A 138431-nucleotide genomic window follows, 5' to 3' on the forward strand; every position below is an offset into this window, starting at 1 on the left:
GGATGTATTCCATTGCCTAAATTTCATATATTGAACCAACTTTGCATTCTTCGTTCTCTTGGTCAGTCTGGCTAAAGGGTTTTCAATTTTATCTTTTTTGTGGTTGTTGTTTCGTTTTTGAACATAAACTCAAGATTTTGTTGTCTTCATAATAAAACAAAAGATGACACTTAGAACTCTATCACTTCGCCCTTTCCCTTCTTGTCTCTTCCCAGTTTAAAAATGTTTGCATCTTTTAGTAGCCAGCATTCTCTTAGATCTGCAGTTGGACTCAAGGCACTCAAGCCTTAGCACAATCTTCTTGGTAGTTTCAGCCCTTTTCCGGAAAATCGGCTTAGTCTGCCCACCATAGCCACTCTGCTTCCTGTCATGACCTGCTTACCCTGGGCGTACCAGGAATCCTTGCCCTTCTTGTACCGTGTCACTTTGTGGGGTTGGTGCTTGCCACACTTCTTACAGAGAGCCTGGCGGGTTTTAGGAACGTTTATCACATTTGTATGAGCGCTATCGGCACTGAAAGCCAATTTTATCTATTCATAGAATCAACTTTTAGTGTCATTGTTTTTTGCTACTGTTTTTCTGTTCTCTATTTCATTTATGTCTGCTCTAACCTATTATTTATTTCTGCTTGCTTTGGATTTAATTTGGTTTTCTTTTCTAGTTGCTTAAGAAGAGAAGTTAGCTATTTACTTAAAATGTTTCTTCTTCTTCTTTCTTCCTTCTTCCTTCTTCCTTCTTTCTTCTTTCTTCCTTCTTGAGACAGGGTCTCACTCTGTCGCCCAGGCTGGAGTTCGGTGGCACAATCATAGCTCACTGTAGCCTCAAACTCCTGGGCTCAAGAGATCCTCCCACTTGGCCTCCTGAGTAGCAGAGATTACAGGCATGTGCCACCATGCCTGGCTAATTTTTAAACTTTTTTTTTAGAGATGGGGTCTTGCTATGTTGCCCAGGCTAGTCTTGAACTCCTGGCCTCAGTCAATCCTCCCACCTCAGCCTCTCAAGATGTTTTTTTCTTTTCAATGCAGGCACTTACAGCTACACATTTCCTTCTGAGCACTTCTTCCACTGTATCCCATAAATTTTGATACGGTTTTTAAAAAAATTCATTTCAAAGTGCTTCTAATTTCCCTTAGAATTTCCTCTTTGATCCATGGGTTATTTAGGAATATGTTGCTTAATTTTCACAAATTTGTGAATTTTTCAAATTTTCTTCTGTTTATTGATTTCTAATTTCATTCCACTGTGGTCAGAGAACATACTTTGTATGATTTCAATCCATTGAAATTTTATTTTTTATTTTTATTTTTATTTTATTTATTTATTTTTTGAGATGGAGTTGTATGTAAATATAATATCCTTTTTATAGATTGACCCTTTTATTATTATAAAATGTCCTTCCTTTCCTCTATTAACAACTTTGTCTTAAAGTCTATTTCGTCTGTTCTTACTGTCCACTCTAACTCTCTCCTTTTTTCTTTTCTTTAGTTTTTTATTTTTTTACCAGTTATTTTCTTAGTGGTTGTTGTAGGGATTACTATTGACCAATTACCTGATAACAATCTAATTTGAATTATTGAAAACCATGCTTAAATAGTATCCAAAAATGTTGCTCCCAGGCCACTCCCTTTTCACCTCCTTTATGCTATTCTTGTCACAGATTACCTCTTTGTACATTGTGTTCTCATCAACATAGATTTGTAATTATTACTTTACGCAGTTACCTTTAAATCAGCTAGGAAAAAGGAAGTTACAAGCAAAAAATAAGTTTATGCTGGTGCTCTGTGCTTCTTTATACGGATTTGAGGGTTTTTGTTTGTTTATTTTTTTGAGACAGAGTCTCACTCTGCCACCCAGGCTGGAGTGCAGTGGCTCGATCTCAACTCACTAAATCTCCTGCCTCCTGAGTTCAAGAGATTCTCCTGCCTCAGCCTCCCAAATAGCTGAGACTACAGGCGTTTACCACCATGTCCAGCTAATTTTTGGTAAAGATGGGGTTTCACCATGTTGGTCAGGCTGGTCTCGAACTCCTGACCTCAGGTGATCTGCCCGTCTCAGCCTCCCAAAGTGCTGGGATTACAGGCATGAGTCACTATAATCTGCCACCTTTTTATAATTTTGATCTCTTTATGCATATCCTCTATCTGGTGAGAGATTTCTTTTATACTTTAGTTTTTGGTATTTGTTTTTTTTTTGTTTTTTTTCCGGCTGAGTTTTGCTCTCGTTGCCCAGGCTGGAGTGAGTGCAATGGCACGATCCTGGCTCACCTCAACCTCTGCCTCCCAGGTTCAAACAATTCTCCTGCCTCAGCCTCCCGAGTAGGATTACAGGCATGAGCCACCACACCCAACTAATTTTGTATTTTTATTAGAGATGGGGTTTCTCCATATTGGTCAGGCTGGTCACGAACTCCTGACCTCAGGTCATCCCGCCTCAGCCTCCCAAAGTGCTGGGATTACAGGCATGAGCTACCGCGCCCGGCTACCCTAGCTCTTCAAATATTGTTTCCCTTAGCTCTTTGAATATAGATTCAATCATAGCTAATTTTAAGTCTTCATTTTGTAAGTCCAATGCCTGGGCTTCCTCAGGGGCTGTTTCTGTTGATTAAATTGTCTTCAGTGTATGAGCATACTTTCTTGTTTCTTTGCATGTCTTACAACTTTTTGCTGAAAAGTAGACATTTAAAACAACACAGAGGCCGGGCACGGTGGCTCACGCCTATAATCCCAGCACTTTCATAGGCCAAGGTGGGCAGATCACTTGAGGTCAGGATGGCCAATATGGTGAAACCCCATCTCTATCAAACATATAAAAATTATCCAAGTGTGGCGGTGGGCACCTGAAGTTCCAGCTGTTCTGGAGGCTGAGGCAGGAGAATCACTTGAACCTGGGAGGGAGAGGTTGAAGTGAGCTGAGATCACGCCATTGCACTCCAGCCTGGGCGACAGAGCAAGACTTCGTCTAAAAAAAAAATATATATATATATATATATATATAAAATGTAAAAATATATATATATGCATATACTTTATATATATAATAGGATATAGGCCTGTGTGCAGTGGCTCACACCTATAATCCCAGCACTTTGGGAGGTCAAGGCAGGAAGATCGCTTGAGCCCAGAAGTTCAAGACCAGCTTGGGCAACATAGCAAGACCCCATCTCTACAAAAAATAGAAAAAATTAACCAGGCATGGTGGTGCACACCTGTAGTCCCAGCTACTCAGGAGGCTGAGATGGGTGGATAACCTGAGCCTGGGGAGGTCGAGGCAACAGTGAGCCGAGATCTTGCCATTGCACTGCAGCCTGAGCAACAGAGCGAGGCTCTGTCTCAAAAAAACCAATCGTAAAAATAATAAAACAACATAATGCGACAACTTTAGAAATTAGATTCTCTCCTCCCCTCCGGGATTTGTTATTCTGCTTGTGGCAGTCGAACACAGCTTCCCTTGTCAACGCCCTGCAGGTGTGGCCACAGTGACCCACGTATTTCATGAGCTCTATTTTCACCCCTTCTCTTGGACACAAGTTCACTGATACGAAACCTGCTTCCCAGTTATCTTGGAGACAGTTTTGTCACGTGTTTTGCATAATGCTGGTCTCTGTCCTTCTGATAAGTGCTTTGCTGTCAGACCACTAGTCAGTGTCCTGTGGGGTTTGCTGTAGCAGGACCCTCCTCCTGGTCTCAAAGTCCATCCACTGCAATGGGCTGGCTTATGCCATGTTCACAGGCGACCCCAGTGTCTCCGGCTTAAAGCCACAGCTTGTCTCACTCACTTTGCATGGCAGGGGTTGGCTGAGGTTCTCTCTTCCGTCTTTGCTTCAGGACCCAGGCTGATGGAATGACTGCTGCCTAGAGCATTGCGGGTCCTCCCAGATGAGACGCAGAGGCTCTGGAGGGTCGTGCAATAGTAAATGCTCTGGTGTAAGGTGCCGTGTAAATACCTCCTCGCATTCCTCATTGGCCAATATTGTTCACATGGCACCACCTCATGACTCCCTGCCATGGTCCCCCTCATGGCCATGATGGACCAGGCAGTCCAGCCCCTCCCACACACCCGAGGATGAAGCGGAGTTGGGGAGCACTGCTAGGGAGCACCACTCCCCTCATTCCAAATCATCACCTTTATTCCCTGTGCCATAATCTTATTTATTGGGTTGGATAATTTATCCTCTAAATAACAAATCGTAATATTTAGTATAAATGATTGTTTTCCACGTACATGATTTGGCAGCATGTGATTAAATTTTGCTATGATTTCTGGCAAATGAATGCTATTCGCCTTATCCCATGCATGCGGTTGTTTGAATGGTCTTTGGAATCCTAGATACTGCCTCACCGGAAGCTGAGCCTGGTACAGGCAGAGCCCACAGGACACCCACAAGAGTCACGTACCTGTCAGTGACCACCTCTGGGCTTTTAATACCGAAACCTCAAAGAACTTATGTATCTCTCATTACACTTTTTAGCAATATTTATACAGGAACATGTTGTATTTATACCCCCAAAAATCAGTCAGAGAATTTTAACAATGTACGGGAAAAGTCTTGAGTCACATTTCAGAAACAATGCGCAGACGGTTGTAACAGCATGAGGGCGTTTTGCAAAGTTTGAGAATCAACAAAGAGGTGTGCGCACAGCCAGGGTGGGACGGGGGCAAGGGAGGCTGTGCTCCTGCAGAGAGATTTGCTGACGCCTTGCTCAACCCTGTGTTCAGGAAGCCATCTGCATCAAATGTTACGTTCGCTCATGTGTAGTGTGTGTTACTGGCTTACACGTTTGCCTGGTTTTTAGTAACATTGTAATTTTTCTCATTTTTAAAAATTTTTTTCTATTTTTTGAGACAGGATCTCCCTCTGTTGCCCAGGCTGGAATACAGTGGTGTGATCACAGCTCACTGCCATGAGTCTGGGAGCTTTGATCTCTGGAACTCAAGCAATCCTCCCATCTCAGCCTCCCAAATAGCTGGGACCATAGGAGTGTGCCACCACACCTGGCTAATTTTTGTAGTTTCTGTAGAGATGGGGGTCTCACTATGTTGCCCAGGCTCATCTCAAACTCCTGGGCTCAAGTGATCCTCCCACCTTGACCTCCCAAAGTGCTTGGATTAAGGCATGAGCCACCACACCTGACCATTTTTCTCATTTAAAACATTCTTGGCCAGGCACTGTGGCTCACGCCTGTAATCTGAGCACTTTGGGAGGCCGAGGTGGGAGGATCACTTGAGGTCAGGAGTTTGAGACCAGCCTGGCCAACATGGTGAAACCCCATCTGTACTAAAATACAAAAATTAGCCAGATGTGGTGGCGGACACCTGTAATCGTAGCTACTGGGGAGGCTGAGGCAGGAGAATGGCTTGAACCCAGAAGGCAGAGGTTGCAGTGAGCTGAGATCACACCACTGCACTCTAGCCTGGGGGATGAAGTAAGGCTCTATCTCAATAATAATAATAATAATAATAATAATAATAATAATAATAGATTCTCAACTGAAGGTTCTTGGTATTAAGTGGAGACTAAGTGGAGGGTATGTGTGTGAGCGCCAGCGGCACCCTTGGATGCTTTTTTCAAATGATGTGCATTCATGGCACGGACTGCCCTCTTTTTCACATTTTCTGTTGACTTTCATTGCTCTGTGCTGCAGATGTGCAGGTCACACTAAGGCTGTGGGTAATCACTGCCATCCTCACTCCTCAACGGATCCTTCCACGTTCAGAGAGGCTGAAATAAAAATGAAATTTATAAGCCTGGCCAGGCACGGTGGCTTACACCTGTAATCCCAACACTTTGGGAGGCCAAGGCAGGCGGATCATGAGGTCAGGAGATCGAGACCATCCTGGCCAACATGGTGAAACCCCGTCTCTACTAAAAATACAAAAAAAAAATTACCCGGGCGAGGTGGCGGCGCCTGTAGTCCCAGCTACTCGGGAGGCTGAGGCAGGAAAATGGCGTGAACCCAGGAGGCAGAGGTTGCAGTGAGCCGAGAGCATGCCACTGAACTCCAGCCTGGGTGACAGAGCGATACTGTCTCAACAACAACAACAACAACAAAAAGAAGAAGAAGAAGAAGAAGAAGAAATTTACAATTCTTTGAGTATTATATATTATAAAGTAACCAGGATCTAGTTGTTTTGTTTTGCTTTTTGTCATCAATTGGAATAATTCACGTTTAATGTTTCCAAAGCCTTCTGCCTGCAACTTCTGCCCTGGGGATGAGAAATCTCTGGGGAGGAGGAGTTTGGGGGAGGAGGAGTGTTGGGGCACAGGTTGTTGAGATGACACTAGCACCCCCCACCCCCCGTCCTGCCTACTGGGCTAGTTTCCCCTCCAGGGGGTGACGTGGCAACTCCCAGAAGGGACACAGCCTGCTGTCCCCACTCTAGTCGGAAAGCAGGAGTGAGACAGGTGGCCAGGACGAGACGCTGGGGCTGGGAGGCACTTTGCTGCCATCTGCTGGGGAGCCCGCGGCAGCCGTGCTCATGCTGGCCTAGCCTCTGAGCCCATTGCCATGTAAGACAGCAGAGCACCGAATGGGGTGTGGCCCAACATGCACTGCTCAGCCCGGTCTTGGTGAATGGACTCCATCCAGCCTCCATCCTCAGAGATGGCAGGTGGTGCCTCATCTTCCTGGCAGACCTGGAGGGAGTGTGGGTAGAGTGGGATCTAGTCAGGAGTCCAGGCCCCGAAGCCGAGGGCAGGCCCATGTCTCCATCCCCCCACAGTCCAGCATCCTCAGACCAGGCCCAAGAGAAGCCCCACTCCTGAGCAGGGGGAGGAAAGGGGAGACGGGAACTCAGGCAGCCGCCCTCTAGAGTGGGAGGGAAGGGCCCTGGCATTTCCCAGTTCTAGCCCCACTTGGCTTTCCGTCCCTTAGCTGTGGTCCCCAGGGGTGTGGCTTCCCGGGGGCTGAAGCTAGCAGTCCCTCGGCAAACACGCGCGGGGCTCCAGGGTGGGGGATCAGACTCTGCCCCCAGAAGGCTCTGAAATGTGCCGGGATGGGACATGGTGGAGCTGCCCAGGTTTCCAGCAGGTCTGCGGGGCTGAGGCCTGCATCCCCTCGGAGGCTGACATGCGCTGTCTGGCACGGAAGGTGGATCCCCTCAGCTATGCCTTCTTTGTTCATTGGTTGGAAAACTTCGGCGACAACGATGAACTGCCCTCTCATGCTGTTTGGTTACCCAGAGGCCCATTTGCATAGGAAAGACAGAATAAGCGCTTGATTCTTTTCTTTTATTTATCAATTTAAAAAATGTAAGCTTGTTGCCGGGATCCCCTAAGGATGATCAGTTAATTTTTTTTTTAACTCAGGGATTTAAGCGGGTGAGTTGAGGAAGCTCAAGCCGTCCCATCTTCCGAATGCGCTTCTAGGATGGCAAAGCCTCCTGTTCCGAGAGGGGCAGAGCAGGAAGCCACTTCCCATGGATCACAGCCACCCATCCCTTCTGGGTGTCCCGCCTCGCCTCGAACTCCTGGCTCACGTGGCCCATTCCCTTTCCTTAGAGTGTGGGATGAATGCCTCCGGGAGAGAGGCTCCTTCTCCAGGTCAGCAGCTGCAGCAACCTGAGCATTCTCTCCTCACCCACAGGGCCCACAGCCCGGGGTTACGGTGAGACTCCAGTTCAGGGCGGGGGCTGCCAGGGAGCTGTGGGTTGGTCGGCTGGAATCAGCTGAGGCCCAGATCCAAGAAACGCCTTTCATGCCAAGTCCAGGGAGAAGGAGCCTGTGGACAGTGTTGTCCCTGGGGAGGAGCCTGTGGACAGTGTTGTCCCTGGGACCTGGTGGGCAAACAGGCCGGGGACGAGAGCTTGGGGCCCAGAGACCCGGGTCCTGCCTGCATATGATCCAGTAGGGAGGGCAAGCTGGTCTGTCCCCCAGACCCGGCCACCAAGCTGGGCTGTCCCTAGAGGCCCTGGAGGACAGGTGCGATGCTTGGTGGGCTGTCCCTGCAATATACAAACATCAGTTGTATTTCATGCTAGCAGTAGGCAATCCACACATGAAACTAAGCAAACAACTCCATACACAATAGCACTGCAAATAATAAAATACTCAGGAATAAACATAGCCAAAGAAAGGCAAGACTTGTATACTTAAGACTAGAAAACATTGCAGAAAGAAATGAAGAGGACATGAATGAATGGAAAGTCATCTCCGCATCACATCCCAAGCTGACCTGCAAATTCAGTGCGATCCCATCACAATTCCACCATCTCCTGCCTGGGGGCTGCCCCTCCCCACGTCCGCCCTCTGCCCAGGACACAAGACTGCTGGATGGCCTTGTGTGTGTGTTGGCGTGGGAGGGCTCCACTCCTGTCTGTGGTGTGCAACCCTGCTCGGTGCATTCCCAGCACTGAAGAATGGCCTCTCCCCGGGAGAACGGCGTGAACCCGAGTGGCGGAGCTTGCAGTGAGCCGAAAAAGAAAAAGAAAAGAATGGCCTCCCCCAGGGCCCAGCAGTCGGGGCAGCCTTCCTCCTGAGGTAGGAGGCAGGACTCAACTCTGGAGGCGGGGTTTGGACACTGGACCAAAGTGAGGACTAGCTAAAACAGGTGTAATATTAAGTTGTTTCGTTGGGACTTCTCAAAACCAGGTGAATACACAGCAGATAAAATACCTTGGAGGCCGGGTGTGCTGGCTCACACCTGTAATCCCAGCACTTTGGGAGGCTGAGGCAGGAGAACTGCTTGAACCTGGGAAGCAGAAATGAAATTCTGTCTCAAAACACACACACACACACACACACACACACACACACACGCCTTGGAAACGGAGAAACCTGTTCTAGCCTAACGGGAAGCAGCAGCCCTCCACCAGGATCTGCCTGAGATAGCAAGTGCCGGCAGGTCCAGCGACCTGCAGGGCCACCCCCTTTCCCGCTCTCACCCCCCTGCCCACACCGTGGTGAATGCTTTCTTTGTTAGCATTCCTTAGTCACCCTGTTTCCTGTTGGGACTCCACTGACAGAACCACTGAGTCTCCATTCTTTGAATAGTTGCTCTTACATTTTCAACATGGATATTTGACAAAGTCCAGAGTCAATCTAAATCTCTACCCTCTTCCTGAAAAATACAAAGGCAGTAAAAGTTTTTTTTTGTTTGTTTGTTTTTTTGAGACTGAGTTTCAGTTTTGTCACCCAGGCTGGAGCGCAATAGCACAATCTCAGCTTACTGCAACCTCTGCCTCCTCAGTTCAAGCGATTCTTCTGCTTCAACCTCCCGAGTAGCTGAGACTACAGGCATGCACCACCACGCCCGGCTAATTTTGTATTTTTAGTAGAGATGGGGTTTCCCCATGTTGGCCTGGTTGGTCTTGAACTCCTGACCTCAGGTGATCCGCCCACCTCAGAGCCCCAAAGTGCTGGGATTACAGGCGTGAGCCACTGCACCCGGCCTGGAGGTGCTAAACTCTTTTTCAAAGTGGTTGAACCACTGGTATTTCCATCAGCTCAGGGCGAGGGCTCTAGCTGCTCTACCTCCTCATCAACTTTTGATATGTTTAGTCTTTTAACATTTTTAGGCATTCTAGTGGGTGCACGATGGTGTCTCACTGTAGTTTTAATTTATATCTTCCTAATGACGAATGTTTTTGTGCGTCTTTTTATGTGCTGTTCACCACCATAGATCTTCACTGGTGAAATGTCCGTTGAAACCTTTTGTCTATTTCTAAATTGGATTATTTCTGTTTATTGAGTGCTGGGGGTTCTTTGTATATTCTGGATACAAGTCCTTTATCGGTTACGTGATTTACAAGTATTATTCCCAGTCTGTGGCTTGTCTTTTTATTGTCCTAACAGTGTATTTTAAAGGGCATACGTTCTTAATTTTGATGAAGTCCAATTTATTGATCTTTTTCTTCTATAGATCATGATTTTAGTGTTATATTTCAGAAATATAACTCAAAAATGACAAAGATTTTTCTCTTACGTTTTCCTTTAGATGGTTTATCATTTTAGATTCCAGTTGTGATCCATTTTGGGAGAATTTTTGTACATGGCGTGAGATTCATTTTTTGCATCTAGATATTGAAAAGATCATTATTGCTTCACTGAAGTGCTTCTGTACCTTTACTGAAAATCAAATGACAATAGACGCACGGGTCTATTTCTGGACTCCGTTGATGTATGTTTCTGTGTTAATATCAATACCTCACTGTCTTGATTACAATAGACTTGCAATAGGCCTTCAAGTCAGATGGTGGATGTCCCCTCAATTCACTTTTCTTTTTCAAGGTTGTTTTAGCTGCTCTTGGTCCTTTGCATTTCCATATTAATTTTAGAATCAGCTTGTCAATTTCCACACAAAAAACCCTACTGGAATTCAGATTGGGTTGCACTGACCCAGTTCCAGTTCGAGGCTGTATCTCAGCAAAGTCGAGTCTCCCAGGGTATGGACAAGGTCTCTCTCCACATTGATTTAGGGGTTTAATTTCTCTCATCAATGTTCGGTCATGTTCAGTGTTCAGGTCTTGCACATCTGATCAGAATTATTCATATTTCATATTTTTGATGCGATTTTAAGTGATGTTTTAAATTTCACTTTATAATTGTCCATTATTAGAATATAAAAGTACAGCTGATTTTTGTATCTTGATCTTGTTTCCCAGTCTTGCTAAACTCAATAGCTCTAGTTGCTTTTCTGTGGATTCTATCAGATTTTCTACATGGGTAATCATGTCAATGGCAAATAAGGACAGTTTTACTTCTTCCTTTTCAATATGGATGCCATTTGTTTGTTCATTTATTATTTATCTTTTTTTTTTTTTTTTTTTTGCCACTGGCTAGAAGCTTCAATACAATGTTGCCCTTTTTCCTGATCTTAAGGAAAAGCATTTGGTTTTTCATCATTAAATATGATGTTAGTTGTAGAGTTTTCATAGATGCCCGTTACTCGGTTGAGGATGTTCTCTCTTCAATTTTTTGGAAGCGTTTTTACAGAATTGTTATTGCTTTTCCTTAAATGGGACATTGAGTTTGCAGTAAGCCATGATGGCCCACTGCACTCTAGCCTGGATGACAGAGGAAAATCCCATCTCTTAAAAAAAAAAATGCAGGTTCTGGACGGATATGGTGGCTCAGGCCTGTAATCCTAGCACTTTGGGAGGCCGAGGCAGTTCACCTGAGGTCAGGAGTTCGAGACCAGCATGGCCAACATGGTGAAACCCCACCTCTACTAAAAATACAAAAATTAGTCGGACCTGGTGGCATGCACCTGTAATCCCAGCTACTCGGCAGGCTGAAGCACAAGAATTGCTTGAACCCGGGACAGGGAGGTTACAGTGAGCTGAGATCGTGCCACAGCACTCCAGCCTGGATAACAGAGGGAGATTCATCTAAAAATATAAAAATTAAAAATGCAGGTTCTATCAGCACGTTTTCCATGAAAGGGTCACTTATGCAAAGCGATCCCCACGTGAGGACGGAGCTGAACCAAAGAATGAGACAGATTCAGTTTGTCAGGAGAGGGCGCTGTGCCGGGGAACCTGCCGCCAGGAGTATGTGGCCGTGGGTGGAACAGGTGCAGCTCTGCACCATCGCTCCCCAGACCCAGGGCTCAGTTTCGTAGAGAATGGGTCTGCGTGCTACACACAGGCAAGAATGCATCATTGCCCGTAATCTGTGTTATAACACCAAGGCTGCTTTGATGGACAGGCAGGATTCATAGCGAGTGCATGTTCTTACACTAAGGACAGTAGATACGGCAGGAATCAGGGGGCATTCCCGGGACTGCAGCTCATCAGAAGTCTGCACCGTAGATTAGAACCTAACATGGAGTCACTTCTGTCTCCACGGTGGGTCTGCGCTGGGTCTCGAGAGCCTTCATTTCAGAAGTTCAAGGGTGAGGCCCTCGCTCCTAGTTCACGGAACACACATTAAGAGGCTTCGCCTTTTGCTAACGAGTTGTGTCCATTAACCTTTGGTAGGGAATCTGTCTTTTCTCTCTAGCTGCTTTCAAACTTTTTTTCTTTTTTGGTTTTTGGTTTTCTGCAATTTCACTACAATGTGTTTTGATGTGGACACTTTATTTGCCATACCTGGGTTTTACCGTGCCTGTTGGATAAATGGTTCATGTTTTTAATCTATTTGGAAAACAATTATCAGCTGCTATTTCTTCAAAATGTGCTCACCTTATTCCAGGATCTTCTTACAGAACTCCAGTTAGACTGAGGCTAGATATTTTCTGTTCTGCCTCCTAACCTCTTTCATATTTCCCATCTCTGGGATAAATTCGGAGTAATTTCTTTAGCTCTACCCTTTAATTCAGCAGTTCTTCAACCATGACTAGTCTGCTGTTTCACTAGCCCATTGAATTTTAAATATTTTTAGTATTATTAGAAATTCTATCAAATGTCTTTAAAATCTTCTCGCTCTTTTTAGCTAGAATTTTACTTTTCACATGATAAATATGTTGTGTCATAAACATTTTAAACATACATACTATGTATTCTTTATTGAATAATTCCAGTATCCTGTGTCCTTCAGGTTCCGGTTCTGCCCTTGTTCATGATGCTTGTTTCCATGCATCTTGTAACTTTTGACTGTATCATATTGGAAAGTCCAAGGGCTTTTATCTGAAGCCTGGGAAGCCTTGGTTGGGGGCAAGACCTCCAGATAAGATTATGTTGGCTCATGCCAGGTACCAGGCAACAACTAACCTGGGGCCATGGTGATGTAATCCCTCCACACGGGATTCTTCAGACCCTACAGGGGGATGGCCTGAATTTGTAAAGCTCGGTGGAAACGCTTTACTGCCAGAGCCCAGGCAGGATCCAGCATTTCCCTTCTGTGGCTGGATCATTGGAGAACCCACGTTCTTACTGGTTGCAGCCCTTTGAGGATCCGGATGCCACAGAGGCCTCTGCCTGTGCGGCCCGCATCCCTGCCTCCTGTTCCTGAGGACCTTTAAAACCCTAGGCTTCGGGTTTCCAGGATCAGCAAATTCCTCGGGAAGTGTCAGCTCAGCCGCTGCACTGAGGCCCCCCTTTATCTTTCAGCCCTGGGGGCTTCCTTGTTTTTTTGGTAACGTCAGGAATGCACCTGAGAAGCTATTTAAGTTTTACCTGGATTTACGCGGAGGAGTTTTCAGGATCTCTTGGTCCGTCCGCACTGCTGCTGAGGAGCGGCCACCGTGAAGGCAGCTGCCATGGCCAATCCTCCAAGATCCCCCTGGGCGTCCGTGTGCCCCCCCAGCTGCTGCAGACGCTCACCTGTGCCCTCCTCCAGAACGCTGCCCTTGGCTGACAAGAGATGCCTGAGGACCACGTGCCACCCCACAGGCAGTGCAGACCCGTGTCTGGGCAGGAGCGAGAGCCTCTGAGCTGTGCCCCTGCCTCTCAGATGTCCGTGGGGCAGGGCTATGGCTCCAGCCCCCTTTGCCAGCTCCTTGCCCTCCCCACTTGTTGTACCCCTTTCCTGAGAGTTCTCCAGAAACCATGTGTAGCTGAGGCACCGCCTTGGGGAGCCTGCCTGGGACAGGGGGCACAGACGTGGTCCTGGGGCACAGACACCACAGTTGCTCAGAACACCACCGACTGCCTGGTGATGCTGTCAGCCTGGCATCCATGGCAGTGCAACTGCTGGAGCTCCCACCTGTTGAGACATTCTGGCAGCAGGAGGGAAGGTGGGGGCAGCGGCCAGAAGACCCTGACCACGGGGGCCCGTGAAGCTGGCTCATGAAGCGCCGCGTCCTGACAGGAGATGCAAATGGGCAGCCTGTGAGGGGCTGCTCAGTACACAGGTTCTCACACTCAGGCACATGGCAGCCCCTGGAGGGCTCCTTAAAGCACAGCTGGCTGAGCCCCAGGCCCCGGATTTCTGACTCAGTTGGTCTGGGCCAGGGCCAAGACTCTGCCCCTCACAAGCTCCCAGGTGGTCACGAGGCACACTCAGAGGACCACTGGCTTAGCACACAGCACCCACGAATTTTAAAACGAGTGAGTGAGTCCAGGTCCACGGCTCCACAGCACCCATGAATTTTAAAACGAGTGAGTGAGTCCAGGCCCACTGCTCTGATGGAAAACACAACTGCTTGCTTTGTTTCCTTATGTCAGCCAGTTCTCAGAGCCAGAACCCATAAATGGAAAGAGGGGCCAGGGCCCCTTGTGAAAGGCCTCACGCCTCCAAGTGTGGACAGCAGTGACCCCCCCCAGCCCCTCACCCAGGGACCCAAAGATGCTTATCTGGACAACTGTGCCCTGGGGAGAGGAAGACGCCCAGATCAGGGTCTGAGTGGACGCTGACACCTGGGGCGCAAAGCACCCTCAGAGGCTCTCATCCGGGTAGGGAATATGGGGTCAGGAAGGACATGGAGTCCTGGCCCAGGCCTCAGCCCATCATTTCCCAGCCCAGGAATGTGCAGTTGGAACTGGCGTGCTCAACAGTGGGCAAATCCTCACGGGGGCTTTTTGGCCCATGGAGTAAAAATCACCGTAGTTGGGAAGACCAAATGGAAGCCTTAGAAACTACCCCTAGCTCCAGCCAAGGAAATAAAACGATACGACATCCTGGTCAAAACAGCAGTGACAGCAACACCTCCGATAACTAAACGGTACAGGGGTGATGGTCACCATCTTCCCACTTAGTTTGCTGGTCAGGTCCCTACAAGAGCTGGGTGGACTGTGGTGGATGGCGGCTGAGCCACAGCGTCCCCGGCAGCGCCGACTCCAGCCGCTGTGCTGTCTGTGGTCTTCCCTGGAGCAGACTTACAGCCTCCCATGGTGTTCTGTGGCTCCTGGCTGGGCGAAGGGCTCCAGGAAGAGGTCAGGGCAGTTCCCACTCACACGGGGTGGACAGCGGCGCACAGTCATGCAGACACACAGACAACCGACCAAAGCACAAACACAAGTCTGCTTACTGACAGCATCGCACCCACCAGGCCTGGCAAGCGGGAAGCGGCGGGCGTTCTGAACGTCCTGTTAGGACACGGGCACTCCAGGGCAGGAGAGAGGCTGAACCAAGATTCAGGGACTGGTCACGTCATGAAGGTTTTAGGAGTCCAGAGATCTGGGCATGTTAGGACGTCCTGTTCAAGGTCAAGAACGAGCTTTGAGCCTTGCATTTCCTACCACCAGGAAAAAGCTGGCAGATGGCAGGCCTCTGGGTTCTGGACACAGCACGATGATGCCAGACACGGCACGATACCACACATGGCACGATACCACACACGGCACGATGATGCCAGACACGGCATGATACCACACACGGCACGATACCAGACATGGCACGATGATGCCAGACACGGCACGATACCACACACGGCACGATACCACGATGCCACACACGGCACGATACCAGATATGGATCTCCATTGGTTGGCACAGAGGCTTCTCGTTTTGAGTGGGGCCCAGGAAAAGGAAGGGTAGCGCAGTTGGTGAGGCTGTGGAACGAAGTCCTGCCACTCAGGTCCTGGGAGCTAACAGAGCTCGGGCATGGGGAGTACCTGCCGCAGGTGGGGAAGGATGTGTCAAGGGGTCTCCAGCAAGGCTCAAAAGAGCTGCAGCACAGGCCCTAAGTTTTGAAGCAAGGAGGTCCCGACTGCAACAGAGAACTGCAGACTGTTCAGAGAAGTTTCTGGGGATGGTATAGCCACAGCTCCCACCAGAAGCCAGTGCCACAGGACCCACCCACGCTAAGGTCAGCGGCACAGTGAGGATCCAGGGTAAGGAGCAGTGCACAGCCAGGCACCGGCCATGAGAGCCAGAGGGCTGCACGGGCAGGTGGCCCAGCTTCCAGCTTGCCTGCTGGTCAGGCCACAGCCTTGGGGGTCCCTGTGACTGGGTAGGGGTCAAGCCCGGCCTGCTTCATGGCGGTTGGGTTCGTGGTAGTCAGACCACTCCACTCGGGCTGGCCCTGGAGTCAGGGGTGGGGGCGATCCCTGGCCTCTCATGAGGAGGGAAGAGCAACACACGGTAAGGACACACGTGGACAGGGCTGGCGAAGGGCTCGGCTGGCCGGTCAGGGCCCTGAGAAGGGCAAGGCTGGAAGACAGACTGGGGAATGGAACTGCTGGTGGACACTGGTGTGGGGACTTGTGGGTGTTCACAGGGGCCCCGGCTGCAGAGCAGGCACCAAGCCACCCACAAGCCAATGACGCGGCTGGCGAAGCAGCGTCGGTGCACCCACATGGCTCCTGCCTGGAGCAATGGAGGAGCAGACGGAGCCGAGCGCCCCACGACAAGCCCAGCTCCTCTCGGCAGCAGCACACCCTATCCTCTGGCAATAAAGACCACCAGGGACCCTGGACACAAAACCAGCCAGAGACCAACCGGTCACTTGGAGGTAAACTCAGCCCTGGAGGCCCCTTCCCCTTGGAAAGACAGCAGCTGGTATTCCAGGCACGGACCCGCCTTTCCAGCCCACGGTGCCTCTGTCTGCCCTGGGAGACCGGCTCCTGTGTAACGGCCCCCAGGGCCCAACTGCTTTCGGCAAAGGGGTGCAGAGGGAGTGGGAGCACAGGCGCCACAGAGCCTGCAGCATCGGTGAGCTTCTTGGAAAGAGCTGCTGCCACTGTCCTGACACCAACCCTCGGGGACTGTGGTGGCCCTGTCCTCAATGGCCCCACAGCGGACCGCATGGGTCTGGGGACCAAGTTAGAGGCAGGAGTGGCCGCCCACTCACCAGCTCCCAGTGACCCACTGACAACGTGGGCTTCCTTTCCCTGTAACTCTAAGCTGTGAGAGCTCAGAGGTCCTAAAACCCAGCTACCTGGGACTGAGTGAGGCGCTGCCCCACTCGATGGCTGTGGGTCACCTGGCTGGGGCCGCTCCTGTTCCAGCGGACCAGCAGGCAGAGCACCCACCACTGGGCCAGGGCGGGGAGGATAGAGCCCTGCAAGAGCGAGAAGACCAGGACTCGGACCCCAGGGTGAGGGCCTGGGTCCCACCAGCAGAAGAGAGGTGAAGGCTGGGCATGGTGGCTCACGCCTGTAATCCCAGCACTTTGGGAGGCCCAGGCAGGGAGGATCACTTGAGGCCAGGAGTTTGAGACCAGCCTGGCCCACATGGTGAAACCCCGTCTCTACTATAAATACAAAAATTAGCTGGGCGCACACCTGTAGTCCCAGCTACTTGGGAGGCTGAGGCAGTAGAATCATTTGAACACAGGAGGCGGCACCTGCGGTGAGCCGAGATCACAACACTGCACTCTAGCCCGGGTGACGGAGCAAGACTGCCTGGAAAAAACAAACAAACAAACAAACAAAAACCAGGAGTATCGGCTGAGCCTGGGCCAGTGGCTGCTGCAGGCTGGGGTTGGCCCCACTTCCCTTCTCCCCTAAGTCTTCCCAGAAACTGCCAACAATTGGAAGCCTGGAGAAGCCCATCCAGGTGGAATTCCCGGAGCGTGATGGGCATCGGGCCGAGAGACACGGCAGACTGTCGTGGAGGCCCTCACACTAGGCCCCCTGCCTGTGGCCTCTCCTCTGGAGGGCTGCCCGGCCAGCAGGAACCAACTGACCCGGGGCCATGTAGCACCCTCCCCAGAGGCCAGGGGGCCACAGCCAGTGACTGATATGGGAGCACGCTAGACCCCGCCTCAGATGAGAAACAGCCCCTTACAGTGCAGGGGTGGGGCTGGGGGGCTGGTCAGCACCTGACCAGCAGCAGGCCCCAGCAGGCCCGGCCTCAGTGTGGCCACCACCCTCCCCTACACTGCCTCCTCTGCCCAGGGTCTCTCGGCTGCCCTCCTGCTGGCACCTGATATCTGTTGCACACAGACGTCCGTCTCTGGCCAGTCATAGTGGCTGAGCTCAGAGCCTGGAGCCCGGGGCTGCAATGTCCACCCTGTCCCTGACACACACCTGACCCCAAGACAAAAACACAAAGCAGGAGGCACAGGAAGGTTGGAATTGCTTTTATTGGGGGCGGACGCCGCAAGGCCCCGCCCACGGTCAGGTTAGTGTTCTGCCCTTGCAGAGGCGCCAGCAGCCTGACACCTCCACCTGCCACCCGCCCAGGGTTAGTGGAACATGCAAAGCTCGGAAGGTGGAGGCAGGGGCGGTCGCTGCTGAGGCCAGGGCTGGGTGGAACAGGAGGATCAGCACACAGCCTGGCCAGCGTCCCTGGGCCCAAAGAGGGCTGGGGCTCCCTGGGAGAGAGACGGGCAGGCAGCACCCCAGGGTGGGGTCCACAAGCTGAAGGGGCCGCTGGACCCACCAGGGCAGGTCTGCAGCTCCCAGCCATGCCAGCTGGAACGTCCGTCTCCCCACCGGGTCTGGGTCCTCAGGGCCTGGGATTAGAGGCCGACATGGAAGGCACTTACTAGGGGAACAGAGGCTGGAGGCTGACGCCGGAGGCCAGAGGTCTCAGGAGTGAGTGTGGGGGGTGAGCTGGAAAGCACAGATCAGACAGCACTGTGGGGGCTGGGCCCGAGGGCCTCGTCTTCCCATGGGGAAGGGGCTTCTCTGGGGAGACTGGGAGAGAGGCTGACTGGGACTCCCTGTCTCCAGCAAGGCCTACCGTGCAGGCCAGTGCTAGAAACACCAGGGCAGAGACGCCGGCCCAGGGCTCCAGCCCTGAGAGGCTGAGGGCCCTCTACTGACGGGGCTGAGCCCAGCTGCCCTGTGCAGCTAGGACAGGCAGGCGGGCAACCCTGGGGACAGGAGGGTGGGCTGGGGCCCAGCATGGGACCCTCCAAGGCACCTGGCTGTGTGAGTGGCAGGTAGAAGGGAGTGGGGAGACCCGAGGGGGTGAGGCAGCCAGCAGGGCTGGGCCAGCCCTGTCCCCCAAGATACAGGCTGTCTGGACAGCAGATATATATTAATATATTAGTCTGGTCTTTTTGGTTAAACTTTAGGCACCACTTGGGAGGAAGACACCTTTAAGCGTTGAAAACGGCCCCAGCGCCTCGGTGGGAGCCGGGCTGGCCCGCATGCAGAGCAGGGTGGGCGCAGGCAGGCTCAGGCCACGGCAGACTCAGGGCCTCCCACGGAGGCCGAGGACCCTGAGGCGTAGCGGCGGCCGTAGCCCGAGGAGGAGTAGGAGGACGAAGAGAAGGTCATGGAGAAGCCAGAGCCAGTGGCATCAAAGCTGCCGCGGCGGGAGCCGGCCCGGGAGCCGGTGCGGGAGCCGGTGCGGGAGCCTGCGGTGGAGCCGGAGCCGCTGACGCTGTAGGGGCTGTAGTAGCCCTTGCTGGACTGCGCGGCAGCCTCCAGCAGCCGCAGCCCTGTGCCCTCCTCCACCATGCTGCGGTCCAGCGCGTCCTTGTAGGAGATCTTGAGCTTGGTCTTAGGGCAGGTGAGGTACTTGGAGTAGGCGCCCACATCACGCAGCTTCTGTGCAGTGCGGGCATCCACCGTGCCGCGCTGCAGGGCCTCGTCCAAGGGCACGCGGCCCGGCGTGTCAGGCTCAATCAGGCCACCGGTCAGGTACTGCACCTCCAGGAAGCGCTGGCCGGCCTCGTAGTAGAGCCAGCCCTTCTTCAGGGCCTGGGCGGCCGACATCTTGGTCTTGGTGCGTGGGTCCTCAAAGCCGCAGAAGGCCTTCTGGGCCAGGTTGATGCGGTCCACCATGATCTTGTCCACCAGGCCCTTGTTGACAGCTTCGGTGACAGGGAAGCGCTCACCGGTGCTGGGGTCGATGATGCCCCCAGTGCAGGCCTGTGCCTCCAGCAGTCGCTGCCCTGTGATGTTATCCACCAGGTTGCGGTGCATGGCCTCGGTGATGGACACCTTCTCCAGCGTCTCCGTGTCCAGGATGCCAGCCACGGGGCCTGTCTCCTCAGTGGGGTCTGACCAGGAGGCCAGCTGGGTCCTGGAGACAGCGGGGCTGATGGGGTAGGAGGAGGAGGATCCCACGGAGGAGGAACGGGACCGGAAGCCGCTGGCATTGCCCGAGAGCATGTCGGCGAACTCGGTGATGGAGAGCGTGCCGGCGCGGTACTGGTCCAGTGCTGAGCGGTCGATGAGGTTCTTGGCGATGGCGTCGTCAATGTCATACTGGCGGCCAGAGCGGCGGTCGATGATCATGGACTTAACCACGCCGTCTGAGGAGGAGATGGTGATCTCCTCCCACTCGCACTCCTGCTCAGACAGCTCCAGGTACGTCTGGTGGTCAATGAGGCCCTTGCGGTAGGCCTCGTACACTGACATCTCCTTGCCCGTCTCGGGGTCCACGATGACCACTCGGCGCTTGCGCACGGAGGACTTGGAGGACGTCTTCCGCTCCCGCTTCTTCTCCTTCAGCGGCAGGAGGCACAGGCCCGTCTGGGGGTCGGTGATACAACGCTCCATCAGCTGCAGGTAGGTGAGGTTCTCCTCCGTGTTGGGGTCAAAGAAGCCCTTGGTGTCGTCCGAGGGGTCGGTCAGGATCTCGTTCATCTCCTCGTCAAAGAGGCCACGCTTGTAGGCCACCTCCACGGGCAGCCGGTGGCTCTCCTCAGGGTCGATGATGCCGCCCGTCGCGATCTGGGCCTCCAGCAGGCGGATACCGTGGTCCTTCAGGATCAGGCCCTTCTTCATGGCCTGGAAGAGGGAGATGAGCTTCCCAGAGTAGGGGTCCTTGTACCCGGTGACGGCTCGCTCGGCTGACAGCAACTTGTCCTTGAACTCGGGGCCCACAATGCCCATACGCACAGCCTCCTCCACCGTCAGCTTCAGTCCCTTGATGGGGTCGATGACGTACCCGGTGGCCGCCTGCGCCTCTAGGAGCTCAAAGGCCGTGCCCGGGCGGATGATGCCCTTCTTCATGGCCTGGTACACCGAGAGCCGTTCCTTGGTGGCGTCCACGAAGACGCCAGCGATGCAGCTGGTGCCTTCCAGGAACTTCTGTAAGTTCTTGGTGACCTCCTCGATGGAGGTCAGACCCTCCCGAAGCTGCAGCGCCGTGGCCTCGTCCATGACCTGCGAGCGCACCAGCTCCTCCACGGTGATCTGCTTCCGCAGGCCACGGAAGGTCAGCTTGCGAGCGTCCGACAGCGGCAGGAGCAGCTGGCCAGTGCCATCGTCACGGCGACACCGTCTGAGCAGCTGCGTGTAGCTGAGGCGCTCGTCGGTGGACGGGTCCACGTAGCTGCGCACCTCGCTGGGCTCGGACAGCTGGTCGTGTGTGTCCTTGTTGAGGTAGCCGCGCTGGTAAGCCACCTCCAGCGGAAGGTGGAAGCCCAGGCGGGGGTCCACGATGCCGCCGGTGGCCAGCTGGGCATCCAGCAGCCGCAGGGCCTCCTCAGTGGGGATCAGCTCCTTCTTCATGGCCTGGAAGAGCGAGATGGTCTGCTCAGTGTAGGGGTCGCGGTAGCCGGTGACCGCCCGCTCAGCCGAGAGCAGGCGGTCGTGCAGCTCGGGCCCCACCAGGCCCTTCCGCACAGCCTCATCCACAGTCAGCCGCTGCCCCTTCGCCGGGTCCAGCAGGAAGCCTGTGGCTGCCTGTGCCTCCAGCAGCAGGCGGGCCACCTCGGCACTCAGCAGCCCTTTCTTGAGGGCCTGGTAGATGCTTAGTGTCTGCCTGGAGCCGGGCAAGTAGACGCCGGCCACGCAGCCCGTGCCATAGAGGTAGTGCCAGGCGGACTCCGCCTCGAGGGCCTCACGGAGGCTCCTGGTGCCCTCCCGGAGCAGGTTGTAGGTCTCGAGGGAGATGATCCGAGCCTCGTAGAGGTCCTCTGCCGTGAGGCGGCGGCGCACGTAGTCGTAGGAGGCCAGACCCTGCTGGCGGATGATCTCCGTCTTCTCAATGATCTCAATGATGATGATGATCATGCGTTCCTTGGTCACCCGGCCGGCCTGAAAGTCAGCCATCAGCTGGGCCCGCTGCTCCTCGGGGATCAGGTCCGACTGCATCACCTCCCACAGGGACATGGTGGAGCCACCGTGGCTGCCGCCGCCAGGAATGTCAATCTGCGTCTCTTCAAATGCCCTTCGTGTCTCCTCCTCAGTGTACACCTGTGTGGTCTCCACCACCTCAGCCTTCTCCACCCCTTTCAATGGCAGGAGGCGCAGGCCCGTCTCAGGGTCCTCCACGCAGCGCTCCAGCAGCTGCCTATATGTGAGGTTCTCGTGCGTGTTGGGGTCGAAGAAGCCCTTGGTGTCGTCGCTGGGGTCCGCCAAGATGCGGTTCATCTCCTCGTTGAAGTAGCCACGCTGGTAGGCCATGTCCACGGGCACGCGGTGGCTGTGCACGGGGTCGATGATGCCGCCCGTGGCGATCTGGGCCTCCAGCAGGCGGATGCCGTGCTGCCGGAGGACCAGGCCCTTCTGCATGGCCTGGAAGAGGGAGATGGTACTGCCTGAGTAGGGGTCTCTGTAGCCGGTGACAGCCTTCTCGGCCGACAGCAGCTGCTCATGAAGCTCGGGGCCCACCACGCCTGCCTTCACGGCCTCGTGGACATACAGGCGCTGGTTCCGCACAGGGTCCACCAGGAAGCCAGTGGCCGCCTGCGCCTCCAGCAGGAGCGCAGCGGTGCTGGGTCTCAACAGGCCCCGGCGCATGGCCTCATAGATGGACACCTTCTCCTTGGTGTCCTCCAGGTAGATGCCGGCGAGGCAGCCGCTGCCCTGCAGCAGCGTCCGCACGGAGTCCAGCTCCGAAAGGTCCTTGACTGTCGTCTTGCCGTCCTTGAGCTGCTCAAACTGGGCTCTGCTGAGGACCCTGGAAGCCAGGAGCTCGCTGGCTGGCACAGGGGCACGGAGGCCGCTGAAGGACAGCCTCTCCTGCCGCAGGGTCTCCACCTCCTCCACGATGGTGATGAGGATCTTGATGACCTTCTCCACGGTGACCTTGCCGGTGCGGAACTGACGCAGCAGCTCCTGCCGCTGCTCTGCGGTGAAGTACTCAGAGCTGATGAGCTCCCACACCGTCACCGTCCTGCCCTTGAAGCCGCCCACGGGGACGTCAACCGGGGTCTTCTCGAAGGTCTCACGGGCCTGCAGCTCTGAGTAGAGCTCCTCCTGCCGAGCCCGAGCAGCCTTCTCTGAGAGCGGCAGCAGGCTCAGCCCAGTCAGCTGGTCGGGCCGGCACCGCTGCTGGAGCTCGCTGTAGGTGACCGGCTCCCCTGTGCTGGGGTCACAGTAGGCCTTGGCGTCGGCCCTTGGTGCTGACAGGGCCCTGCTGATCTCCTCGTCCAGGAAGCCTCGGGCGCAGGCAACATCCAGGGGCACGCGGTGGCTCTTGCTGGGGTCCACGACACCGCCCGTGGACAGCTGGGCGTCCAATAGGCGCAGGCCCTGCTCCCGGGGAATGAGGCCCTTCTTCAGGGCCTGGAACAGCGAGACACTCTGCCCCGTGTAGGGGTCCCTGTATCCCGTCACAGCCTTCTCGGCTGACAGCAGCTTCTCATGAAACTCAGGGCCCACCAGGCCGGCGCGCACTGCCTCGTCCACGGTCAGCCGGGCGCTGGTGGAGGGGTCGATGATGTGCCCGGTGCCAGCCTGGGCTTCCAACAGGGCCACAGCCACGTCAGACAGCAGCAGGTCTTTCTTCAGGGCTTCGTAGATGCTCAGCTTCTGCCCTGCCTCCTCCAGCCACACGCCTGCGATGACGTTGGCACCCCGGAGGGCCCGCCGCACAGTGTCCACCTCGGCCACCTCTCGCACAGAGCGCTCACCTTGCTGTAGCTGGTGGTAGAGCTCACGGTCGATGATCCTGCTCTCCAGAAGCTCGGCAGCTGGCACCAGGCTGCGCAGGCCCTCGAAGCAGAGCTGGCCCTTCTGCTCCTGCTCCTCCACCACCGTGATGATGATCTTGATGATCTTCTCCACTGTGATCCGGCCCGTGCGGAACTGCCGTAGCAGGTCCCGCCGCTGCTCTGCTGTGAAGTATTCCGAGTTGATGATTTCCCAGATGGTCACCGTCTTGCCCTGGAACTTGCCGAATGGCGCGGACACAGTGGCCTTCTCAAAGACGTCCCGGGCCTCAGAGTCGGTGTAGACCAGCTCCCTGCCCTTCGCAGCCTTATCCGTGAGTGGTAGAAGGCGCAGGCCCGTCTCGGGGTCCTCCACGCAGCGCTCCAGTAGCTGCAGGTAGGTGAGGTTTTCGTGCGTGTTGGGGTCGAAGAAGCCCTTGGTGTCGTCGCTGGGGTCTGCCAGAACGCGGTTCATCTCCTCGTCAAAGTAGCCGCGCCGGTAGGCCACGTCCACGGGCACGCGGTGGCTGTGCACGGGGTCGATGATGCCGCCCGTGGCGATCTGGGCCTCCAGCAGGCGGATGCCGTGCTCCCGGACGATGAGGCCCTTCTGCATGGCCTGGAAGAGGGAGATCTGCTGCCCGGTGTAGGGGTCCTTGTAGCCAGTGACAGCGCGCTCGGCCGACAGCAGCTTGTGGTGCAGCTCAGGGCCCACCACGCCCTCCTTCACAGCCTCATTGACAGTCAGCCGTCGGTTCCGCACCGGGTCCAGCAGGAAGCCTGAGGCTGCCTGAGCCTCCAGCAGGATGAGGGCCGTGCCAGGGCTCAGCAGCTGCCTCTGCAGGGCGGTGTAAACACTCAGCTTCTCATTGGTGGGCTTCAGCAATAGCCCTGCGATACTGCTGTGGCCCTGCAGGTAGTGGCGTACATCTTCCCGCCGCGCAAGCTCGTCCACTGTGGTGTGGCCCTGCGCCAGCCGCTGCAGCTCCTCCACACTCAGGATGCCGGCCTCCTGCAGCCTCTGGGCTGGCACCTTCTGCCGCAGGCCATCGAAGCTGTGCTCCGGCTCTGCCTCTGTTGCAGGGCCATCAAGTGCATCCCGGCCGTTGGGCAGGGTCTTTGTGGCGGCCACCTGAGAGGCAGTGACCTCCTCTGAGTGCGCAAGTGCGGCCCGGTGCGCCTCCTCCAGGCGCTGCAGCTGCTCACGCAGCCTCTGGTTCTCCTCAGCCAGCAGCTCCTCCTGCTGCCGCCGCTGCTGCTCCAGCTGCTGCAGCTCCTCCTGCTTGCGCCGCACGCCCTCCTCGGCCTCATGCTGCCGCCGCCGGGCCTCCTCCATGCTGGCCACCAGCCGCTGCCGTTCCTGCTCCATCTGTTGCTGCTGCCGCTGCTGCTCCTCACGCAGCTGCTGTGCCTTGGCCACCTCGTCCTGGAAGAGCTGCTCCAGCTTGGCCTTCTCCTGCTCGATGAAGCGCTCCCGCTGTAGCAGGCTGTCCTTCTCAGAGAGGAAGCTCTGCTGCAGGGCCTGCGTCTCCTGCAGCAGTTGCTCCTGCTGCACCGTCTGCATCTGCAGAAGAAGAGGGTGTGATCAGGGACCGCCAGCCCAGGAGCACCCACCACCCACCGAAGCAGATCCCCAGGCCCACCCGCCTGTCGCATGGAGAGGGGGCGGTACCTCCTCAGACTTGAGCTGCAGCAGTTTGGCCTCCTGTTGGAGCTTCTCCTTCTCACGCTCCAGCTCAGCAATGGCCTCCCGCAGGCGCTCGGCATCGTGGTCACTCTGCTGTCGCTGGATCTCCAGTGTCTGCACCAGCGTCACCTTCTCCTGCGTGGCAAGCTCTGTGCGGTGCAGCTTCTCACCGATCTCCTCCGCCTGCTTCCGGAAGCGCTGGGCGTCCTCCTCAGCGCGGGCCTGGGCCCGGCTCATCTCAGCCACACGCAGCTTGAGGCGCTCAGCCTCAGCACTCATCTCCAGCTGCCGCTGCCGCTCGGCCTCCAGTGTCCGCTGGAAGCCCTGCGTCTCCTCCGCCAGCTGCTGCGCCATCTGCTCCTTGTCCTCCTGCAGCCGCCGAGCCTGCTCCTGTGCAAGCTCCTTTTGCTGCTGCAGCAGCTCTGCCTCAGCCTTAAGTCGCGTAGCCTCCTGCACCGCCTGCATCTTCTCCTTGAGCATCTTCTCTGCCAAGGCTCGCTGCTGTGCCAGGTCCTCCTCTGCCAGCTGCCGCAGTCGCGCAGCCTCCTGAGCTGCCACGCTCAGCCGCGCAGCCTCCTCCGCCACCTGCTTCATCTTCTCAGCCTCCTCCTGCAGGAAGCGCTGCGTATTGTCCTTGTCGCGCAAGATGAGTGCACGGTTCTCGGCCTCGATGCGTGCCTTGAGCTTGCTCAGCTCCTCCATTTGCACGCGCACTGAGAAGAGCTCCTCCTCCACCTGGCTACGCTGGCGTGCGGCCTCCGTCGCCTCCGCCTTCAGCCGCTGCAGCTCCTCGTCCAGCAGGTTCTTCTGGTGGTCGGTCTCCTCCAGCTGCAGCCGCAGTGTGGTCAACTCCTGCTCCACCTGCGCCTTCTGCCGCAGCGTCTGTTCGGCGAACTTCTTATGCTTCTCCATCTCTGCGTCAGCTGCCTGCTTCTGCCGCAGGGCCGCCTGCTCCGCCTGTGCCCGTCGCGCTGCCTCTTGTTCAGCTTCCTTGCGCAGCTTCTCTGCAGCCGCCTGCGCCTGAGCTCGCGCCTGTGCCTGCTCCTCTGCCGACTGCTTCAGCCGCTCAGCCTCTTCCACCTGCCGCCGGGACTGTGCCGCCTCACGCTCCGCCTGCACCCGGGCCTCCTCCGCCTCCTCAGCCGCCCGCCGGGCAGCCTCTGCCTCGCTGCGTAGCCGGTCCAGCACACTCTGCTCCTGCTGCAGCGTCTGCTGCAGCTCCTGCTCCTTCTGCTGCACCGCGAAGGCGTGCGCCTTCTCTTCTGCCTGCAGCCGCTTCTGGGCAGCCTCCTGGGCCAGTTGCAGCTGCCGTGCCGACTCCTGCTCTGCTCGCTCCCGCAGCCGCCGCGCCTCCTCCACCTTGGCTTTCAGTCGCTCAACTTCCTCCAACGCCGCCTTCCGCTGCCGTGCGGCCTCTTCCTCGGCCGCCAGGCTCTTCTGCACGCGCTCCTCAGCCTCACGGCGCCGCTGCTCCTCCTCTGCTGCCAGCTGCCGCTGCCTTGCAGCCTCCAGCTCGGCCTGCTCCTTGCTGCGCAGTGTGTCCTCCGCATTGCTGCGGATACGCCCCAGCTCCAGCTCCAGCTCCGCCTTGCCAGCGGCTGCCTTCTCGAAGCTCACCTTCAGCGCCAGGATCTCCTCCTCCACCTGCCGCCGCTGCCGCAGCGTGTCCTCCACCAGCCCCTTCTGCCGCTCCAGCTCGCTGTCCGACGCCTTGCGCAGCTGGGCTAGGCGCTCCTCGATGTCAGCCTTGTGTTGCGCCGCCTGCTCCTCCAGCCGCCGCCGCTGGAAGGCCTCGTCTTCCGCCAGCCGCCGCAGGCGCTCATTCTCTGCCTCCTTCTCCTTGAGCGCGATCTCTGCCTCTGTCTTGAGCCGCGTGGCCTCGCTGATGGCGGCCAGCTTCTCTGCGAGCACCCGCTCCGCCTCGGCCCGCTGCCGTGCTGCGTCTTCCTCGGCCAGCTGCCGCTGCCGCTTGGCTTCTTCCGCCAGGGCACGCAGGCGGGCGGCCTCCTCGGCCAGCTCGCGGAACCGGCCAGCCTCGGCCTCCAGCCTCTGCTTGGACTTCTCGCTGGTGGAACGTGACTCCTCCTCGGCCCTCGCCTTGCTGGCCAGCAGCACCTCCATTTCGGCCCGCACCTTGGCCAGCTCGGCTTCCAGCTCCTGGCGTTTCTGCGTGGCCGCAGCCGCCTCACGCTGTAGCCGGGCCAGCTCCTCCTCCAGCAGCTGCCGCTGCTGCTCCCCCTGCTCCGTCTCCGCCCGCAGCCGGATCAACTCCTGCTCCGCGGCCAGGCGCTGCTGCGCGGTGCCTTCCGCCAGCTGCCGCTGCTTCTCCAGCTCTTGTTCAGCCAGCTCCCGCTGCCGCACGGCCTGCTCCTCCGCCTTGCCGCGCCGCCGTGCCTCACGCTCCGCCTCCTCCTTCTGCTTCTCGGCCTCAGCCTGTGCCAGGCTCTTCTGCTGCGCCACCTCCTCCGCCTGCAGCCGCAGCCGTAGCGCCTCGTTGGCCTTGAGCTGCCAGCGCTCCAGCTCCCGCTCCGCCTCCTCACGCGCGCGCTCGGCCTCGGCCTGCTGCTGTGCCCGCCGCTCAGCCTCTTCCCGCAGCTGCGCCACCGTCACATGTTCCTCCTGCAGGGAGCGCTCCAGCTGTGCCGTCTTCTCCGCGAAGGAGGCGCGTTTGCTCTGCAGCTCCACCTCTGCACTGCGCTGCGCCGTCTCCAGGGCCACCTGTACCTGCCGTGCCCGCTCCACCTCGGCCTGCCGCAGCCGCCGCTCCGCCTCCTCCGCCTGCAGCCGCAGTTCCTCCAGGGCCTGCAGGGCCCGCTGCTTCTCGCGCGCTGCCTCGGCCTCGGCCTTCACGCGCAGGGCCAGCTCCGCCTCCGCTTGCCGCTTACGCTGACTCTCGTCCTGCACCTGCCTCCGCAAGCGCTCGGCCTCCTCCTGTGCCTGCCGCTTTTGTGCCTCTGCCTCCTCCGCCCGTGCACGCAGGGCCTGCAGCTCCCCCTCGGCCCCACCACGCTGGCGCTCAGTGGCCTCCAGCTGCAGGCGCACCACGCGTATCTCCTCCTCAATGCGCAGCCGGCTGCGCTCCGCTGCCTCTGCCTGCCGGGCCTTGGCCTGGATCTCTGCCTCCGAGCTCTGCCGCAGCTGCTGCAGCTCCTCCTGGATGCTGCGCTTCTGCTGCTGCGCATCCACTGCTGCCTCCTCCCGCCGCACCACCTCCTCCTGCATGCGCTGCTGCAGCTCCTTCGCCTCCCGCTCCGCCTGTGCCTTTGCCTGGGCGTGCGCCTCGGCCAGCTGCCGCTGCTTCTCCAGCGCAGCCTCCACCTCGGCCAGCCGCTCGCGCTCCTCTGCCCGCTGCTGCTCAGCCAGCCTCTGCGGCCACAGCAGAGAGAAGAAGAGAAGCAGAGAGAGTGTGAACACGGGCAGGCACCAGCGCTCACAGGGCACGCACCAGCACAGTTCACTAAGACAGCGCGGAGCAGGGGTCGGGGAAGACAGAGGCCCCAGCCCGGCGGAGGAGACAGCGTGCACCCGCCCAGGGCACTCGGGCAGCGATCGCAGCCGGCCCCACTGTGCTCACCAGCCTGGGGAAGGAGGCCCAGGCGTCCTCCCCTCTTCCCGCAGACAGGCGACGGAGACAGATGGACGGGGAGAGAGAGAGCAAAGCAGGAGCTGGGAACCTGCGAGCCACGCCCAGCACGCAGCCCTGCCTGAGCTCTGCTGGACACCAGGGGCCTGGCTCCCATCACTGGACCCCTCTCCCCAACCAGGGTGGGAAGCCTGGGTGGGGCGGGGTGAGGCGAGGCGGCCAGCGTGGAGACAGCAGGGCAGACCCGAGCCAGTTCGGAAGAGGATTCAGGGCCACACAGAAAGTAAGGAGAAGCCAACAGGTGGGTGCCTTGGAAGACCCCTCCCTAGCCCCACAACCCAACACCCCCGACTTCTGGCAGCAAAGGGTTGAGCGGAGAGGCCAACGCAGAACGCCAAGGTAGAGCACACGGGAGACCGCAGAGGGACGCTCACGAGGGAGGAGAGGCGGCGCCAGCCACTGTGGGGGAGCAGTGTAGCCGCGCCAGGCCAGGGGGCAGGCCACAGGTGGGGCAGGCTGAGCTGGGTGCAGAGGGTGCTGGCAGCGCCAGCGGGGAGAGTGGGGAGGGCCATGAGAAGTGGCCTCAGGCAGCAACTCTGGCTGTGTGTGGGCCGCAACAGGGGGTGAGATAGACCCCTCCACCCAGCCTCTGCCCAATGGGCTGTACCTCCTCCTCCTCCATGCGACGCAGAGTCTCGCTGATGAACTTGATGTACTGGCTCGTGAGTGTGGTCAGCTCACTGTAGCGCGTACGCAGGTCCACATACTGTGGGGTACAGCCAGGGTTAGCCCTGCAAGAGCCACAACTTGAGGCCTGCCAGCTCCTCTTCCGGCTAGGCTCAGCCCCGCCCTACCTCCTGGATGACACTCTCTGATCCGGACTGGACCTTGGGCTTCTTGGCCGGGGAGGCCACCGGCTCAAGCTGCGCCTTGTATGTGACCAGCTGGAGTTCATAGTCCTGTGGGAATGCACCGCGGTCAGCCACCAGCTCTGCCCTCTGGTGACCCCTGCCCAGCCCCCAAACCCTCACATAGGCTTTCCCTGGCATGGCCCAGGCTCAGGGAAAGCCCGCTGCCCCGGCAGCAGTCCCGGACTTGGGACCTGGCGCAGGCGGCAGGGCCTTACCTTGATGGCGTTGATGTACTGTTTCGCAAACCTCTGGCACTCCTCGACCTTCTCGCCATGGCGCTCGATCTCCTCCAGAAGGGCCTGGGGGACGGTGCGGTTAGAGCAGCGGCCGCAGGGCACGCCCAGCCGCCCTGTCCCCACCGACCCAGGCCCACCTTCTCCTGCCGCAGCTGCTCCCGCACAGCCTGGCTGTTGGCCAGCGGCACTGCCTGAATCTGCTCCTGCCGCTGCCTGGCGTCCTGCAGCCAGGCGCCCAGGGGGTCTGCGCTCTCGCGGTAGTAACGCAGCTGGCGGCCCAGTTGCTCGAGCTCACGCTGCCGCACGTCGGTCTGGGCCAACACAGCCTGCCAGCGCTCAAGCAGCTGGGCGACCCGCTCCCGCCAGCGCTCCACCTCCACGTCCCGCTCCCCGTGCCGCTGCTGCAGTCGCTCCCCCACCTCCTGCGCCCCCCGGAGCTCATCCCGCAGGGCGTCGAACACGGGCTGCTGTGCCTCAGCCTGGGACCGCAGCTTCTGTTGGGGACAGGAGGGGCGTGTGCAGTTTCAGCTGGGCCTGCTGTACCCCCACCCCACTGTGAGGTCCAAGCCCAGAAACAGCACCTTCAGAGAGGCCTTGGTGGCCTCGAGCTCCGGGAGGGTGGCCGGCACGGCCTGGGCCTCTTTGAGCTGCTCCTCGTGGGCCCTGAGCACCTCCTCGGCTCCCTGTGTGCTGTGGATCACCAGGCTGATGGTCTTGAGCCTGGCGGGAAAGCACGGCTCAGGGCTAGGACGTGGGGCTCGAGCAACAGCCCAAGGGGATGGAACCCGAGCCACAGAGACCCAAGGTGCTGCCTGCCAAGCCCAGACCCAACCCTGGGGGTCGGCTGACCCTGTGGTCACAGGCTTGCTTCAGGGAGAACAGACTTGGGGAGAAGGAGGCTGGGAGCCTCTGCAACACAAGGACACTCAGGCCCCAGCCTGAAGAGGGAAGAGGGGGTGTGCCAGCCAGGAACGGCAGACCCCAAGGCCCTGAGACAGGAAGAGCCCACTGGCTGGATGACAGCGGTGTCCTGGTGCCCACAGGGCCTGAAAGCATAGTTCTCAGCCCTTGCAGCCCAAGACCGAGTAAAGGGGACACTAGGGTGGAAATGGCACCCTGTGGCAGACAGTGGCAGCCCTATCACCGTGTTGGTTTTGTGAAGAGTAGATAGGGGCTGGACGTGTGGTGTGCAACACAGGAAGAGACTATGACATAACCCATTGGAAATAAATGCCAGAGGCCGTTAAGTCCAGGCCAGGAACAGGACAGACAAGAGGCAGGGTGCAGAATTCCTTACTATGCCACTGAAAGTAGATCCACAGCCTCCCCACCTCACTCAGCAGCCACCACCCAGCTTCACTCTCTCTTCCCCACACCCAAATCTCATCACCAGGAAGTCCCCCGACCACCACTGTAGAAGAGCACGCAGCCCTGAACTCTTCTCACCACCTCTGCGGCCGCCACCCCAGCCTGGGCCTCCCTCCTCCTGGCCAGCACCTCCCAGCCCACCCGAGCGCCTCGCCTGTGGCCAGGTGCACTCACTTCTCCAGGTAGATGGCAGACAGGCTGCGGACCTGCTCCAGCTTGCCCAGCGTCAGCTCCAGCTCCGAGCGCAGCATGGGGGCCGCAGGTGATGGCTCTGGCAGGGCCAGGACCTTCTCGGCCTCGGCGGAGAGCCGGGCGACCCCTTTACCCAGTCCCTCCACCTCCGCCTGCGCCTTCTGCAAAGACAGGAGTGGGGATGCACTTACCACCGGGCGCAGCACACAGCACCCCTTGAGGGCCGAAGAAGGGAGGGTGGGGAGAGGGACGGGGAGCAGGATGGGACTGGACAGGGTGGGGACAACCCTTGCCTGCTGCTCAGCGATGCGCTGCGCACACTCCCGGGCCGGTTCTTTGTCCAGCGGCAGCCGCAGGCGGTGCACGGTGCGCGTCTCACAGGCCTCCAGCTGCAGCCGGATGTCTTTGAGCTCGGAGATGCAGCGCTGACAGCGAGACTCTTCCTGTGCGCCTGGGGAACACATCCGGGTCGCTCCACTGCCCACCTCGCACCAGCCCAACCGCCCCAGCCCTGCCATGCCCTACCCTGCTCCAGGCTCTGCAGTAGCTGCTGGTAGTGGTGGCTACAGGAGCCGTACTCGCGCTCAGCCATCAGCCGGTCCTCGGGCCCAAAGCCGCCCGCGTCCTGGCTGTCCCGCAGGAAGGCCTGGTAGTGCAGCTCCAGGCTGTGCAGGGCTTGGCGCTGCTCCTCTGGCTTCAGGGTGCGGAACTGGGGGAAGCACGTGGGGCTAAGTGTCGGGCGAGGCGGCTGTGCCCTGCAGAATGCCCCTCCCCTCCTCCCACCCAGAGAGCCCCTGGCTGGGGGGCAGGCGTACCGTGGCCAGGGACCAGGAGCGGATGAGCTGCACGTCGCGGCGAAGGCTCTGCCAGGCCAGAAGGCTCTTCATGTCCACGTGCAACTGGTGCCACAGCGTGACCAGGGCCTGGTGCTGGGCCTCCAGCCTGGCAGGTCAGGGCTACAGTCAGCATCACCAGCGTCCCACCCGCCGTCCACCCCCCACCGGCTGAGCCCCTGCCATCCACCTGGTGACAGCCTCCTGGGCCTCCTGGTTGGGCGGGGGCACCAAGAAGCACACGGAGGGCACGGCGGCCTCGCTGCCGGAGCTGCTGAGCACCTTCCAGTGGGGCGGCTGCGCAGGGCCCACCAGCTGGCACTCGTCACCCTTGTGCACGGTTACCTGGAACGGGCAGAGTTGGTGAGGACATGGCCACACCGTGCCCTGCCTGGCCACGCCCCCCGGTGGAGCCTGGGCCTGCCCTCACCTCCACCTGCTTATAGTCGCACACGGCCAGCAGGGGCAGGCGGCTCCGCATGGGGTGGGCTGGGTGGCGGGGCTTCAGCTGCACGATGGCCTTGGCCCGCTTGGCCAGGCCTGAGAGGTGCCCCTTGTACTCGTTCAGCTGTTCCTTTTCGTCCTGTGGGGGAGGGGCAGCATCTAGACAACGGCCATGGAGACCCACAGGCCTGCCCCAGGCACCCCCAGACCCTGGACCAGGCCTGTGGGGCCCCCCGATGCTCCCGGGGTGACGGCACTTGAAAGCAGGAGGTGTAGCTGGGACGGGCCCTGGGGGTTGGCCCCAAGCAGACCCATGCGCCCTCGCTCCTTCCCAACCCAGATAGGGCACCCTCCTCTCACCCCAGCTCACCCACCATGTCCTCAGCTACACTCTGGCCCCTACAATGCCCTCACCCCTTGCCCCTCCCCTGTGGGCTGCAGAAGGTCACTGCCTCCTCCCATCCCACCCCTCTGCGGAGGCCAGGCTGCAAGATGTACCTGGGAGCTGCCGGCTCTCCCCAGGCCCAGCCCTGCCGACCTCAGAGGCCATTCCAGCCTCCAGTCCCTTTTCCCTGTCACTCCCCACTGTGCCCCCACCCTCCTGGGTGATCCCACTCCTGCCTCCGGAGCACGAAGCCCAGCTCCACTCTGCCCACTCCAGATCTCAGGCCAAACAGCTGGTGCCCCTTCTACAGTACAAGGGCTGGCAACAGCTGCTGACTTCAGGCTTCTACTAGCTCTGTGGCTGTGGAGATGGGGGTGGCCCGGCTCAGACCAGCTGCCTCTTGGCTCCCCACACCCTGCCTCATTCCCCTGTCAGCTGACCTCTACACCCCCCATGGTGCCTCCCAACCCCTGCTGGCCCCTCCAGTCCCCCCCGCCCCCAGTCTCCAGGGTATCCATGCACCCCAGACTCCAGGCCAGCCTCTCCCGACACGCCCCTGCACACCCCTTCCCTCACCTGGGCATCCTGCAGCAGGTCCTCCAGCCGGGTGACGGTGGCGGAGCGATCACAGCTGTACTTCCTACGCAGCGCCTCCTGCAGCTTCTGCAACTGCCCCTCGGCCTCCCGCACGTCTGAGAAGAACTGGGGCAGCGGGAGGGGGTCACGCCGGGCTACCTGGGACCAGAGCCCTAGCCCACAGTTCTCTCAGGGCAGGCCCAAGACGGGGGCACTGAGGAAGGAGTGGCAAAGCCCCCAGGAGGCCTGGGGAGCATCCCTGTCTAAGGCCCCAGTCAGGCTGCGGGTAGCAGCTGGCAACAGATAGGAGGGTTCCTGATTGGAGCTGCTGAGGGGGTCCAGGGGCTCCTCCAAGGCGCCACTGAGCCACAGTGGGGAGGGGAGCTCCAGTTCTCACCTGAAAGTAGGCAGCGTTCTCCTTCAGGTGTGCCTCGATGCAGCAGCACAGCTGCAGCATCCAGCTCCACTGTGTCTGCAGGGCCGCCTGGAAGGACTACAGGGCAGCAGGTCCTTGTCAGTCCCTGCCCTGCCCTGCCCCACCTGGGGGCCCAGCATGGCCCCCTCTGCAGCCCCGCCCCTGCCCAGGGAGCCCTGGGTGGCTCCCTCAGCCCCACCTCCACCGTGGGCCGGGCCGGGTGGTCCTCCCGCAGCAGCCGGTCCCCAGCACTCTGGAGCTCCTTGATCTTCTTCTCCTTCAGCTCCAGCTCCCGCATCAGGGCCTGGCACCAGGGCAAAGGGTCTCAGGGCTGGCCGGCCACACCCAGCTTTGCCAAGCTCCCAGCAAACTCAACCCAGGGCCCGCACTGGTCTCTGACTACAGGGGACAGCCAGGGCACAGTGGGGAGGGGGCTGTGGGGTTCAGGGGCGCTGGGCCACCCCTCACCGAGTAGCTCTCCTTCTTGGCGGTCATGTTGGTGTTGCGGTCGCTCCAGTCGAAGCCCACCTCCTCCTCCTCCTTCTCATTTAGCCACATTAGCTCCTTAGTGGCAGCTGCCACAAAGCTGTGCAAGCTCTCCAGGGACCTAAGGCGGGCTTTGGAGGAATTCTGTGGGCAGGAGGATGCGTGTCAGCAGGCCGAGTACTACCCACCTCCCGCAGCTGGCCCTGCCCCACTCACCAGCAGCTTGGCGTACTGCAGGTCCAGCCGACCCAGGCAGTCACGGTAGGCACCCCGGGTGGCAGGGGAGAGCTGGCCCTGCAACAGATGAGATGGTGAGGCCTGCAATGGCTGGGCCCGGCCCACCCCCTCCGCTGCCCATCGCTCAGTGCCACCCACCTCATCACTCCGTGCCCGCTCAATCTTGGCCCGGAATTCTTCGATGGACTGGTGCAGGCCTCGGTGGCTGCCCAGCTGCGCCTCCACGCTGGGCAGGTCTACACCCCACTCAGCGCCATCCACACGGTGCTGGTTCTCCTCTACCCACGCCAGCAGGTCCTGCAGGTAGCGCAGAGTGGAGTCCTCCAGCTCAGGGCGCCTCTGCAGAGTCACCTGGGTCACCTGGGTTGCAGGGGCTGCCACGCCTGCCTTCAGCCGGAGGTTGTACTCGGTGCGGATGGCTACCAGGCGCTCGTGCAGACGGTATACCCTGGGGCAGCAGAGGACTCAGGTAGGTGTTGGCAGGCCTGGGGCTGTGTGGACCTGGGCATCAGGGAGGGCAGGGCGGGGCCCACCTGCGGTACATCTGCTCGCCCTGCGGGTGCCGTCCATCCTTGAGGGTCTGCACGTCATTGAACAGCAGCCGGATCATGCTATCCGCTTTGTCCAGGTCCCGTTCCACCTCCCCTGCCCGCTGTGGCACTTTGCCTGCGGCCAGCAGCCGGACATCCTGCAAGGTCGTTGTCATGACTCGGAGCACAGCTGATCCCCCTCTGACCTCACAGGGGCCCCGGCCAAGACGGCCACCGTCACCCGCTTCCTCAGCCTCAGTGGGCCCCTGCCCCCATCCCCATCCTTCCCCTTCCCTCCCTGCCCACCTCACACATCTTCCTGCTGGCCTTCTGGGGGATTGGGACCAAGTCCAGAGTAATTCTGCCCAGTTCAAGAACCGATACCCCCATGACCATGTCCGTGGGGTCCTGGGCCTCATCCTCCATTACCCACCCCAGGTAACTCCTCCTGTAACGCTGTGTGGCCCTGTCCTCCTGGGCAAGCAGCGTGGGTTGGGCCCTCCCCTCACCCCTCCCCCCTCCCCTAACAGTAAACCGCTGTAGAGGAGGGGGCCTGACGGGGGCAAGGCAGCCACCCTGGGTTCTGCCGGGTGACCAGAAACCAACTCTGCCCAAAGCAGGCTGTGAGAGTTGGCTGTGAGAGTTGGCAGCACTGTGAGAGTTGGCTGCAGAGGGAGGAGCTCAGGGCTGGACTCCCCACCGCATGCCCCGCCCCTGCCCCGCCCCAGGAGCCCAGGCAGACAGCCCCCCTCTGGCTTTCCAGCTGCAGGGCGGGGCAGGCTCCTCTGGCCTCCCTCCCGTGCTGCCTGCCCCACACCCCTCACCGACTGCAGCAGGGTGTCGGCCTGGTTCAGCTGCTCCTCACACAGCCCCGCCTCCATCTGCAGCTTGGTCACGATGCGCTGAAGACACTCCAGCCTGCGGCAGAAGCACGGGGAAGGGGCCTCGCTGGCCGGGTCCGGCACGGCCCTGGCCACAGACTGTAGCTCGCCTCCTGCTCTGGCCTCCCTGCCTGTGGGCCACTGTCCTAAGGCCAGTGGGAGCTCGGGCTCCCCCGCCAGGGGCGGGCGGGTGGGGGTTTCCTCCCCAGGCAGTGACTCACCCTCGGGTGGTTCCCCTGCCACCACAGGGCCCCACCCACCTCTCAAACTCGCTGCGGAGCTGCTTCTCCCGCTCCAGGATGGCCACGTGCAGCTTGCCCCACTCTTTCTCCACGTCCAGCGGGTGGTAGCCAGGGGGCACCTTGAGCTGGCCTGCTTGCACCGCTCCCTGTGGACAGGGGCCAAGCTCAGGCCCTATATGCAGGGGACAGGGGATGGGGCGCTGGGCCCTCAGACCCCAGCCCACCAGAACCGGGACAGCCCTGGTCCCAAAGGCAGGGCCAGGTCGTCCTCTGGAAGAGCCTCTAGGACACCACTGGTGGTCCAGGACACCACCCACCCCTCCGGTGGTCCTACTCACCTCCAGGGATTGGTAGATGCCCTTGGACCGGTTCTTGTCGGCCTCCTTGGCTGGAAGCTCCATCTCCTTAAACTTCAAGAACTGAGACCACAGGATCTGCCAGGGGATGAGGGTGTCGGCAGCCATGCCCAGCCCTCGGGGCATGCCCAGGACCCCACCCCACACGGCAGGCCCACCTCAATCTCCTCGAAGCTGGAGGGGAACCTGCGTTCCTCGAAGGCAGCGGTGTGGTGTCGTATCCACTGCAGCAGCAGCAGCACCAGCTCCCGGTACTCCTGCCAGCGCAGCTGCAGCTCCTGCGGGCAGGCACAGGCAGGCTCGGATGGCTGTCGGGGCCATTGGGGCGTCCAGGCCCAAGCCCCCTGCCCTCCAGGCCCCCCACTCACGTTGGCCCTCACCCCATCCTGCACGTCTGGCACACGGGGCATGGCGTCATACAGCGACGAGACGTAGGTGATGATGGACTTCTCGTCTGGCTGAGGGACGTCCACATCTGCAGGGAAGGGCAGCTCAGCAGGGGCTCTGGGGCAGGCAGCAGGGGAAGGGGCAGGGAGGAGGGCCACGCAGATGTACCCTCAGGGTCCAGGAGCCGTGTCACTCCCAGGTCCCGCTCCGCCACAGAGAAAGCCTGGTCCAGGTTCTCCAGGTTGGTCTGCCGGTACACCTTGTTCATGTCGATGAGCATGGGCCTGGGACAAGCAGGTGGCTGGTCAGGTGAGTGGGACAAGACCAGCGGCCACACCACACAGGCAGGTGCGCAGGCTTGCTCCTCACACATCCCAGCAACCATGGACCCGCCCCACACTCACCCTGAAAAGTGTGTTGCCACACGGGCAGAGCTGAAAGCGCCCTGCCACCCCCATGCCCAGGAGCCCAGGGCACAGCACAGAGGACTGTGCAGAGCGGAGAGTGCCAGGCAGCTGAGGCTCCCTGCAGCCACCCTGCCCACCAGGCCCCTCCGGAGGCATCCACAGCAGGAACATGCTCCTGGCTGTGAGGACCAGCAGCCTGCAGGCCCTCCAGCCTCGGGGAAGCGGTGGTGCTTCTGAAGGGCACCAGGGTAGGGCTGGGCCCTGAACTCCACCACCCTGAGGCGGCCAGCTGGCACTCATCCCTGTTCCTCCTGCCCTCCTCCCTGCCCCGACGTGTCTGAAGTTGCCTAGCGGAGGCACTGTGGGGGTGCCCCCAGCCCCCAGCCCCCAGCCCCCTGCCCCCGGGGCCATGTACTTGTGCCGGTGGATGATGGCGTTGAAGAGGCGGCCGTCTCTCCAGCTGGAGGTGAAGTTGTCACATCGCAGGCCCTGGTACCCTTCCACCATGCGCTGTGACCACAGCAGCAGCTTCTCCTTGGCCGTCATATCCTCCGACTGCCCACTCACCTGGATGTCTGAGATCTGTCCACAGCAGACAGGAGGCCACAGCTCAGCCACAGCTGTCAGGCCTGCCCTGTGCCCACAGCCACATGCACAGGGGCAGGGGCAGCTCGGCACCCAGGGGAGTGTGTGGGGCCACCAAGCTAGCCAGGGCAGCACTGGGCCCCAGGGCCTTTCCCTGTTGGGAAGCTGCTGGGACTGGCCATGCCTCGGGGCCACAAGTCCAGCCACTCCAGCCGGTGGCATCTACCACCACGCAGCTCAGAACCCCCAACCCTCACTACCACCACACAGCAGGTGTCTACTCCCCTAACTGGGGAGGGCTAGGCTGTACCCTGCACCTCCAAGGGCTGGGATGGAGCAGAGTGGAAGGACAGTGGGCATAAGAGGAGCCCATAAGTACACCCCTAAACCTGGCCCAGAACCCCCAGGCCTGGAAAAGGCTGGGGGTCAAGCTCCATCCCTGGTTTTGGGCTGGCAGGTGGGTCCTCTGGCAGCCTGGCTTTGCACTCAGTGGCATGCTCAGGCCAGGTTCTGCCCACCCACCCCTAGCTGCCTGTCGTCCTGCCAGCCTGTGTGACTCAGCTGCCGTGCCAGCACCAGGCTCTGCCTGCTCAGCTCTCAGATTTGTGGTTTCCTGTGCAGCCAGGACAAGCAGCGGGTGACTCAGCCTGCGCTGCTGCAGAAGCCTCCCCAGGGCAGGCACCAGGGCCCGCATTCCTCCATAGGGAGGCTCCAGGCCCTGCCCAGCCAGGGCCAGAGGGCATGGATAGGTGGCCTCAGAGAGAGGCCTGTACCCTCAGGCCACAGATCCAGTCCAGGGCTGTGGCTGGCAGGAAGGCACCCAGGCGCCACCATACCTATGGTGCCAGTCACCTCCCGGGCCACACCCCAGCCAGAAAGCGGATCAGCCCGCCAGCCAAGGAGCCCAGGCTACTCCGCAAACTCCTGCAGGGGGTGGGGGTCCTGGGGGCAGCCGTTCTACCTGGAAGTGCAGAATGATTGTCCAGATGAGGCCAAGGGTCAGCTTGGGGTTGCCGTCGGCAATGTCATCATTCCTGATGTTCACCAGCTTCACCTGTGAGCGAGGGGCTCTCGGTCACGGCCCACAGGGCAGGGCTGGCTTGGTGAGGGTTGGCTGGGGCCCAGGGCCGGGCAGGCAGCCTTACCTGGCGGTGCCGGAGGTAGTCCAGGGCAATCTGGACGTTCTGCAGCTTGTGGAAACGCATTCTCCCCTTCTCCCGGGGCTGTGGGGGGGATCGGTCAGCACCCACAGTGCAGCTGCAGCTCCCAGGCCTCACCCTCAACAACCCCAAGCACTGCAGCGACCGAGCCAGGGGTCTTCCCTGGGGAGAGCAGCCCCTCTCATCCCAGGTTCACCCCCCCGCACAGGGAAAGGGAGGCCACTGGCCCAGGGGCCAGGCCAGGCCCAGCAGGGCTCGGGAAGTCCAGCAATCCAGGCTGAGGGAAGGAAGGAAGGGGTGGGAGGAGACAACAGCCAGGAAGCCTCATGTGGAGGGCAGTGGCACTAAGGGGGGTCCTCCTGCCCGGCGGTGGCAGCCACAGCAGCTGCTGGTGGGTCCCAGGCCAGCTCTGGGCAGCATGGTGGACAGGCAGCTTGACACCCAACCACCTGCCCGCCCAAGAGCCAGGCAGGGGTCGGCTGATGGGCCACCAGCCCCCAGAAAGCTGGACTCCATGGTCTTGGGGAGCTCCCGTGCCGCTGCGGCCAGCAGGCACAGCCACTCACCAGGCGTGAGCTCCTGCTTACGTCCCGCTCCCTCGGCTGCCCAGCCAGAGCAGGGCAAAGGGTAAAGGGCAGAGGTCAAGGTTCAGAGTCCAAGCAGCAGAGAAACCAAAGCAGAGCAGAGCGTGAGGTTACTGTGTCAGGGCCCCGATGTGGAGGGCAGCAAGGCCCAGAGCAGCCGAGGTCCGAGGGTTGCGGCCACTCCCAGGCCAGGCCCTCGGCTGTGATGCCCAGCAGCCTGGGCGGGAGGCACTGCCAGGGACGAGGCCAGGCTGCCCCCAGGGAGACGGCAGGAAGGGCTAAGCTGGATTCTGAGTAGAGTGGGCAGCCGGAGAGGCCCCAAGGAGGGAAGGCGGGCAGAGGTCTCCAGGTGGGGGCAGGCAGGGCCCGGAGGGGGCAGGGGCATACGTACCAGGCTATCCCCCGAGAGGACCTCCAGCAGGGAGATGAGGTTGTGGCCATCGCGGAGGTCTTCATACAAGTCACTGATGTGCCTCTGGGCCTGTAGGGACAGCAGCAGCTGAGGTGGCCAGTCCCCCAGAGCCACCAACAGTCCCTGGGAGGCTGATCCACCGAGGGGGTGCCAGTACCAGAGGGAAGGAGGCGGGGGCTGAGTCCCCCAGGAGCCCACGGAACACACCCCTGCCCCGCGGAGGCACCTACCTCTGCCCTCCAGTGCTGCAAGGAGAGACCAGGAAAAACCAGAAGGAAGAGGAGGAAGAGAGAGACAGGAGCAGGCGTAGGGAAGAAAAAGGACAGAAAATAACAGGTTTCAGAGATGAAAGGTGAGTGCACAAGCAGCATGGGGACAGCCGTAGGCGGTGGGGGCCACCCTCCCTCAGTGGCTCCTGCAGCCTCGGCCCCTGTGACACGCACGAGCATGCACCACCAACCTTGATGAGGTGCTTGTTGACCCACTTGGTGAAGGTTTTCTTCTGCACACGATCCCGCTCATCTGGGGGAGACAAGACCAGTTTACCTGGGGCCTGGGAGAAGCCCCGGGGGCCCTCCGGTGACCACCATGCAGACACGGCAGCCTGGTCCCGCCTGGGGAGCCCCAAAGCCTCCCTCAGATCACACACTGAGACCCAGGCGCCCTCACCCGCAGCCCAGCCAGGACAGCAGAGGCCCAGGTGCCAGGGGCCCAGGCGCCGCCAGGTGCACCACCCCACCCGACTCTTCCCCCGAGGAAATGGGAGGGTCCTGGACCGCACCCTGAGCCCAGGGCGCACATGTCCCGTCCTGCACTCCCGCCGCCCCCTACAGACTGAGACCCAAGCAGGGGTGTGGCAGAGCCAGGGCCAAGGCCCGCTGGGGTGTTCGAAGGGAACCTGTGTGTGCTGCTGACAGAGCCGCGAACCTTCCCCAGAGTGCAGAGTTCCTCGCCTGTCCAGGCCTGACACCTGATGCTCAGAGACCCCCATCAGCCTTGCGGGCTCCTGTTGGCCCACTCGGTGTTGGGTGGGGATGGCTGTCCCCCGACCCCCATCTCTAAGACCAGCCCCCCCACCCCGTGCCAAGGCTTCCTGCCACAGGATGTGGGCCTTCCTCCCACAGGGGCCTGCCCTGCCTGGCAGAGGTGCCCAAGGGGAGCCCTGCTACCTTTCTTGCCCTCAGAGGCCCTGAGCACAGCCAGGTACAGGTTGTCCTCCGAGCTGGTTCTCTTTCGGCCCAGGCCCTCGGGCTCCGGCACACGGAGCTGGTGCTGAGACATGCTGCCCCCACACCTTCGTCGCCCAGACGCTCAGCCTCAGCACAGTGCTCCAGGCAGCCCCGCGTGGCACACAGGCAGCTGAAGGCTGGCGGCCCCACGAGACGCTCACTCGGCACAGGGGCACAGGCTCAGCTCAGAGCCCCAGTCGATGTGGCCACTCCCTGCCTGCTGTACTCCCTGGCGAGGCAGGCCCGCCCCCGAGGCCCCACCCCGCCCAGGCCGCCAGGGAGGGGAGTGTCCCGGCGGGAAGGAGCAAGGAGCCCCCTCCCCCACAGACACGCCCTCGGCCCGCCAGAAACAGGAAACTGGGGTTTCCTCACCCATCCTGCCCAATGCAGTCCCCTAGGGGGACCTGGGGACACAGGGGGAGCTGGCACTTCACTGCACACCAGATGCTGCCAGGACCACGAAGGAACACAGGCCGTCCCCACGGCCACCCAGAAGGACCCCCCAACAGACTGAAGGGCTCCCCCAGTGGGAGGGGCTCTAAGGCCACGCCTCTCTTTGAAGCTCCCTCCAGGCCCGGGCCAGGCCCTACTTCAGCCTCTGCCCACCCACCCTGCCGGGGAGGACTCGGGAAGCCGCTGACACCTGGCTAGGGGAGGGGGCCTGCTGCCCGTCAGCTCTTGCAGCCCCCCAGTCACACCTCCTCACAGACCTGCATGAAGCGGGGAGCACACCCTACCCCATGGTGCCTGCCCTGCCCCAGGCCAGGCTACTGCTCCGGGGCCAGTGGGGTTCCACGCCAGGCCTAGCCCCTCCCAAGCTGCCCATCTGGCACATCCTGGAGCAGCGCCCACCTGCAGAGCCCACCCTGGCCCAGGCAGACGCCTTAGGCCGGAGGCTCGTAGCTGAGGGCTGACTCACGGAGGCTGGGCCTCGTGGGGGGATGGAGCATCAGGAAGCCCCAGGAGGGGCCCTGCCAGTGAGTCAGGGATGGGGAGGGGGCCCAGGCCCGTGACTCATGGAGGGGAAGCCACACCTGAGGCAGGACCTGGGCGACCCCAGGGTGGGGGGTGCTGTTTGCAGCTGGGTGGGGCCCAAGGGAAGCAGCCTCCTGCTGTAAAGGGCAAAGGGCAAAGGGCCTGCGCTGGTTGAGGCCTCTGGCTCCCTGGGGTCTGGGGCGGAGCTGCCTCTGGCCAGCCCACCCGACCACCACAGGAAAGAATGTGCTGCCCCAACCACAAGAATGTTCCAGCCGTACATCAGGCAGATTCGGTCCAGCTGGGAGCTGCACTCAGCCCTCGGTTCTGGGAAGAGCTCACCCCACCCCATTCCTACTGCCCGTGAGGCCGTGAGGGGGTGCCAGAACCCTCACAATGGGGGGTGCCCAAACCCCTCAGAGGTGAGGAAGCCCCCACCCCACGCCAAGGGGCACGGTCAGCCCCCAGGGCTCTGCCACGTCTTACACCCCGCCCCACAAAGACACCCCTTGGTCTCCACGCGTCGACTCTGAGCCTGGCGTGAGATTCGAGCTGACCCTCTTGCTCTGCCTGTCTGGCCCAGCAGCCTCCAGGACCTCAGGAGTCACAGAAGCCCCCAAACCAAAACCTGACCCTGTACTGGTCAGCGCCTCCGGTCGTGTGCCCAAGGGCACCCCGCACCCCACACCTCTGCCACCCGTCCCCGGGTGCAAAGCCTCTGGAAACACTGTTTGCCTCTTCAGAAGCCCGGGGCCCAGCAGCTCTCCTGAGGCCAAGCACCGCGCCTGCTGGGCGTGGGGCTCTGGGGTCCTGGCCGTGACCAGGTGGCTCCTGCCTGCAGGAACACGGCTGCCACTCTGCTGAGGAGCACAGCGTGAGATCCCGGAACAGCCAGGGAGGTGGGCACAGGGAGTCCAGGACAGCTGGAAACCGGGAGCTGGGGCCAAGGTCCACGACTTGCGTGGGTCCCACCCTAGTCAGGCCCCTGTTCCAGCCTTCTCCCTGCCACTAACAGGCCTCCAAAGATGCCGCCCTGGGCCGGGCCCGGGACAGGAATGGGGCAGGGGCTCAGAGAAGGGAAGGGGCAGGGTGGGGAGAAGGGCTGGGGCAGGGCAGGGCTGGGGCTGGGTGGGCTGGGGGCTCAGTCAGGGGCCTCCACCTCCCAAGCCTGGCTCGAGTTCCCCTTCCCCACTTCCTGCCTCTGGGCACCTCTCTGCTCTGAGCTCTTCCCTCCTCATCACCTCCCCTCCCTCCCAGCCCAGCCTGCCCCTTTGATCCCTACCATGGATGCCCCATTCCTCCTATTCTGACCCTAAAACCAACCAACACCCCCTCCCCACTGCCCTACCCAGCCAAGCCACACCCACCCTCTACAGCTGCAGCTCAGCTGGCTCTCCCACCTGGGACGTACCCAGAACACCCCCAGCACAGGTGCCTCTGCACACCTGCCTGGTACCTGTGCTGTCCAGGGCAGCTGACCCTTGGCCACCAGCCCAGGGTCCCTCACGACAGGCACTGCCATGGCCCTCTGAGGAGTATCGCCCCCCGTTTTATAGGTGTGGATGCTATGGCTGAGGTCCCGCAGCTAGTGGAGACAGTCCTAGGACAGAAACCCCAAGACTGGGAAGGGAATCCCACTGGCCCAGGACTGCAGCAAGTCCACAGAAGGCCCGGAGCCCCGCCTTCAGCACCTCCTCCCTCCCCCGTGTCCTGGAAACCCGGGCCAAAGCCCAGGCTGACGTGAAGCAGCTGGGAGTACGCCAGCCCCGCCCCCTCCAGCCCCTTCTCTAGAGACAAACAAATGGGGGTAGGGGAACATCACCCCGCCTTCCTCCCCAGGTGTTTCCGGAGCTCAGGGGGCAAGGCTGCACCTGGCCTGGGCACCACCCCCATCCGAGGCCGGGTGGCGGTTCCCAGCAGAGACCAAGCCCCACTAGGTGAGGGCGACAGTGGCCCCTTCGGTGCCACCGGCCACGACACCGCACCCACCTACGCAGCACAGCTGCCGGTAGAGGTAGCCCCTGCGGGCCCGCTCGCAGCCCCCGTCCAGCCAGCACGGCCGCTCCAGCAAGACCTCCCTCGGCGAGGCAAAGGTGCCCCCCACCCCCGACATGCCAGTCGCGGCCTGAGCCCCGGTTCGACCCCCGGACAGTGCGGGGAGCCAGACCGCGGCTGCGCCTCTGCTTCCAGCCCACGCTGCGAGGCCGCCGGCTTGGCTCTCCACCTCTTCCACCTCCCCCCTACAATCCGCCCACTGCGGGATCGAGGCCCAGACCCAAAGAACCTGCCCCTGGCGCACAGCCCCGCCCAGCGCAGCCAGGAAGCCGCGCCCCAACCCACGGGCCGGGCTGGGAGGCTGCCCCGGGACTGCCGCGGCATGGGAGGGGCCTCCCAGCAGGATGGCACTGTGGGGCCCAGGGAGGAAGGCAGGGCATGGGGCCAGGTGGTGGGCAGACAATGCTAGGGGCAGAACCGAGGGGCTGAGCCACATCTGGCACCACCTGGGACTAGAGGCATCCTGTGAGCCAGGACCGTGGCCGAGGGGGGCAATCGTGGGCTGAGATGGGGAGGGAGGGACAGTGTCTGGTTCCCGGCCAAAAACATGGATGGGGAAGAAGCCCTCAGCCCAAGTCCCATCCTGGCAGCTGAGTCCCCGGCAGCTCCGAGCGTCCCCAGCTCCATGCCTAGAAGCCCCATCTTGACTCATCTCAAGTTCGGGGATCCAGCAGAGGAGCTGAGCCAGGCAGCGCCCTCACTGCAGGAGAGGTCCAGCCAGCCAGGTCCCCGATAGGCAGTCCCTCTGGCCAGAAGCCCATGCTTGAAGCTGCCCAATCCCCAGGGCCCCGCCCCAGGCTCCATTCACTCCAGCCCCACCCCATCCTGTGCTGGGCACAGCTGCTACCTGGGACCACAGCCCAGGAGCTGGTGACTTTGAGCAGGGAGGGCAGGGCACAGCCTGGCTGCCCCCACCCCCTGTGGGGCCTGAGGGCATGAGGACACCTGCCTCACCTGTGTGCGGCTCCACCCCCTGCTCTGTGGGCAGGGAGCCACCTCTACCTCAGTGATGGCCGGACAGGCACCTGCCCCACTTGTCTCTGCCACGGCGGCTGCCACAGGCTCCTGCCCTGCCAGCCTCCCCTTCCACCTTCCTTCCTAGCACAGGCTGCAGACTGAGGGCCGCCGCAGAGCCCGCCCCGCCCTGGGACTGCAGCAGGGTCAGGGTCTACGCTGCAGGGTGGGGCGGGGGGCAACACTGCTTTCACTGACATGCAGCTTGGAAACAGGAAAAGGAGGGCACAGGGAATGCAGGGGCGGGAGGCAGGCGGCCCCTCTGCCCCGCCCCGAGTCCCTGGCAGCCACCAGCTGGGCTTACCTTGCTCGTCCTGTGCCCACCGACGTCCCCTGCGCCAGTGCCACACAGCGGCCAGGGTGACAACATGGCCCACAACCACCAGGGAGGGAAACAGGCTGCCTGAGGGCTCCATGGCCACCACACAGAACCGCCAGGGCTGCCCTTCCTGCGCTGGGAACCGGCTGCTCCAGGCTAGACAGGCCCCCTCCCGGCATGCAGGGTGAGCGAGGGGGAGCGCCGGGACGGAGCCTGCCCTGCCTGCAGGACCGCCCCATACGCGGCAGCAGCCCTGAGATAGCTCCCGCCCGCCTTCTCTCCTCCTCCCTCCGCCGGTCCGGCCCTCGGCACCTCCCCACCCTCGCTCCCCACCCGGCCGGCTCAGCTGTCCCTGCGCAGAGCTACTGACGCTCAAGGTTAGCTGGCCTTAACCCCTGCGTCCCCGCGGCCACACCCGCCGGGAGGAGGGGCCAGCCGCACACATGGCCAAGCTGCAGCCCCCCAGCCTCAGCACACACCGTCCCTCCCTCCCAGCCTCCCCGTGCTGTCCCCACCAGAAGAGGGGCCTGAGCAGCCCACACTGCCTCCAAGGCTGCCCTCTGGGGAGAGCCGGCCGGCATGGAGGGATGCCAGAGCCCCCAACCCAAGCCTGCAGCTGATCCCACCACACTCCCTCACCTTCGCCCTCCTCACCAGCCCCAACGCCCCCGGAGTGAGACTGCAGATTGGGGCTGAGGGGGTCTAGGTGAGGGCGCATGAGGCAGGCTGCGTACAGGGCAAGGGACAGAGCCCCTGGCCTCCAGCCTCAGCCCCAGCCCTCTGGCTCCTGTCCCCAGCAAGGGACTAGGATTTCACAAGGCTTTCAAGGGCTGCCCACCTACCGGGCACGATCTTCATCGGGGACGGTGGCAGGAGCCCACGGGGCAGACGGAGCGGGCCAGGGGTGTGGGAGGTCACAGGCCCCTCGGAGGAGGCACAAGCCACCAGCGGCAGCGTCGGGTGGGAGGAGGGCACGGCCGTGCCGCTGTCAGCAGCAGCTTGTGGGGGAGGGGAGCGGTGGGCAGGGACCCAGGGGATATAAATATCTGAGGAGGGCGCGCGAGGACCGTCACCACCCAGACTTAGAACATGACGTGCAGCTCGAGGGCACCCAGGCCCCGCTGCAGTCGGGTCTGGCTGGGAGATGCCACCCGACACCTCGGTCCCCCAGCTCCCACAGGGGGTTCTAATATACAGCAGGGCGCAGGGGGGCACAGGCTCACGTCCCTGCAGGAGGGGGTGCAGTCCCCACCCACCTGCCCTGCCCACCCAGGGGGTACTCTTGGAAAGGCCACAAGGGCCAAGAGAAGAGGCTGCCCATTCTCCCAGAGGGCCCTGCGCAGGTCACTCAACGCAGCACCTGGCCCCACCGGTGGCCAGGACAGCCGCCCCAAGGTCACACACGGGCCAGATACCCAGGCAACCCGAAATCAGGGCTCAGGCCACCCAGGCCAGCGCCTGCCCCACAGCACAGCCTCTCCTGGGGTCCCAGGAATCTGGGATGGAGATGCCTCTCCTGGGCCACAGCAGAAGACTGGCCTGACTCCACCCAGGAGCCCCAAAGCCCTGCTCTGTGGAAGGCCTGGGTCAGAGGGCCTGGCCACAGGCAGGCCCATAGCATATCCTATGCAGATCAGATCCCAGTGCAGCCGGGGAAACAGGACATGGGGCATGCACAGTCCCGCTCCTCTCCCTGGAACCCCCGTCTGCTGGGCACACCCCTCAGGCCCAGCAGAATGCACGTTGATGGCCTACCCCATCCCACAGCGTCACTCCTGGCACCACATGGAACCCTCAGCAAAACCCATGAAGTCCTATACCAGGAATGCAGACCAGGAGCCTGAGGCGCCGCCCGCCATCCTGCCCGCTGCCATCTGAGCCCAGGTGGCCTCCACCGTAGTCACTTCAGCCCACAGCAAGGCACAGTGAACCAGCCTGGCCCCGGGCCTCTAGGCAGGACACCCCAGTCCATGCTGGGAAGCCCACCCCAGCCTCCTGCTCTCCAGCCCCACACCTCAAAACCGTGTGGCGGAGGGAAATGCCTGCAGTGGCCCGCTCTGGGTGGCCAGGGGTTGGGCGGGCCCCGACAGCCCTGAGGGTCAGGGATACCCGCTGCCCCAAAGGCATGCCAGAGACGGCCCAACTCCCAGCTGAGCCCAGGACGGCATCTGGCCAGCAGTAGGCAGGGCCCGACAGGCTGGACGTTTCAGCCCACTCCCCGCCACAGGCTGGGGAAGCCTCAGAGGAGCCCGACTCAACAGCCTGGGTGAGAACCAGCTCCTGGAGGCAGGAGTGCCCCAGGCTGGCAGCGGGCAGTTCTACCACTCCACGGAGGCCCGGCCGGGCCTGTGCTTCCGGGACACACATCACACACACCCCTGGGGCAGCTCCAAGAGAGGGCCGTGCCTATCCCTGCATCCCAGATTCTGGCGTCTGGCGGCACAGAACTGTGGGCAACAGGGAGACAGCTCTGCCAGGGGCGGCCCCAGCCCCCTTGTGGCCCTGCATAGCCCGAGGCCTTGGTCCCTGGCTCCCCATCCTCTGCCTCCCACAGCCCCCAGCTCTGCCTGCCCTACCTTGGCCCAGCTGAATCAGCTCCTCCATGCTGTACCTGTCCATGGCTGCCGCACAGGCCAGGCTGCTCCGAGAGCCGGCAGGGAGGAAGGCGAGGCAGGAAGGAGGGAAGGGGTGGGAGGCAGAGGGAGGGCCCACTCATGCCCTGGTAGCAGCGGCTCCTCCTCGCAGCCACCCCTTAGTCAGTGAGCGGAGCTGAAGCCCAGCCGACTGACGGGTCAGACCAGCCCGGCAGACCTGCCTGGGGGTGCAAGGGACTGGCCTGCCTGCGATCCTGGAGAGCCCTCTGGCCCCAGCCCATGGGTATTCCCTGCTGTTCCTGCCCCACCCAGCAGACCCCACCCTATAGCCTCCCCTCCCCGCTGCAGGCCCCACCAGCCCAGCCCTGCCCTCCCACCCTCCTACCCACATTCCAGGCATCCATGTGCCCAGTGGTATTTCATGAGCCAGGTGGGAGCAGAGCCCCAAACTGCCCACCCCACCCCACTCCTTGAGACTCATGTTGCTCAGCCCCAAAGGTGGTCTCTTCCTCCACCTGAGCCCTCCCCAACCAGCACAGCCCCAGGCATCGTGTCCAGGGGCGATGGTGACACCTGCCTCCCCTCTCCATACCTCTCCACCCAGATGCTCGCTGACCAGTGAAGTGCAAATCAAATCCCACCATAACTCCCCTTAGAAGCCTGCGGGCGATCTACAGAAATCCTGTAAACAGGCGACTCAGCCAAGCCAGTGATCCCTGTGGAGAGCTGGCCGGGCCACAGTCCACCTCTACCCGGGCACCCTGTGGCCGTGAAGAAGGGCAAGGCAGCCAGGCCACCTCCAGGCGCCTTCCTTGACACAGGGCCACAGAGGGTCAAGGAGGGAGGCTGGAGGCACAGGCATGTCCTCTGTGTAGAGCAGAAGTGGTGGCGGCTACCCGGCCCCTGCCCTTTGCTGTGAGAAGCAGCTCTAGGTGCTGTGTGTGGACAGTGCTCGCCATGATGGTGGCTGCCTGGCCCCTGCCCATTGCTGGTCCATGGACAGCGCTCAGCTGGCGTCTCCTCCACACAATCCTCGGTTCCTTCAGAATTTTGAGCCAGGCAAAGCATCGCTATTTGCAAGGTAAATTAGGACTGGGTGGTAGCACGTTGGGAGGCTGAGGCGGGCGGATCACCTGAGGTCAGGAGTTCGAGACTAGCCTGGCCAACATGGCGAAAACCCATCTCTACTAAAAAAAATAAAGCAAAACTTAGCTGGGCGTGGTGGCTCACGCCTGTAATCCCAGCTACTCAGGAGGCTGAGACATGAGAATCGCTTCAACCCGGGAGGCGGAGGTTGCAGTGAGCCAAGATTGCGCTACTGCACTCCAGCCTGGGCAACAGAGCGGGACTCCATCTCAAAACAATAAATAAAATAAAATAAAAATGAAACGTACATGAAACTCACAAATAAAAACACACTCCTACAGCTTCCCACCACACCAAGCAACTGAAACTCTCTGCCTCAGGCCCAGGGCCTTCCCATGAGTCCCTCCGGCCTTCCGGCCTCCCTCTGTCCCTCTCTCCAGGTTGCTCCTGGCAGGGCAGGCACCTCCTCAGAGCCCTCCCTGATTGCTTCTGAAGCCACCTCCCCATCACTCTCTCCTCACCCAGTTCACCCCGCACATCTGGAGCCCCCTGGGGCAGGGGCTCCATCTGGGTCTGGCCCTGGCCCTGGCCGGTGCATGGCTAAGCAAGCAGGTGGGCGGATGGCTTCCCACACAGATGTGCTGCCAGCAGGCCCCGAGGGGCCCCATCCAGGGATAAGCAGACCACCAGGGCACAGGGAGGGCAGGGGCCTCACCTCAGGGGTACAGCTGGCGCTCCCTAGCCAGGGCTGGATGGAGAGGGGCAGCCCATCCAACAGGGCCATCGTGGACCCGCACAGTTGGCCCATGAGCCCTGACCTTGCCCTTCTGCCGACCCACAGAGCGGCTGTGCAGTGGGGAAGGGCAGGGTAGCTCACTGCTTGATCACTTAAAAAAACTCCGAGAAGTCCATGGTCTCAGGTATCATCAGAACTGCCACGGGCTGTATGCAGGGCCATCATGACCGCTGCCACTGCCTGAGGCCCAGCCCTGGCCCTCTGCCACACTCCACATCCGAGCCTCCTCCTTCCCATCCCCAAGCTCAGCCCGTGAGGTCCAGGGGAGAGAGGGGTCTGAGCCTGCTGGCCCTGACTCATCCGGAGCTGTGGCTCGCTTCCTGTTGGAAACTCTGAGCTGCCGCTGGCGGCTGTGGCTTCAGGGGGACTGAGTCACCTCCATCGGGGAGGGGTGCCCTCCGCTCTGCCTGCTGCAGCCACACCCAGCACCCCCTTCCTTGGCCCTGCCGCCAGCTGCCTACCCTGCAGGCCCAGCCCAGCCATGGACAAGGAAGGGGAAAAAGGAGGGGAGGGGCTCCCAGTCACCACACCCAGGAGTCGAGCATGAGGAGGCTGGGCTGCCAAATGACCAGGGAGTGGGTGGGCAGGGGTGCCGGGTGGGAGAGGCCAGCAGGAAGGCCACATGGGCTGGGTCTTTGTCTCATGCCTCCTGTCGGAGACATGTTGTCCATTTAGCGAGGAGCTAGAGAGGCCACACAACCTGTCCGAGGCCTCAGAGACAGCCAGGAGGGGAGGCCAGCCTCCACCCCACAGCCTCACTGATCCTCCCAGATGGGCCCAAGGCAAGCCCCTAACAAGTCCAACTCACCCCAGGCCAGCCAGCACCAGGGCTCCGCCCAGCCCCCCATACAGGGAGCTGTGCCCCAAACTTGGGCCTCCCCTGGGCCCCCTCCCCGACACCCCTGGCAAACTCCTGGCCACCCTGAGAGCCCCACTCTAGGCCCCCTTCTTCAGCCTGAGACAGCAAGCTGCTCCCCAGGTGCCAGGCCCAAAGAGGGAGGTGGGGCCAGGCTGGCCTCAAGCTGGGGATCGGGCCATCCCGAGCCAGCACGGAGGGCAGAGTGCTCCACAGTGGGTGTGTGAGCCTTGGGCTGCAGGGGACACATCTGCCCACCTGGGTCCTGCTGGTACAGGTGCTTGTGGACAGAGGGAGGCCACAAAGAAGGGGCAGAGCAAAGGGTCTCTGGAAGCCTCTGGGACGACAGGACCCGTCCTGTCCTGTGGGACCTGGTTCATACCAGGAAGGGCCTACCTAGGCCCCAGGCTGGGCCAGCACACACCACACCCCAGCCCCGAGGCCTCTGCCGTGCCGGAGGAGCCTCCTGCCTGGACCCTGCGCTTCTCCCCATCCCACTCAGGGCCGTCCCCAGCCACCACCAAGCCCAAGCTGGCCAAGCACTCAGTTACTGGTCACACTGGGCACTCTGTGCAACACCAAGCCTGACCCATCAACCACCGTGGCAGGGGAGGCAGCCGGGCCACGTGCTGGAGGAGGGCCACACCCAACCAGCGCCAGCACCTCCTCGCACACCCCCACCTCGGTGCCAAGGAGCCTCGGGGCAGACAGCTCACTGGGACAGCAGAGGCAGTGTAGGGCGCGAAGGCAAGGGCAGTGTTGGAGAGAGGGGAGGGGGCGCCCCAGGGTGTGCCTGGGGAGGCACTGGCATCAGCCACAGGCTCCTCCTTGGCCTACACACCCCAAGGTCCCCAGCCGAGGAGGAGGGGCCACGTGGGTCCATCAGCAAGCACACCCCCCCCTCGGGTGGGGGGGCCACCTGCTGGCGTGAGCAACGCTCCACAAGCCTGCCGACCACTGCAACCACTCCAGCCCAGGCCCAGGCCCAAGACCCGACAAACCAGACCCCCACTTTCCACCCCTCATGATTGGGGTCAGGGTGCAGCTGACCTGTGGCTGGGGCAGGCTCCGGGCCTGGCCTGGCCAGGGTCCCCTGGGTGGTAGCAGGCACCACAGGGGTCTCAGGTGACACCTCCTCAAGCTCCTTCCGTCGGTAGACCCGCTGCTCCTCCACTGGCAGTGGCCCCCGCTTGGGCGGGGAGCCCAGGGGACCCTGCACAGCCTGCACGTGGGGGGTGCGGCGTGCGGGCATCACCATGGCGACGGGGCGGCGCACACGCTGCAGAGAGGCGGGCACGATCTCCGGTGGCAGGTGCAGGTACTGGCGGAGGTGGGCAATGCCTTCATTGGTGAGGTACCAGTAAAAGTGGCACCAGGCAAAGGTCTCACGGACCAGGCCCCGTGCCCGCAGGGACGCCATGGCACGCATGACCTGCAGGTTGGTGACGCCGGGCACATGGGGGTGCCAGCTGCGGGGCCGCCGGTCCTTCTTGGCCACCATCACGCCCTCGCGGAAGAGCACCTCATAGATGGCCCGCAGCTGATCCCGTGGCATGAGCATGCCGGCCACCATGGCTGCTGGAGCCGGGCAGGCAGCGCAGGGGCGAAGGCAGCAGGCGGGGCACCACGAGAAGGCCCGGGGCACCGAGAGAGGCTCCTGTGCTACAGGGTGTGACAGCGGGCAGCAGCAGGGCAGGCAGGCTGGGGTGCTGAGCGTGAGGGCGCGGGCTCCCGGCTGTGTGGCTCGCGGCGCCTGGCTCCGTGCAATCCCTGCCAGCACTGCCGGCTGCCCGCCCTCCTCCAGGATGCCGGCCGGCCCCCTCTGACTCAGCAGCACGGGCGGCCCCTCCCACCCACAGCCGACGGGGCCCTTGTAGAGTAGGGGGCACCTCAAGAGGCAGCGGCCATCCCCACAGCTGCCCCTTTCCCCCCACCAGGCCCCGCGGCTCCAACGTCAGAAATGACATCAGTTTCTAAACACATCCTTCAGGGTCCCTAAGACTGTGCTGGGGCGAGTGGGGGCGGATACAGACCGACAGTCTAAAGAAGAGGGTGGCAGGGCAGGCAGGGGGGCTGAGGGCAGGAGGGGTCCTCAGCAGGGATGTGGGTCTGGTGTCCCGGCTTCACAAGGATCTGAAGGGGGGTGCTGGGCTGCCAGGTCTGGAGGGACGTGAGGCTTGAGTGGAGAGGACTAGGGCCTGGGGAAGAAGCTGGGGTCTTGAGGGAGGAAGTCTGAGGGGAGTGGCTGGGGGCAGCTGCCACAGCACAAGGACGGGCGGGCTGCAGAAACCGCTGCTGCTGTCCATCAGGCAGGCAAATGGACAGAGCCCCCACCTCCACACACCAGGCTTGGAGGCGGTGGCCACCCAAGTTAACACTTCCCACTCCAGGCCAGATTAGGGGTGGCCTCTCCAAGCCCACAGCCCTGTGAGCAGAGCACCGGCTAGGCGGTTCAGAGGGGCCTCTATTCACCCCCGCCTCCAACCCAGCTGTTGGAGGCCAGAGACTCCCAGATGCTGCCACAGAGAAAGTCACCGAGTCCCTACGGCCCACAGACGCCCACCCTGGGCAGCCCAAGTGCCTGTCTGTGGGCCAGATGGATGGCTGCAGGGTGGAAGAATGCCAGGCCAGAAGACGGTCAGGGCCCAAGGGAAGGGAAGAGGAAACTGCCCTGCGAGGCCCTGCAGGCCTGGCCCAGCCACACCCATCATGCCCCCACCCCCTGCTGCCGCCGGCACTGAGGGTCCAGGCATGGGCACCACACCCAACACTCCCACCGTCCCACGCTGTACTCCATGAACCCCCACCGGACCGCTGCTCGCCCTGAGCGGACACGCCCCTTCCCACCAAGCACAGCAAACCCGGGAACTGATTATAAATAGGGCGGTGGGGAGGAGGGAGGGAGAGGGGGGATCCCGAGGTGGGAGGCGCTGGCCAGCAACCGGCAGGCGGCCAACAAGCAGCTTGTGGGGGCGGGTTTATGGGGCCGTCTCCATGGCGCCACGGTGCAGGCTCCAAACACAGACACACACGCGCACACACACGCACGCGCACGCCTGCGTGCACAGAGATGTGGTGGCGGGGAAACTATGAAGGCACAGCCACTGTTCCCACAGCCCTCTGGCAGGGCCAGCTCGCTGCGGCATTGCTCTCCCTCCCTCTGAAGCCAGCCCCAGGCAGGAAAAGGCCAGCCTCAGAAGGTGAGGCTCCGGGAGGATGTAGGGACCACAGAGGCCACGCCCTCGGACCACCAGCACCTGCGGACCCTCCACCCACCAGGGCTGTGGCTTTGGGAACACCACCAGCTGGGTCCAAGCCTGCCCAGCCCAGTGCCCAAAGCAGTCCCTACCCTTTTGGCCAGTCCCTCAGCGCCCCCCACACACTGACCTCCTGCACTCCCGGCAGGCCCACTGCATCTTCCTGGCATGATTCCCTAACCTAATCCCCACCAAATCTCCTAGAGCCCCACCAAATTAACGCATGATACCCACACTGTCCCAAAATGACCCCAAGGCTCCTTAAAAGCACGTGGACCTGGGTTCTCTCCTACACAGGCCTGCAGGGGAGCCGGGACTGACCCCCACTGAGCCGCCACCTGACCAGCCCGCCTCCCCCAAGCCAGCTCGGGGCAGGAGAGGGCGATAGCTTCCTCCAGCAGAGGGAGGGGGCGGAGCTCGGTGGGAATCCCCTCCCTCCCACCAGCTAGGGGCCTGCAGGCGGGAAGGGAAGCCGCAGGGAGGAGCCCGGAGCAGAATGTTCCCGGCCCACCCTGCCAGCTCCGCACACGCCCCCCCTGCGGCATGCGCCACCCCCACCCCGCCTTGCAGCACACACCCCCCCGAAGCACACACACCCCTGAGCCAGGGTCCAGGCGTCCCCCCGACCCCTGGGCGGAAGCTACCGCCCCCCGCCCCCACCCTGTGGGAACCGAAGCGGTAGCTGATTCAGCACGGGGAGGGCCAGGGTGTGCGACTGGGCGGCCCCTCTCCCCCCACTCCAGGCCCCTTCAGGTTTCCAGAGCAACCAGTCAGGGCTCCTGGGCAGCCCCCCCACCCCACCCCAAGACAAAGAGCTGCAGTGTGGACTTGCTCAGGGCCAGCCGGCCCGGCGCCTCTTCACAGTGGTCCCCACAGCCCTGCCCTGCCCCTTGGACGCCAGGTTGTGGGCGGCAAACTCGGGCGGGGTGGAAGAGGCTGACCCTGCTGTGAAGGCTGAGCTCCCACTGGTTCCCTATCCCCGCCCCGCCGCCCGCGCTGCAGCAGCCACCCCGCCCCCGACGCTCCTGCAGGGCTGCGGAGCCGCGGGAGCCAGCCCAGTAGGACCCCGAATCAGGTGGAGCCCGGAGGGACAGGGTCTGGGGTCTCCTGCGGCTCCGGCTCAGCGACCCACAGTGTCGCCCCAGGGATGGCAGACCCTGCCCGCCACCCTGCGTGGGCTGCACCAGCCAGAGGTCACTGTGTGGTCCGCGCCCCCCGGCTCGGGCCTGGCCCCGGGACCGCACCTTTGAGGGAGCTGATCTCGTGCTGAATGGCTCGCGAGGGGTCCATGTCTGCGCCGGGGCTGAGGGCGGCTGTGCCACCGCCAAGCAGAGTCCAGCCCCGCACCGCACTGCCCAGGCCAGCGCCGCAGCCGGGGGAGGAGCCCGGAGGTCTGGGGCAGGGCCTGCCGGCCAGGGGCGGGGCTTCAGCTGATCAATGCGCCGGACAGGGCCGCCCTGGGCGCATGCTCCCGGCCGGCCGCACCGCGCACCCCTCCCTCCCAGCGCGCAGTTCTGGGGCACAAGACCCTGCTAACCCCAGCCAGACTGCCAGGTCACCAGGCCGGATCCAGGAGCGCTCGGACGGCCCCGGCCCATCCCACAGCCCCCCCGCGTCCACTGCAACGAGCCATGCTTAGAACTGCCTGTGGGACACAGGTGCCAGGGCCTCGAAGCCGCCACCCATGCCCTGCAGGAGATACCCACCCATCCAGATCTCCCAGTGACCTCCTCAGCCGGCCCAACTCCAGGGCCTGGGCTGGCAGGCTGCTGAGATCAAGCCCCCAGACCCTGGGTGGCCACCTCCCACCTCCCCAGCCCCAGCAGTGTGCCCCTTCCCCAGGCCGTCTGGCCTCTGTGCAGCCCTGGGTCAAGCACCTCGTCATACACTGGCTCCCAAGATGACAGGTCCGACCTGCGCCCTGGCCTCTGCCTCTCCCAGCCAGCCTCAGGATGCCCCACAGGTCCTCCTGGCTGCGCCCCCCACCCCCCAAGTCCGCCCACTCGCCAGCATCTCCACTGCTGTGAGGATGACACTGAGGCTCCATCCCACACCCACCCTGCCATGACCACCAGGGACCCTCCACAGCTGCTCAGATCCAGCCACCCCTATGGTTAATCGGGTCAGCCTCCTCAGCCCGCAGGAGTAGCTGTGTGTCACTACCCAGGCCTGGGGGAGCAGGTTGCACTGGCAGGGCGAGGTCAGCTCTGCCTCACTGCACTGCAAGGAGGCACGGAGGAATGCCTGGGCCCTGCCCACACCAGGGCACCCCTTCAACACTGGCCCCAGGACTGTGCTCCACCCTAGTCCATGCTGGTAGTGTGGGGTAGGATGGCCTTCACAAGATAGAAGTGACCAGCCTGCCTGTCTCTAGCCAGGTCTTTCCTCTGCCTTCACCCACAAGTCCCTCCCGTCCTGCAAACAGACCCACTGTGCGCCAGGTTGGGGCTGGCGTGGAGGATGTGACCATGACCCAGGAGCGAGGCTGGCAGCTCCCAGGGGTACAAGCTAACAGGCAAAGGGCCAGAAGCCCCAGTTGCACTGCAGACCCAGCAGTTCTGGGGTCTCTCGTCCTCCTGCCCATCCCTGCCCTCCCTGGGACTCAGCCAGTTGGGGCGTGGGGGGTCTCAGGAAACACCAGTTCCAAACTTAGGGGAAATGGTGAAGTGAATTCCAGGCCGGGCACGGGGGCTCATACCTGGAATCCCAGCACTTTGGGAGGCCGAGGCAGGTGGATTGCTTAAGGTCAGGAGTTTGAGTCCAGTCTGGCCAACATGGCAAAACCCCATCTCTACTAAAAATACACACAAAAAAAGCAGCCAGGCATGGTGTCGCACACCTGTAGTCCCAGCTACTAGGGAGGCTGAGGCACGAGAATCGCTCGAACCCAGGAAGCTGAGGTTGCAGTGAGCCAAGATCGCACCACTGTTAAATTCCCAGTTAGGTTTTACTAAGCTATATCTGGATGAACCTAAATTTGGCCTGCAACCGAATCGTACTTCCTTATTAAACCTCAGCTGAAAGTGACAGATATTTATAAACAGACCTAAAAAGTTCATACGTTAAAAAAAAAATGCTGTGTTTTTTTTTGTTGTTTTTTTTGTTTTTTTTTTTTGAGACAAGGTCTCACTCTGTCACCCAGGCTGGAGTGCAGTGGCTCAATCACGGCTCACAGCAGCCTGGACCTCCTGGGCTCAAGCGATGCTCCCACCTCAGCTTTCTGAGTAGTTGGGACTGCAGGCATGCACCACCACTCCCAGTTCATCTTTTGATTTTTTATACAGTGTCTCTCTGTTGCCCAGGCTGGTCTCAAACTCCTGGGCTCAAGCAATCTTCCCACCTCCCGGTGCTGGGATTACAAGTGTGAGCCACACTGCCCGGTCTAGATCAATTTTTTAAATTTAATGCATAAAAATTTTCCTCAGTCTAGGGAGTTTTTTTTTTTTTTGAGACGGAGTCATGCTCTGTCTCCCAGGCTGGAGTGTGGTGGCGCGATCTCCGCTCACTGCAAGCTCCATTGCCTCCCGGGTTCATGCCATTCTCCTGCCTCAGCCTCCTGAAAAGCTGGGACTACAGGCGCCCGCCACCACGCCCGGCTAATTTTTTTGTATTTTTAGTAGAGATGGGGTTTCACTACGTTTGCCAGGATGGTCTCGATCTCCTGACCTCGTGATCCGCCCGCCTCGGCCTCCCAAAGTGCTGGGATTACGTGAGCCACCGCGCCCGGCTTTTTTTTTTTTTTTTTAAATTGAGGCGGAGTCTTGCTCTGTCACCCAGGCTGGAGTGCAATGGCGTGATCTTGGCTCACTGCAACCTCCGCCTCCTGGGTTCAAGTGATTCTCCTATTTCAGCCTCTGTAGCTGGGACTACAGATGTGCGCCACCACGCCGGGCTAATTTTTGTATTTTCAGTTGAGACAGGGTTTCGCCATGTTGGTCAGGCTGATCTCGAACTCCTGACCTCAGGTGATCCACCTATCTTGGGCTCCCAAAGTGCTGGGATTACAGGCATGAGCCACCATGCCCAGCCCGGAAGATTTTTTTTTTAAGATTAAAATGCATATAATTGAATGGTGTAAGATTGGCCAGGTGTGGTGGTCCAGCACTTTCAGAGGCTGAGACAGGAGGATCACTTGATCCCAGGAATTCAGAACCAGTCTGGGTAACATAGCAAGACACTGTCTCTGCAAAAAACTAAAAAACTAGCCTGACATGGTGGCCTGTGCCTGTGGTCCCAGCTCTTTGGGATGCTCAGGCAGAAGGAGCGCTTGAACCAGCCCACCTAAGGCTGCAGAGAGCCATGACTGCACCACTGCGTTCCTGTCTGGGAGACAGCAAGACCAACTCAAAAACAAACAAAAAAATAGGATCATGGTTTTAAGTTAATGAGAAGGTGAGGGCACACAGCTGTTCAAAGAAGGAACACACAGGTTTTCACACACCGACTCTGCCTTTAACTTGCCCCCTGAGGTCAAGCTGCCCACCTATGAGTGGCCACCATAGTCACCTGTGGTAACCTGCAGCCAGAGGCTTATAGACAAGCTGCAGCAGCTGCAAGGTTCCGGGAAGGGGCCTGAGACTGCCCAGCCCAGCCAGGCTGGAACGGTGGTTACGTGGTGCAGCCTCGGAAGTGGGGGCAGCCACGATGACCCTGGGAAAGGCTCAGCCAGCGGCACGTTAGTCAGTTCTGTGGTTCCTTCCCGGCACAGGCTTCCCAGAGGAAGGGACAGCTATGTGGGGACAGGCCGCAGGCAGCCAGCACAGGAAGAGGGGCCACATGCACCAAGGCCTTGATGTAGAGAAAACAAGTCCAGGCAACCCCCATGAATGTGGAGGTGGCTGCAGCCAGGAGGGGGGCGCCTGGAGACAGGGCTACAGCCAGAGATTTCAACAGGACAGGCAGGTCCCAGGCTGGCCGCGAAGGGCCTGAGAGCAAGAGATTTAGGCAGCAGGGAGGAAAGGGAGCCAGGATAGAGGAAGCTGGGCGCCCTGGTGACACAGCTCTGGAGCGTGGGAAGCAAAGCCCCGGCCACCGCCCAGGAGACTTCATGGCTTTGGACCCGAAACCAATTCATGGATCACAAAGGAGTCTTGCTGAAGAAGCATGTAGGTCTGTGTGTCCAGGCCAGTGAACTGGAGGGGCCTCCAGGCTGGAGTCGGACTCACCAGCACCAGTGCCGCTGGAAAACCCCTACCTCTACCTTCTGCTCTGCTGGTCGATCCCAGCACGGTCCCCATGCCCCCATGCCCAGCTGGGGTGCCAGCAGGCCTCCTGGCCAAGTCTCACACCCTGGGCAAAGCCAAATCCTCTTGAAGCTCTCTGCAAAATCCCCACACCACTGGGGACCCCAGAAGCAAAGTTGAGCTCAGACACCACAGATAAGCCCTCCCTTCTTCCCAACCCCTCTGTCTGGGCACAGAGCAACCCCCTCTTCACCAGTCCCCTGAGGCCCTGGCTGCCCTGGCCACAGGCCCAGGCCAAAGACGGGGCTCCAACCCTGTCTCCTACACCATACCTGCGCATGGGATGGGCCCTCTCCTGAGGCCCTGCCCACCACCACCCTGCCTGCCCTCCACTTTGCTCCCTGCCCCATCTTCACACCCACCCACCCACCCAGTCCCTACACCCATGGCAGCCTGCCCTGCTGGGGCTCTCTGGTGGTGGTGGAGCAGGCCAGTGGGCTGTGACCTGGTGATCCCATGCAGAGGTGACCTGCGACAGGCAGACACCCTGCTGGCAGACACCTCCCTCTGGGGTCCCCTACAATAGCCGCAGGGAGACCAGGCCCAGTGAAATCCTGCCATAGATACATCCCGCACACACCGAGCCCTCCGGACGCACAGACCCGTGCTCTGCTCCCCGCCTGAGCCTGAGGCAGACCTGCAGGAGCCACCTCACCTGCCCCAGGCTTCTGCCCCGCATGTGCTGCGGGACTGAGGTGGGAGGAGAGCCTTCCACGTCTGGAGGCAACCCCGTGCAGGGTGGGGCTCAGTGCCAGCTCAGTCAGCCTGCAGGATTTCTGGGGTCCAGGGCCACCACTGCGGGACTGGATGCCCACCAGGGCTCCTGAGAGTCCCAGTGAGGGACCCAGGAGGCACAGAGGTTACCTCTCCAAGCCACATCCTTCTCCTCCCTCCCCTGCAGCCCAGTACAGGAGTATCTCAAAACCAGGGGTCTGCTGGAGACCAATTTGGGGGGAAGGTCCTGGGTCCCACCCACATGACCCATCCATTAGGGGGCCCGTCCTACCCAAATGTCTCTCAAACCTGTCCTGTGCCCACTGTCGCCACCACACCCTGGCCTGGCCTCCACCTTTTCATCTCAAAGACAGTGGTAGCCTCCCCTGTTGTCCTCACCTCCAAGCACTGGGCACACAGCAGCCAGGGCTCTCCAGGCACAAGCAGGTCCCACCACAGCCCTGCTGCTGCCCGGAGGCCACCCTCACGCGGGCACCTGCTCCGCTGCAGCAGGGTGGACCTTGCCAGGCCTCTGCAGAGAGGCTTCTCGCCTGATCCCCTTCCCTCCCTCTCAGCCCCCCAACACTGAGACGCCTGAGTGCCCCTGGGGCGGCTGCCTCACCCAGCACCGGATACGAGGGTGTTACCACAGGAAACATGGAGCAAGAGAAGAAATGAATTCCTAGAGTTCAAGGATGGGATGCACTTTCCCAGAACTCTGCTAATATGGTTGACTTCACTAGTAGATTAAAGGAGAAAACCTGTATATTGATCTCAAAAATTCTGACAGCTCATTTGATAAAAACCAGCGTTTATAACGAGATGATGCTCTCTGCATTGTTAACATGAGAATAAATGCCCGTCATAGCACAGCGGGGCACCCTCCCGGAGCCAGGCGAGGCTGCTGAGGGGAGGGCATGTGAGGGTGAACGCCGACAGTGCAGGCGCAGCTCCTGGTCCAGTGCCAGGACACGGGACAGCATTTACCCAAGTCAGCACTGCTACTCTTGGCACCTGAAACAACTCAACTCACCATTTACTAGAGCTCAGAGAGAGTTCATTGAGAGGCTGGCTTCAAACGCAGTTAAAAGACCCGAGAGATTTCTTTAGGCCAGCAATAACAAGTTAGGAAAATACAGCAGGAAAAAAACTCTTCATCAGCACAAAACACTCTGGAATAAGACAACTGATGATCAGTCAGAGCTGATGCAGGGAACGCCCCGGCTCCAGGATGGCTCCAGGACCAGGCTCGAGGTCCGGGATGCAGAGGTCCCAGATGGCAGACGCTGCGCTAACCTGATTCGGCCGCAGTTCTGCTCACCCTCCCACTAGCTCTGCCAGGAGACTCATTACACAAGTCCCCATCAGACAGCGAGGCCACGTGGCTTGTCTGAAGCTCCAACACTGGGTGCTGGGCAGGCAGGAGGAGCCGGCCCACTTGGGCACTGCTGGGGGGATGACCCTTAGAGAAAGGACTGCAATACCCAGCCAGCAACTTAGAAATTGTTTAAAAATTGTGTCTGAAACCTCGTGCAGTGGCTCACGCCTGTAATCCCAGCACTGTGGGAGGCTGACGCAGGCAGATTACTTGAGCCCAGGAGTTTGAGACCAGACTGGCAAACATGGCGAAACCCCATACCTACTAAAAATACAAAAATTAGCCAGGGGTGGTGGCTCACACCTGTAGTCCCAGCTACTCAGGAGGCTAAGGCAGGAGAAGTGGAGGTTGCATTGAGCTGAGATTGTGCCACTACACTCCAGCTTGGGCGACAGAATAAGACTCCATCTCAAAAAAAATAAAAAAGAACTGGCCAGGGCTGTGGCTCACGCCTAAAATCCCAGCACTTTGGGAGGCCGAGGCGGGCAGATCACCTGAAGCTGGGAGTTCAAGACCAGCCGGACCAACATGGAGAAATCCTGTCTCTACTAAAAATACAAAATTAGCAGTGCGTGGTGTTGCATGCCTGTAATCCCAGCTACGTGGGAGGCTGAGGCAGTAGAATCGCTTAAACTCGGAGAGTGGAGGTTGCAGTGAGACGAGATTGCGCCATTGTACTCCAGCCTGCTGGGCAACAAGAGCGAAACTCTATCTCAAATAATAATAATAATAATAATAATAATAATAATAATAAAAATACAAACTTAGGCTGGGCCCAATGGCTCATGCCTGTAATTCAGCACTTTGGGAGGCCGAGGCGGGCAGATCACCTGAGGTCAGAAGTTCGAGACCAGTCTGGCCAACATGGCGAAACCCCGTCTCTACTAAAAATACAAAAATTAGCCGGGTGTGGTGGCGTGCGCCTGTAATCCTCGCTACGCAGGAGGCTGAAGCAGGAGAATCGCTTGAACCCAGGAGGCGGCGGTACGGTGATCCAAGATTGCAACACTGCACTCCAGCCTGGGTGATAAAGCAAGACTATGTCTCAAGAAAAAAAAAAGAACTTATAACAGTTTACATTCTTCCCTTCACTAAACTTTAAAAAAATAAAATAAAAATCGTGTTGGAATAGAAAATATTCACGTGACTCAAACACTGAGGGCAGAGAGAGGCAAGTCTCGCTCCCCGCTTCTCTCTGTCTCCCCCGCCCCCCACACACACACAGTGTGAAAATCACTGTTAGCAGCTCGCTCCCCCCTTCTCTCTGTCTCCCCCCACCCACACACACACACACACAGTGTGAAAATCACTGTTAGCGGCTTCCTGTTTGTTTCTCCAGAATTTCTTTACAGAAAATCAAGCAAATACCATGTGATTCTTGGTTTTCTCTCTTTTAACACAAACGGTGAAATCTTCTGGGCACCATTCTGCCCCTGCTTTCCCACCCACCCACGCTGGAGGCCTCCTGCTCTGCACCGGGACCGCACCCACGTCTGGCCATGCAGAGTGGCATGTGCGGGCCCAGCCTCTGAGCACACGCAGGCCAGTGCCCGTCTTCTGTTCGGACACACACTGCATTTGCGGCTCTGACAGACGCTTTCTCTGGCCTGGTTCCCACAGCTTCACCAACAGAACCTAGATCCAGATTTGCAATTTTTGCCAATACGAAACGTAAAAAATGGTATATTGGTGTAAATTAAAGCTTAAATTTTGAAAACCACTTGACCCAGAAATTCCTTTTTTTTTTTTTTTTTTTTTTTTTTTGAGATGGAGTCTTGCTCATCGCCCAGGCTGGAGTGCAGTGGCGTGATCTCAGCTCACTGCAAGCTCCGCCTCCCGGGTTCATGCCATTCTGTCTCAGCCTCCCGAGTAGATGAGACTACAGGCGCCCGCCACCATGCCTGGCTAATTTTTTGTATTTTTAGCAGAGACAGGGGTTTCACCGTGTTGAGCAGGATGGTCTCGATCTCCTGGCCTTGTGATCCGCCTGCCTCGGCCTCCCAAAGTGCTGGGATTACAGGTGTGAGCCACCGTGCCCGGCCTTTTTTTTTTTCGTTTTTGAGACGGAGTCTTGCCCTGTCACCCAGGCTGGAGTGCAGTGGTGCAATCTCAGCTCATTGCAACCTCCGCCTCCCAGGTTCAAGTGATTCTCCTGCCTCAGCCTCCTGTGTAGCAAGGATTACAGGCGCTTGCCACCACACCCTGCTAATTTTTGTATTTGTAGCAGAGACAGGGTTTCACCATGTTGGTCAGGCTGGTCTCATACTCCTGACCTCGTGATCTGCCCAACTTGGCCTCCCAAAGTGCTGGGATTACAGGTGTGACCCACCGCACCTGGCCAGAAATTCCATTTTTAACAACAGCCATAGAGATGCATGATGACCCAGCTACAACACTGTTCACTGTAGCCATTTCTAATACAAAAATCCAAAATTAAGCTCAATGTCCTATGAGAAAGGATCAATTGGTTAAATATGATATGGTTGCCATACAGGGGAATGCTGTATTGTAAATTAATGTCACAGAGAGACGCCCAAGCTGTATCACTAAGTAAAAGAAGTTACATATGTCTAAAATACTTCATAACATTAAATCATGAAATTACAGATAAATTAACACATACTAAAGTACACTGTGCGTGCTTTTTAATTTTTTTTACTTTTTTTGAGACAGGGTCTTGCTCTGTAGCCCAGGCTCACTGCAGTGTTGACATTCTTTTTTTTTTTTTGAGACGGCGTCTCGCTCTGTTGCCCAGGCTGGAGTACAGTGGCCGGATCTCAGCTCACTGCAAGCTCCGCCTCCCGGGTTCCCGCCATTCTCCTGCCTCAGCCTCCCGAGTAGCTGGGACTACAGATGCCCGCCACCTCGCCCGGCTAGTTTTTTTTTGTAGTTTTTAGTAGAGACGAGGTTTCACCGTGTTAGCCAGGATGGTCTTGATCTCCTGACCTCGTGATCCGCCCGCCTCAGCCTCCCAAAGTGCTGGGATTACAGGCTTGAGCCACCGCACCCGGCCCAGTGTTGACATTCTACGCTCAAAAGATCCTCCCACCTCAGGCTCCCAAAGTGCTGGGATTACAGGCACGTGCCACCATGCCCAGCCCACTGTGCACACTTTTTAAAACAATGACTATGGAACAAACACATGTAAGTTCTACATTAACCAACTACTGAAGGATGGCTGGGTGGGTTCCATGGTGGCCACAAAAAATCTATGTCCATGTCCCTGGAGCTCATAAATGTGGCCTTATTTGGAAATAGGGTCTCTGCAGATATAATTAAATAAAGGATCTTGAGATGAGATCATCTTGGATTAGCTGGGTGGGCCCTAGATCCAAAAACAAGTGTCCTTAGATGAGGAGAGACACAGAGGCAGGGACTGGCATGATGCAGCCACAGGTCAAGAGGCAGTGGAGTTGGAAGAGGCAGGCCGTCCTTCCTAGGCTCTTCCCGGTGCCTTCGGAGAAAGCGCCGACCTGCCGACACCGGGTTTTTGACTTCTGGCCTCCGGAACAGTCAAAAGATAAATTTCTATTGTTTCAGAGTGCTTTGCTTGTGGTTCTTCCCCGTGGGAATCACAGGCCATCAACACAGACAGTGAGCAGCAGCGGGGTCCTACAGTGACAAATATCTGAAAATGTGGCTGTGGCTTTGGAATTGGGTAATAAACAGAAACCGGGACATCTTGAGGCACACAGTAGAAAAAGCCTAGCCTGTCTGACCAGACTGTTAGTAGAAATACGGGCATTAAAGGTGCTTGTGGTGAGGCCTTAGAAGGCAACGAGGAAAGTGGAGGAAAGGTGCTTCTTACACTGAAGCGAGACTTTGCTGAATTGTGTTCACTGTCGGCTCAACAGAACTCGTAAGCAATGAACTTGGATATTTAGCTGAAAAGATTTCCAAGCAAAGTGTGGAAGGTGTGGCTTGGCTTCTTCTTGCTGCTTATGGTAAAGTACAGGAAGAAAGAGATAAACTGGGCCAGGAGTGGTGGCTCACGCCTGTAATCCCAGCACTTTGGGAGGCTGAGACGGGTGGGTCACGAGGTCAGGAGATCGAGACCATCCTGGCTAACACGATGAAACCCCGTCTCTACTAAAAATAAAAAAAAAAACTAGCCGGGCGTGGTCGTGGGCGCCTGTAGTCCCAGCTACACGGCAGACTGAGGCAGGAGAATGGTGTGAACCCGGGGGGCGGAGCTTTCAGTGAGCGGAGATCACGCCACTGCACTCCAGCCTAGGCGACAGAGCGAGACTCCTCTCAAAAAATAAAAAATTTAAAAATTTAAAAAAAGAAAGAGAGAAATTGAGGAAGGAACTGTTAAGCAAAAAGGAACCAGCATGCGTGATTTGGGATATTTGCAGCCTATTTAGATTGCAAAAGATGCTAATGTTGGGAGGTTCCCTGTTAGGAAAGTGTGTTCTGCAGAGAAAGCCATCTCCGCAGAGATGAGGTGTGTGACTCATGGGTCCATTCACTCATCTCAACAGAAGCCAGGAACAGAGACGAGATGATCCAGGGAGGATCCAAGTGAACCCTTCTCTCTAATGGCCTGACTCCCTGTGACATACAGGGGAGACCCAGAAGGTTTACGAGAATGTTGTACCAGCAGAAATACTGCCTGCTTGGATTGAAGGGGACAGAGACAGGATGAAATGAAGGAAGGTATTGGGCTTCTGAGTCTACAGGCAAGAAACAGGATGACAGACCCAGGCAGCTGCAAACATGTGCTGTCCTTCGAGAAAAAGGAAGAACGACTCCAAGGTCAGAGCCTTAGGCCTAGAGGCAGAGGCTGGCAGAGCTGCAGGTGTGGGGGGCGGGCACTGAGCCACAGAGGGGCATTCCCAGGCCTTGAAACCCCATGGAATTCGCCCTGCTGGATTTCAGACTTGCTTGGGACTGGCAACCCCTTTATGCCTTTATATTTCTCCCTTTGGGAATGGCGATGCCTAGTCTATGCGTAGCCCAACATTGCAGTTTGGAGGCATAAAACTTGCTTTCTAGTTTTACAAGTAAAAAGATGGAGAAAAATTTTGCCCCCATTTGGATCCTACCCAGAGCCTCACCAACACCTGATTTAGACACAGCTTCAGTGATCATATTTGAGACTTCTGAGCTGATTAAATGTTGTTCTTCTGGTTTTTTTTTTTTTTTAAGATAAGGTCTCATTCTGTGACCTGGGTTCAGCCTCCAGGGTTAAGCATCCTCCTACCTCTACCTCCTGAGCAGCTGGGACTACAGCCATGCACCACCACACCTGGTTAATTTTTATTTATTTGTTTATTTTTTGAGATTGAGTCTTGCTCTGTCACCCAGGCTGGAGTGCATTGGTGCAGTCTTGGCTCACTGCAACCTCTGCCTCTTGGGTTCAAGCCAGTCTCGTGCCTCATACACCTGAGTAGCTGGGATTATAGGTGTGCACCACCACGCCTGGCTGATTTTTGCATTTTTAGTAGAGACAAGGCTTCACCATGTTGGCCAGGCTGGTCTCCTGATCTCAGGAGATCCACCCACAGGCCTCCCAAAGGACTGGGATTATAGGCGTGAGCCACTGCGCCTGGCTGGGCTAATGGAATTTTAGACTTAGAGTTGATGCTACAATAGGCTGAGACTTTGGGGCATGTTGGGATAAGAAACATTTATTTTGGAAGTGGGGCAGATATAAATTCTGAGGGGCCAGAGGATAGACTGTAGGGGGTTGAATGGAGGTCCCCAAAAGATATGTCTATGAACAATTCCCTAGAACCCATAAATGGTATCTTATTTGGAAAAAGGGTCTTTGCAGGTGGAATTAAGACAAGGATCTTGAGATGAGATCGTCCTAGATTACCCAGTGGGGGGGCCTAAAACCAAAACCAAGTGTCTTACAAGAGATGGAAGAGAAGCTGCAGGGGAGAGGGCCACGTGAGGATGGAGGCCGACACTGGAGTGATGCGGCCACGAGCCCAGGCACCGATGGCCACCAGGAGCTGGAGAGGCCAGGAACAGAGTCCACCCTGGAGCCTCCAAGGGAGTGTGGCCCTGCCAACATCTTGATTTTGGACGTGTGGCCTCCAGAACTGTAAGAGAATACATTTCTGCTGCTTTAGGCCACCCAGTTTGTGGGCATGTTTGACAGCAGCCACAGGAACCTAAAACAGGGCACCTTCTGTGGGGGTATTTGTATTCTGTAAACGACCATGCATTCTTGTGGCCGTCATGACAGTGGCATCCAGCTGTGTCTCTTAGGCCTATCCTGTGCCTGCTCTGTTAGCTTCCCAGGTAGCCACTCATTTAGCAAGAAAGAAGAGAAAGAGATGCACTTTCAAAAGGTCAAAAGACACATTCATTTGAAAAACAGAGTAGAATAAAAATCATAAAAGCCACATCCAGAGACCCCGACTGCAGATACCTCTTTCTGCTGCACCTGCAGACCCGCACTTTCAGCCCTGACCCGTCCCACTCCCCCACCCAACCCCCAACCCCCATCTGCCCTGGTGTGTCCCTGTGGATGGCCTTCCGTACCCTCACTGTCCTGCTTGGCCCTAGTCTGCCTGACACACCAGCCTGCCCAACAGCACCCAGACTCAGACCAGCCACCCTGCTGCCATCCTGGGGCCTTCCTTTCCTGTAGCCCTGGCCCTAGGTCTGCCCCTACCCCGGGAGTCACACATGGACACAAAGTGATCCGCATCCCATTCCTGGTCTTGGGTCCCCTCTGCCTCCGGGAAGCAGCAGCAACAGTCCTGTCAAGAGCTGCCCACCAGCTGGGAGGACTCTTCTGCAGCTAACCAGGACCCAAACCCCCAAAGAGCAAAGGAAGAGAGGGAGGAAGGAGAGCAGGCCCTGCAGGCTGATGTCCCGAGTCCTACAGGATCCTGTCTTCCCAGCTGGCTCCCTGCTTCCACCATCTGAACGCGTGTTCCCAACTCCCCTTCCGCCTGGTCTGCCATCATGCCAGGCCACTGCTCCTACAGATGACCCAGCCCATGCCCCATTTTGGGTTCCTGACTTCATGACTCACAGTCCCCGCTCTCCCAGCCCTGCGTCTCCCTACCCACTGTAGGTCTGTGGGCATCAACCATGACCCCAGTGGTGGGAGATCTGGGCACCTGGCCCCACTAGCATCACCCTTCCCAGCCTCCTCCAGTCCCTTCTTGAGGTACCTGGCCCCTGGCCCCTCAGCTGCCAGCTCCTCTTGAGCTTCACTGGGGAAACTGAGGCCACAGGGCACCACCACCCACATCTTCCCAACAGCCCAACCCAGGGAAAATCTCCAGGGCCCTCAGTGGCAAGCAGCAGTCTCGACTGGCCAATGATGATGTGTGGCTGGGTAAATGTGAGCAACCACTCAGTACTCACCCTGGGCCAGGAGATGCCCATGCCCCCTATGGCCATGCAGGTCCCTCAGGCCAAGGCCCAGGGAACTCCTTCCCCAGGGAACTCGGGCCAGTGTCCAGCTGAGGCTGTGCCCTGCTGTGGCCTGGCCTCCATGTCACCGCTTTGTCCTGGAGAGGGTTCTCCCTCCCTGCCACCCTGTTGGACCCACCATAGCCTGGCACCAGCACGGCCTCCTGAGCGCTTCCCACATGCCCCCAGCACCTCCAATCCGAAGACACCCCAAGCAGTCCTGCTGAGGTCCCCAACACCCCTCACCACCTGGTCCCAGTACCATCCAGGCCTCACCCTGCTCCCAGCGTGGCCCTGCTTCCTCACGCTCCTCCCTCCTTCGCAGAGCCAGCAGGCCCCCATGGCTCTGCTGCACGGCTGCCCACGGCTCTGCTTCCCGGCTGCCTGTTCTCATAGGCCCCTAAGCTCTGGAGGACCCCAGGCTCAGAGCTCTGGCCTGAGGCCTGCCCTAGTGATGGCCTCCCAGCCCAGCCTCCCCACCTCAGCCCGGCATCTCCTGCACCTCAGTGTCTGCACAGGCATTCCTATCTCACAGGCATCTCTGATTTTATGCACCCAAGGCTAAGTGCCGGCTCTTCCGCCCTCTCTGCCGCAGGCACATCCTTTCTACCCCAGGCTGCTCTCCACCTCCACAGCCACCACTGGGGTCTCCTCAGCCGCTCCTTGGGAGGCACCAGGCCAGGATCTTGCAGGGGTCCAGCCAGCTCCAAGTCCATCTGTCTCTCCCACCCAATGCTTGTTTCAAGCCACAGCTGCCACAGGACAGGGCTCGGCTCGGCTTGGGGGTACAGAAGTGCAGCAATGCACAGCCCCTGTGTCAGGAAGCTGGATTGGCAGAAGGGGAGATGTTTACAATTGTCCCTGTTAACCCACAAGCCCACAGCCAGACCCTATGAGCGTGACACCAAGCATGACATCGAGTCTCCTTGAACATCCCGGCCTCAGCCTCAAGCAAATTCCACAAAGATTAACGACAGAGATGTTTAAAAAAATGCACCAGTGCTGGAGGCAGCTCTCGGCAGATGTTTTTACAAAAGAAAGCCATTTTAAGCATAGCATAAAATCCAGAAATCAGAAAAGACTGGTGAATGTTAAAAATTGATACGGCTAAAGAAACCACAGACAGAACACAAATAGATGCATGGTGTGAGACCCATCCATGGTGTGACCAGCTACTGGGGACACAGCAGGAAATTTCAAGGAGCTGAAAAGTTCTGTTTCATGAGATGGTGCTGATCATAGGCAATCCAAGTTTAAGCAAATACAATTGTCCCTCAGAATCAGCAAGGGATGGGTTCTAGACTCCCCATGGACACCAAAATCCACAGATGCTCAAGTCCCTGATGTAAAATGGTGTAGTAGCCGGGCATGGCAGCAGCTCGCCCTGTAATCCCAGTACTTTGGCAGGCCAAGGCAGAAGGATCCCTTGAGCCTAGGAGGCTTTTTTTTTTTTTTTTAGAGATGGGGTCTCACTCTAATGTTGCCCAGACTGGTCTCAAACTCCTATGCTCACGTGAGCAGCCCTGAAAGCATGATGGCAAGTTATAAAAGCTAGAAACAGGGCTGTATTCCATTTCCATGTGAACATAGGAGTTTAAGACCGGCCTGGCCAACAATGCTTTTGAATAGGTAATTCACAAAAGAAAAGGTGCAAATGGTCAACAAGTCTAGGAGATGTGCTCAGCTTAATTAATAATCAAAGAATTCAGGCCAGGCACGGTGGCTCACACCTGGAATCCCAGCACTGAGGCTGAGGCAGGTGGCTCACTTGAGGTAAGGAGTTCAAGACCAGCCTGGCCAACATGGGGAAACCCTATCCCTACTAAAAATATAAAAATTAGCCGGGTGTGGTAGCACACACCTGTAATCCCAGCTACTCGAGAGGCAGAGGCAGGAGAATTGCTTGAACCCAGGAGGCGGAGGTTGCAATGAGCTGAGATCGTGCCACTGCAGTCCAGCCTGGGTGACAGAGCGAGACTTCATCTCAAAAAAAAAAAAGAAAACAAAACATTGGTGTAGTTTCATGACTTGGGTTAGACAATGGCTTCTTAAATATGACACCAAAAGCACAAGCAATCAAGGAAAAAAATAGATACTGGAGTCATAATAATTAAAACAGACGTGCTTCAAAGGACACAATCAGCCAGGTGAGGTGGCTCACACTGTAATCCCAGCATTGTGGAGGCTGAGGCCAGGAGTTTGAGACCAGCCTGGTCAATATGGTGAAACTCCATCTCTACTAAAAATACAAAAATTAGCCAGGTGTGGTGCCAGATGCCTGTAGTCCCAGCTACTCGGGAGCCTGAGGCACAAGAGTCACTTGAACCTACTCCAGCCTGGGTGACAGAGCAAAACTCTGGGTCTCAAAAAAAAAAAAAAAAAAAAAAGACACCAGCAAGCAAATAAAAAGGCAAACCATAGAAACAGAAAATGTTTGCAAATCATATTTCTGATAAGAGACTGGGATCTAGAATATATAAAGAACACTTACAACTCAATAATACCAAAAGGCAAATTCTAAAATGGACAAAGGATTTAAATACACATTTCTCAAAAGATATAAAAAATGACCAACAATCACATCAAAGTGCTCAACGTCATTAGCCATCAGGAAATGCAAATCAAACCACAATGAGATTCCACTCGACACCCACTAGGATTAGATGTCTGCAATCAAAGAGTCAGATAATAACAAGTGTTGGTGAGGATGTGAGGAGATTGGAAACCTCGCACCCGGCTGTTACTGGGAATGAGGAATGGCGCGCCCACTTTAGAAGCCATCTGGCAGTTCTTCAAATGGTTAAATATAGAATTACCACACAGCTGAGCAATTCCACTCCTAGGTATCTACCCAACAGAAATGAAAAACATACGACCACCCAAAAACGTGTATGCAAACGTCCATGGCAGCGTTACTCATAACAGCCAGCCCACTATCCATCAACTGATAAACGCATAAGCAAAAGTGGGCACTTCCACGCCACAGAACTGACTCCAGCGTGGGGCGGGTGAGGTGCTGATGGCGCAGCGACGTGAGCAGCCCTGAGAGTGTCCCGGCAGGTCGAAGGGGTCAGACCCAGGGCCAGTACAGGCCAGTACGGGCCAATCCATAACCACTGAAAGGAGAGCAGTGTTGCCAGGGGCTAGGTGACAAAATGTCCTGGAATTGACAGCTACCCAACTCCCAATCTACTAAAACCACTGAATTGGACACTTCGAATGGGCGAATGTTATGGCATGTGAATGACCTCTCAATAAAGCTATTAAAAAATACTAATAATCAGCATAAGGTCAACCTAATCGGTACTGACATGAAAAGCCATTGGCTCCAGAGGAAATCTCAGTCTGAGCTCCCTGTAAAGGGGCGGCCAAATCCGCGTGTTCTCTCCCGCCCTCTCTCCCGCACAGCCATCGCCCCAGCCGGGAGCCTGGGTCTCATCATTTTTCTTCGTATACTTCCACCCTGTTTGATTTTCTTCTTCTTCTTCTTTTTTTTTTTTTTTTTTTGGAGCGTTTTACTTTTGACAGTAAACACCGACCAAAATTCCTCTCCAGTGAGCCCCAAATAACCTCCAGCCTGCCCTCTGCCAGCTGAGCACCAACCACTGCAGACACCGCCCTACGCCATCACCCACTCACCCGTGCAAACACCCTGCAGTGCTGGCTGAGGGCCTGGGGCCAGTGCCAGGGACACAGATAACCAAGCTCAGAGTCCAGGACAGGGGAGAGTGGGGACACATGAGGGGGCCAGGCACAATGGCACTGGGCAGGCCCGGGGCTGGCAAGGGGTCCTGAAGAGAGTGCAGGCCACAGGCTGGGCACGTGCTCTGTGGGCACCGAACACACCCAGCCCCTCTCCAGGCCCACTTTTCCCCCAGACCAATGCAGGCCTCCTACCCCTGGCCCCTGCCCCACACCAACCCCATGCACTCACCAACAGTACTCACCCCAGCCTCCTTCTCACCCCTGCTGCCCCTCCAGGACCACCTCACAGCACCCCTAAGCCCCACTCCCCGGCCTGCATTCATGCCCTGACCCTCTTTCCTTCTTCACTGACCGCCACACTTCCACTCACCTGCATCACCACAACTCTCCCCTAGAACTGTCCCCGCCCCGCCTCACCCACCCCAGGTCTCTCTCCAGGCTCCCACGGGATGGCAGGACGGCCCAGCCTCTATGAGCTGTCACAGGCCAGGCTTGGGGGGCCGGGCGACTGGACACTTACTGGCAGCTGGGCCGACTGTCTAAGTCACCAGCCCACAGCCCTCAGCATGGAGGCCTCTCCCACAGGGCGCCCAGAGCTCTCCCACCACAGGCTGCAGTAGCCTCAGCCCCAGAGGAATCTGCCCTGGATGGGGGACAGGGAGAAGGGGGGGTGGTTGAGGGGCTCAGGCAGACAGGAAGTTGTTCTGGGCGGAGCAGTGGCTGACTGACTGTACAGGGAAGACCGGGGATTTCCAGGGGACAGCCAGGGAATGACGTGTCCAGGGGAGGGTCTGAGATGTTGTGGGGTGGGGGTGAAGGTCACCGGAGCGAGGGTCAGACAGGGAGCTGTCTCTGTGAGAGGGCAGAGTGAGGTGGAACCGGGGCAATGCCACAGAGGGGAGGAGGCCGGGAGGCCTAAGCCAGGGTACCTTCTCAGTGCAGGGATCAGCTGGGCAGGGGTCCCTGGGTGCAGGCCTGGCCTCCCTGCCTCCTCAGAGCCACCAAATGCTGAGCGGGGCCCAGAACGGGCCCGCAGCTGCTTACCATGGAGGGACTTGGGTCTGCCTCACTGTCACGGGTTGGGTGGCAAGGGGGGCCGTGCCCTCCCGCAGTCCCTCCACCCCAGGGACAGGAAGGGCCAGGGCTCCAGCCCTCTAGCAGGTCCAACGGGCTCATAGAGGTCAGGCCGGGAGAGGTGTCGGGTACACGGGCCACCTCTGAACTCCTGCATGCCCCCCTAAGCCTTGGCCCGTGGCTCCCAGACACAAGCACCAGCCCAGCCCCTCCCGTCCCCTTGTCCCAGCCAGGAGCCAAGGGGACTTGGGGTGCCTGGTGGGCTCACGGAGCCTCAGCACCTGCCTTGCTGTTTAGCCACTCTCAGGCCAGTGCCACACACACGCAGGCAGCTGCACCATCACGTGACGACTCCACTTCAGGCAGGCACCCCAGCACCCCCTGCCCCTCACTAGCCTCCACAACCAAGCCCAGAAGGCAGACAATGGGCCAAGACTGCAAGTGTGTCCAACACCAATCCTGGCCTTCAGAGGAGCTGAGCTTGGGAGGGAGGGCCCTGAGATAGGATTCCAGCAACCTCCAGCCATCTGTCTGGCTCACCCCTGGATGAATCAGAAGTAGCCCAGGAGGTAGAGAAAAGATATCCCTGGGGCCAGGAAAGCCTCAGCACAATGCCCCGAACAGGCTAGGACACCCTAGGCAGCCCAGCAACCTGACCAGACCAAGAACTCCAGGAGGAAACCATTCTGCACAGGTCCCGCACTTTGAACAGAGTGGTCAGCTCAGAAACAGCTGTCTTGGGGCTTGCCAGGAGGGCTGGAGCCAGGTGGGCGGCTGCTTCCCTGCCCTACACCCCAGCACCTTCCGGGTGCTCCCTCCAAGGCAGGGCTGGCCATGCAGAGCATGAGTAACAGGCCGCCCCCTCAAGGCCTCCCCAAGAGTGCAGGAGTGTCTCCCCTGGCCCAGATGAACTAGTCACACAGGCAAAGGGGCTGGGCACAGCACTGTCAAAGAGAACCACAGCAGCACATCCACCCTGCCCCAGAGCCGTCCATGGAGGACGCCTGAAGGAGATGAGTTCAGGGCACCATGAAACCTACCCAGCTGGGCAAGGTTGTGGTGGAGAGCGGGGCCCCAGCAGAACCTCTCTCCCTGAGCTGCCCTTGGGGGCAGAGCCAGCAAAACCAGCCACGTGGAGCTGGAGCCTGCTCTGATCGGTTCTGCCTGGGGCCCCCACCCCGACCTTCCCCAGCAGCTCAGTCCCTTGCCCCTAAGCCTCTGCAGGTGGAGAGCCAATGCTGTGTCCACAACCGCCTGGAGCTGGGCGACCCAGGCCGAGCCAGGCAGCTGGGTTGCAAGAATGGCTGGCGGGCGCCGGGGCCTGGGCTGGTGCAGGGGCTCCCCATGGGCGTGGACTAGGGCAAGGGGTCTGCCGAGGCACCAAACAGGAGGCACCAAACAGGTGGGCAGGCCACTCTGATGCTCCCCTAGTGAGGAAGGAGGGGCCACCATGACCCCTAGCCCACAGCTGTCCTCTAGGGAACAGAGAAGGGGTGTGTAGGGGGTGCCCTGCCAAGGAAGGGTGGCAGCCCAGGCCCTCACCAGTTTAGGGAGGTGAGGAGAGGCGGCAACTATGTGACCCATTGCCAGGCGGCGCAGCCTCCTCTGTCCCATGCAGAAGTGTCCCAAAGGACGGGCAGGGGATGGCTCAGCCTCGACCCATGTGTCTGCTGGCCACAGACACCAGATCCTGGCCCAGACAGCCGACCCCGACAAGCCCTGAGCGCCCCCACCCTTCCGAGACCCACCCCACCCACCCGGGCCGCGCGATGCCCTATTAAGGGCATGGCCGCGGGGGCTCAGCGGAGCGCGCCCGTCCCTTCCCTAGGCACTGGCGGCCGTGGGGGGCGATCCAGGCGGATGAGGCCGGCGGAGTGGCCACGCTCGGGCCGGCGATCGGACCGCCACCGTGGACAACAAGGTGCAGGGCGGCTGGGCTGTCAGGAGGGGCCGGCCCGGCAGCGGGGCGGGGGGTCGTACCTTTGTACTTCTCGCGCACCTCCTCGTAGGCCTGGATGAAGTCCTGCTCGTCGGGCGGCGGGCCAGGCGTCAGCAGGGCGGCCATGCCGGCAGGCGCGGGGCGCGGGGCGCAGCGGAGCCTCCAGCACCCGGCGGCCACTCTGTCCCCGCGGCCGCGCGCGCCGCTTAAAGAGGCCGCCCCCGCCCCGCCCCCGCACCCAGGATGCCCCACGGGCGGGGCGGGGCCGGGGCCGCCGCGGCCGGACAGAGGGAGCTGGGTCTGGGCGCCTCCCGGCGGGCCGGTTCCGCGAGTTCCGAGTCCCGCATGCACGTCCCTTCCCGTTCCCGCCCGGGTCGCGGCCGCCGACACCCGGGGTCCTCGGGTGGCCCCTGCCTAGAGGCGGCCCCGACCTGTCTGTTCCCCGCAGGCGACCTTACTGCCTCCGAGATGCGCCCCTGCCCGCCCCCCACCTCGCTTCCCGCGTGCAGCTGAGAACTTTCCCATTGCAACACTAGAGACGACTGAGTCGGTATAAAGAACCCTTAAAACACCACACACAAGAAAAATTAAGTCCACATACAAGGACTGGAGTAGCCCATTCACAGAAGGAAAAAATGCTCGGTGATAATTAAAACAACTCTTTCCATCCATCAGATTGGCAAAGCTCCAGCTCTCCCCGCCTTCACCAATGTCGGCCACCGTGTCTGGGATGCCCCTAGCCGTGTTTTCTCCAAGCTTAATGCCACATGTCCTGTAACTGCAAGTCCCGCTTCCAGGAATCCGTCAGAGATCCTAAGGAAACCGTCAGAGGACGCAGAGCCCGGGCGCGCGGAAGGTGCTTGCTGTGGGCACAGCCTTTGCAGTGAGTACCAGAGGCCACCACAGTCAGCCAGGGCCTCAGGACCCCCTACACTCCTCCACAACTGTAAAGGTGATGGCGAGGAAAGTCCAGGCGTGGGAACGACACAAGTGATTCCCTTTCAAGTGGGAAGAAAGTGACTTCTTTCTTTAAAGTCCGCGTATGCTGTGAAAGGCCCTGAAGGTCATGCAGGTTGAACCAGATCCTAGGGCTGGGGCTGGGTCCAGGGCGGTGACCCTCTCCTTCCCTCTTTCCTGCTCCCACCAGCCCCGATTCCTGTCGCCTGCAACATCCCCCTAGGGCTCAGCACCTGGCCTTGCAGCCCTCTCCTGGCCTCCCGCAGGGGCCTCCCTTCCCTCCGGCTGGAACAGGTCAGGACTCTCCAGCTGAAGCCTAGAGAGCTACGGCTCCTCCCTCTCCTAGCACACCCTGCCCATGGCCTCCAGCTGTAGGTCACCCACTTCCCTCCTGCCCTACCCCTTCCCCAGGCCTCTCGCAGGTGCTTCCCATCCTGGAGGCTGGGGCTCCAGACAACCAGGTGTCCCCTCCCTGGATGGGGAGCTACTGGCAAGCAAGGCCGGATCCTAGCTCAGGAAGAGGCTGGGGCTCCAGACAACCAGAAGTCCCCTCCCTATACACTGCTCCTGTACATGCCCACCTGGCCCCCATGGTGGCAGCCAAGACCGAGGGCCTTGTGGGCAGCTCTGCCCCAGGAGCCCAAAATATTATCCTTGTTGCATCTGGGCACTGGAGCGTTTTAAAGTCAATGATGGACGCCGCAGCAAGAAGCCCAACCCCAGGTCTCATGAACCGCCTGGGCCGGCCCAGCAGGTGGCGCTGCGCCGCCTGCACTCACCTGGGATGCGCGAGGCCCTCCCTGACCCGCAGATCCCCCCAGGCCTCCCCCATCCAGTCCCAGCTCCAGCGCCTAGCACGCAGCGGGAACTCAGTCAACCTGCGTGTGCTAAGGAGGTGCACAGGCAAGGCTCTGCGCAGTTACCTGCGATGCGAATGACCGCCCGCTCCGCAGGGTCCAGCACACTCCCGTTGCTCCCAGCGCCACCCCCGCTGCGCCGGCTCCGCTGGGTTTTCCCAAGGTTCCAGGGCAGTGTGTCCCCGGGGCTGGGCGAGCCACTGCTTCCATTGGAGACATCTTCAGCGACTGCCCGGACCTCAGCGTCCTCACTCGACATGGCCTCCTGGAGGGGAAGCAAGAGGGGTCACACCTCTGCCTGTTCAGGAGTGGACTCTGCACGCCGACCCACCCACCACCTTCTTAATCTAGACACTGACCCCGCCCCACTCACCCTCTCGCCTGGACACTGGCACCCACACCCCTCCTGCACCCTGCTGTACCCACATACTGACCCCCATGCTCTCACCCCAGGCACTTACCCTCTCTCCATCCATGACTGACTCGCCCCCTCCCGCCCATTCCTCAGACACCCACACAGTGACCCCCCCCCCAGCCACTGGCCTCACCCTCCAGTCTATCACCAGGACACTGACCACCCTGGCCACCCCCACTCCCGCACATTGACTGCCACTCTCCTCTCTTAGTCACCCACACCCTCCTACTCTGTCACCCAGGGGCTCAACCGGCACAGGACAGACCACCTTCCACCCTGTCCAATAGAAGGCGAAAGGCGACTACCTTCACTCAGATGCGGGCCTCCACTGCCTCCATCCCAAACTGGACCCGCCTCTAACCCTCTAATCGTAGGCAGGCGAGGCCATCAAGGAACGCTGACCACTGCCCCCACCACTCCCCAGGTCATCAGGGAAGGACACCCAAGCCCTTCCCCTGGACACCAGCAGTCCACCTCCAAGCTGTCTTGACCTCTAGGACTCCCCATCACGCCCCCCCACCTCAGCCCGCAGTCCCACCTCCATCTCCGCAGCGAAGGCCTATAAATAGCTACAGCCGCAGCGGCGTGGGCCGCCGGAGCTCTGCTGCGGCGAGGCCGGGAGGGAGCCCAGGCAGCCGCTCCAGCAGCCCACCGTGGGGGCGCGTACACCTGCACGGCGGACGCAACCAGAGCGCACGCATACCCACGCGCGCACACTCCCCAGCCCCCGTCCCCAAGAGCACTGGCGTGCGAGAGGTGAATGGGACTCTATCTCGGCGAGGGTGGGCTGGCGTGGGGGCACAATGTGGGCTCTGTGCCTCCGCCCTCAGGCCAAGGGCTAGGGAGGAGACAGCGGACACCGAGCAGGGGCCCGCCGCGCCCCGCCCCCACTGGCTCCTCCACGGGCCGCCCTGGTTGCAGTCCCCGGCCCAGAGCCCTGCGGTCAGCCGCGCCTCCCCAGCAGCCTTTCCTGCCCACACCCCGGGCACCGCCCGTCCAGTTCCGCAGTCTCGAGCGCGCAGGGAGATCCTGTCCTCTCGAGCAAGGGCAGGAGGGGGCGCGACGCAGCCCCCAGTTCCGTGTGGCCTGCGGCCGGAGACCCCCTCCCGACCCCCACCCCGCAACGCCCGCACGCGGCGCGCCTCTCCATCCTGGCCGCGGTCTTACGTGCCTGGTGGCTCCGCTCGCTTCAGCTCTGCCGCCGCAGCCAGACTGCTCGGGCCGGGAGAACGGCGGAGGCGGCGCAGGCGGGGCGAACCCCGAGCCCCGCCCCGGCCCCCACCCAGAGCTGCACCGCGCGGGCCCGGAGGAGCGCGAGCGAACGCTGCCCGCGAGATCGGGCGCCCGTGTCTGCGCGGCGCGCCCGTGTCTGCGCGAGATCACGGGAGCGGCAGGGCCGGTGCCCGCGCGGGACGACTCGGCCAGGGCAGCGGGGAGACTCGGCCAGGGCGCGGCGCACACCTGAGTCCCGGGCACACGGGGCGGGCCGGTCGGCAAGGAGACGCTGTCTGCGCCAGCGTGCGCGACACAGGAACGCAGTGCGCTCGCCCCGGTGCGCTCCGGGCCCCGCCCCGCACCCCGACGCCTCCTCGGGAGCTGCAGACCCCGCCCCTGGGCCGCGGAGGTCCCCAGTCCCCAAACAGAGGTCGCAGTCGGAGTTCCCGGGGCCCTTCCGCTTGGGTTCACGTTCACGTTTATTCAAACAACAGAGCCGTTTCAGGCGAGGTCTGGGCGCGGCGGGCGGGCGGGCGGCGTCGCCTCCTGGGCTCTGCTGACCCCTGGTGGTGGGGTCGGCCCAGGCGGGGACCCAGCCCAGCCCCCCTCGGCCGCTGCTGACCCCCAACTCCACACCGCCTTCTGGATTCCGCAGCTCAGGCGGCCACAGTTGGGGCCGGGGGGGCATCAGGCTGTGCGGAGCCGGGAGCCTGGGAAGCAGGAGACCAGAAGGTGGCCCCTTCGGTTAAGTGTCTGGGGAGCGGCCCCGGAGCCCAGAGGGGTCGTCGGGGGAAGCCCGGGGCATGTGCTCGCAGGTGATGAGGTGGGTGGGCAGCGCCTGGGTGTCGTGGAAGATGACGAAGATGCTGGGCTGGCAGATGCAGTCCACGGCGCTGTCGTAGCGCAGGAGCACGTGGCCTGGGCCCCGCAGAGGGGGCGCCCGCAGACCGCGGCGGCCCTGCCCGTAGTCGCCGGTCAGCACTCGTGCCACGAACACCGCCTTGTGGCCATCGGCGTTGGGGGGCGAGTAGCGGTCCTGCACCGACAGGGAGGCGCGCTTGGCAAAATACACGCCCTTCCCGTAGACCGTGGCTGCAGGGCGGGACAGGGCAAGGTCAGGGTGGTCACGGTGCGCAGAGCCCCCGCGCCTGCCGGGCTCAGGCCTCACCGTTGCGGCCGCAGAAGCTGCGGTTGAAGCCGTGGGCGCAGATGTCAGGCACTGCCGGCGCTGTCGTGCCATGGTACAGCACCTGCTCCACCGGGCGCCGCTCGCATCGCTGCAGCAGGCGCTCCCGGTACAGCTCATACTGCTGCTGCAGCAGCGGGTGCGACACCCGCTCCACCTGCGGGGGGATGGCCCGGGCCAGGATTAAACACCCTTCCTCCGCCCTGGGGCCCACCCAGGGCAGAACTGAGCCCAGCAGCCAGGAGCCCTCTGTTGGAGGGTTTGAGGGAGCCCTTGCAGCCTCCATCATGCCCTGTTCAGCAGCAGACAGTAGCACCTCCATGAGACAAGTGACTTCAGAGGGCCTCTGGGGAGACTGACCCCTCCAGGGGAGTCTGATGCCCCCCTCCCCCCTCCCGTGGAGGTCTACAGGTGGGCAAACCCCACCCACTCACAGCGAGGCCTCTGCAGAGAAGAGCTGAGCCAGGGCCCTATGCTGCCTGCAGGACCTGACTCCAGCACCAGGAGCTGCCCACAGACCTCTCAGTGCTGAAAGACCCAGGTGGGAGAGAAGGCCTCAGGTGACCAACCTGACAGTCACCCTTGGGAAACACTTTTAAAGAAATTCTAAATAGTTTTTTCACAGGGTTGCAAAAGAACACTATGTCCATTAAACAAGACTAGCTGCCATGAAAAGGAACTAGTCTGAAAACCAGAGTGCTCCTACGTTCAGAAAGGGACGCTGAGCTCACTCCAGGGGGGTGAGCCAAATGAGGAAGTGGTTCAAACTAAAGCCCCAGCTAGTGTTCTAGATGGAGTTCAGGAACTGACGCAGGGTGCGGAGCTAACGGAAGAGAAAGGAACTCCAAGGGAGCAGGTAAAGGGGTATGAGCTCCACCGGCCGGAGCTCCAGTGCACACAGGGAAGATGGCTTCCCTGAGCTGAAGGAACATCTTCAGATATACAAGATCTGTGAAATGCCAAGAAGGACAACGAGGAAAGACAAGCCCCTGGCACCCACCTGCCAGGAAACCTCAACCCTCAGAGTGAAAGAAAACCCTGCAAGTTCACACACACACACCCCGAGGTCAGTATGCAAACGGGAAGAAATCTCGCCTTCTCACATTGGGTCTCTCACTGCGGACACCAGATGCTAAGAAACCATAGGGGGATATTTTTTAACTTTCCAAGAAAAATATTTTTTAAGAAGGAAGAAAAACAGCAATGTCTTCAAATATCTGAGGAAAAACATATTTTGAACCTGAGCACTATATTCCGCCAAACTATTAATGAAGAATGAGGACAAATAAGGGCATATTAGGACACACGAGAACATGCAAGTTTATACCAACATCAAATTACAGTTGCAAAATACCTCCAATTGTAAAGGACAATATAAATTTAAAAGTTGGCCAGGCGCAGTGGCTCATGCCTGTAATCCCAGCACTTTGGGAGGCCAAGGCAGGTGAATCACTTGAGGTCAGGAGTTTGAGACCAGCCTGACCAACATGGCAAAACCCCGTCTTGGCTGGGCACGGTGGCTCACGCCTGTAATCCCAGCACTTTGGGATGCCAAGGTGGGCAGATCACGAGGTCAGGAGATCCAGATCATCCTGGCTAACACAGTGAAACCCCGTCTCTACTGAAAATACAAAAAATAAGCCAGGTGTGGTGGCGGGCACCTGTAGTCCCAGCTACTCGGGAGGCTGAGGCAGAAGAATGGCATGAACCCGGGAGGCAGAACTTGCAGTGAGCTGAGATCATGCCACTGCTCTTCAGCCTGGGCGACAGAGTGAGACTCCATCTAAAAAAAAACACAAAAAAGCAAAACCCATCTCTACTAAAAATACAAAAAGTAGCTGGGTGTGGTGGTGTGTGCCTATAATCCCAGCTACTTGGGAGGCTGAGGCAGAATCACTTGAACCCAGGAGGCGGAGGTTGCAGTTAGCCGAGATTGTGCCACTGCACACTAGCCTGGGCAACAGAGAGAGACACTGTCTTAAAGAAAATCATATATATATATAAATGTGTATGTTTATCTATATAAATGTATACGTTTATATATATGTTCACATATACATAAATTTAAAAGTCAAATATGTTTGCCATCCACTCAAGGAGATACTCCCACTAAACAAAAGAATCTGTGCCGAAAGGTGACAAGTGGGGACGGAGTAACCCAGTGGTCAAGCATGACCCAGAAAAAACAAAGAAAGTCAAAAAAACAACAGCCATTAGCCTTGAATTCTAGAATATCTTTTTGACAGAACACAGTTTTAATAACTAGGATTTCATTTCTCTTTCTATGGCTCAATGGTAAATATTTTTTCATTGTTATAGTACGTCTACCAACCTATGGTCCAAGCATGGAGGCTTTGTGATAGTTACAGAAACCTTTACTACATAATAAAAATAATGTAACTGACCAAACTGAGATGGAAGGTGAGGAAGGAGGCAAAAGAGAGAGAAGCGAGGCCCGTTCTCCTCCATCTTGCCTTCTTGCAGGAAGGCAAGAAACAATCTCTAAAGCTGTCAAGTGAAAAAAAATATTCAAGTGTACCAGCTAAAGTCATAAAGGTGCTCACCGGAAGAACCAAGTACATATAATTAACAAAACCACCAGGATATGAGCTCAGTGCGTCTGGGTGGTGGTGATGCTGGTGATGGTGAGTGGTGAAGGTGTGTTGGTGAAGCTGACAGTGATAGTGGTGACGCTAATGGTGGTGATGGTGACGATGGTGGCTGTGGTGGTGGTGATAGTGATGGTGATGGTGGTGGTGATGGTGGTGGTGATGACAGTGAGTGGTGAGGGTCATGGTGATGGTGATTATGGTGATGGTGGTGAGGGTCATGGTGATGTTGTGATGGTGGTGGTGGTGGTGGTGATGGTGGTGGTCAGGTCTGGGGATAACCAGAGGTTCTTTCTGCATTTCTGACCAGCTCCTGGTGGAGGGTGATGCTGCTGGCCCCACGCACAACTTTGAGCATCAAAAGTTGAGAGTGCCCCGCGCAGTGTCATCAGCACAGTGACCCCAGCACAGTGACCGCAGCAAGCCTGGGCCTTTCTGTGGAGGCAGAAGAGCACCCAGAACAGCACAAGGGATGCGTTTGTGAAACGAGTAATCCTCACAATAGCCACAAGATGGCGTCACCGCCCATGCTCCAAATAAGGAAACCGAGGCCTGGAAGTGGTCCCATAGTCCCTGGTGACCCAGTCATGAGCGGCAGAGTGGGGACCCTCATTCAGGGCTATCAGATCCCAAGACCCCCACTCTGTTCCCTCCTGTTTCCCTACCCACTTTGGGAACGGCCTCTGGGCAGAGAACAGGGCTGGGAGCCTGTCAGCTCCTGGTCAGCTGACCTTGATGTAGGCGAGAGAGACAGGCCACAGACTTGGCAAGGTGCTGATGGTGCAAGAGCCCAGGACGCCATGGGGCCAGAGAGACAGGGCATGGACTCACGCGAACGATGCGGATGCTGCTGTGGGCAGCGTCCAGGGTGTCGCAGAAGGCCTGCACCACCTCTTGGAATTCCCCGGTGCTCTCTGCCAGATGCTCCAGCTTGTTCCAGGGCCCCCTCAGCGTCTGCTCTGCCACTGATGCGTGGGGAAAAGGGGAGGTCAGAGCCATGCCTGGGGCACTAGCCCCTGCTAACCAGCCCACCCCACTGCCCCTCAGTCCAGGATGTAGACTCACAGGTAGGGCCTGAAGCTGCCAAGGGAAAGGCCAAACTCTGATCCCAGGGGCCAGCCAGAAGTGCCATCAAGTGGCGGGCAGCATGGGCAGGGTGGGCCCCGAAGCCACGGATGATGGTGCAGTCACCGCGCAGGGCAACACTCACACCATGGCGCCGCTCCAGGCGAGCACGCAGCTCTGCAGGCAGTGTGCGGCGCCAGGGCCCCACCGTCTCCTCCCGGAGGTGGACCTCCAAGGCAGCCCTGAGCGCCTGGTCCAGCTCCTCCACATCCTGCTCAAAGGCCGAGTGCACCACCAGCTGGGCCTTCCCATCAGTCCCCGCATCTGGAGGCTCTTCTGCCTCCAACGGGGGCTGCTCCAGCAGGGAGAGGGCTAGGGCTTGGCGCAGGGCAGCAGACTCCTCCTGCTCAGCCGCCTGACCTTGAGGCTCCAGCGACCGGTGGAGGGCCAGCTGCAGAGCGGCCTCCTCCTCCAGCCGCCTGGGTGCCAGGATGCTGGGAGCCACAGGCTCCTCCTCCTCATGCCCTGGGGTCGCCTCCTCCTCTGGCTGCTCCTGAGGCCCTTCCTCCTCCAGCTCCAGAGGCAGCCAGTCCTCCCTGTCTAGGTCTAGGCCCTCCAGGGTGGCCAGCAGTTCTCGGACCTCCTCTGGGGGCAGGGAGAGGCCACTGGGTCAGGGGCTGGGCCCAGGAGGAGTTGGAACGGGTGAAAGATGGGAAGCAAGTTTTTGGGGTACACGATGGGCCTAAGATGGGTCAGTAGACAGATGGGAGGACAGAGCAGGGCAGGGGGTGGGGTCAAGTGAGGGCCACAGGATGTGCTGAGGGCTCCCAGGGAGTCCTACCCAGGCTCACGTGCTCCTGGTCACTACTCGTACTGTCTGGGGGCCACAGGGTGTGGGCATCACCAGGGAGCACTGGGAGGGCCTCGGTAGGGTCCACCTGTAGGGAGAGGACGTCAGGACCACTAGCCTCTGGGCAAGGGCAGAGAAGGTCTGGGGCAGAGGCGTGAGAAAGCGGAGGGCGGGGGTGGGACTCCATCTCTACCTCTTCAAGGCCTGTGTCCAAGGTGGCTGTGGCCAGGCGCTCTGTCCCAAAGACACACTGGAACTGAGCCTCCAGCCCCTGGAGAAGGCGCTGCCCTTCTGGGCCCAGGAGAAACCTCGCGCTGCCCGGGTGCTCCAGGCGCAACACATGGCAGCTAATGCTGCCCAGCAGGCTCCGCAGAAACTCCTCGGCCGCCTGGCAGGAAGTCTGGCCTCCACAGAGCTGCAGGGCCATGGCAGAGGCGGAGTTTGCAGGTTTAGAGCACAGAAGAGGTATTCTGAGTCAGTAGGAGGAAGGGGCTGAAGGTGAGGAGTCCTGAGGGGTCACTCACCCGAAAGCCAGTCACATCCGGTCCTTCAAGTGGGAAGAGAGCGACGTCTCCCAGGCCCGCAAGAAGGTCCTCATGATAGAGCTGCAGGAAGCGCATCGCCCCTGGCTCCATCAGCAGCACCATGTCCGCCAGGCCCTCCTGCCCCGCCAGCTTCACACGTCCCGGGCTCACAGGCCCTGCCTTCTCCAGACACCCCATGGCGATCTCCATGGCACCCACCAGCCCTTCTTGCCCTGGTGAGTCCATGGCAATTTCCACCAGGCCCTCCTGCCCTAGCAACCCCTTAGAGATCTCCACTGGGCCTGTAGACCCCACAGGCCCCACGCTCATGGGCCCCTCCTGTTCCTGCAGCCCCACAGGCCTCAGGCTTACCAGCCCCTCATGTTCGAGAGACCCCATGGGCATTGAACCGACTGGCTCTGCCTGTCCCAGAGACCCCATGGGACCAGTCCTCAGAGAGGCCTCTGACTGCCCTGGTTCCTCGCCAGAGCCCGTCGTCATAGTCCCTGTACCTTGCACCATGGGACCAGTCCTCAGAGAGGACCCTAACTGCCCTGGTTCCTCGTCAGAGCCCATTGTCACAGTCCCTGCACCCTGCAGAGCCGTCACCAACCCTCCAGTCCTCAGGATAGCATGCTTAGTAGCCCTAGGCCCCAGGGTGGATGGGTGGTCCCCTCCACTGGTGTTCTCAGCCAGCTCCTCAGGCTCCAGGACGTCGTAGTGGGGGACAAGGCTCAGCTCTGAGCCCTGCAGCTGGTGCTCCTGCTGCAACACTCGTTCTGCCACTTGGAGGAAGGGAAAGGACAGAAAACCGGTCAGATTTCTGCAGGAGAGGGAGGGTCAGCTGGGTCTGCCCAGCCCCACTCACCTTGCCACTGCTGGAAGGAGGCAACAGTGCCCAGGGGCCCGGGCAGGCATCGCAGGTCCTCCAGGGGCCCCCCACCACTGCGGCGCTCATTCTCCAGGTACAGCTCCAGCAGCAGCAGGTCCACAGAGGCGCTGTCCCCCACCACACGCACTGCTCGGGCCTGGGGCACCCGGGCCAGGGACACCGAGGACCCCTCCAGGCCCAGATTCTGGGCCTGCTCCTCCAGGACACGGACATCTGTGGGGAATGTGCAGGTCAGCTCAGGGAACCTCCCCTAGCCAGCACCTCAACCCCAACCCGCCTCTCACCTGCCTCAGAAAGGGGATTGGGCAACTGGACCAGAGCCCGGTCCGGCCGGGGGCTGGCCAAGGCACAGCAGGGCTGTACTGGGAGCCCCGAGGCACGCAGCAGGGCCTGGACATGCTGCTCCAGACGCTGGGGTGCGGTGCCAGGGGGCAGTCCTTGGAGCAGCAGGCGTGCAGGGGCTCGTGGTGGAGCTGGCCGCAGGCTCAGCTGGGCACCATGTAGTTCGTGATCTGCCTGGGCCAAGACCCTCTCGGCGTCTGTGGGCAGTGGCAGGGCAGGACGTCAGGCATCAGAACGTCAAGGCACCCAGGCTGCCCCTTCAGCCAGTCCTCTCACCTGCAGGCTCTCTGAAGGTGAGGATGCCCCCGCAGCCCAGTCTCTGCCAGCCCAACACAGGCCCCCCTCCAGAGCGTCGGCGGTTTTCAAAGTAGAGTGTGAGCAGCTCGTCGGGCACGGCAGGAGGCAGTCCACGGACCTCCACTGCCACCCCTGCCTCTGCCTCCGCCATTGCAGCCCTGGGATGGGGCATCGGGTGGGTAGGGAAACAGCCCACTCCACCCCTCCTACCCCTCCCCAGGCCCCTCCGAGGGGTGCCCTCAATACTCACCCGTTATGGGTGGCCCCACACACGGTACTTACACTCCCTGCTGCCGCTCGGCAGCCTCAGGCCATGAGCTCAGCCAGGACTCCTGCGCCTGCCCCTCAGCAAGCCTAACTCTGCGGGGAGCAGGAAAACAAAAGTGAAACTGAAAGACAGAAGGAGGGAGGGAGCAGCTGGGCCCTGGGCGCTGAGGCCTGGTTACTGGGGCTCAGAAGCTTCCTCTCCTGCTGCAGCCTCAACCCCCAGCTGACCAGGAGGTGTTGGCCAGGCTGGACCTCTCAGAACACTCCAGCCAGCCCAGTCCAGTCCACCGGCCCCATCTGGCCCACTCCAGCCCCTGGCTGGCAGGGTAGACAGGAGCGTCCTCTGGTGGCCCTTCACTCCCCTGGCCTCCGTGGTCCGAAAATGGCCAATCACCCTCCCCACTAAACCCACCAAGGGCCCCTCACTGAGGATCTCCAAGCCTCTGTGTCCATGACACCCTCTGCATGACAAGTGCTGGGTCTTCAGGTCCGCCCCTGGCCAGGCTGGCCTTCAATGCCTCCAGCAACCTTCTCAACCCTGCTCCTGGTCCCTCACACCTGCCAGCTGCTGAGCATAGGCAGCTCCCCACCCTTGGTCTCCAAGAGCGTGCATTGCAGCACAGCCTTCCTCCCGCCTTGGGTCCTGCCCGCTCATTCCTGCAGCTTTCTGTCCTGCCTGCACCTCCCCATCTCACACCATCATTGGCATCGTCACAAATAACCCCAGAAGGTGACAGGGTGATGGCCTCACTGCATTCTTTGCTGCCGCTAATCCTCACCACAGAAAGGGAAACAGAGGTGCAGACAGGCCCACAGCAGCACCAGGCCTCAAACCTGGGTGGTGCCTTCGGAATCCACAATCCCACTCGCCACAAATCCCTGACATCACCCAAGCTCCATTTGTTCCCAGCCTTTCAAAGAGCTGTGGCTACTACTGCTCTCCGTCTCCTACTTCCCACTCACCCCTCAGCCCACCAAAACCCAGCCCCACCCCTGCTGTTCCTCCCTCCAGGGAGCTGAGGACCCTGGCCAGCCTTCGCTCCCAGCCCTGCACATGCCGCACCTCTGCTGCCCCGACCCTGGTCCCAGCCTCCAGAATCTCTCGCTAGGTAGCTAAGCTCACCTCTTAACTAGTCTCTGTCTGCCTGCCACTCCCATGGTGGGTCCTCAACAGAGGGGTCAGGGTGGGCCTTGTAAAGTGACACCAGCAGCTGCTACATAGCTCCGAGCATCAGCAACAGTAAAAACCAAAGTGCTGGGGGCTGGGCGCAGTGGCTTACGCCTGTAATCCCAGCACTTTGGGAGGCTGAAGCAGCTGGATCACGAGGTCAGGAGTTTGAGATCAGCCTGGCCAACAAAGTAAAACCCTGTCTCTACTAAAAATGAAAACATTAGCCGGGCATGGTTGCAGGTATCTGTAATCTCAGCTACTCGGGAGGCTGAGTCAGGAGAATCGCTTGAACCTGGGAGGCAGAGGTTGCAGTGAGCTGAGATCATGACATTGCACTTCAACCTAGGTGATAGAGTGAGACTCTGTCTAAAACAAAACAAAACAAAACAAAAACTCCAAAGTCCTTTTGAGGACCTGCCCAGCTGCACCTGACCAGACCTCAGTCCCTTCTCTGCCCCATGCCCCCTGCACACCCTGATGCTCAGAGGGCTCCAGGTTCTCAGCTCTTCCTGCAGAGCTACAGGCTCTCCTGCCTCAGTGGCCTGGGACTGGCCCTTTCCTCTACTTGGCCCTCCCTTCCCCACAAACCCCCATGGCCACCCCTCTGGCATGATCTCCCTTACTCTGCCTTTCTTTTTTTTTTTCCCCGAGACGGAGTTTCACCCTTTCACCCAGGCTGGAGTGAAGTGGCGTGATCTCAGCTCACAGCAACCTCCACCCACTGGGTTCAAGTGATTCTCCTGCCTCAGCCTCCTGAGTAGCTGGGAAAACAAATGTGTGCCACCACGCCCGGCTAATTTTTGTATTTTTAGTAGAGATGGGGTTTTGCCGTGTTGACCAGGCTGCTCTTGAACTCCTGACCTCAGGTGGTCCACCCACCTTGGCCTCCCAAAGTGCTAGGATTACAGGCACAAGCCACCGTGCCCAGCCCCTTACTCTGTTTTTAAGGCAGATTTAACATAAATCTAAAGACACTTAGGGACTCTGCCTACACGACCCCTCCTGACGCCCTTTACTCAACTTTGTACTCAGCATTTTACTTTATTTATTTAATTTTTAAAAATTTATTTATTTTTGGCCAGGTGTAGTGGATCATACCTGTAATCCTAGCACTTTGGGAGGCCGAGGCAGGCGGATCACGAGGTCAGGAGATCAAGACCATTCTGGCTAATGCGGTGAAACCCTGTCTCTACTAAAAATACAAAAAATTACCCGGGCGTGGTGGTGGATACCTGTAGTCCCGGCTACTTGGGAGGCTGAGGCAGGAGAATGGCATGAACCCGGGAGGCGGAGTTTGCAGTGAGCCGAGATCAAGCCACTGTACTCCAGCCTGGGCGACAGAGCAAGACTCCGTCTCAAAATTTTAAAAAAAGTGTTTATTTTCTTTGAGACGGGATCTCTCTCTGTGTCCAGGCTGGAGTGCAATGGTGTGATCTCAGCTCACTGAAACTCTGCCTCCCTGGTTCAAGGGATTCTCCTGCCTCAGCCTCCCAAGTAGCCAGGATTACAGGCACACACCACCATGCCCAGCTAATTTTTGTATTTTTAGTAGAGACAGGGTTTCACTCTATTGGGCAGACTGGTCTGAATTCCTGACCTCAGATGATCCACTTGCCTCAGCCTCCCAAAGTGTTGGGATTACCGGCGTGCGCCACCATACCTGGCTATTTTTTATTTATTTATTTATTCATTTATTTATTTTTTGAGACAGAGTCACACTCTGTCACGCAGGCTGGAGTGCAGTAGCACGATCTCAGCTCACTGTAACCTCTGCCTCCCAAGTTCAAGCAATTCTTCTGCCTCAGCCTCCTCAGTAGCTGGGATTACAGGTGCACACCACCACACCCAGCTAATTTTTTTTTTTTTTTTTTTTTTTTTTTTTGTATTTTTAGTAGAGACAGGGGTTCACCGTGTCAGCCAGGATGATCTGGATCTCCTGACCCTGTGATCCGCCCGCCTCAGCCTCCCACTGTGCTGGGATCACAGACGTGAGCCCCCGCGCCCGGCCGGCATTTTATTTTTCTTAAAGGTCTCTCAAATTTTGTGAGCTTCTGCTTCTACAAAGGTAAATCCATCCCTGCTTTTCCCACGTTTCCTCTAATGGAACTCATCACAGGTTACCCATTACGCCGACCCTGGCTGCAGAGGGCACAGGCACCACTCACACCACAAGCAGACTGGTACAGTTTCAGGAATTCCTGTGGACTGGTTGCTCAGCTGGGGGTAACTTGAAACCAGCCCTGGTGGGTAATAACACCATGGGCATGTGCAAAAAATGCACCCCAGGCTTCCCCTCACTAGGTCTGGTTGCTAAACATTGCACCAGTGCACCATAGGTGCAGGACTCAGAGCGGTCTGGGAGCGGCCAGCCCTCCAAGGGCAGAAGGGCAGGTGGGGTCTGGGCCCTGGGTGGGAAGGCTGGCAGCAGGATGCACACTGCCTCTGCCAGTCACTGTTCCCCCAAAAGGACTTGGGAGCCAAGCAGGGAGGCGGCCTGGCCTCCAGTCCTGCTGTATCCTCAAGCCTCAGCCCCTCGCAGCTTGTGAGGACGTCAGGCAGACAAGTGAGCGTTCAGGGTCTCTAGTGGGAAAATAAGACATCGTATTTGCTAGTACAACAGGGTGACTGTAATCAAAAATAATTTAATTGTACATTTTAAAACAACTCCAAGAGTATAACCGGATTGTTTGTAACACGAAGGACAAATGCTTGAGCTGATGGATACCCCATTTACCTTGATGTGATTATTCTGCATGCCTACATCAAAACGTCCCATGCACCTATGTATCCACAAGAATTTAAAAAAAAAAAAAAAGGTCTCTAGTAGCAGGCCTGGCCGAGTTTGGGCTGATAGAGAAAATGGGGCAATTAAACCATGAGGCCTCAATTTGGGAACTAAATGATTAGGCTCCTTGATTTAGGATAGACCTGGATGAAAAGAAGTGAACGTTGTGTTTTAAGGCCCGAGAACGGATGGTCAGTCCCCGGCAGCTTCAGCAAATCCCGCATTTAGGAATAAATTTCTTAACTACCGAACGGCCAGCCAAATTGGCCAGACCAGACTTCTGCCTCCAGGGGTCTTCAGCGCCCACCGCCCGACCCCACCCCTCGGCAGGCAGTGAGGGGCGCGGGCCTCCAGCCGGAGCCAAAAGGAACAAGCAAGGGGGCGCAGTGGGTCGGGTCCGCGGAAGCCGCGCCCGCCCTGCCCCGCCCCGCCCATCCCCGAGCTCGCCCGGCCCCGCCCCCTACCCCGCCCCGTCACAAGGCCCCGCTGCGTCTTCCCAGCCGCAGGCGCAGGCCCAGCCGAGCGGCCGCCGAGCGGGTGCGGGTGCGGGTGCGGGTGCGGGCGCACCGGCCATCACCGCGCGGCCGCGCAGCGGACACCGTGCTCACCGGCCTGCGGCGCACCGCCACCGGTGAGTCCCCGGCCAGAGCCCAGGAGCGCGTCCGACCCGCTGCCGCGTGCGGCCGGCCGCCCCCGCCCCTGCCCCCACGCGGGTCCTGCGCATCCGAGCGTGGCCGCCTCGGGTCGGTCAGTTGGTCCCGCCGGGGTACGCGGCTGCTCCCGGCCAGAGGTGGCGGCGGTGGTGGGGGCGGGGAGCCGCGGCGGCCTGGAGCCGGAGGGAGGGGGCGGCGCGCTGCGGCGACTGCTGGACCCATGACCCTGTGCGCCCCCGGCCCGCGGAGGGCCCATCCGCCCTCGGTGCCAGTGCCACGGCCGCAGCCCCTACCCGCCTTGCCCCACGCCCGCTTTGTTCCCCGCACGCTCCGTGGTCGCTTCCATCCCCCACACTCCCCCGCACCCCGCTGTTCCCGGCGTATCCCACTGGCAGGCACCGGCAGCCGATCGAGGCCTGATCCCCCCACCCGGAGCCCGGGGCCGTTGGGCCCTGTTGTTGGGTTCGGGGGGTTGGGGGGGCTCGGGCCCTTGTTGGTCACAGATGGCCCGGGGATTTCCTGGGATAGAAATAGCCGCCGGCTCCGGCCCCTTAAAGCTGCTTAAGGGGCGGGATGCGGAGGGGAGGGTCCGGGCACACCCCACACGTCCCCGACCAGACCCCAGCCCCCACGCGCTGAGCTCCCACCCGGGAGACGCCGGCAGCGGTGCAGGCCTCCGGTTGCTTGTGATAAACAACCAAGCCCCAAATCCCGAGGCTGGCGGTTGTCCCCTCGCCCGGCCCCTCCCCCACCCTAAAGGCGGCCTAGAGCCCTGGGAAGGCCCCACGGCGCCGGTCCGGTCAGGTTCCCACGCACTTCTCCAGGCCCAGGCTCTGGGGCTCCGCACAGCCCATGGCAAGGGTCACGGTCTTCCCTTTCTTCCCCCTGGGTTCCCAGAAGCAGGTGGAGTTGCGCAGGGCTGGGTCCCGACACTGTCGCGCAAGCCAACTGTTCCACTGTTTCTTGTTTGCCTGCTCTAGGGGCGGACCGCCGAACCCGAGGCCATGTCCCATGAAAAGAGTTTTTTGGTGTCTGGGGACAACTATCCTCCCCCCAACCCTGGATATCCGGGGGGGCCCCAGCCACCCATGCCCCCCTATGCTCAGCCTCCCTACCCTGGGGCCCCTTACCCGCAGCCCCCTTTCCAGCCCTCACCCTACGGTCAGCCAGGGTACCCCCATGGCCCCAGCCCCTACCCCCAAGGGGGCTACCCACAGGGCCCCTACCCCCAAGGGGCCTACCCACAGGGCCCCTACCCACAAGAGGGCTACCCACAGGGCCCCTACCCCCAAGGGGGCTACCCCCAGGGGCCATATCCCCAGAGCCCCTTTCCCCCCAACCCCTATGGACAGCCACAGGCCTTCCCAGGACAAGACCCTGACTGTGAGTCTCAGGAAGGGAGGGGTGGGGTGGTGGGGAGGGCAGGGGGAGGTGCTCGTGAGTGGCGCTGACCCAGCCTGTCTGCTCCTCAGCACCCCAGCATGGAAACTACCAGGAGGAGGGTCCCCCATCCTACTATGACAACCAGGACTTCCCTGCCACCAACTGGGATGACAAGAGCATCCGACAGGCCTTCATCCGCAAGGTGGGTGGGGGCATCTCGGAGGAGGTGGGGGGTGTGGCGCCCAGTGGATGACTCTGAGCGGCTCCTTTCCCAGGTGTTCCTGGTGCTGACCCTGCAGCTGTCGGTGACCCTGTCCACGGTGTCTGTGTTCACTTTTGTTGGGGAGGTGAAGGGCTTTGTCCGGGAGAACGTCTGGACCTACTATGTCTCCTATGCTGTCTTCTTCATCTCCCTCATCGTCCTCAGCTGTTGTGGGGACTTTCGGCGAAAGCACCCCTGGAACCTTGTTGCACTGGTAACCCCCAAACCTGAGCCTCTGGGCCCGGGTCTGGCCATGCAGTCCCACACACCCACTCTTCCGGGCCTGGTCACCCTGGTTCTCCTTGTGCTCATGAGGCAGGGGCGGGCGGGGGTGGCACACACCCAAGGCCAGCGTGTGTCTCCCACCCACAGTCGGTCCTGACCGCCAGCCTGTCGTACATGGTGGGGATGATCGCCAGCTTCTACAACACCGAGGCAGTCATCATGGCCGTGGGCATCACCACAGCCGTCTGCTTCACGGTCGTCATCTTCTCCATGCAGGTGAGGGGCCTCCCATGGCTGGGCTGTGGCCGCAGGGGCCGAGCGGCTTTCCCAGGCCCAGCCCCATGGCCCGTTCCTCCCCCGCCTGCAGACCCGCTACGACTTCACCTCGTGCATGGGTGTGCTCCTGGTGAGCATGGTGGTGCTCTTCATCTTCGCCATCCTCTGCATCTTCATCCGGAACCGCATCCTGGAGATTGTGTACGCCTCGCTGGGCGCTCTGCTCTTCACCTGCGTGAGTGAGGGGCGGCCTTGGCCAGGGGCGGGACACTGGCGGGCAGGCTTGTCCCTCAACACCACTGTGCTATCACCTCCAGTTCCTGGCAGTGGACACCCAGCTGCTGTTGGGGAACAAGCAGCTGTCCCTGAGCCCGGAAGAGTACGTGTTTGCCGCGCTGAACCTGTACACAGACATCATCAACATCTTCCTGTACATCCTCACCATCATTGGCCGCGCCAAGGAGTAGCCCAGCTCCAGCTCTCTGTGCCCGCTCAGGTGGCATGGCTGGCCTGGACCCTGCCCCTGGCACGGCAGTGCCAGCTGTCCTTCCCCTCTCTCTTGTCCCCAGGCACAGCCTGGGGCAGAGGACGCCCCTCTCCAACCCTCCCATATGTACACTGCAGATACTTCTGTTTGGACCCGCTGTGGCCACAGCATGGCCCCTTTAGTCCTCCCGCCCCGCCAGGGGACAACAAGGCCACGTTTCTGTGCCACCTCCTGTCTACTCATTGTTGCATGAGCCCTGTCTGCCAGCCCACCCCAGGGACTGGGGGCAGCACCAGGTCCCGGGGAGAGGGATTGAGCCAAGAGGTGAGGGTGCACGTCTTCCCTCCTGTCCCAGCTCCCCAGCCTGGCGTAGAGCACCCCTCCCCCCCACCCTGGAGTGCTGCCCTCTGGGGACATGCAGAGTGGGGTCTTATCCCTGTGCTGAGCCCTGAGGGCAGAGAGGACGGCATGTTTCAGGGGAGGGGGAAGCCTTCCTCTCAATCTGCTGTCAGTGAAATTCCAATAAATGGGATTTGCTCTCTGCCTTCCCCTGGTCACTCTTCTCCCTGCCACTTTCAACATGAAGTCGGGAGGGGCTCCAGGCCTTCCCTGCTGATGGGGACACAGGACCAGAAATGAAAGTGGAGGTTAACACAGTGTCAAGCCTCTGCCCACACGCAGCTACATAAGGTGTGTGTTGAGTTCCCAACTAATGGACAGAGACCCTGGGGTGCTCAGAGTGAGCTAAGCCTGTGCTGGGGTACCCCGATGGTAAGTGGCCTGGCTGTGTCTACCAGGTGCTCCCTGGAGATGGCACGGTGTAGCCCTCTCACTCTTCTGTTGCCTGGGCAAGCGGCACAGGTCACTGGCCTGCCCCAGGGCAGCCTGCCGTGCTCCTCGGGTGCTCCCTGGGCCTCCCCAGCTCTGTGCAGTCCATCTGTGTGGGCACCCTGATATTCTGCCCAGGCCTGCCTCACACAGAGGTCCCTGCCTCTCTCCAGCCTCCCCACGAGAAACACAGGCTGGAGGTCCCGTCCAAGAGCTGGACAGAGACTGAGGGCTCAGCCATTTGGGCCCGTTGGCTTGCCCAGGCCTGGTCTTTTGGAGCTCTCAGCCCCAGCCTGTACTGCGTTTCCTGCCCTGTGACACCTGCTACTCCTGCAGGGGATCCCTCCACTGCCTGGGACCTGGCTGCGTGTGAGCCCTGCTGAGCTCTCACGCCCCGCGGCTCCGGGCCAAGAGGCAACCTTGGACTTGGACATTCCCACTGCAGCCTCAAGGCTCTCCATGCAGCATGGCCTGAGGATCTCTCAAGGCCCCTCCCCACCACCCAGTCAGTCCCCTTAGCACCTCCATGTACGAAGCCAGCGCCACCCTGCTATCCGCGGCCACCACAGCTGTGGGCTGCCCAGGGCCTAGTTCATCCTTCCTGAAACCTCCTCCTGCATTATCTCCAAGCCAGAGTAGGGCTGCCCCGCTTCCCTCACCCTCCCAACTTCCCCTGCCTCACCTGGCCGCCTTGCCTGCCCCACTCTCCACCAGGACCCTAGCGGTGTGTTTCTGAAACATCTATCACGTCCATTGCACTACCCGCCTGCCTAAAACCCTCAGTGGTGCCCTCAGGATGAAGTCCACGCTCCTTAGCCTGGTACATGGCCCCTGCCATCTGTCCACTGGTGGCTCCAGCTGCCCTCCTGCTGTCCCCTTGCCTCTCAGCCCGGAGCCCTGACCCTGCACAACCTGAGTCATGGGTGTGCTCCCTGCTGCAGCCCCTACAGCGTGGGGACACACACTGCCTTCCCAGCCACGAGAGCGCTTCCTGGAGTCCACATTGGCCTCTGCAGCGGCTAATCACATGCTGAACAGCAAGTGGGCCACACGGCTCCCCCTTCCCCCACTTCCCCTTCCAGCCATTTCCTGAGCAGGTACAGTTCCTCCTCTAGGTGCCCGCCTGTGCTCCAGCATGCTGAGGAGGAGAAAGAACCCGCCTAGCTCTATATCCCAGACCCCTCAAGATTTTATACGAAAGAGTAGAATAAAGTGTTTATGTGGCTAACAAGAACGTCAGTGCAGGGGCAGGGGGTGGTCTCAGGAATAACTGCCAAGTGAAATGTGCCAGGACAGTGTTTTCTTGAGGAGTTCGAGACAGACACAAACTCCAGGCTGAGAGGGAGAGGCTTTAGTGAGGGTCCCTGGGGAATGGGGCAGGGCCAGGGGGCCAGAGGATCTATAGCAAAGACCCCCACCACCAGAGAGAAGGCCAGGGCTGAACACAGGAGGACTTGGGCCTGTCCTGCAGGTGTAGGGCACTCACACAGGGGCCACAGCTGGGTTTGTGTATAGGAAGATGAGTCTGGCAAGAGACTGTACAGGGGAAGCCATGGGGGCTGTGAACAGGTGAAGTGGGCCACAAGCCGCTGAGACGTGCCAGAGAGGAGCTGGGAGCACAGATGCCTCCAGAAGCATCGGGAGGCACCAATTAAGCCAGGCTGGGCGCAGCCGAAGGCCACTGGGATGTGTCTGGCAACTGAGAGGTCTGCTATCTGCTGTGTCCCAGCCATGAGTGAAATGAGGAGTCCAAGTACCTGGTGATGTGGCTGGGCAGATGAATCGGCACGGGGTGCTCACGTGGAGTCATGAGGCTGAATGCACCTGTAGCAACTGTGAGGCCACCACACTGATTCTTCAGGTAGAAAAGACCAGTTGCTGACACCTGGGAGCTGATCTGGTCCTATCTTCTAGGCCTCAGTGTTGCTAGGAGCGGCCTGGCGTTCACAGATAGAGGCCTCGGTGTTGCTAGGAGCGGCCTGGCACTCACAGATAGAGCCCTCAGTGTCTCCTGGTTAAAATTTCATAGAACATCAACAGCAGACTACTCTGTCACCATGATGAATCAATACAAAAGCAAGACCCCTCTGTAATCACATCTGAACACAGACAAAACATGGGCACTGTCCAAGCTGTAAAAAGGGCAAGCAGTGCCCTGTCCCGGACAGTCTGAGTGACTGCTGCCTCTTCACGGCTGACAGCTCTGGCCTGGTTCTAGTCTGTCCTTCCAAATACGATGCATTGAGACTCCCAATTGCAGAATGATGCCTGCTTCTTGACAGCACCAATCCAGAGCAAAGTCCCGCTTCCCTAAACCCTCCCCCAGATTACTCAAGCCGAATCCTGTAAGAAGCCCTTTCCAGCACCCTCTTAACACGACGCCCCAGGGTGTGGACGCTCCCCCACGATGAGCAGCCACGGGCTTGTTCAAGCACGGGCCTGTCCCGGGGGGTTCACAAGGAGCACTGACACAGGTCACTGACTATATGAAGGCCCAAAAGAGACCTAAATAAAAGAATTTATTTTTCAATCAAAAAACAGTTATGTACATAAGCAAATATTAAACCCACACTTGATTTCAAGATTAAACAACACAGACATCTATGGAACAAAATGTTCAAGTCTCCACCCCATTCCCCACCCTGCAAAGCAACGCCGTCAGTCAACGGTGCCAGCTGAAACCCTGACAGACAGTTGGAGCCAGCTCTGGACCGCAGCTCAGGTGAAAACGGCATGGCACGGGAACCTCATTCCATTGCCTCTGGCTAACCGGGGCCACTGTTCGGCCCCTCTGGGTTGGAAGCACCTTCAGAACAGGGACTGTGCTCTGAGAGTTTTAACATCCAGCCTAGCACCTAGTCCAGGGCCTGGCACACCACAGGCGTCGAACGTGAAAGGAAGAATGACCTTTTTACAGCACGAATGCTCACTGCCCTCACCAGGCCCAGAGGACGCCGTTCTCTGCTGCACCTTGGCGCAGCGTCAGCATCTGAGGAGTGCAGAGAGCAACATTAAAGCCCAGGGAATGCAGGAGGCACATTTGGGGAAGCAGGTAGAAGAAGGGGAGGCACATGGGAGAGTCGCAGGGGCTGAGGAGGCCAGTCAAGGCTCTAAGTAAAAAGCTCAAAAGTCTGAGCTGTATTTTGTAGGCAGTGATCATCCTTGAGATGGTTTAAGTAGATGCAGGAAGATCAGTGAGGACTATGGTGATGGTGCAGGCAGGGAGACCCGGACTCAGGGGCAGTGGGAGCGGGGAGGGGAGGGACTCCTGGGGGACTTGGTCCCAGCCCTGTAGGCTCTCAAGGTGGCCCCTCCTCCGCTAGGGCCCAGATGCTGCTTACCAGGAAGCAGTATGGCTTGGCTCATGCTGGCACCAAGACACTCTACAAATGTCTCCCAAATGTCTGCTTTGTCTGAGGTTTGTAGGACACCCTGGAGACTTTTCAGAATGCCCAAAATGCAAATACCACCCCCAACTTCTCAACTCCCAGCTCTTCACTGGTGGAGAGTGCCTCTTCTCTCTGCGGGCCCTCCGCCCTCTGGACCCACTTCACTCTGTCATCCACATCTCCGGCCCTGTCACTGCAATTTCCAAACCCAAGGCTCTCGTGCAACTCCTGCCTCCCACTCTGGCCAGCTTTTCACTGGTATCCACAGCTTCCTGGGAGGACTCGAGTACCAAGCTCAAAATCTTCCTCTCTACCCCAACTGCTGTCATGACCCTTGGCCATTGCTGGTTCTATCTTCTGAACACCTCTCAACTTCATGCCCTCCTCTGAAGGCAAGGCCATGATCACCTCTATAGCAACCCTAATCTGTCCTCAGCACCACAAAGGGATCTTTTTGATGAACAATCAAATTATGCCATTGCCCTGTTTAAACTCCTTCACTTCTCTGAAGTTCTCTTTGGAGAACTTCCAGCCAAGATGGTGGACTGAACTGAGTCCCAGGAGTTGGGACCTGAGATCCCAACTCTCACTCTTTTTTTTCCCAGCAGTAACTGAAGCAACCAACTCCCACTCTTAACACATAAAATTTGCTACACAAAATTCTTTTTTTGTTGTTGTTTTTTTTTGAGACAGGGTCTTACTCTGTCACCCAGACCGAGACACAGATCATGGGCCACTGCACCTCAACCTCCCAGACTCAAGCAATCTTCCTACCTCAGTCCCCCAAGTAGCTGGGACTATATGTGCCCACCACCATGCCTGGCTAATTTTGTTTTTATTTTTGTAGAAACAGGGTCTCACTATATTGCCCAGGCTGCTCTCAAACTCCTGGGTTCAAGTAATCCTCCCAACTTGGCCTCCCAAAGTGCTGGGATTACAGACATGAGCCACCACGCCCAGCCAAGACAAAATATTCTAAAACACTTAAATATACGTAGCTGAGCAGGAATGTAATAAGCAGATGTAAAGAGAGAGCCCTCGACTATGAGGAAAGAGTTGCAGCTGTGTGATTCACAGCTGTTGCACTCAGGAGACAGGGATTCTCATTCAGGACCCACCCAGCGAAGGATCACTGGTGAGACCCCAGGCTCTCAGGTAGAAACCTAGAGGGCTTGGCCCAGGGGCAGATGTGAACCAGACAGAGCTTCAGCAAAACCACAACCCAGACTCCACTCAGCTCTGCCTCTGATGGTCGAAGGTAGTCAGACAAGGCAAATGCTTTCTGGAAAAAGATATTATCCACGACCTCTGCAATTTTTTATAGATAACACCTGTCATTCAGTTAAAAATTACTAGGCATTTCAAAAAAAAAGGACCCTATGACTGAAAACCAATAGGAAAAATAAGACAACAGAAACAGACCTAGAGGCGACTCAAAGATTAAAGATAGCAAATAAGGACTTTAAATAAATATGATGGATAAGAAAAATACACATGGAAATGGAGAAAAGTGGAAGAAAATGTGGAGAATTTCCCTAGACAATTGGATTTTATAAAAAGAATCAAGGGCTGGGTGTGGTAACTCACGCCCATAATCCCCACACTTTGGGAGGCAAAGGCAGGAGGATCACTTGAGCCCAGGAGTTTGAGACCAGCTTGGGCAACATGGCAAAACCCCATCTCTACAGAAAATACAAAAATTCCCATCCTGGCCAACCCGGTGAAACCCCGTCTCTACTAAAAAAATACAAAAAACTAGCCGGGCGAGGTGGCGGGCGCCTGTAGTCCCAGCTACTCAGGAGGCTGAGGCAGGAGAATGGCGTAAACCCAGGAGGCGGAGCTTGCAGTGAGCTGAGATCGCGCCACTGCACTCCAGCCCAGGCAACAGAGCGAGACTCCGTCTCAAAAAAAAAAAAATTAGCCAGGCATGGTTGTGTGTGCCTGTAGTCCCAGCTACTCAGGAGACTAAGGCGGGAGGATCACCTGAGCTAGGGAGTTTGAGGCTGCAGTGAGTCATGATCACACCTCTGTACTCTAGCCTGGGTGACAGAGTGAGACCCTGTTTAAAAAAAAAAGAATCAAATCGAGTTTTTCTTTAATTATTTTCTTTCTTTTCCTTCCTTCCTTCCTCCCTCCGTCCCTCCCTCCCTCCCTCTTTCCTTTCCTGTCCCGTCCCCTCTCCTCTCCTCTCCTCTCCCCTCCCCTCCTCTCCTCTCCTCTCCCCTCCCCTCCCCTCCTCTCCTCTCCTCTCTCTTTTGTTTCTCACTGCAGCCTCAACCTCTTGGACTCAAGATCCTTCTACCTCAACCTCCCAAGTAGCTAGGACCACAGACGATCACTACCACACCTGGCTAATTTTATTTTTCTTTTTGAGGTGGGGTCTCACTCTTTCGCCCAGGCTGGAGAGCAGAGGCACAATCTCGGCTCACGGCAACCTCTGCTTCCCAGGCACAAGTGGATCCTCCCACCTCAGCTTCCCAAGTACCTGGAACCACAGGCTTGCACCACCACCCCTGGCTAATTTTTTGTATTTTTTGTAAAGATGGGGTTTCACCATGTTGCCCAGGCTGGTATTGAACTGCTGAGCTCAAGTGGTCCACCCACCTCAGCCTCCCAAAGTGTTGGGATTACAGATGTGAGCCACCATGCTCAGCCTAATTTTTTATTTTTATTTTTTGTGGAGACAGGGGTCTCACTCTGTTGCCCATGTTGGTCTCGAAGTCCTGGCCTCAAGCAATCCTCTTGCCTCGACCTCCTGAAGTGATGGGATTACCACATCCAGACTCAAATTGAGCTTCTTTTTTAAAATTTTTATTTTGTATAGAGATGAGGTCTCCCAAAGTGCTGGGATTTTGGGCGTGAGTCACTGCACCGGCTTAAATTGAGCTTCTTTGATAGAAAAACACAGTTAACTGAAACCAAAAATTCAAGAGACAGGTTTAAGCAAATTAGACAAGTCAGAAGTGAACTATTGGTGAACTGGAAGACAGGTTGATAGAAAATATCCTAAAACTCACGAAGAGAATAAAGAGAATGGATAGAGAACACGGTATGAGAGAATGTGGGAATGAGGGTCACAAATACCCGTAATTAGAGTCCGAGAAGGAGTAGAAAGAATGGGGAAGAAGTAATGTCGAATACATAACGCTTGAAATGGCTCTAAAATGGTAAGACGTCAACCCGTAACCTACCAAGACTTACATAAAAAGAAGGTGATGCTTATCTCATAAAACTCGCCAACACATTTTATGAGCCCAGCATTGTGAGGTAAATGGTGCCCCCACCAAATTAATATGCTGAAGTCCTAATCCCCAGTACCTCCGAATGTGACCTCATTTGGAAATCAGGTTGTTGAAGATGTAATTGGTTAAGACGAAGTCGACTGCAATGGGGTGGCTCCCTAATCCAATATAACCGATGCCCTTATAAAATGGGGAAATCTGACCACAGACGCACACAGGGAAAATGCCGTGTGGAGACTGGGGTGTGTTGCCACAAGGCAAGGAACCACCAGAAGCAAGGAGAGAGGACTGGAAGAGATCCTTCCCTAGCACCTTCTGAGGGAGCAAGGCCCTACAGACACCTTGATCTTAGACTTCTAGCCTCCAGAACTGTGAAGAACAAATATTGCTGTTTAAGCTATTCTGTTTATGGACTTTACCAATGCTAATAAACTTATACACCTAGAACCCGGGAGGCGGAGCTTGCGGTGAGCTGAGATTACGCCACTGCACTCCAGCCTGGGTGACAGAGCTAGACTCCAACTCAAAAAAAAAAAAAAAAACAATAAACTAATACACCTAGTGTAACACTGATACACGGATACCAAATTCTGACAAGCTCATTAAAAGGAAGGAAATTTACAAGCCAATATCTCCATAAACATATATGTAAAAATTCCAAGCAAAACATTAGCCAATCAGCCATGCATGGTGGCTCACACCTGTAATCCCAGGTGATTGTAATACCAGGCCAAGACAGGATCACTTGATTCCAGGAGTTCGAGACCAGCCTGTGCAATGTGGTGAGACCTCATCTCTACAAAAAATAAATTCTTTTAAAAATCAAAAAGATAAGTTAGCCCAGCCAGGTGCAGTGGTTCACCCTATAATCCCAGCACTTTGGGAGGCAGAGGTGGGTGGATCACTTGAGGTCAGGAATTCGAGACCAGTATGACCAACACGGTGAAACCCCGTTTCTACTAAAAATACAAAAAATAGCCGGGTATGGTGGCGGCACCTGTAGTCCCAGCTACTTGGGAGGCTGAAGCAGGAGAGTCACTTGAACCCAAGAGGCATAGGTTGCAGTGAACCAACACACCCAGTCAAGATTTCTTATATGCTGCTGGTGAAATGTAAATTGATTAGGGAAAATTCTTTGGCAATATCAACTAAAGCTGAATATATACATAGTTTATGACCCAGCAATTTCTCTTTAAGGTATATATCCCCCACCAAAATGCAAACAGGTGTTAACAAAAGATCTGTGTAAAAACGTTCATAGCTAGGCCGGATGTGGTGGTTCACGCCTGTAATCTCAGCACTTTGGGAGGCTGAGGCAGGCAGGTCACCTGAGGTCAAGAGTTTGAGACCAGACTGACCAACATGGAGAAACCCCATCTCTACTAAAAATACAAAAAAATCAGCCAGGCATGATGGTGCATGCCTGTAATCCCAGCTACTCGGGAGGGTGAGGTAGGAGAATCACCCGAACCCAGGAGGCAGAGGTTGCGGTGAGCCAAGATCGTGCCATTGCACTCCAGCCTGGGCAACAAGAGCAAAACTCCATCTGAAAAACAACAACAACGACAACAAAACACAACAAAACAAACGTTCATAGCTGCTCTATTTGTAACAGGCAAAAACTGGAAACAACTCAAAAATCTTGCAGCCGTGGAGTGGAGAAATGACTCATGTAGGTAATCCTCTAAAGCAAGAATGTGGCAAATTCATAGACCGACATTTGTGATTTGTGCACTTTTCTATATATGTGCCAGTAAAAACTTTGCAAAGGAACAATAACCTCATTATGTATGTGGGGGAAAGAGGGAAAATCCCAGAAAGAAATGGCAAGTTACAAAGGAAGGTCGATTAGACTGACAGACTCATGAACAACAATAAATGCTGGGCTGAGCACGGTGGATCATGCTGGTAATCCTAGCACTTTGAGAGGCTGAGACTTAGGGATTGCTTGAGCTCAGGAGTTCAAGACCAGCCTGGGCAACATGGTGAGACCCTGATCTCTACCAAAAAAAAAAAAATTATCCGGGAGTGGTGGCACAAGCCTGTGGTCCCAGTTACTCAGGAGGCCGAGGTGGGAGGATTGCTTGAGCCTGGGAGGTCGAGGCTGGGGTGAGCAGTGATTGCACCACTGCACACCAGCCTAAGTGACAGAGGGAGACCCTGTCTAAAACAAAACAAAACAAAACAAAACAAAAACAATAAATGCTGAGAGGCCATGGAATAATAGCTTCAAAATGCAGAGGGGTTGGACTGGGGGCAGAGAATAATTTTCAATCCAGAACTCTACTGAAACTACTCAGCAAACTACTATTTAAGAAGAACAAAATAAAAGCATTTTAAAATAATCAAAGCCTAAAAGAATCTACCACCCATAGGTTTTTTAAATTTTAAAAAGTATGACAATTTACCATTCATAGAACCTTAATTTCTAGTTTTTATTTTTTAGATAGTCTCACTCTATTGCCCAGGCTGGAGTGCAGAGGTATGGTCATGGCTCATGCAGCCTGGACCTTTGGAATCTAGCAACGCTCCTACCTCAGAGACCCTCAGCCTCTCAAGTACCTGGGATTACAGGCATGAGCCACAGGGCCCGGCCGAACCTTAGTTTTTAAAATATAAATTTAATTCAAAATACAGGCTGGGCGTGGTGGCTCACGCCTGTAATCCCAGCACTTTGGGAGGCTGAGGGAGGCAGATCACTTGAGGTCAGGAGTTCAAGACCAGCCTGGCCAACATGGTGAAACCCCACCTCTACTAAAAATACAAAACTAGCCAGATGTGGTGGCACACGCCTGTAATCACAGCTACTCGGGAGGCTGAGGCAGGAGAATCGCTTCAACCCAGGAGGTAGAGGTAACAATGAGCTGAGGTCACACCGTTGCACACCAGCCTGGGAAACAAGAGCAAAACTCCATCTCGAGAGGAGAAGAGAAGAAAAGAAAAGTCTGGGCATAGTGGCTCATGCCTGTAATTCCAACACTTTGTCAGGAGCATTGCTTGAGCCTAGGAGTTGGAGACCAGACTGGACAACATAGCAAGATCCCATCTCTAAATATATTTACACAAGTGTATGTGTGTGTGTGTGTATGTGTGGTTGATTCTCAGTGTTGATTTTGTTAGGGATAATAATGTCGTTGTTATGTTAAATATCAAAGTTCTTACTCTTGGAGATACATACTGAAATACTCATAAAACAATAAAGTGTCTTGGATTTGCTTTAAAATACTCTAGGGAAAAAAAGGCAAGAGGGAGATAAATGAAGCAAGATTGACAAAATGCTGATAATTGTATAAGCTGGGTGATGAATACGTATGGGTCCATCAGGCTATTTTCTCTACTTTTCAATAGGTTTGAAATTTTCCATAATAAAAAGTTTTAAATGGAGGCATCTTAATTTTAAAAGCAAATCTCATACCAGTTGATCTTTATTCAACGTAAGTCCAACAAAAATCACAATAGGCCAGGCACAGTGGTATATGCCTGCAGTATCAGCTACTCAGCAAGCTGAGGTAGGAGGATTGCTTCAGCCCAGGAGTTTGAGAAAAGCCTGGGCAACATAGTGAGACCCTATCTCCAAAAAAGAAAAAGATCCCAGATCTTTTTTTGGAGAAAAAGATCTCCAAAACAGAAAAAGATCCCAATAAGCTGATTCTAAAATTGACACAGGAGAGTAAAAGAACAGGAATACACAAATACTCAGGACACTTCTTCTGAAGAATATTCTAGATGAGGGCTAGCCCTGATATCAGGACATATTATAAAAAATAACAATTAAAACAGTGTGGTATTAATGCAAGAATAGATCAAAAGAAAAAAAAAAAGGAATGTAACAGAAAAGCTAACAACAGATCCGCACTCATTTTAAAGATGAAACTGGGTAACTACTTCAAAATAAAAATCCACCATTGTTGGATGAAGAATATAAATCTCAAAAGCAAAACTTTACGACTTCGGTCTTGAGACACACAAGAGCACTAACTACAAAAACATTCAACATTATTCAAATTAAGAACTTCTGTTCATCAAAAGATAAAATTGAAAAATAAAAAATAAGGGAGGCCAAGGTAGGAGGATCACTTGAGTCCAGGAGTTTGAGATCTGCCTAGGGAATATAGTTAGAGCCCTTCTCAAAAATAAATTAATTAAATTGAGAAAACAAGTTAAAAACTGGGAGAGATATTCATAACACATGCAACAGACAATGCATTTCCATCAAAATGTAAAAAGAATTCCTACAAACCAGTGCAGGACAATCAATTTTTAAAATAAATACAGAGACTTCCAGCCACAAAGGACTAAGAGAGAATTAGGATTTACAGGCATACTCCACTACAAACAACTAAAAAATGTTATGAAACAGCCGGGCACGGTGGCTCACGCCTGTAATTCTAGCACTTTGGGAGGCCAAGGCGGGTGGATCACTTGAGGTCAGGAGTTTGAGATTAGCCTGGCCAAGAAGGTGAAACCTTGTCTCTACTAAAAATACAAAAATTAACCAGGCATGGTGGTGCATGCCTGTAATCCCAGCTACTTTCGAGGCTCAGGCATGAGAATTGCTTGAACCTGGGAGGCGGAGGTTGCAGTGAGCCAAGATTGAGATTGCGCCGCTGCACTCCAGCCTGGGTAACAGAGCGAAACTCTGTCTCAAAAACAAAAGTTATGAAACAATGATTTTCAGAAATTATGCAAACATCTTGTAAAACTGTCCTGTGCTGCAACAGGCAGCACAGGACTGTGACCCTGAGATAGGAGCACTGTGATCATCCTGGCTTTCTGCCTAGAGGCACATTTCAGGCCATGTGACAGAAAACAGTCCCAGGCAAAGCAGTGGCATCTCCCTGAGATAAAAATCAAAGGTTGGGGAAGTTGAAGAAGCTGAACATAGTTCCAGGACAGAGTTCTGGAAAGGAGGCAACTATACATAAAAAAAGAGCAACAGAAATCTGCATGGGGCCTTCACAGTGGCTCACACCTATAATGTCAGCACTTTGGGAGGCCAAGACAGGAGGATAGCTTGAGCCCAGGAGTTCAAGACCAGCCTGGGCAACATAGTAAGGCCCCATCTCTACAAAAAAAAAAAAAAAATTTTTTTTTAAATTAGTCGGGTGTGGTGGCACATGCCTATAGTCTCAGCTACTCAGGAGGCTGAGGCAGGAAGATCACGTGTGCCTGGGAGGCCGAGGCTGCAGTGAGCCAGGATTGCACCACTGCACTCCAGCTTGGGCAACAACAACAACCACAAAGGCCGGCGTGGTGGTTCACGCCTGTAATCCCAGCACTTTGGGAAGCCAAGGCAGGAGGATCGCTTGAGGCCAGGAGTTCAAGATCAGCCTGGGCAATAAAATGAGACCCTGTCTCCACAAAAAATGAAAATAAAAAATTAGCTGGGCATGATAGCGCTCGCCTGTAGTCCTCACGAGGCTGAGGCGGCAGGATCACTTGAGCCCGGGAGGTCGAGGCCCTGTCTTGGGGAAAAAAAAGAAAAAATCTGCATAGGGTCCCCACTTAAGTCTTAAGAGACAGAAAGTAGAATGGTGGGGGCCAGGACTGCGGGGAGGGGAAAGCAGGAATTATTGTTTAATGGGGACGGTTTTAGTTTTACAAAAATTAAATCATGACCAGGCATTCACTGGCCTCAGCACCTACCAGATGTCCTCTGACGCTCAGGACAAACTGAGTGTAGGTGCCATTGCCCCCATGCCACAAGTGAAGTAGCCCCACCTGCCGGCACTTCACACTGCCAACTCCACGCAGCCAGTGGAAGACTGGGCTGGATTTAAACACCAGTCCCCAGGCTGGGGCCTAAACAAGCCCCTCTGTCACCTTCCCTGTGTTCACAGAGATTGCTGATGAAAATTCCTTTTGTAGAGTCTATGTGGACTCAGTTGAGCTGAGGGCTGGGGAGAGGACCAACTCACTCTCCACTCAGGAACAGACTAATCTGAGAGATGGTGCCTCACAGGTCGGCGCTCAGCTGTGGGGTCCAGCAAGGGTGGGACAGAGGCACCAAGTCAGACCCAGTGTCCCAGAGCAGGAACGAGGCACAGACTGGGAGCAGGGCCAGCTCCTGGGGTGAACGGAATGGGCACGGTTGAAAAGCTACCAAGACGCTGGGCACAGGGGCTCATGCCTGTAATCCCAGAACTTTGGGAGGCCGAGGTGGGCAGATCACTTGAGGTCAGGAGTTCGAGACCAGCCTGGCAAGCACGGCGAAACCCTGTCTCTTCTAAGAATACAAACATTAGCCAGGCATGGTGGCAGGCGCCTGTAATCCCAGCTACTCAGGAGGCTGAGGCACGAGAATCACTTGAGCCTGGGAGGCAGAGGTTGCAGCGAGCCAAGATCACACTGCTGCACTGCAGCCTGGGTGATAGAGCAAGACTCAGTCTAAAAAAAAAAAAGCTACCAAGAGAGGGAACAGCATCCACAAGTCCGAGGTGAGCTGCTGAAGGTGGATGGAGATACAGGAAGTGAGAGGAGCAAGCAAGGAGGCCTGGACTTTATCCTGAGGCCTCAGAGCAAGGGAAGCAGGCAGGCCCAGGCAGGCCACTTGTGTTTGCTCCACAAAGATTTACCGAGCACCTACAGAAGTGCTGGTAGTGGACTTCAGCCACCTAACAGAGGCTACTATCCTGCAGCCCCAGGACTTGCCAGTCATAATCGTATGAACTGGTTGTTAAAAATTAGGACAGTTCTTTGAAAGAGGGTAGCTCCTCCCACTCCCTAGAAACCCTCGTAGCCTTTCCATGTCACTGAATATAAAATCCAGGACGCTCATCTCAGCCTACAGACCCCATTCCATGCTTCTCTGGCCCGGCCATCCCCTCCCCACAGTGGCTCATTCCCCTCCATCTCATTGGCCTCCTCGACGGTCTTCAAATACACACCAAGCCTGCTTCTGCACACCACCCCAGGGCCTCTGCACTGGCTGTCCCCTCCGCCTGGAAGGCTGTGCCGCTTCTCATTCCCTGCTTTCTTTCAGGTCTGCTCCCAAGCAGCACCTTGTCAAGGAGGCCTCCCGACCACTCCGTATCAGACAGCCCCCTCCGCTCTTGCCCCCTGTCCCCTCCTCCACCTTCCGCACAGAGCACAGGCCACCACACTGACCATCTTCCCGGTGCCCACTGTCCTCTGGAATGCCAGCTCCAGAGCCTTTGCTGTGCTCCCCGCACTGGTAAGAGATGGTGCTCAACACCAACTGAAGAGTGGGGACCCTCATTCCAGCCTATCAGATCCTAGGGCCCCCTAACCCCAGTGCTCCTCAGTGCCCCGATCAACTTCCAGCCTGGCTGCCCTGGGCATTTCCTGGCAATATAAACAGAGCCAGAAAGAGAGCAACGGCTCCCACATGTCTGGCTGTTCCCCGCTGTGTCCTGTGGGACCCACGATGTGCCTGGCACCTACCAGGTTTTCAAGATCTATGGGTTGATGAGACGGTGTGTTGAGCTTTACTCTGCCAGCGGTTGCCTTCGCTGTCTTCCACGCATCACCGCATCTTACACTCACAATGACAGCAGGAGGAGGGAAGGTATCCCCACTCGACAGATGAAGAAACAGGCACAGAGAGGTTGGGGGCCTGCCCCAGGCCCACAGCGAGAAAGCTGGGAAGTGGTGCTTCTAGTTCCTCTGTGCTACAGCTGAAGGGTGGGCACCGTTCTGATGAGGACTGATGGAGACTTTGGGGGCCCTGAGGGGCAACACACAAGCTGAGGTCTGAAGGAAGAGTAGGAATTAACCAAAGTTTGGGGTCAGGGGGTAACATAGGTCTGAAGTTGGGACTCTGGAGTCCGCTATGGACTAAATGTTTGTGTCCCCCCTCAAAATGCATGTGTTAAAATCCTAATCCCCGACATGATGGCATTAGGAGGTGATTAGGTCATGAGGGTGTAGCCTCACAGAAAGATCACTGAGAGCTTGCTTCCTCTCTCTACTCCACCACGTGAGGACACGAGAACGCAGACATCTGCACACCAGGAAAGGGTCCTCATCAGTCAACAGGTCTGCATGCACCTTGACCTTAGACTTCCCAGCCTCTAGAACCGTGAAAAATCAACGTTTATTGTTTAAGCTGCCAAGTCCATGGTCGTTTCTGGAGTCTGAGGGCCTGGAAGCCCAACCACACACCTCCAGCAGGCCTTGGTGTCCACCTGCTCTCCATTCCAGCCTTCCTGGTCTTCAGTCCCCAGCCTGAATGCCACCCCCTGCTCTGCCCCACCAAACACTGTTGGCTGCCGTCCAAATAATGCTGTGTAAACAGCAGAAAGGAACCAACAACACAGAGAAGTTAGCAAGGCTCCAAAGTGCCTGACAAAGCCCTCCCAGTCTCTGCCCCTGGCCTTTAGTCCCTGAGCCTTTCATGAGGGGTACCTGGATGGGCCCTGGGGTTGACGACCAAGTTCACATTACCAAAAGTCTCTACTTCTAGCCAAGACCTCAGGAGCCTTTCCTCTGAGGCCGCTCTTCCCAGCTCCTGGCTGGCAGGACCCCAGGTAGACCAGCAGCTATCCCTCCTCTCCTGGGGACTGTCTGCCTCCCCAGGGCCCTCCAGACTCATCGAAGGGATATTGGTTTCCTCAGAAACCCAAGGGCATGTCCTCAGACACTCAGAAGCCAGTTATTATACCGTCTGTTTCAACGGCTGGTATACAGCAGCTTCTCCAGCTTCATGGTGCAATTCTTTTAGAAGGAAGAAAAAGGTTGAATAAAAATGCATTCATGTATTTATTGAGTACCTACCATGTGCCAGGGCCTGTGCTTTGGGCTCTGGGATGCAGAGCAGAGTTTGCTGTGGCCCTTGTCTTCTCCTGAGACATCACTCTAAGTCTGTCCTCTGGGCAGAGCCTAGCTCCAGTGGGGTGTCAGAAAGACACACCCCCCACTCTTGGCAGCTGTGCAGAGAGAGGCTGAAGCAAAAGAGGTGAGACTAGAGGCGAGAAGAGCAAGTGCAAGACTAGGCTGCCTGCACCAAGCCCTGACCCTGACAGTTGGGAAAAGGTTGAAAGACCCAGGGCCCACGGGAGAGCCCAGGCACTTGACATGGCCATGCCTCGGTGGCCCTGCCTGCTGGATGGGGTACTACCTGCCTCGGGGGCTTGTTACGCCTGTCACAACAGTGCCTGGTATACAACAAGCACTCAATAATGTCGGCCATGGTCCTTTCATCATCTGAAGTGTAGGAGAGCAATGGAGAGGAGTCACTGCCGACGTCCCGGAGGGCACTGGCAGTCAAATGCCAACTGAATCTGTGGGAGCACGGACTGGACAGCTCCTCCCGGCAGCTCCTCGTCAGCAACAGGCAGACCTGGAGGTTCAAAATGGCCACAGCAGGCAGGATTGAAATGTTCACGTGGCCAGTACTGCTTGGACATGTAGCGGATGACTGCTTCCCAGGAGGTGCCTCTCAGCACACCCGGCATAGAGGCAGCACATTAGGGCCTGTCAGGTGGATGGAACAGAGGGCTCCCGGCTACAGACCCCCGTTCTTTGGCAACTTTATGCCTTGAAAAGACAGCTTCAGAAGGAAACTTGTTAAACACGCAGAGAATCTCAAGCCAAGAAAGGAGCAAAGATCCCTGAGGGCCTTGCCAAGCTGAAATGCTGAGCGGAATCAAATGAAGCAAATTTGAATGGGGACAAACTGTGCAAGCCAGTGACCCAGGACAGGAAGGAGGAGATCTGACTCAGCAAAAGCAAGCGGGACAGCACTGGAGGTTTGTTCACAATGAGCCCCTAACGGGCGGGCCGTGAGGAGCGCAAACCCCGAGTGCACCCCAGGAGGTTCCTGTCACTCCTGCGGGCCCAGCCTCCCTGCAGCCAGGAACTAGGTCTGTTCCCAAGTGACTCTGTCCAAGAGCTCAGAAGGGGAGGACTGAGAGCTTCATAGAGGGCCCAGTGTCTCTCACTCCCAAGATGCCAGCTCCAGACATATCATCCAAATGGATGTGGATACATTTCTGGATGGACCTCACTCCCAAACCTGTGGTACTCTTTACACCAAGCTCAAACCCAATAGACTTGGACACCAAAGGACACTTTGTATATACAACATAACAAAAAGAAAATGAAAATTCGAATGAAGAGGAAATAAGAGTAAGGGGAGAAGAGGAAGCCTGGCGGAGGTTAATTCAAAGAAAGGAGCAGGAGGCTGCAGCCTAACATTCTGGGAGACCCTGGAGGTCTTCTGAGGGCCTCTACTGTGCACTGTGACTCCAAGGAGGGGCTGGAAGCAGCAGAGGCATGGTGGGCCACAGTCTTCCCTGGCACCAGGCTACAAGAGGAGGAAGAGAACAGTGAAGCAGGAACCTGCCTGCAGCTCTGCCTGCACTTCTCCGTACAACCAAACCACTGGGAAGGGCTGTGTGTGCCCTATCTCCACCTTACCTTCCCACTCACTTTTCAGACTTGTGAATCTGGACTTGGCCAAACCACTTCACCCAAACAGCCCTTGATGCATCACCAATGACTTTCAAGTCCCTAAAGCTGATGCACACTTTTTTTTCAGTCTTCGTCTCATCTGACCTCTCAGCCTCACTAGACACCACTGCTGCTTCACATAACCTTGAAATATCCTCTGCCTGGGGCCTCTGCAGCTCAGCCTTCTCCAGTTTTCCTGTCGCTATGGGCACTTCTGCTCTATGTCCTCTGCAGCTTTGTCCTGGCTCTGCTAGGCACTGTGGGCCGAAGGCTTATTCTCTCTCATTTGTTCCCAATTCCTGGGCAACCTCATCCGCTCATACGGATCCAGTTGCCATCTAGGAGCTGATACCTTTAACGTGTATCTTTCCAGCCCACACAGTCGGTTCTCCTCTGGGACGTGGAGCAGTAACCCCCTGCCTCCTGGCACATCTCCTTAACATCCTGATCTCAGCAGCACGTCCAAACCTAACTCCGAATATTCACTCTAAACTTGGTTTTCCTTCCAACTGGGTTGGTATAACCAGAGGCTCCACCACCCATGACAGAAACTGCAAGGCCATCCTGCCCTTGTTCTCGCCTTCATCCTCACATCCAGGCCAACTCCAAGACCAGCCCATCCAGTACCACTAAACATTTCTCAGCTCTGCCCACTGTCTCCACCTCCACAGCACCACCTGTGAACCAGCCACCCTCACTGCTTGTTTGGATGACTGCAGTGGCCTCCTTACTGTGTGCCACTCAGTAGCTTCTTCCCTCCAATCTGTTCCCACATGCCCCTCCTTAAAGATCAATCAAGATCAGAGCCACAGACCCTGTCCCGACCTGGGCCCTCCATCCCTCCCCAGCACATACACCCACCCTGCTCATTCTCTGCTCCACCACACTTTTGGTTTCTTTGGTGAAGCGCACTCCCCGACTGGATCTGGCCCACCTGCGGTACCCTCTCCCAGCACCAGTGCCTCTCCCAGGCAGCATTTGACACAGGGTAAACTCAGCATTTATACACGATCATTCGATTCATAGCCACTCCCCACTAGCTGGTAAAGTCGATAAGGTGGGGACAATGCCTGCTATGACTAGCACTGAACCCCCAATCCCTAACACAATGCCTGCCACAGTCGGTGACAACACTGGCATATACAAAGGGAAACAGAGATGGTGCATCAGTCAGAGTTCTGTTATATTAGGAGATTTATTTTAAGGGCTTGGTCACATAATTGTGGGGGCTGGCAAGTCCAAAATCTGTAAGGCAGGCTGGAAACTCAGGCAGGATTTCTATGCTACAATCTTCAGACAGAATTCCTTCTTTTCCAGAAAACTTCAGATTTTTTTCACTCTTAAGTTCTTCTGCCAGACACAGTAGCTCACACCTGTAATTCCAGCACTTTGGGAGGCTGAGGCAGGAGGATTGCTTAAGCCCAAGAGTTTGAGGCCTGCCTGGGCAATGTGGTAAGACCCCATCTCTACAAAAAAATGTTTTAAATAAAAATTAGCTGAGTGTGGTTGCACACACCTGTAGTCTCAGCTACTTGGGAGGCTGAGGCAGGAGGATCGCTTGATCATGGGAGGTCGAGGCTGCAGTGAGCTGTGATGGTGACACTGCATTGCAGCCTAGGCAACAGACTGAGACCTTGCCTCAAAAAAAATAAATCAATAAGTAAAGAAATAAATAAATAAATTTCAAAATTAAAAAAATAAATTTTTAAAAAGTGATTCAACTGAATGGATGAGGCCCACCCAAATGACTGAAGGTAATCTCCTTTACTTAAAGTCAACATAATAGCTTCACAGCAATGTCTAGGTATATGAGAGCTTCACAGCAATGTCTAGGTATATGATATTTTCACAGCAATGTCTAGGTATATGAGAGCTTCACAGCAATGTCTAGGTATATGAGAGCTTCACAGCAATGTCTAGGTATATGATAGCTTCACAGCAATGTCTAGGTATATGAGAGCTTCACAGCAATGTCTAGGTATATGATATTTTCACAGCAATGTCTAGGTATATGATAGCTTCACAGCAATGTCTAGGTATATGATAGCTTCACAGCAATGTCTAGGTATATGAGAGCTTCACAGCAATGTCTAGGTATATGAGAGCTTCACAGCAATGTCTAGGTATATGAGAGCTTCACAGCAATGTCTAGGTATATGAGAGCTTCACAGCAATGTCTAGGTATATGAGAGCTTCACAGCAATGTCTAGGTATATGAGAGCTTCACAGCAATGTCTAGGTATATGAGAGCTTCACAGCAATGTCTAGGTATATGATAGCTTCACAGCAATGTCTAGGTATATGAGAGCTTCACAGCAATGTCTAGGTATATGAGAGCTTCACAGCAATGTCTAGGTATATGAGAGCTTCACAGCAATGTCTAGGTATATGATAACTTCACAGCAATGTCTAGGTATATGATAGCTTCACAGCAATGTCTAGGTATATGATATTTTCACAGTAATGTCTAGGAATATGAGAGCTTCACAGCAATGTCTAGGTATATGATAACTTCACAGCAATGTCTAGGTATATGATATTTTCACAGTAATGTCTAGGAATATGAGAGCTTCACAGCAATGTCTAGGTATATGATAGCTTCACAGCAATGTCTAGGTATATGATAGCTTCACAGCAATGTCTAGGTATATGATAGTTTCACAGCAATGTCTAGGAATATGATATTTTCACAGCAATGTCTAGGTATATGAGAGCTTCACAGCAATGTCTAGGTATGTGATAGCTTCACAGCAATGTCTAGGTATATGATAGCTTCACAGCAATGTCTAGGTATATGATAGCTTCACAGCAATGTCTGGGTATATGATAGCTTCACAGCAATGTCTGGGTATATGATATTTTCACAGCAATGTCTAGGTATATGATAGCTTCACAGCAATGTCTAGGTATATGATATTTTCACAGCAATGTCTAGGTATATGAGAGCTTCACAGCAATGTCTGGGTATATGATAGCTTCACAGCAATGTCTAGGCTAGATTTTGACCAAACACCTGGACACTATAGCCTAGCAAAATTGACACATAAAATGTAACCATCACAGACTGCATCAACCCAAGAGGCCAACAGTGAAGTAAGACCATGATAAGCTAATTTTCACATGTTGAAGGAAAACCCAACAGATACACTCTATAAAGTTAGAGGGATGACTGAAGAGACCTCAGCTCTGGTTCTTGGGAACTCTGGTCCCTGGGGCCAGAGTGACTGAGCCAGGATTACAGTCTGAAGCATTAGAGGAAGGGTAGGGGTAGGCCCCCCATTGTGAGGTCCAGGTAGAATGCTCAACTCAGACTGATCCCAGCCCTGGCTGACCTTCTTCCCCTTCCTCTTTCCCACATTCTACCAGGAGTCTGCCCTCTGGCCTGTACCTGGACTTTGCTATCCTCTCCCTGCCCTAAAAAGAGGTTTGAGGTAGAACAGCCACAGAGCCAGTGGAGGCCACTAGGACACGGCCTCACTCAGTACTCAAGGTCAGGACCACAGGGTTATCTGCAGATAGCTCTAAGAGAAGGGTAGCATCATGAGGACGGAGTCCTGAGTTCTTAGAGCCAAGTGAGGGATACAGTCTTGGGTTCTTGAAGGACTAAAGTCAGGAAAATTCAAGGAGCTGAGGAATAGAGATCCAAGTACAGGGAAGGCACCGATGGAGATTTCGAATAGAGAACCCTGAGTCACCAGAATGGAAACTCCAAGTTGTAGAGAGCTCCTGGACCAGCAGTAAGATAGAGGCTCTGAGCACCTGGGTCAGAAGAAATCATGGGCACGTGTCCAGGCCTTCAAGACACAGCATCCCAGGAGAAGGCTGAGAGGTCAAACCCAGGCATGTTCAAGATCACAAGGAAGGGGCATTCTGGCCAGGAAGGTGGAGTGGTGGGTCTTCGTTCAACAAATATTTACTGGTTACCTACAAACCTTGTGCCAAGCCCTTTGCTGGACACTGGGGTTTCCAGGAACGTGTTACAATCCCTGACCTTACTGTAAAGCCAGTGGACAGCATTAACGAACTAGCATGGAACTGGAACCGGGGGAAGTGCTATGACGCAGGACACATCTGCTGGGGAAACCCAGTGGGCAGCAATTAACTTGCGGTAGGGGAGAGGAAGTTTCACAGAAGAGGCACCGTGAGGGTGAAGTTGGTCAGAGAGAAAAGGTCAGGACATTCCAGACCAGGGCAAGGCCTGTGCATAGGCCTGGTGGCATGGAGAGCTGAGTGTGTTAGAGCAGAGAGGGCAAGGAGGAGGGCACAGCCTCTGACCTCACAATACCCAGGGCCCGCTGGGCCAGCCTTGCAGACTCTGCACCCTCCTTCAGCCCGGGCAAGGCCCGGGGCCCTGGGCAGCCTCCAGGTGCAGTGCCCTCCCGTAGGCCGCACCCTTCCCACTGCCCCAGGGCATGTCTCTACTCACCAATTATGAGGGGCTTCGGCATCAGATAGAGAGGCTGGTGCGGGAAAATGAGGAACTGAAGAAGCTGGTGCGGCTCATTCGGGAGAATCACGAGCTCAAGTCAGCGATCAAGACTCAGGCAGGCGGGCTCGGCATCAGCGGGTTCACGACTGGGCTTGGTGAGGCAACAGCAGGCCTTCCCTCACGCCAGAGCAATGGTAAGAGGCCTTGGTCCCATGAGAGTGGGGAGGGAAGCGGGTATGCACCAGAGAGGACAGACTCGGTGTGCTGAGGTCTCAGGAGGTCGCGGAGGGAATGCCCTCCTTCTTGCTCCTCTGCAGCTTGGCAATGAACCCTGGCACCGCTGCTCTAGAACGGTCACAAGTGGCTTCCTGGGTGCTGCATCCTTCACCTTCGCATGGCATCTGACATCAATAGCTCTCCTCCATGCCCCTCTTTCTGAATTCCCAAGCCATCTTGTCCACACCCCTGGCTCATCTTAGTGGAGGCTGCTCCCAGGCTGTGGGTCCAGGACCTGTCCCTCCACCCTCAACCAGCCTACCCACAGCACAGCTTCAACATTCCACTAGAAGTCAAGATCCCCTACAGATCCTGCAGGCTCAGTGAGTCACTGGAACTTGACTCACTCCAAACTAGACATGCTGGTTAACTTGGGTGTTTCCAGTGAGTAAAGCCCTTCAGGCTTGTGCTCACTCCCCTCCTGTCTTAATTCCTTGCTCCCTACCCACTGAGTTCCCTGCCATACAACCTGAATGTGGCATAGGACTGGTCTCCAGTTCCCCCACGCTGATCACGAGCACACAGACACCTCGTTTTAAATGTTACACCTCTAGTGACACAGAGACAACAGACAGGGTAAAAAAAATAATACACATGGGGCCAGGTGTGGTGGCTCATGCCTATAATCCCAGCACTTTGGGAAGCCGAGGCAAGCAGATCACCTGAGGTCAGGAGTTTGAGATCAACCTGGCCAACATGGTGAAACCCCGTCTCTACTAAAAACACAAAAATTTTCTGGACCTGGTGGTTCATGCCTATAATCCCAGCTACTCAGGAGGCTGAGGCGGGAGAATCACTTGAACCTGAGAGATGGAGTTTGCAGTGAGCCAAGATCACACCACTGCACTCCAGCCTAGTTGACAGGGCGAGACTCTATCTCAAAAACTAATAATAGGCTGAGTGCAGTGGCTCACCCAGGAATCCCAGCACTTTGGGAGGCCAAGATGGGTGGATCACCTGAGGTCAAGAGTTTGAGACCAGCCTGGCCAACATAGTGAAATCCCATCTCTACTAAAAATACAAAAAGTTAGCCAGGTATGGTGGCACACACCTGTGGTCCCAGCTACTCAGGAGGCTAAGACAAGAGAATCCCTTGAACCGGGAGGTAGAGGTTGCAGTGAGCCGAGGTGGTGCCATTGCACTACAGCCTGGGCCAAAAGAGTGAAATTTCAAAAGAAAGAAAGAAGAAGGAAGGAAGGAAGGAAGGAAGGAAGGAAGGAAGGAAGGAAGGAAGGAAGGAAGGAAGGAAGGAGAGGAGAGGAGAAGGAGGAGAAGAAGAAGAAGATGAGGAAGGGGAAAAGGGGAAGAAGAAGAATAAGGAGAAGAAGGAGAAGGAGGAGGAGGAGAAGGAGGAGGAAGAAAGAAGAAGAAGGAAAGAAGGAAGGAAGGAAGGAAGGAAGGAAGGAAGGAAGGAAGGAAGGAAGGAAGGAAGGAAGGAAGGAAAGAAAATTTTCCTGTTTAAGAAGCTAGACTCTGGTTTCGTACTCCCAGGCTAACCAAGCAAGCCCTCTCCTCCCAGCTTTCATTCTTAAGGGAATCCTTGGACCACTTCAGATCTTCCACCTCCCCAAAGGTCAAGTTTTGAGGGTGAGGAAAAGCTTCCTGGAGGAGGTGAGCCCAGCCAACTGGTTGTGAAGGGGAAGGGAGCATGCCACAAGTAGAAGTTACTCATACAAATGCCTGGCCCCAGGGATTGCAGGAATGAGAAACAGATGTGCAATTAAAGCCCCGACCCGTGTGTGTGTGTGTAATGTGGGTATATGTGTGTGAATGTGGTATGAGAGTATGTGTGGTACACACTTATGCACCACACATACTCTGTAGTGTAAGTATGGAGTGTGTGGTGTGGGTGTGTGAATGAGTGTGTATGAATGTGTATAGGAAAATGTGCATGATGCTGACTCTGGGAATACTGCCTAGGAGTTAGCCTTGCTCACAAGAAGCAGTGCTGTAAAAAGAAAATTAAATGTAATTTTTAAATATTTAATTTTTTTTTTTTTTTGAGACAGAGTCTTGCTCTGTCAATCAGGCTGGAGTGCAGTGGCACAATCTCAGCTCACCGCAACCTCTGCTTCCTGGGTTAAAATGATTCTCCTGCCTCAACCTCCTGAGTAGCTGGGATTACAGGTACTTGCCAGTATACCCGGCTAATTTTTCTTTTTTTTTTTTTTTTCCTGGTTTTTTTTTTTTAGTAGAGATGGAGTTTTACCATGTTGGCCACACTGGTCTCAAACTTCTGACCTCAGGTAATCTGCCCACCTTGGCCTCCCAAAGTGTTGAGATTACAGACATGAGCCACCACACCTAGCACAGGGAGCAGTACTGTAAAAAGAAAATTAAATGTAATTTCCAAATATTTAAAATGTTTAAAAAAATAAAACATATAAAATAAAAATGAAAAGAAGGAAAATGTGGGCTGGGCACAGTGGCTCACGCCTGTAATGCCAGCACTTTGGGAGGCTAAGATGGGCGGATCACCTGAGGTCAGGAGTTCAAGACCAGCCTGGCCAACATGGTAAAACCCCATCTCTACTAAAAATACAAAAATCAGCCAGGTGTGTTGGCACACGCCTGTAATCCCATCTACTCAGGAGGCTGAGGCAGGAGAATGGCTTGAGCTCACAAGGCAGAGGTTGCAGTGAGCCAAGATTGTGCCACTGCACTCCAGCCTGGGCAATTAGTGAGACTCTGTCTCAAAAAAAAGAAAAAAGAAAAAATGGGCGGGGCACAGTGGCTCACGCCTGTAATGCCGGCGCTTTGGGAGGCCGAGGTGGGGGGCTCACGAGGTCAGGAGATCGAGACCATCCTAGCTTACACGGTGAAACCCCGTCTCTACTAAAAATACAAAAATAAAATTAGCCAGGTGTGGTGGGGACGCCTGTAGTCCTAGCTACTCCGGAGGCTGAAGCGGGAGAATGGCAAGAATGGCATGAACCCCGGAGGCAGAGCTTGCAGTGAGCCGAGATCGTGCTGCTGCGCTCCAGCCTGGGCCGGAGACTTTTGAGGCTCTGTCGAAAGAAGGAAGGAAGGAAGGGAGGGAGGGAGGGAGGGAGGGAGGGAGGGGGGGAGAGAGAGAGAGAGAGAGAGAGAGAGAGAGAGAAAGAAAGAAAGAAAGAAAGAAAGAAAGAAAGAAAGAAAGAAAGAAAGAAAGAAAGAAAGAAGAAAGAAAGGAGGAAGGAAGGAAGGAAGGAAGGAAGGAAGGAAGGAAGGAAGGAAGGAAGGAAGGAAGGAAGGAAGGAAGGAGGGAAGGAAGGAGGGAAGGAAGGAAGGAAGGAGAGAGAGAGAGAAAGAAAGAAAGAAGGAAAGAAAGAAAGAAAGAAAGAAAGAAAAGGAAAGAAAGGAAAAAAAGGAAAGAAAGGAAAGAAAAGAAAGAAAGAAAAGAAGGAAGGAAGGAGAGAGAGAGAGAGAGAAAGAAAGAAAGAAGGAAAGAAAGAAAGAAAGAAAGAAAGAAAGAAAGAAAAGGAAAGAAAGGAAAAAAAGGAAAGAAAGGAAAGAAAAGAAAGAAAGAAAAGAAGGAAGGAAGGAAGGGAAAGAAAGAAAAAGGAAGGAAGGAAGGAAGGAAGGAAGATTAGCTGGACATGGTGGCAGGTGCCTGTAATCCCAGCTACTTGGGAGGTTGAGGCAGGAGAATCGCTTGTACCTGGGAGGTGGAGGTTGCAGTGAGCCTAAATTGCGCCACTGCACTCCAGCCTGTGCAACAAGGGCAAGACTTCGTCTAAAAAAAAAGTGCATGTGTGTGTGAGAGGATATGGTGTGTCTGCTTTGACAGTGTGTGATTTGTGAGTGAATGTGTGCATATGGCTGTGTGTGTGTTTGTGAGTTGCTGTGTGTGTGAATGTATGTAAGAGTGTATGTGGTATGTATGTGTTATGTGGGTGTTTGAGTGTATGTTGGTGTGTGTCTGATTATGTGAGTATATATGGTGTATGTGTGTGGTGTGTTCCTGTGTGACAGGGGCCAGGAGAGGTGAACAATGCAGCCAGAGGGGTCAGATCACCAAGGACGGCAAATGACATGCTGAGGAGCTTGGACTTGCTCCTAAAGGCACTAAGAAGACACTGGTGGTTTCTTTTTTCTTTTCTTTTTTTTTTTTTTTTTTTGAGACAGAGTTTCAGAGTTTCACTCTTGTTGCCCAGGCTGGAGTGCAATGGCGCAATCTCGGCTCACTGCAACCTCCGCCTCCCTCGTTCAAGCAATTCTCCTGCCTCAGCCTCCCGAGTAGCTGGGACTACAGGCATGCACCACCACGCCTGGCTAATTTTGTATTTTTTTAGTAGAGACTAGGTTTCTCCATATTGGTCAGGCTGGCCTCAAACTCCTGACTTCAGGTGACCTGCCCGCCTTGGCCTCCCAAAGTGCTGGGATTACAGGGATGAGCCACCACGCCCAGCCGAAACTGGTGGTTTCTAACAGAGAATAATCATGTTTGTGCTTCAGAAATGTTATCCCAGATGCTACGGGGGAAATGGATTGGAGGGAGAGTAGAGTAGACCGAGACAGGGAGAGGGATTAGACTGAGGCTGTTGCAGTCATCCAGGTGGGAGATGACAGCATGAGCTACAGGTAGAGAGAAATCCATTCACATTATTTACTAAGAAAATGGAAAGCCTAACTGCTTGGATGTGAGGGATGACAAAGAGAGAATCCAGAATGTATCTGTTGTCCCAGCCAAGGCAGATCCCTACAGTTGCCTTGGAGAATCTTTCTCTGGCCACTTCCTCACCCTGCCTGTTCTCCTTGGCCATTCCCTGTGACTGGCCTCCTTCATAGAGTTGGGTTCTTATTCTTGATTTGCCCTCATGAACTCGGCCTTCAATTCCTCTTTCTGGGTCTACCCTTCTCCCTTATGCTCTGTGCACAGTCCTACCTCTGAAATACCCCTGGTCCAGAGACCTGGCCCAACCCCATTTAGGAGGAACACAGGAGGAAACAGCTTGGGAGGTATGAACAGGGCTTGGTCTGGTGGGCTGTGGGTGTTTATAAGCATGTGCACCAGGCTCCTCTCAGTGCAGGACAGAGCTCAGATGGGAAGCGAAGGGGTGCAGAAGGGCAGGACCAGGGGACCAGCTCTCTCCAATCTACCACATCCTGGCACAAAACTCCAGAGAGTACAAGAATTTCAAATTCAAATCTGACCTTCCAGGTTGTTACAAAGGTTTATTTGTCAGGTTAAGAAAACAGAAAGTAGCCGGGCGCGGTGGCTCAAGCCTGTAATCCCAGCACTTTGGGAGGCTGAGACGGGCGGATCATGAGGTCAGGAGATCAAGACCATCCTGGCTAATACGGTGAAACCCCGTCTCTACTAAAAAGTACAAAAAACTAGCCGGGCGAGGTGGCGGGCGCCTGTAGTCCCAGCTACTCGGGAGGCTGAGGCAGGAGAATGACGTAAACCCGGGAGGCGGAGCTTGCAGTGAGCTGAGATTGCGCCACTGCACTCCAGCCTGGGTGACAGTGCGAGACTCTGTCTCAAAAAAAAAAAAAAAAAGAAAGAAAGGAAAAGAAAACAGAAAGTAGTTTAACAGCCTGGGTAGTAACTTTTAACTACTCTGACATTTGGTAAATGGGCTTTCATTTATGCTCTTGACATAAATGCTCTTGACCACAGCCCTGCAAATGTTAGAGGTGAGCCTGGGAAAGGCAGTTTTGGAGGAAGAAAATGAGTTGCATTTTGGACAAAATGATTTTAAGATGTCCACACAACATCCACGTGGAGTGGCCAGAAGCAGTAGCACTATCAGCCTGAAGTTTGGAGAAGTCAGGTCTAGAGAGAAAAGATTCAAGAGTTACTGATAATTCAAGCTGAGGTAGGGGGTGAGGCCATCTGGGAAGAGAGTGCACAGTAAGAGGCTGAAGGACAGATCCTAACTGAGGACAGGTAGAGGAGCTGGCAAAGGAGCATGCAGAGAGGCAAGGGAAACTTCAAAAGCAGAATGTCACAAAAGGCAAGAGACAGCTTCAAAGGGGACAGTTTCAGCAAGGTAAAGGACAGTGTCAGCAAGAGGTCAAGCCATAAAAGTACTAAAAATATCCATAGCATTTAGTGGACAATTCATGATACTGGCATTCATGACCTTGGTTAGAGTGATTTCAACCATCATAGGTGGAATGACCGACCAGGGTGAGGTGAAAAGTCAGCAAGAAAATGGAGAGAAAAGATGATGGAGATACTTAATTCAAGAAGTTTGACCTTGGGGTGAGGGGAGTGGACAGGGAGAGGGCAGTAGCTGGGAGGGCATGGGGTCCAGAACTTCTTTTCAAGGTGGCAGAGACCTGAGTTTGTTTATATGTGGAAGGAAGAGGCCAGGAGAGACTGTTGGAAAATACGCAAGACAAAAGGGATACGTTATAGGGTGGGGGGTGCCCTTGACTGAAGGAAGAGAGTCTCTTCCACTGTCCTGGAAGGGAAGGAGGAAGAAGAGCATGAGTGTGCATGCCAGGTGGTGGGAAGCTGAAGGAACTCCAGACCTATGGCTTCAATTTTCTCTGTTCAAATGTTCTTCTCTGAGAGCAAGGATGGAGCAGGGAAGGTCTGAAATAGACTAATAATGGGGGGCCGGGCACGGTGGCTCACGTCTGTAGTCCCAACACTTTGGGAGGCCGAGCCGAGCGGATCACCTGAGGTCAGGAGTTCAAGACCATCCTGGCTAACACAGTGAAACCCTGTCTCTACTAAAAATACAAAAAAAAAAAAAAAAAAATTAGCTGGGCGTGGTAGCAGGTGCCTGTGGTCCAGGCTACTCAGGAGGCTGAGGCAGGAGAATGGCATGAACCCGGGAGGCAGAGCTTGCAGTGAGCCGAGATCGTGCCACTGCACTCCAGCCTGGGTGACAAAGCGAGACTCTGTCTCCAAAAAAAAAAAAAAAAAAGGGAGGGGGAAGGAACTGAGAGAACTTGGAGGGTCTGACTGAATGGCGCAACCATCTCTGGGATTTGCAAATGCAGCAGCCATCAATCTCCTGCCTTCTCCAGCAGCATTTGGCAGCCTGAGGGCAGGCATGGGGGAGGCAACCAGGCAGTGCTGAGGATGGCTCAGCAAGAGTTCAGGGACATCAAAGCTGCTCTGGCTGAGAGGGCAGCCAACAAGAGTGCTATCAGATGGAGAGAAAAAAAAAGAGGCCTTTGAGTAGAGATCTGGAGAGGCTCAGAGACCAGGTGGCCAGGAGCGATCTCTGACCAAGACAGAAGGTACAACTGTGTGGTCAGAGTGGGTAATCTGAAGAGGCAGGAAATCAGAAAAGGTTGGCCGCTGGCCGAATTAACTTCACCAGGACAAAACAGGCACTAAGAGCTTCAGACTTGGCTCCGTGCACAGGGCAGGTGGGAGATGCAGCCAGGACAGCATTCAGACTGCAGGGCCTCCTGCTCCTGAGGGCTCAGGGACTTGCAGGGAGATAGGGCTGTTGGAGTAGCTGGGGAGACAAGAAATGAGGGCCACGATGGGGGCCCAAAACACTAAAACAGTAACTGCACTGAAAACCGGCTCCTGCCCCCACTAGTCAGATCTGGCTCCTCCACACAGAGGTCAGGTGACAGGTCGGACAGCCGTCAGCATGGGACAGGCAGTCAAGAAAGGAGGACTGAGGGCCTGCTCTAGCCACCAGCATCCTCCCCATCCCAGCCCTCACCATCCCTCCCTCACCTGAGCCCATATACCTACCTGAGGACCCTCTCCCCTTAAGGCCACCTCATCCTGCTCTCCCACTGCCTCCCCCAGGGGCTGCAGCAGGTTTCCTCCGGCAGGGGGCAGCCTTCCCTTAGTTCCGGAGGGCCTCCCAGCACTAACGCCCGCCCCCATGCCACAGTTTCCCACACACCAGAACCTGCTTTGATTTCAGGACCTGCAAGCCCCACAGACGCGTCCAGCCCCTCAGGACCCGTCAATTCCCCACAAGACTCTACCCCACAAGAAACACGTTCCCACTCAAGATCTGTCCCTCCCTACTCAGGACACAGCCTTCCTCTCTCAGGACCCTCCCCGCTCAGGACCCACTTTCCTCAGGATCATCTACCCTCAGGACGCTGTTCCCTCAGGACACTCTTCCCTGAGGACCCTCTCCGCTGAAGAACCTCTCGCCTCAGTACCCTCTTCCCTTGGAATCTTCTCCCCTCAGGACCTTCCCCCTCAGGACTCTCTCCCCTCAGAACCCTTTCCCCTGAGGACTAACTTCCCTCAGGACGCTCTTCCCTGATAACCCTCTCCCCTCAGTACCCTCTCCCCTCAGAATGCTCTTCCCTCAGGACCACCTTCCTGTAGGACACTCTTCCCTCAGGACTCTCTTCTCTGAGGAACCCCTCACATCAGGACCCTCTCCCCTCAGGACCTTCCCCCCCAGGACCCTGTCCCCTCACACCCCTCTTCCCTCAGGATCCTCTTCCCCCAGGAACCCCTTCCCTCAGGAGCCTCTTCCCTCAGGATCCTCTTCCCTCAGGAACCCCTTCCCTCAGGAGCCTCTTCCCTCAGGACCCACTGCCCTTAGGACCCTTTTCCTTCAGGACCCTCTCCCATCAAAACCCTCTTGCCTCAGAACCCTTTCCCCTTAGGAACCTCTCCCCTTAAGTATCTCTACCCTCAGTACCTTCTCCCTCAGGATCCTCTCCCCTGACAACCTTCTTCCCTGAAAACCTTCCCCCCTCAGGACTCTCTTCCCTCAGGGTATTTTCTCCTGAGGACCCTCTGCCCCAGGACCCCCTCCCTTCAGGATCCTCTCCCCTCAGGAGACCCTGCCCTCAGGACCCTCTCCCTTCAGGACCCTCTCCACCCAGGACCCCCTCCCCTCAGGACCCTCTCCCCTCAGGACCCTCTCCCCTCAGAACCCTCTTCCCTCAGAACCCTCTTCCTTCAGGACCCTCTTCTCTGAGTATACTCTTCCTTCAGGACCCTCCCACCTCAGGTCTCTCTCCCCTTAAGGACCTTCTCTCCTCAGGACCTATCATCTACCCTCAGAACCCTCTTCCCTCAGGACTCTTTTCCCTCAGGACCCTCTTTCTAAGGAACCTCTTCCATGAGGACCATTTCCCCTCAGGACCCTCCCGCCTCAGGTCCATCTCCCCTAAGGACCCTCTCCCCTCAGGACCTACCCTCTCCCCTCAGGACCTTCCCCCTTAGGACCCTATCCCCTCAGAATGCTCTTCCCTCAGGATCGCCTTCCCTCAGGACATTCTTCCCTCAGAACTCTCTCCCCTCAGGACCCTCTTCCTTCAGGAACCCCTTCCCTCAGGACCCTTTTCCTTCAGTATCCTCTCCCCTCAGGACCTTCACCCCCCAGGACCCTCTCCCCTCATACCCCTCTTCTCTCAGGACCCTCTTCCCTCAAGACACCTTCCCTGAGTACCCTCCCCCCTCAGGACCCTCTTCCCTCAAGACCCTGTTCCCTGAGGACCCTCTCCCATAAGAACCCTCTTCCCTGAGGACCCTCTCCCCTCAGGACCCTCTCCCCTCATGACCTGCCCTCTCCATCAAGACCCTCTTCCCTGAGGACCCTCTTCCCTCAGGAAAGGGAGGGAAACCTTCTTTCCTGAGAAACCTGTTCCCTGAGGATATTTTCCCCTCAGGACCCTCCCAACTCTGGTCCCTCTCCCCTAAGGAACCTCTCCCCTCAGGACCATTTCACCTCAGGACCATTTCACCTCAGGACCCTCTCCCTTCACACTTCTCTTCCCTCAGGACCCCCTTCCCTCAGGACTCTCTGCCCCAAAGAACCTCACCCCCAGTACCTTCCCCCTCAAGACCCTCTCCCCTCAGGATCCTCTTCCCTCAGGACCCTCTTGCTGAAAACCCTCCCCCCTCAGGATCCTCTCCCCTCAGGACCCTCTTCCCTCAGGACCCTCTTCCTGAAAACCCTCCCCGCTCAGCATCCTCTCCCCTCAGGATCCTCTTCCCTGAGGACCCTCTTCCTTCAGGACCCTCTTTCCTGAGGAGCCTCTTCCCTGAGGAGTCTTTCCCCTCAGGACCCACCCACCTCAGGTCCCTCTCCCCTAAGGACCCTCTCCCATTAGGACCCTCTCCTCTCCAGACCCTCTACCCTCAAGACCTACCCTCTCCCCTCAGGACCACCTTCCCTCAGGACCCTCTCCCCTCAAAACCCTCTTCCCTCAGAACCCTTTCCCTAAGGACTGTCTTCCCTCAGGACTCTCTTCCCTCAGGAACCCCTTCCCTCAGGACCCTCTCCCTTCACACCCCTCTTCCCTCAGGACCCTCTTCCCTCAGGACACCCTTCCCTGAGTACCCTATCCCCTCAGGACCCTCATTCCCTCAGGACCCTGTTCCCTGAGGACCCTCTCCCATAAGGACCCTCTTCCCTGAGGACCCTCTTCCCTCAGGAAAGGGAGGGAAACCTTCTTTCCTGAGAAACCTGTTCCCTGAGGATCTTTTCCCCTCCCAACTCTGGTCCCTCTCCCCTAAGGACCCTCTCCCCATAGGACCATTTCACCTCAGGACCCTCTACCCCTCACACTTCTCTTCCCTCAGGACCTCCTTCCCTCAGGACTCTTTGCCCCAAAGAACCTCACCCCCCAGCACCTTCCCCTTCAAGACCCTCTCCCCTCAGGAAGTTCTTCTCTCAGGACCCTCTTCCCTGAAAACTCTTCCCCCTCAGGATCCTCTCCCCTCAGGACCCTCTTCCATGAGGACCCTCTTCCTTCAGGACCCACTTTCCTGAGGAACCTCTTCCCTGAAGTCTTTCCCCTTAGGACCCTCCCACCTCAGGTCCCTCTCCCCTAAGGACCCTCTCCCCTTAGGACCCTCTCCTTTCTGGACCCTCTCCCCTCAGGACCGCCTTCCCTTAGGACCCTCTCCCCTCAAAACCCTCTTCTCTCAGGACCCTCTTCCCTCAGGACCTGCTCCCCTCAAAACCCTCTTCCCTCAGAACCCTTTCCAAGGACCCTCTTCCCTCAGGACCCTCTTCCCTCAGGACCTTCTCCTCTCTGGACCCTCTCCCCCTACAACCCCCTCTCCCCTGTAGAATCTCTCCCCTCAGGACCTTCACCCTCAGGACCTTCACCCTCAGGACTCTCTCTCCTCAAGACCCATTACCCTCAGGAACCTCTTCTCTCAGAACCCTCTTCCTTCAGTATCCCCTCCCCAAAGGACTCCCTTCCCTCAGGACTCTTCCCTCAGGACTCTCTTCCCTCAAGACCCTCTCCCCTCATGACCCTCTCCCCTCCGGATCCTCTCCCCTCATGACCCACTTTCTCCCCTGAGGATTCTCTCCCTCAAGACCCTCTTCCTTCAATATCCTCTCCCTCAGGACCTTCTCCATCAGAACTCTCTCCCCTCAAGACCACCTTCCCTCAGGACCCTCTCCCCTCAGGACCTTCTTCCCTCAGGACGCCCTTCTCTCAGGACCTTCTCTTCTCTGGACCCTCTCTCCCCACAACCCCCTCTCTCCCCTGTAGAACCTCTCCCCTCAGGACCCTCTCTCCTCAAGACCCATTCCCCTCAGGAACCTCTTCTCTCAGAACCCTCTTCCGTCAGGATCCTGTCCCCAAAGGACTCACTTCCCTCAGGACTCTCTTCCCTCAGGACCCTCTCCCCTCCGGATCCTCTCCCCTCTTGACCCACTTTCTCCCCTGAGGATTCTCTCCCTCAGGACCCTCTTCTTTCAGTATCCTCTCCCCTCAGGACATTCTCCATCAGAACCCTCTCCCCTTAGAACTCTCTCCCCTCAAGACTGCCTTCCCTCAGGACCCTCTTCCCCTCAGGACCCTCTTCCCTCAGGACCCCCTTCCCTCAGGTCCCTCTCCCTTCAGAACCCTCTTCCCTCAGGATCCTTTTTCTTGAGGAACCTCTTCTCTGAGGACCCTTTCCATTCAGGACCCTCCCACCTCAGGTCCCTCTCCCCAGAGGACCCTCTCCCAAAAGGACCCTCTTCCTTCAAGACCCTCCCTTCTTCCCTCAGGAACCTCTTCCCATAGAACCCTCTTCCCTCAGGACCCTCATCCCTCAGGATCCTCTCCCCTCAAAACCCTCTTCCCTCATAAACCTTTCCCTAAGGACCCACTTCTCTCAGGATCCTCTCACCTGAAGAACCTCTCCCCTCAGGACCTTTGCCCTCAGGACCCACTTCCCTCAAGACCCTCTCCCCTTAGGACCCTCTCCTCTCTGGACTCTCTCCCCTCAGGACCCACCCTCTCCCCTCAGATCCCTCACCCCTCAGGACCACCTTCCCTCAGGACCTTCTCCCCTCAGAATCCTCTTCTCTCAGAACACTGTTCCCTCAGGACCTGCTCGCCTCAATACCCTCTTCCTTCAGAACCCTTTCCCTAAGGACCCTCTTCCCTCAGGACCCTCTCCCCTCAGAACCCTCTTCCTTCAGGACCCTCTTCCCTCAGGACCTTCTCTTCTTTGGACTCTCTCCCCCCAACAACCCCCTCTGTCCATGGTAGAACCTCTCCCCTCAAGACCTTCACCCTCGGGACCCTCTCGCCTCAAGACTCACTCCCCTCAGGAACCTCTTCTCTCAGAACCCTCTTGTCAGGACTCACTCCCCTCAAAACCCTCTTCCCTCAGAACCCTTTCCCTCATGACCCTCTCCCCTCCGGACCCTCCCCCTCATAACCCACTTTCTCCCCTGAGGATTCTCTCCCTCAGGACCCTCTTCCTTCAGTATCCTCTCCCCTCAGGGCCTTCCCCATCAGGACCCTCTCCACTTAGAACCCTCTCTCCTCAAGACCACTGTCCCTCAGGACCTCTCCCCTCAGAACCCTCTTCCTTCAGGACCCCCTTCCCTCAGGTCCCTCTTCCCTCAGGACCCTCTTCCCTTAGGGCCCTCTGCCCTCAAAACTCTCTTCCCTAAGAACTTTTTTTCTAGGACCTCTTACCTCAGAATCCTCTTCCCTCAGGACCCTCTGCCCCAAAGAACCTCACCCCCCAGTACCTTCCCCCTCAAGACCCTCTCCCCTCAGGAAGTTCTCCTCTCAGGACCCTCTTCCCTGAAAACCCTTCCCCCTCAGGACCCTCTTCCCTGAGGAGACTTTCCCCTCAAGACCCTCCAACTTCAGGTTTCTCTCCCCTAAGGACCCTCTCCTCTCAGGACCCTCTCTCCTCAGAACTGCCTTCCCTCAGGACTATCTTCCCTGAGGAACCTCTCCCCTCAGGACCCTCTCCCCTCAGGGAGAGGTATAGTCCTCAGGGAAGAAGGTCCTTAGAAAAGAGGGTCCTGAGGGGGGAGGGTTTTCAGAGAAGAGGGTCCTCAGGGAAGAGGGTCCTGAGGAGAGAGGACCTCTTCCCTGAGGACACTCTCTATGCAGGATCCTTTCCCCTCACCACCTACCCTATTTCCTCAGGACCCTCTTCCCTAAAAACCTCTTCCCTCAGGACCCTCTTCCCTGAGGACCCTCTCCCCTCAGGACCCTCCCACCTCAGGTCCCTGTCCCCTAAGGATCCTCTCTCCTCAGGACCCTCTTCCCTCAGAACTCCTTCCCCTCAGGACTCTTTCCCCGCAGTACCCTCTTCCCTCAGGACTCCCTTCTCTCAGGACTCTCTTTCCTCAGGACCCACCCTCTCCTTTGAGGACCCTCTCCCCTCAGGACCTACCCTCTTCCCTCAGGACCTCTTCCCTGAGGACCTTCTCCCCTCAGGACCATCCCACCTCAGGATCATCTCTCCTCAGGACCCTCCCCCTTAGGGCCCTCTTCCCTTAGGACCCTCTTCCTTCAGGACACTCTCCCCTCCAGACCCTCTCCCCTCACGACCCACTCTCTCCTCTGTAGAACCTCTCCCCTCAGGACCTTTATCCTCAGGACCCTCTCTCTTCAAGACCCTCTCTCCTCAGGAACCTCTTTTCTGAGAACCCTCTTCCCTGAGGGACCTGTTCCCTAAAAACCCTCCCCTCTCAGGACCCTCTGCCCTCAGGACCTTCATCCGTGAGGACCCTCTCCTCTCAGGACCCTCTCCCTTCACGACTGCATTTTCTCAGGACCCCCTTCCCCTAGGTCTCTCTCCCCTCAGGACCCTCTCCCTTCAAAACTCTCTTCCCTCAGGACGTTTTTTCTAAGGACCTTCTTACCTCAGAACCCTCTCCCCTCAGGACCCTCTGCCCAGAAGAACCTCAGCCCCCAGGACCTTCCCCCTCAAGACCCTCTCCCCTCAGGAAGCTCTTCTCTCACCAACCTATTCCCTGAAAACTCTTCCCCCTCAGGACCCTCTTCCCTCAGGACCCTCTTCCCTCAGGACCCTCTTTCCTGAGGAACGTCTTCCCTGAGGAGCCTTTCCCCTCAAGACCCTCCCACCTCAGGTCCCTCTCCCCTAAGGACCCTCTCTCCTCAGGACCACCTTCCCTCAGGACTATCTTCCCTGAGGAACCTCTCCCCTCAGGACCCTCTCCCTCTGAAAGCCCTCTTCCATCAACACCCTCTTCCCTGAGGAACTTTGTCCCTGAGGACCCTCTCCTGTCATGACCCTCCCCCCTCTGGACCCTATCCCCTCATGACCCACTTTCTACCCTGAGAATTCTCTCCCTCAGGACTCTCTTCCTTCGGTATCCTCTCTCCTCAGGACTTTCCCCATCAGGACTCTCTCCCCTTAGAACCCTCTCCCCTCAAGACCGCCTTCCCTCAGGACCCTCTCCCCTCAGGACCGTCTTCCCTCAGGACCCCCTTCCCTCAGGTCCCTCTGCCCTCAGGACCCTCTGCCCTCAAAACTCTCTTCCCTCAGAACTTTTGTCTAAGGATCCTCTTACCTCAGAACCCTCGCCCCTCAGGACCCTCTGCCTGGAAGAACCTCACCCCCTAGGACCTTCCCCCTCAAGACCCTCTCCCCTCAGGAAGCTCTTCTCTCAGGACCCTCTTCCCTGAAAGCCCTCCCCCCTCAGAATCCTCTTCCCTCAGGACCCTCTTTCCTAAGGAAACTCTTCCCTGAGGAGCCTTTCCCCTCAAGACTCTCCCACTTCAGGTTTCTCTCCCCTAAGGACCCTCTCCTCTCAGGACCCTCTCTCCTCAGGACTGCCTTCCCTCAGGACTATCTTCCCTGAGGACCCTCTCCCCTCAGGACCCTCTCCCCTCAGGACCCTCTTCCCTCAGAACCCTTTCCCTAAGGACCCTCTTCCCTGAGGACCCTCTTCTCTGAAAACCCTCCCCCTTCAGGACCCACTTTTCTAAGGACCTTCTTCCTTGAGGACCCTCTCTCCTCAGGACCATATCCCCTCAGTACCCTCCTCTCTCATGACCCTCTCCCCTCGTGACCCTCTTCCCTGAGGACATTCTCTATGCAGGATCCTTTCCCCTCACCACCTACCCTATTCCCTCAGGACCCTCTTCCCTGAAAACCCTCTTTCCTCAGGACCCTCTTCCCTGAGGGACCTCGTCCCTGAGGACCCTCTTCCCTGAGGGACCTCATCCCTGAGGACCCTCTCCACTCAGGACCCTCCCACCTCAGGTCCCTGTCCCCTAAGGATCTTCTCTCCTCAGGACCCTCTTCCCTCAGGACTCCTGTCCCTCAGGACCCTCTCCCCTCAGGACCCTCTCCCCGCAAGACCCTCTTCCCTCAAGACCCCCTTCTCTCAGGACCCTCTTTCCTCAGGACCTAAGGTCTTCCCTGAGGACCTTCTCCCCTCAGGACCGTCCCACCTCAGGACCATCTCTCCTCAGGACCCTCTTCCCTTAGGACTCTCTTGCCTTAGGACCCTCTCCCCTCCGGACCCTCTCCCCTCACGACCCACTCTCTCCTCTGTAGAACCTTTCCCCTCAGGAACTTCGCCCTCAGGACCCTGTCTCTTCAAGACCCTCTCCCCTCAGGAACCTCTTCTCTCAGAACCCTCTTCCCTGAGAATCCTGTTCCCTAAAAACCCTTCCCCCTCAGGATCCTCTTCCCTCAGGACCTTCTTCCCTGAGGACCCTCTCCCCTCAGGACCCTCTCCCTTCATGACTGCCTTTCCTAGGACCCTCTTCCCTCAGAACCCTCTACCCTAAGGACCCTCTCCCCTCAGAACCCTCTCCCCTCAGGACAGCCTTCCCACAGGATTATCTTCCCTGAGGAACCTCTCCCCTCAGAACCTTCTCCCCTCAGGACCCTCTTCCCTGAGGACCCTCTCCCCTCAGAACCATCTTCTCGCAGGACATTCTTCCCTCAGGACCCTCTCTCCTCTGGACCCTCTCCCCTCACGACCCACTCTCTTCCCTGTAGAACCTCCCACCTTAGGACCTTCACCCTCAGGACCCTCTGTCTTCAAGACTGTCTCCCCTCAGGAACCTCTTCTCTCAGAACCCTCTTCCCTGAGGACCCTGTTCCCTAAAAAGCTTCCTCTCTCAGGACCCTCTTCCCTCAAGACCTTCCTCCAGGAGGATCCTCTCGCCTCAGGACTGTCTATCCTAAGGACCCTTTCCCCTCAGAACCCTCTCCTCTCCCCTCGGGACCACCTTCCCTCAGAACCCTCTTCTCTGAGGAGCCGGTACCCTTAGGACCCTCTCCCCTTCGGACCCTCTCTTCACAGGACCATCCCACCTCTGGACCATCTCTCCTCAGGACCCTGTCCCCTTAGGACCCTCTCCCCTTAGGACTGTCTTCCCTCAGGACTCTCTATCCTCAGGACATTCTCCCCTCCAGACACTTTCCCTCATGACCTACTCGCTCCCCTGAGGACCATCTCCCTCAAGACCCTCTTCCCACATAACCTTCCTCCCCCAGGACTGCCTTCTTTCAAATCCCTCTTCTTTCAGGACCCCCTCCTCAAAGGATCCCCTTCCCTCAGGACCCTCTTCCTTCAGGACCCTCTTCCCTCTGGATCCTCCTCCCTCAGGACCCTTTTCCCTCTGGATCCTCTTACTTCAGGATCCTCTCCCCTCAAAACTCCCCTCAGGACCCTCCTTGGGATCCTCTCCCCTCAAGACCCCCTTCCCTCAGGACCCTCTCCCCTCAAAACTCTCTTCCCTCAGAACCCTTTCCCTAAGGACGCTCTTCCTCAGAACCCTCTCTTCTGAAGAACCTGTCCCCTCAGGACCTTCCCCCTTATGACTCTGTCCTCTCAAGACTCTCTCCTCTCAGGAACCTTTTCTCTCAGGACCCTTTTCCTTGAGGACCCTCTTCCCTGACGATCTTCTTCCCTGAAAACCCTCCTTCCCTCAGGACCCTATCCCCTCAAGACCTACCCTCTCCCTTCAACACCCTCTTCCCTCAGGACCCTCTTTCCTGAGGAATCTCTTCCCTGAGGACACTTTCCTTTCAGGACCCTCCCACCTCAGGACCCTCTCTCCTAAGAACCCTCTCCCCTCAGGACCTACCCTCTCCCCTCAGAACCCTCTTCCTTCAGGACCCTCTTCCCTCAGGACCCTCTACCTTCAGGGCCCTCTACCCTCAGGGCCCTCTACCCTCAGGACCCTCTACCCTCAGGACCCTCTTATTTCCAAACCCTCTTCCCTCAGGACCCTCTTCCCTAAGGAACCTCTCCCTCAGGACCCTCTCCCCTCAGGACCCTCCCCCCTCAGGACCCTCCCCCCTCAGCAGCCTCCCCCTCAGGACCCTTTTCCCTGAGGACTCTCTTCTCTCAGGACCATCTCACCTCAGGACCCTCTCCCCCTAGGACCCTCTCCCCTCAGGACCCACCTTCTCCCCTGAGGAACCTCTTCCCTCAGGACTCTCTTCTTTGAGGATTCTTTTCCCTGAGGACCCTCTCCTCTCAGGATCATTTCACTTCAGGACCCTTTCTCCTCAGGGCCCTCTCCCCTTAGCACCCTCTCCCTTCAGGACCCTCTTCCCTCAGGACCTTCTTCCCTCATACCTTCTCCCCTCAGGATCCTCCCCTTGGCTTAAATGATCCTCCCACCTTAGCCTCTCAATGTGCTAGGATTACAGTCGTGAGGCCAGATATTTAGCTTTTGCTTTTCTTTTTAACTTCAATTGTTTGATGTAACAAACCTTGCTGAGAGACCTAAATAATTAAATAATCATATAAACGCAGTGAATCTGAAGTCCTCTTCGACGTTCTCTTCAAGTTCTTTTCAACGTACTTGTACTGGAGCCTAAGATTTTCAACTCACAAATCTCAATACATTAAACACAAATTATCAAAAGGTTAAGAAATCATTTGTGCATATTGCATTGGAATATCACGCAATGGGACTGAAATCTCTTTGCATTGGAATATCAAGCGATGGGACTGAAATCTCTTTAACACAAGCTAATAGTGGGTGTCTGTTAGCTAAGGACTCTCCCTCCACCCATGGCATCCTGCAGTCATGCACCCAAAGGCATCCTGTCTCCTGACCAGGGACATGGGCAAGGCAGCTGTTGAGATCTCATCAGTGATTCTGACGGGTTGTAGACTGAGGTCATCCCAGTGTGAGCAGGGGACATACTCCTCATGGTCTGTGCCTGCAGAGCCTGTAATGCCTCCCAGGTGTGCACTAGATTGGCCCCTGAACCACAAATGTGCCTTTTCTGCCACAATAAATGCCTGTAACCCCAATGAATCTTTTTTAAATGATAGCTTCACTGAGATGTAGTTCATATACCATACAATTCACCCACTTAAAGTGCATAATTCAGTGGTTTTTAGTATATTCACAGGTATGTACAAACATTACCACAATCAATTTTAGAATACTTTCATCACCCCAAAAAGAAACCTCATCCCTTTTAGCTATCACACCCCTACCCTTTCACCACCCCCTTCCCAGCTCTAAGCAACCACTAATCTACTTTCTGTTTGTATGAATTTGCCTATTCTCAACATTTCATAAGCATGGAATCACATATGTGGTATTTTGTGACTGACTTCTTTCACTAAGCATAATGTTTTCAAGGTTCTCAGTACTCCTGGTTACAGTTAGGGTTTTTTGTTTTGTTTTGCTTTTATGGCTGAATACTATTCCAGTGTACGGCTCTACTACACTTTGTTTACTCATTCATTAGTTGGTGGACATTTGGGTTATTTCCTCCTTTTGGCCATTATGAATAATGCCGCTATGAACATTCATGTACAGATTTTGTGCAGACATGCTTTCATTTCTCTTAGATATATGTAGGAGTAGAATTACTGAGTCATATGGTAACTCTATGTTCAACGTTTAAGGAACTGCCAGATTGTTTTTCGAAGCTGCTGCACCATTTCACATTCCCACCAGAAACGTATGAGGGTCCCAATTTCTCCAAATTCTTGCTAATATGTGTTATCTGATTTTTTTTTTTTTTTTTTTTGAGGCAGAGTCTCGCTCTGTTGCCCAGGCTGGAGTGCAGTGGCCAGATCTCGGCTCACTGCAAGCTCCGCCTCCCGGGTTTTACGCTATTCTCCTGCCTCAGCCTCCGGAGTAGCTGGGACTACAGGCGCCCGCCACATCGCCCGGCTAGTTTTTTGTATTTTTTAGTAGAGATGGGGTTTCACTGTGTTAGCCAGGATGGTCTCGATCTCCTGACCTCGTGATCCGCCCGTCTCGGCCTCCCAAACTGCTGGGATTACAGGCTTGAGCCACCGCGCCCGGCCTGATTTTTTAAAATTATAACCATCCTAGTGGGTGTGAAGTGATATTACAATGCAGTTTTGATTTGTATTTCCCTGATGACTAATGATGTTGAGCTTCTTTAGGTGTGCTTATTGGCCATTTGTATATCTTTGAGAAATATCCATTTAGATCCACTTCCCATTTTTATTTTATGTTTTAATTTCTTTTTTCATTTTTCTTTTTCTTTTTTCTTTTTTTTTTTTTTTTTTGAGACAGAGTCTCGCTCTGTCGCATAGGCTGGAGAGTGCAGTGGCACGATCTCAGCTTACTTCAAGCTCAGGCTCCTGGGTTCACACCATTCTCCTGCCTTAGCCTCCCAAATAGCTGAGACTACAGGCACCCACCACCACGCTCCGCTAATTTTTTTTTTTTTTTTTTTTTTTTTTTTTTTTTTTAGTAGAGACAGGGTTTCACTATGTTAGCCAGGGTGGTCTTGATCTCCTGACCCCATGATCTGCCTGCCTTGGCCTCCCAAGGCACTGGGATTACAGGTGTAAGCCACCGCGCCCAGCCTATTTTTTAATTTCTATATAAAAATAGAGACAAGGTCTCGTTATGTTGCCCAGGTTTGTCTTAAACTCCTGGACTCAAGTGATCCTGCCACCTCGGCCTCCCAAAGTGCTGGGATTTTAGGCACGAGCCATCCTGTGCAGACCATTGCCCATTTTTCAATTGGGCTGTCTTCTTACTGTTGACTTGTAGGATGCTTTATATACACTGGATATAGTCCCTCCTCAAATATATCACTTGTAAATATTTTTACCAATTGTTTAGGTTGTCTTTTCACTTTCTTACTAATGTCTTTTGAAACATAAAAGCTTTTGATTTTGATGAAGTCCAATTTATCTATTGTTTCTCTTGTTATTCGTGCTTTAGGTGTTATAGCTCAGAATCCACTGCCAAATCTGAGGTCATGCAGATTCACCCCAAGTTTTATTCTAAGAGTTCCATGGTTTTAGCTCTTACATTTAGGCCTTTACTCCATTCTGATTTAACTTTTGTATATGGTGTGAAGTAGCGGTTTGACATCATTCTTTTGTAACATGGATATCCAGTTATCCCAGCGCCATTTGTTAAAAAGATTATTTTCTCAGGCCAGGCACAGTAGCTCATGCCTATAATCCCAGAAATTTGGGAGGCCAAGACAGGCGGATCACTTGAGGTCAGGAGTTCGAGACCAGCCTGGCCAACATGGTGAAACCCCATCTCTACTAAAGTAATTAAATAATCATATAAACGCAGTGAATTAACCGGGCATGGTGGTGCACAACTATAATCCCAGCTACTCGGGAGGCTAAGGCAGGAGAATCACTTGAACCTGGGAGGCAGAGCTTGCAGTGAGCCAAGATGGTGCCACTGCACTCCACTTGCCTGGGTGACAGAGCAAGACTCCATCAAAAAAAAAAAAAAAAAAAAAAAAAGATTTTTTTTCAATTGAAACTGGACGCCTTAAACCTTATAGAAAAAATAACTCAAGATGGATTAAATACTTAAATGTAAAACCCAAAACTATAAAAACTCTAGAAGAAAATCTAGGCAATATCATTTAGGACATAGGCACAGGCAAAAGATTTTATGACAGAAACTTCAAAAGCAATTGCAGCAAAAGCAAAAATTGACAAATGAGATCTAATTAAACTAAAGAGTTT

General features: G+C 57.0%; 3 protein-coding genes across 14 annotated transcripts; 1 reads left to right on the forward strand and 2 right to left on the reverse strand.

The window, feature by feature from the left end:
* Window positions 1-17827: 17827 nt before the first annotated feature.
* On the reverse strand, window positions 17828-79572 carry PLEC (plectin). 12 transcript variants are annotated; one of them, XM_073018499.1, is made up of 33 exons: window positions 79457-79572; window positions 77937-78135; window positions 40900-40961; window positions 40419-40508; window positions 39429-39506; window positions 39245-39337; window positions 38114-38280; window positions 37460-37575; window positions 37273-37379; window positions 37063-37182; window positions 36887-36982; window positions 36567-36694; window positions 36250-36343; window positions 35429-35583; window positions 35034-35343; window positions 34875-34952; window positions 34641-34802; window positions 34372-34476; window positions 34155-34250; window positions 33758-33883; window positions 32783-32935; window positions 32543-32697; window positions 32335-32461; window positions 32045-32228; window positions 31813-31970; window positions 31502-31680; window positions 30541-30679; window positions 30097-30453; window positions 29939-30022; window positions 29667-29771; window positions 29480-29578; window positions 25215-28595; window positions 17828-25106 (listed from the first exon to the last, which is right to left on the reverse strand). In XM_073018499.1, exons 2-33 carry the CDS (start codon window positions 78127-78129, stop codon window positions 18888-18890), a joined length of 13716 nt encoding a protein of 4571 aa, XP_072874600.1. In that variant the 5' UTR covers window positions 78130-78135; window positions 79457-79572; the 3' UTR covers window positions 17828-18887. The 12 variants fall into 12 exon arrangements, with proteins under 12 accessions (XP_072874600.1, XP_072874601.1, XP_008000053.2 ...); XM_073018500.1 differs by lacking the exon at window positions 25215-28595 and having other exon boundaries at window positions 79457-79570; XM_008001862.3 differs by lacking the exons at window positions 77937-78135; window positions 79457-79572 and adding an exon at window positions 76098-76235.
* Window positions 79573-79943: 371 nt separating this feature from the next.
* Window positions 79944-87863, reverse strand: PARP10 (poly(ADP-ribose) polymerase family member 10). Its single transcript, XM_008001868.3, has 11 exons — window positions 87548-87863; window positions 87245-87423; window positions 86911-87165; window positions 86603-86839; window positions 85735-86519; window positions 85404-85625; window positions 85202-85298; window positions 84361-85005; window positions 84127-84260; window positions 80669-80843; window positions 79944-80592 (listed from the first exon to the last, which is right to left on the reverse strand). Exons 2-11 carry the CDS (start codon window positions 87414-87416, stop codon window positions 80246-80248), a joined length of 3069 nt encoding a protein of 1022 aa, XP_008000059.1. The 5' UTR covers window positions 87417-87423; window positions 87548-87863; the 3' UTR covers window positions 79944-80245.
* Window positions 87864-91963: 4100 nt separating this feature from the next.
* Window positions 91964-95318, forward strand: GRINA (glutamate ionotropic receptor NMDA type subunit associated protein 1). The gene is made up of 7 exons (XM_008001870.3): window positions 91964-92119; window positions 93122-93524; window positions 93614-93726; window positions 93800-94000; window positions 94159-94287; window positions 94379-94522; window positions 94605-95318. The coding sequence occupies exons 2-7, from the start codon at window positions 93146-93148 to the stop codon at window positions 94752-94754; spliced, it is 1116 nt and encodes a 371-aa protein (XP_008000061.1). The 5' UTR covers window positions 91964-92119; window positions 93122-93145; the 3' UTR covers window positions 94755-95318.
* Window positions 95319-138431: the final 43113 nt, after the last annotated feature.

Source organism: Chlorocebus sabaeus, chromosome 8 (genome assembly GCF_047675955.1).
Source record: "Chlorocebus sabaeus isolate Y175 chromosome 8, mChlSab1.0.hap1, whole genome shotgun sequence".
NCBI classification, from domain to species: domain Eukaryota; kingdom Metazoa; phylum Chordata; class Mammalia; order Primates; family Cercopithecidae; genus Chlorocebus; species Chlorocebus sabaeus.

Excerpts from the sequence above, each read along its gene's own strand:
- GRINA (XM_008001870.3), top strand. The coding sequence starts at position 93,146 with ATGTCCCATGAAAAGAGTTTTTTGGTGTCTGGGGACAACTATCCTCCC. Across the intron at positions 93,727-93,799 it reads GACAGGCCTTCATCCGCAAG|GTGTTCCTGGTGCTGACCCT; the intron begins GTGGGTGGGGGC and ends CTCCTTTCCCAG. Across the intron at positions 94,001-94,158 it reads CCTGGAACCTTGTTGCACTG|TCGGTCCTGACCGCCAGCCT; the intron begins GTAACCCCCAAA and ends TCCCACCCACAG.
- PLEC (XM_008001848.3), bottom strand. The coding sequence starts at position 52,936 with ATGGTGGCCGGCATGCTCATGCCACGGGATCAGCTGCGGGCCATCTAT. Across the intron at positions 29,579-29,666 it reads CAGAGAGTGTCATCCAGGAG|TATGTGGACCTGCGTACGCG; the intron begins GTAGGGCGGGGC and ends TGTACCCCACAG. Across the intron at positions 28,596-29,479 it reads GTCGCATGGAGGAGGAGGAG|AGGCTGGCTGAGCAGCAGCG; the intron begins GTACAGCCCATT and ends CTGTGGCCGCAG.
- PARP10 (XM_008001868.3), bottom strand. The coding sequence starts at position 87,416 with ATGGCGGAGGCAGAGGCAGGGGTGGCAGTGGAGGTCCGTGGACTGCCT. Across the intron at positions 85,626-85,734 it reads CGGATGTGACTGGCTTTCGG|CTCTGTGGAGGCCAGACTTC; the intron begins GTGAGTGACCCC and ends ATGGCCCTGCAG. Across the intron at positions 85,299-85,403 it reads TGGACACAGGCCTTGAAGAG|GTGGACCCTACCGAGGCCCT; the intron begins GTAGAGATGGAG and ends CTCTCCCTACAG.